At 44.2% G+C, this 121,896-nt stretch overlaps 1 protein-coding gene across 5 annotated transcripts; it reads right to left on the bottom strand.

Moving 5' to 3' along the window:
• Positions 1-472: 472 nt before the first annotated feature.
• GALNT10 (polypeptide N-acetylgalactosaminyltransferase 10) lies at positions 473-88,515 on the bottom strand. Of its 5 annotated transcripts, none has more exons than XR_012625002.1 (13): positions 88,212-88,515; positions 46,218-46,320; positions 45,221-45,359; positions 40,994-41,160; positions 21,580-21,765; positions 19,752-19,935; positions 18,740-18,857; positions 10,118-10,225; positions 8,026-8,247; positions 7,174-7,290; positions 4,921-5,070; positions 4,300-4,508; positions 4,062-4,161 (listed from the first exon to the last, which is right to left on the bottom strand). XR_012625002.1 is itself a non-coding variant. In XM_074838654.1 (12 exons), exons 1-12 carry the CDS (start codon positions 88,392-88,394, stop codon positions 3,994-3,996), a joined length of 1,845 nt encoding a protein of 614 aa, XP_074694755.1. In that variant the 5' UTR covers positions 88,395-88,515; the 3' UTR covers positions 473-3,993. The 5 variants fall into 5 exon arrangements, 3 of the variants coding, with proteins under 3 accessions (XP_074694755.1, XP_074694756.1, XP_074694757.1); XR_012625003.1 differs by having other exon boundaries at positions 4,108-4,161; positions 4,295-4,508; XM_074838654.1 differs by lacking the exon at positions 4,300-4,508 and having other exon boundaries at positions 473-4,161.
• Positions 88,516-121,896: the final 33,381 nt, after the last annotated feature.

The raw sequence follows: 121,896 nt of genomic DNA, 5'->3' as shown, positions 1-121,896 counted from the left end.
AAAGACACTTCTGCTACAGATTTTATATGCCTTTGGGACTATTTGTGATTTCTGATTTGGATACTTAGAAAATAAAATGCAGGATCTTGCATGCTGGTGGAATGCATGAGCCTTCACCATGAGGTGAAGGAAGACATCCTCCGGACTAGCTTTAGTTGTTAGAGCGTACCAAGAGGAAGCTGCCATCCTTTCCAAGTCTTCCTATCAGGAGTGACACCACCCCCCCCAACCCCCCCCCACCCCCACCCCCGAGTCATTAACTACAGGGATTTAACAGAGGAAACCCAGGAGCTTCTGAACTACTGTCATTCACACACATTTTGCACTTAAAGTCAGACATTTTAAAAGATAACACACAAACACTACACGAGTCAAGCTTTCTCTTACATCCTTATCTCCCAGCCCCTTCCCCTCTTCTCTCTTGTCCAGCAAGGCACTAGGAAATGGTTCAAGTTTAAGCATTTGCTGTACATTTACATTTAAAAAGGCACATCTTTATTTTAATGATGCTGTATTCCCCTTTCGGTAAGGCTCACATGTTCTTCTATTATGGTGTGGAAAAGAAAGTTAATTTCCCAGGCATGAAAAAAGACACCTTGCACACATAAGAGCCCCAAACCTATTACTCTGTAGGCCTTAGAGATTAGCACCAGTATAAATCAACAACAGCTTCAAGAGCAAATCAAAGTATTATTATGCAACATAACACACATCCAGGGATCCCCCTGTTGTCTGGGATTCTGATACTTAAAAGCAGCAGAATTTATGCAGCCACGGAGAGAGGGGTGTTTGAATACTTTTGGGGAAAAAAATAGGAAAACATTTATTTTGCATTAGATAATCACTGGTATTTAGTCTCCTGTCTTGACTTGCATGCAGATGTGAAGAATTGCTTATGTATTCATGCTTTAGCAATTTTGCTTACAAATAACCAAAAGTAATTGGAATAATTAACCGGATTGCCCAGCAAAGGCTCAATTAAAGATGTAGATGATGAAATACAGCTTCTCTTTCTCAATCAGTGGATGGTTGGCTACATTAAGTCTTCTCATTAGTCAGCAAAGCCTCTAGGGTATTGAAAAGTATAATTGACGTAAATAAATTAATAGCTCAATGCCCAGCGAGCCAGTCAGTAGCGTACAGAATTTGTGAGGTGCTTATCACACTCGGATCCCAAACCTTCAGAAAACAGATCAGATCAACCACACCGAGAAGGACCCGGTAGGACCACTCACACTAAAGCTCCAGTTTCCATGTACTGGTGGTCGGCTGTCAAACCGGAATTGCCTCAACAATTTTCTAATATTTTGGTGCAAACTGCTAAGAGCTGTCCTTTCTCTCCAAATTAAGCTCACTAAGTGGTAAAAGACCTGTTCGTTACTGCAGTTCTCTCTGAAGCAAGCGTCCAGCAAGCCAAGCAGCTAGAACTCTCTTCACAAGGTGAGCCCAAGTACAAAGCAAGCCATGCATTTTAGAAACAGTTTTCTAATGAGAGGATTAGCTTCTAAGACACACAAAGTTGCAAGCTGCAAGCAGAATGACCTACAGTCCATTTATATAATTTGCTGATTGTATCCCAATGATAAAAAACTAGCACTGTTCATAGACAAACAGCTTCTTGTTCCACATGTATTAAAACATTCATAAAGACATCTAGTCAGGCCATCTAGTGATCCACAGTCAGCACTACTAGACTAATGAGAGCATTAATAACTTAAGGAAAGCAACAGTCAGACACAAAGCACTGGAAGGTGGCTCTGTCTCCCACAGAAATGAAAAGGGATCCTAGTGACAGACATATTGTAGTTACTGAGAACATGTCAACTCTCTCTGACGCTGGTCTCACTTCCATAGCAATACTGCTGCAAAACTGTCACAAGGAAAGCCTAGAGCCTTCTTCTTTCTTCCCTGCCAGAAGGTTAGACACCAACACATTTGGTCCAGTGTAATGCAGTGCCTGTGGTCCCCTTGCTTTGTGACTGACTGCACACACCAGGTAAGTTGGCAGAAGAGGTCAGACACGGCCTCAGCTGTGAGGATGAGAGAGGTGGAAATGATTTTGAGCCTCACAGTCAACTCAACAGACTTGAGAGCCTGAGAGGCAAATAGTTGTGTCCTAGTTTGCTCCCAGTTGACAGACACAGCTCTACCTGGCCTCAAAGACATCTGAAACATGGACAATGACCCTACAGTTGGCAACATCAGAAAGGGCTTCTTACTTCTGGAGCTCTGCAGAAAGAGCCAGACTGCTTGTTTCGTGACTCTAAGCAAAAATCTCCTTGCCTTCACATGAGAAAGACACCCCAGAGCAGCTTCCCTGCCCCTCCAAGGAGGGGAAGTCCATGAACCATGCTTATCAAGAGTGCCAGAAGGGTGCCCCTTATCCTTCCCTGAGTGTTTCAGCCTTTCACTCCCAGAGCTGGCTGCACACTACCTACTCTTGCAACACTCCTGCATGGGCAGTTGGACAAACTGCAGAGCTGGGCAATTACCAGGAAAGGGCTAGTTTTATTGATTTACGCAGCATCTTTGCAAAAGGTTAACTGCACTGTCATTCACAGCTTTTACTAGAAAATGCTGCTGCTGCCTTCAGTATAAGGCTAAGTCAACTGAACTAGTCAATCTGTTTTTGCAACAACTTCATTTTAAATCAGTGTGGGATTTTTTTTTTTTTTAAACACTTGCTTCAGACAGACTTGAAACCAGTGGTCCTCCATTCATCCTTCAGTGTCAGTACTTTTTTTCAGCTCCTGGGATGAGACAATTCCAGTTCAGTGTCCAAACCAGAAGGGTAATTAATACCTTGCACTGCTAACTGACTGCACAAGGGACAGGCTACCAGTGAAATGGGCCCACCAACCCCACATCTCTGCTTAAGCAAACAGATTTCCAGTCACAGTAAACTACAGTGCTGTGGATGTTGGGAAAAGAGGAGAGATTAACAGCACATTTCCACAAGCCTAGAACACTACTGACCACAGGACTCACGACTGCAACAAACTACAGACTGATGAACAAACGGATAAAGACCAATGGCTAATCTCAGCCCTGACTTAATTATCCCAAACTAACCTGCTCACACCAGCTGTGAATTAAGTTAGCCTTCAAACCTCTAAAGGAAAAATGGAAGTTGCCTTCATGTAGTAGATTTAACTCTGAGAAACCCTAGAGGTGTCCGTGCTAAAAAGATTCTGAATAAGAGGCAAATTTGGAACCTGATATCCAAAACCCTTAGCAACATCTTCACCTGTAAGAACTGTGCTTACTTAAAAACCCTCTGCTAATCTTCCACCTTGAAGATTCAACAGTGAGTGACAAACTGACTGCAAAGTGAATGGACCAGAAACCCAGATTCCTCATGGCTAATAACTACAGCGATATTCCCAACAGTTGGCTGCACTTCCACTAGAGCTCATTCCTTTATCAGAGCTATGATTTGGAAAGTAATAATACTCAACCTGTTTGAAATATATTTTGGTTTAGGGCAAAAAAAAATTAATTTCATTTTACATTTTGATAGCTTTTTTTTTGATTGAAGGATTAAATCTTGTGTTCAAGATTTTACTTATATGGACTTTGGAAGATAAAGCACCTATGTGGGAATGCTTCAGTGGGCAGTATAGCAGCTACAGAAAGTCCTGGAGGGTCCCAGATAACAAAATTATTTAACACCAGACCCAGGTGGGAAATAAAACAAAGCAAAAAAATAAAAAGCAGTTTGAATCACATTCAGACTCCTCTAAAAACAGAGTTTCTGTTCAGTCTCAGCACAGAAGTGGCTCTGGCAAAGCCTTTAAAATTCCACCGTCCCCAGAAGAGAAGGATGCAGCATCTTCGCAATAAAGACTGGCCTGCTAGTTAACCTTCTCCTGAGATTCTCCCTTTTACCTTCATTAACTGTTTAAAAAAAAGTATTCTTAAAAAAATTTTTTGTAACCCTCCCCAGTAAAAACTATAGTTGTAAAATATATATATATATTTTTTCTCAGTCTTTTAAAGATCAAGATTTCTGTTAAATTTTTCCAAGACGGTTGAGTTTGTATGTTCAAATATCCACTGCTGTGTTGGAGACGAAGGATTGCAGCTATTCATAAAGATCTTTCGGTCACTCTCACTGCAGTCCATACAGCTGCTGCTTACCGGATGGTAGAGGGTCTTGTCCTGGAGAAGAGAAATTTGACGTGAGGTTGCTAAGTGGAGAAATAAAGCTGTTTTAAAACCAACAGAGAGAAGCCTTAAAAACCAAGGCAAGCTGTTTTGTCACTTGGATGTATCTGAAGGAGTTGTTTCATACTTAACTGGTTGGCAAGTGTCAGGGTCCATTCCCACCCTTTGCAACAGTATCCAGCCCAGTCCTCACAGCTGCACCTGGAAGCTCAAAAGCCTCAAGTCTGAAGCCAGGTTCTCCAGCCCATGGCCTCACATCCTGCTGCAGTCACTCTGTGGTACACCCGGTGCATGCAGATTGCAAGGATCAGGACACGGCATTTAGTCAAGAATTTACTTACCTGTTGGGCACAAAAACATTCCTTAGGAGGATGAATAAATCCTTATCTACTTTAGCATGATCTAGTATTCAGAACAAACCAACACACACAGCACACCTCTTTGCAAACAGGTTTTGCAAGGGTGTCCCATGACCTCTGTGCCAGCGGTGGACAGGGCTGCAAGGAGAGTGTCCTTGGGCTTAGCAAGCCCTGGAGAAGAGTTCTCACCATTTCTAATCAGTGGAAGAGGGGAGTCACCTCTTTCTAATCAAGAGTAATTAACAGCACAAAGACAACAGATTGTCTGCAGATTCTCTTATCACAGCTACATGAAGAGAAGGAATAAAACATGAGTGGTGACATTTTGAGGAAACTTAAGTCTCTACAGGCAATTTGACACCTTAACTGAGAACATGCACACACACTCACTCACTTTTCGGTATCTCCAGAGCTGGTTCCCCTTCATTCCATGACAGTCATAGAGGGTCACAGGGCTGCTGTGGGAAATGGCATCAAAACAAAACTTCTTGGTATGCTGCGGATCCCCAGGACGGATGTCTTCTCTCCAGCTGAACGTGAACACCTGCCAGGGCAAACAGGACCCTCAGGATGGGTGGTGCTGGGCACGGTGCTTTCACCAGCAGAACAGTGTTCCCTTCTTTGCCCACGGGGTGGGGATGGCTTCAGGGAAAGGACAATATCTTCTAGAGAAAAACTACTTTCACCTCTGGGGACAGGGACTGCTGACTAGGGGAGTCTGGAACAGCTACCCCGCAGACTGCCACACAGCATGCTAAATGAGACTGTGCTGCTGCAAACAGCCATGCTAGTTAGCTTGGGTACTAATAGCAGCCTTGAATGTCTCTGCAATGCAGACATACATCATGGATTAAGTGAGCAGCTGACCAATTACAGCACTTCACAGCTAGCAAAAAAGGCAGAGAGCTACAGGAGCGCCGAGTTAAGGCTGGCAGTAAACACCTGAGGCTGCACAGGCAGCCTGCGGTCACCTTGAGAAGAGCCTGTCCCAGCCTTCTGGGACAAGACCAGGAGCCCACAGCTCCCCACCCCACTCCATGGGAGTGTCGGAAGGGCAAACACTAGGGCAGTGCTTCCTGGCACGCTCTTCTACTGACCCTGCAGTGATCTCTCAGCACTTTTGGGTGAAATGAAAGGAGGGATACTACAGAAGACAAGGGGTTTTAGCTGTAGTAACTAGGCACAACCTATGCCTGGCAATGCTGTGGCCTTGAAGAAAGCTGCCAGATGCCAGCACATGTGGCCTGGAAATCCCTGAGCCACAGGGACGGGACCATGGGCGAGGAGTCGGTGGAAGTACCACCACATACATGCTCTGCTCCTTGCCCTGCCCCGCTGGCATTTGCTTTTGGCTGTGGCTTGAGACAGTAGCGTGGTCAAGCTGCATCTTCAGTCTGATGATCATAGCTTGGCTTATGACATGTTTTAAGCACCATAGGACTAAATCCCACAAAAGATAAACTACTTTTAAGTCAGGCACTGCTGTCAAGCTTTTGCTTTCTGCTTTGACAAGCACAGCATCTCTGGCAAGGGTGAAAGTGTCCTCTGTCCAGCAGAAGCCAACGTGGTTCTGCAGAGCTAATAGCCAACACACCTCTCAGTGCCCGAGGGGAAGGGCTGTTCTGAGGGCTCCCTTTGGAGCCAGGTGGAGGAATGGTCCTCTTCTCAGAGAGATCTCATGGGGCAGTAAGAAAGATCAGTAATGAGCAGGGTGCTACTATTTGAAGCAGTGTGGCCAAAAACTTTTGCACAAAGAAGCTACTTTGTTTCTGTCTCTGGTTTAAACCTCTCTTGGGAGAGAAATTACCACATTTAGGCACAATGCTACACAGAAGTTCAAAAAACATTCTCCAATGCTAATTGTTCAAGACCCTCCTGACACAACAGAAGCTTAGTTTCGGACTGTGCATGAGTAAATTGGTTTTGTTTCTAGTTTTCATGCATCAAAATTGATACGCAACAATGCTCTGTCTCCTACTACTGAAGCCATTCCCCTGAAGAGTTATGCATGGCTCTGTAATAGAGGCATTGTTTTCTTGATCTTTTCTCAGCTCAGCTGCTACAGTTTAGACAAACTAATATTTCCCTCCCTTCTGTTACAATAAAGCTGTCGTTTCTGGCACCTTATATGTTGAGAGGGTGAATCTATAGCCTGGCCGGTTTCATCTCTCTCCAGCAATGGTTGGGTGTTTATAATGCATTTGCCTCCTGTCAGAAGGGTGATAGTAAGCGGTTATTGAATGCTCCTGTAGGTTCATTAATATGCATGATGCTCCTCTATCACTTCTTTCAGCACAACCTTTGAAGTTAATATTCACTTTGTTACATATTACAGCTGCCTTGTTACTGGTTTATTATTTTGGCATATTGTTTTCTTGTGTTTTCTTTTGTTCATTCTGAGAACTTCAAAGCAGATGTAAAAGCTCCGCACCAAGTCTGCCAGGCTCCAGACCCTGCCACAAACACAAGCCACATCCCACTACAAGCCCATCAAGTATAATTAGTGCATGAGCCTTGGGGTACACAGCACCCTCTATTCACCTGACAGGAGTTCTGCAATGGACTTCCTTCTCAAACATTTGTTCTTGTAACTTCTCCCTCCCCAAATTTATTTAGGGGCCGATGATTTAATCAGAGGGACTGTTACCTGCACGTTGTTCCACGCTGCCTCTCCTCTGTCCTTCACGCAGTTTTCCAGTCTCAGTGGGGATCCCAGTGCTCCATGCTTAGTATCCACACACAGTCCAGTTCCTACATTGCGTATCTGAAATAGTACATTAGTCACCAAATCTCCTACTCTTACCAAGTGACAGGAAAGAATGCTTAAATTGCCTCAAATAGTGGCAGTATTTATATGCAGACAGTTTTAAGGTACTTTACTGTGTATCTGAGCTGAAAGATAACAGCTAGAAGAAAGCACAGGAACTCAAAATGGGACCCATCTCCAGCTGTACAATAAGCTCCAGGACACCACAAAACCCATTAGCTGCAGGGCTGCAGAGCCCGCTGTGGTGCTGTGTGTAACAATCCACCACTTCACTCCTGGGGTGATTCTTTTCCCAGAACACAGACGACTTATAAAAAAGGGATGGTTTTCCTGGCTTTCAGATGGGGAAGCTACAGAGCAGACTAGCTCAAGTCGACTGTGTAGCCCTTTGGAAATACAGGATTTCTACTGCTGCTCAGCTGCCGGCTCTCTCTAGTCCTCCCTGTTGGCATGTTCTGCCTTCTGCTAAATACGCAACATGCAGAACAAGCCAAGTCTCTATTCTCTTTGTAGCTGTGCACTGATAGAAACGGCTGCCTAACTGCCTTCTTTGATCAGGCCAGTATAATGGTAGAGGAGTTCTGCTCTTTGAAACATATCAAGCAGGATCTTTAAACACTCGCTCGCTGCCTCACTCACAGCAAGCCGGTACTGGAGCACATGGGTAAGGCAACTTTAAAACACCAAACCGCAGCCTGTTTGCCCACTGCAGATTTCAGAGCACAAACTTGCCTCTCCCCAAGCAGCTGCTGGAGGCTCCACTGGTGGGTAAAACTTTGGCAAGTCCCACGCGACCTCATTCATGAACCACTTGAAGCTTTTGCAGTTGAGGTTGTTGCGAAGTTCCTTCTGAGCTGCAACGTCCCCTGCAGAAAGATGCCGGTACTCTGGTCTACGCTGGTATATGTACTCTGCATATTCATCCATCCACACCTCAGCCACCCGCTTCAAGTTCTGTGTGGGTAACAGCCATGTGTGAAAATGAGAGGGAAAAACACCTGAGAACACTCTGCACAAACTACTGACATTAGCATTCAGAACAGCTCTCATGTTTTTTGCTCAGAAAGGATTTTCATTCACATCCACCCTCTCTCTCCAGTTTCAGGATGAAGATTATTTTTATTATTCTCTAGTTCCAAGGGACTTTTAGAAAGGTATTTTTGGTTGAGGTCAAAACAGATTCCTGGCACTTGGCCATTATATCTAGTTCCTTGTGGCTAAGAAAAACAACATTAATCAAAAGTTGGGTTTTTTCCTTTTTTTCTGTAAAGAAGCTAGTCAGAAAATGATGCTGGTAAATACCACTGGACATTCAAAGGTCCCTGACAAAAAGCTGCTTTCTTAAATCCTTCTTACTGCATCTTTTATATCCATCTAGGAATGGGATTTGCACTCCCTTCTGGAAAGCTTCAGTTCACAATATTCTTTCTCACCGCTATTTTCCCATTTTTTTGGGTAAAAAGCTGTTTAAGAGAAACTCTGAGATACCGCAGGAATACGGCACTTTCAAGTGATGAGGCTTCAGAAGAGAAGCAAAGGGTTTACCTCCCGGCAGCAGTATATTTCATGTATCACTGTAAAGCTTAATCCACTGTGCAATTCCAAGACAGCAAAGAACACCACCCACTCGAGATACCTGCCCTACTGCTTGTCACAACACACTCAAGAGACCGTTGGACCTTGGACCGGTCTCTGGCAACATCGGGTACATCCTTGGTGCCACACAGTAATGTGCCATGTGCAGGCATGACTTCAGTGACCCAGCAGCACTGCCCACCTCGCATGAAGGTGGTCACTCCAGCAGTGGTTATTTACTACCAAAAAAATTAGTACATTAAGAATGAGCAGTGTGCTGACCCTGCCACAAACGCAGTCTACACACCACAAGAGCAGGTGTTCATCTCAAGGTGACTGTATGATCATAGATGCCAAGAAACAGCCTTTCCTATACCTGTCTGCCACCTCCTTCCAGCACTGTGGGAGTATGCAAGAGCCAAATACTGAATCAGAAGAAATATAGCTCCTTCCTGAAGAGATGGCACAGACAGGAGAGCACTCTATCGCTCTGACAGGTCATTGCTGGGCTGAGTAATAAATCCAAATCTATAGGGCGACGCTGTTAAACTGGGAAACATTTTAACACTGTGCAAGCCATAAGACTGCAGAACAGCAGGGCACCTTGTGTTTTTTAGTTTTGCAGCCTTCCTGCTCCTATGATTTTTTTCACCCACCAGAGGGCAATGCAATCCCTTCTCAATTTGGAAATTAACTGGAGATACCTAGTGCAGAGGCAAAAGCTCTTTCTTCTTCGGGCTACACTAGATTAAAGAAATAAGACAGCACAGAACATTCCACTGTGGAAAACTACAGCTTCCTCATTCGGTGGTCTGTGATGCTTGAAGTTGAGAGGTCTTTCAATCACCAAAACACAATCACCACGCTGAAGCCTGCTGCTCTTTGAGAGCACATATATAAAGTGACTGAAGTATTATACAAATAAAGCCCTATCCTGTTTTCATTGGTGATTCCATAGCCAGCACCTGGTTGCAAAGTCCCTTCCCCACAGCTGGCAATGGCTGACGTCTGGAGCAGGGCAGCTGTGGGCACAGTCGCTCACAGCTCCCCTAGGCTCTCTTCCTACTACTACACACTACTACTTCCCTCCTACTACACACCCACCGCTGCAGAACTGCACCATTTGACCACTATACAAGTACAATTTATGGACTATACAAAGCCTGCATTTGCCTCCCATTGTGGGGTGAGAAGAGACAACAGCATGGTCACACTGCAGTCTGTGGTGGGGAATGCCATTACCACTTACTCTTGCCAGGCTGACTCCTGTTGGAACCTTGTATGGAACATATTTCCTGTAGATATGACCAACTCTAGAGCAAGGGATGTCCTCCATGCGACCTCCACACATCCATACCTGTGGAACAGCAGAGATACAAATTCACTCTTGCTTATGTAGAGAAAAGCGAAGAAGAAAAAAAGAGACTTTCAAGTAATGAAAAAGCTTAACCCAGCTTTGACTCTCTCCCAAATACCCTCCCCTCCTTGCCTGAGTCTCAAATCCTGTAACTACCCACTTAGAGCCATGCAGCAAGCCTTGATTTAGCACAAGTGCTATCAAGCCCAATGGCTAAACAGTTCCATTTTACATTCTTCAGAGAAAAGAACAGGAAAAAAAATCCAAGCACCCAGAGAACAGCACACAGCACACTTTAAATTGATATGTTATTACAGCGATAGTAACCGCAATAGTTAAACCAGACTGCCATATAAAACTTGGGTGTAGGTTGTGTAACACTGCTGTAAAAGGGAGCCCATCTCTGTAGTACGGGTCATGTGTTATGCAGAGCACTCCAGGGAATCCGTGTTTGTTCAAGTGCCAAAAACCAGTAGAAACTGCTACCTTTTCCTGTGTTTATCACTACTCTCACACGGTTTCATTGCTGACATGCACTCATTGCTTTTGCAGCCTTACAATTAAGTAGAAACTCCTGCCTGGTGAAAACACTAGCTTTAAAAAAGCCTTCAAAGTCACTGGCACACACTGCTAGTTGAAGATGACTACTCCAATGCGTGGTGAATGTCTAGATTAGGCCCAGAAGTTTCTTTCCCCATCTGGGCAGATTTCACTCTGTGCCAACACTCTAAAACAACTTTCTTTTATTCCTTATTTATAGCATGGATGTAATTATTTTGTCCAAGTGAAACCCAAGGAGGTGTTTTCTGAACCAGCCAATCTACTTCATTAGGTTTAAGAAAGACATTCATGTGTGCTTCCCAGAGATATCTAATCAATCCTTAAAGAAAAAGTATCCTTCAGTGTGCAAAACAAATGACTTTCTGAATTCCTGAAGTACAACACTGTCTTGCCCTTCACTTTGTCCCCAGATTTATGTTAATGCCCCAAAGGCAGGAGTATTTAAGAAGGTCCACTGGTGCTCCAGGCTGCTGCGGTGTTCTTGATCTCTCCATTCACTGTGGCTAATTTGAGCCACCGCAGTTCACTGTACAATGAGCTTAGTCAACAGCTTCACACATAGCAGGCAATTCCATTAATATTCTACAGTGACAATATTAAATACTTAGCTCGGAAGAGAAATATTTGGCCAAGGCTGCTGCATAATTATTAGCTCTGACACTAAAGTCCTCTGGAGTTTCAGCTCTGTCTACTGGCCCTAATAATTACAGTCATTTGCTGACTGCGTATAACTTAATGGAGGTTGGTTGCTCTCAGTTAGAGGAATATTTTTCACAGGCAACTTCTAAAGTTCAAGATACTTAATTACATGTCGTTATGGTGAGAGAGATAAGCAGCAAGTTGATAAATGCATTATAAACACCAGGACACACTCCTTCTACGAAATTTCATTCCTTTTGTCCCTGCTGTGTCTTGAGAGGCTGGTACAGAAAAGATGAAGATGAAAAAAAAAACCCTAGCACCCAGCTTCTGTGAAGTTTCTAGTGGAATTAGAAATGCTTCTTATTCTGTAGCTGCTGTGCTTTTTGCTGCAGAGGGCCCCAGTGTGATTCCTCTGCTAGGAAATTAACAGGTAGACTGAGACAACAAGAATTTGAGGATGTTTTGTGTTTCTGTGACAGAAATGGTCTGTGCAAGGCTGTAAGAGCTGCAACAGATCCGGGAGCTATAAAAAACTGCAAGGACAGCTGAAGAAGCCTAGAGCTGAGTTGCACAGACAAACACTCCTCAGTAATCCATGTTCCTACCCTGTGCTCTGCATCCTGCATCACCAAAGTCCGACTGGTTCACAGGCAGCTGCATTTCAGTGCAACACAAGCCTGAATGAAACCACTAGTTTATACTTGCTGCCTGCCCGCAGGATGCCTCACCTGCCCCCAATCTCTAAGGAAAGTCTTTCAGTCAGGCCACTGTGAATACACATCTGAAAACACAGCTTCCCTAAGTAACAGGCGAAACAGAGCCCTGCAGTCAGTAGGCAGCTAGAGAGGAGAGCACTGTCTTTGCACTGCAGATCTTGTGAAGCAGTAACACAGGCAGCACTTATCTACTGAGCAGTATGCTGGAGAGGCAGAGCGTATGGGAAGCTAGACAGAACTGAGGATATGTTGGGCCAAGAGCTCCAAGCTGGTACAAGACTCCAGGCACAGAAGACAACATTACATAAACACATGTAATGATAGAAGAAAAGCTACTCAACTGAGTTACTGAGCAAGTAAAATCTAAGATCAGTTTTACGTGCTCTTTTCCTAATCATGCTTTAAAATATTACCCCCAAGCAACGCTGCAATGACCAGTGCTGCATGGAGGTAATGGAAAGCTTCCTAATTCCTGCTAGCAGAGCTCAGTGACCCTTTCAAGGTACTTTGCCAACTCAGTGCCTTTTTAACATTGTCTCATGCTGCAAGTGACAGCATGGCACTTGCAGTACAAATCTAATTTTAAAAGCATGCTTTCCATTCATTCATTGCTGCTTTGATTTATTTTATTAGTGAGCTGCTTTGTGTGGTGACAGAACTCATTACAACCTCCATAAAGACAATTACCAGTCCTTATCTATAAAACTGGAAGAAGGGGGAGAGGGAAAGAGCGTGACATGCATTGGTAAAACACAGCTTACAAAAGCATTAGAAAGCTAGAGTTAAAGGTCAGGGGAATCACATCCAAGGGTCTGTCAAGGAATAACTGCAAATGAAGCAAACCCAAAATAGCTGCGTGCTAGCTGAGAGAATGCTTCCACCCAGTTAGCGATATTCGGTTGTTTTTAAACAAGGGTACAGTTCACAGGCATGACACACCAGAACTTATGCTGCTGCTGAAACAGCATTGTTCTGTGGGGCAGCGCCTTGTGCCTTCACGGTAACACTGACTGTCACTTACTGCGTTCTCCTTAGGCCAGGGGGGACAGTTTCTTCTTCTTGTGGTTTTACAGAAGGGCGAGATGGTGCCTCATCTCCCTGGCTGACATGACAGTAAACATCAGAACCTGAACTTGATGCACTTAATTTCAATCAGCCATTTACTAGAACGCCGTAAGAACAAGAATTAAAGCTGGTCAGGCAGTCAGTGCTTTATACAATGATCCAATCAGGTCTCATTAGGAGAGAACAGGAAATTTCTCTTCCTCCTCAGGCACAATTTTACCAATCCACACTTTGAGCTAGGAATCTAGCAGCTGACAGATCTGCCAGAATTAAGAGAAAACCTGGCTACACTGAGGTCAATGGGCATACTGCAACAGATTTTTCTAAGGCCACAATCTCACCCTAATACTGAAACCATATACAAGGGAAGTAAAATAACAACACCGGTGATATTACTTCCATCTTCTCAGTGGTCTGGAGCGCTGTAACTCCATATTCATAAAGCAACTCAAGAGCCTTTGACTCAGCTAGTGTGCTATGAAAGCACAAGGTAATATGCCACCTATTCTCTACATGGGAATGTTATGCTGATCCAATTCCCTTTCTGCTATTTCAGAAAACAATGTCACATAAGACAGCTGAACCTCTCCTCTCAAACACACAATACAATACCGCATTTGGTGTGTGAACACAAATTATCTGGGTATACAAGGTTTATGGTTTCCAAAGACTGCACCATGATGAGCCAATGCTTCCCAAGAGAGGGAAAACACACAAAGGAAAGAGTCAAGCCTTGAAAAGAAAGCTGCTTCTGCAAGCCACAACAGAAATAAAGACCACGGGATAGGCCAGTGGAGAGAAGCTGGCTGGATGTCTGAGCACACACTGAAGGGTGGGAAAGACAAGGACACAGTGGGTAAGTCAAGGGGGTTCTATGCATAACAAGGTAGGCGAGAGGACAAAAGCAAGGGCAACCAATAATTCAGGAAAATCGTAATCCTCTGTATTGTAAGCATCAGCTGCTCTTGCAGCTGGGACTTACTGCTCTATAAAAGATTAAGGTAGCTCAAAAGGCACTGGGATCTGTGTGTTTGCACAACGCCTTCTCTCACACAACATACACTAGCATGGCCCCTCCTTACCGTCTGGAGCATTTCAGAGTAATGATAGCACTTTCCAATAATCACATTTCAGAGAGTGGAGGGGTCCACTTCCCTGCTGCTGCTTGGTGGGAGGCTACTCTGGAACCTGAACCAAGTACATAGTATGAACAGAGGCCAAAAATTCAAGTCAATGGCCTGAAACTGATCTCTGCATCACCAGATAGGAAGGGAGAAAGAAGCCACCCTGTACCGCAGCTGAGAGCCTTAGAATTAAGCAGCATGTGCTGGCTTAAAAAAACCCACACAAAAAAAGCAGCAGAATGCCCGGCCTGTTTCAGTGTGGGCAAACGTGAGCTGCTGGAAAGTGGTGTGAGTATGTGCCTGGAATAAGCAGTGGAGGCTCACAATCAGCACTAACTTCAGCGACACAACTAGAAATGCTGTCAGAAGTGATCCCTTGGCAGCTGCACCCTAGCTACGCACCTGCCAGGAGGCCAGTGGCAAAACATGAATCAGAAATGTGCTGCTGACTTGAGGCAAAGGAGATGCATGCATCAGATATGTGAACAGAAGCTATGGAGCACTTGGATTTGTTGGAAAACATGCAACATGTTTTATGCTATGGAAATCAGGACAAGCGATCCATGCTGATGCTTTGGGAAAAGGTTCTGGGAAAGTGCAATGATCTATGATCCTCAGAATAAGCGCAGTGGACATTTCCTATTGCTGAAGCAAGGAGTGAAGACCATGAGTACTGCCCATTTATTTTGCCTTCCCCTTAAATGTTCTTTTCTGGGCAACTGTTGATGTGGCTTGTTTGCACCAAGCCCTTTGAATTCTATGAAGGCTTTACAATCTCTAAAGTACAAGACAAACATTTATAAAACTGAAATGATCTATCACCTAGCGAGGCTCATTCTGGATTCTCATTCTTTGCTCCTGAAGTACAATGTACAATTAAAAGATTGAGAACCACCACACCACTCAAGATCAGAGGTACAAAGTACATCTATATTTATGCCTATCTATACAAGTCAGAGACTTCATGTTTTCCTCTCCTTTTCCCCATACCCAAAAAATCAGAGACTATATATTTATGGAAAAGAGGCGTGAAGCACTTTAGTGAAGATTACGTAAGACAAACAGAATAAAAGCCACAAGAACACTGGAAAAGAGGTAACATGATCGCAAATAAAACTGAGTGTAGATAATTGCTGCACAAAGTAGCATTTGCAGAAAGGAATGGTTTAAATACTTCATGTATACCACTCTGAATTAAATACATTAATCTCAAAGAAAATGAAGTAGTTACGTAGGCAGCAGAATGTAGGTATTGTTGAGAATGCAGGAGCATTCAGAAAAATCAGAGCTATTAAGTTGTGTTTAGAAGAGGAAAGATACATTGTCACTTTGGGTAAAGTATTCAATTTTGTTCACATCATTGCAGAAAGATACAAAAGACCAGGAAAAACTGTAAGAGAGGAGAGGTATGGAAGTGACTCCCAAAAAGCAAAAAATAACAATGTCAGTGAAGCCCACTGAACAGATTATGGCTGTAGAGTTAGGGGCAATAAAAAAGAAAGGTAACAAGTGCCACACAGAAATAGCTGTGCATGGTTGTTTACCCCTTCTCCAAAATACAAGAATGTACTCAAAGGTCAGCATCTGCTAACCCACACAGACAGAGGAGAATGGTTCTTACAGTGTACAGAGCTGCAGAGCCATTTGCCTGGAGCATTCTGCAAACAGGGTTCACGAAAGACTGAGGCTCATTTGAACAAGTGTAATGCCTGCAACTAAAATTCAAGACTGCAATCTTCCTGTTGCATCTGATGATGACTTGAAGCAGGAACACCCCTGACCTGTAGAAGTACTGGGTTATCGGCACTGAGCTATTCTGGATATACACAGGTCAAGAGAAAGAAGCAGCGTGTGTTTTCTGCTTGAATATGGAATGGATAAACTTCTTCACTTCTAATCTAGAAATTTCTGTTTCAAGAGACCGAGAAGACCCAGAAAACTACAAGCAAGCAGTTAGGGTTAGGAAGTTTGTTTCTAATTTAAAGTTCACCTAAATTTTTTTGTCCCTCCAGCATGCTATGTTTTCTAGTGATGTTTGGTGTACACATTTCATACAAGGAGAAAGGCTTCTATTAATAGAGAGTTTGAACCATCCTCTGGCTAAATGCTTTCTGAGGTGCTAAACACTGATGATTTCTCTGTTGGCTTGCCTTCAGCCTGAAATTTTCTTCTCAGAAGGAAGCAGAGCCAGCTGATGACAGAAATACATATGATCTCAAAACAGAAAGGCAAGAGGCTCCTAAATAAACTTGTTTATTTCCAGTCTCTCAGCAACAGAGCCCTGGATTTTAAAATAAAGACAAAAAAACTTGTAAAGCACACTACATACATGGCCAAAAAAGAATATGCTTAAGGAAAAAAAAAAAGAAAAAAATCTACTCCTGTTGAGGCTGGAGAAGGCCAGATCTGATGCAATGGATCAAAAACCAGCAGTACAAAAGAGTACCTGCACCCACAACTCCCAGGCACAGGAATGGATTCTTTATTAAAGCCAGGCTGTAAATTTGGCACACTTAGAATCTGAATTCCCATTAGATAATAAATAATGTGAAAGCAGGTACCCCACGTCTAAACCCAGAGCTTTAAATTATTTGTCAGTGCCCCCTTAACTACAAAATCTCAGTCTGCTTCTAAAGGTAAAAACGTAGCTCTAAGCTCGCCAGGAAATGTCATAGCTTCATAAATTCTATGAACAAACCTTCTATTCTTGCAATTCCAGCAGAATTATTAAATCTATCAGCCACAGATGAATGTATCAATTTATCTTAATTTCTGAAAATACACTGAGCCTCTTTCAGTTAAAACTTCATTTTTCTGTTGCACAATGAAAGAAAAAAGGGGGTCTTTGCAGAGATTAATTAAAGCAAATTTATCCCTCCATAAATTACCATCTCTGGACTGAAATAAAACACAGCGTGTTTCAGAGAGGATAAGCAAACAGATGAATGAAGTAGTCTTATTTCCTGCAGATCAAGCAGTGTGACTGTTTGCTGTGGCATTAGAGACAAAGGGCTTGCCCAGCCACTGTCATCACTCTTGGAAACCAGCATTTTTAAAAAGGGCCAAGGAGAAGAGGCTGAATACTGCCACTGCCCCTTCCTGCAGAGAATGATATTGTTACACAATTTCATTACACGCAACACAAAGAATAAATGGCTCTAACCGTAATGACATCTCCAAACAGGGTGCCCCCTGCCCCTCCCTTCCCACTACCATTACAGAAGACAAGGGACCTCCAATGTGACTTCGTTACTTTGGGTTTTTTGTGAGCAAACTATGGAAGGAAATACATTGTCTTAAAAACAATATAGTTTGATATGCCTTTGAATTACACAAGAGGCATTGAGATTTAGGAATATGTTTTGTAAGAGATCAGCCATGACTTGTTTGTCAGTGGAGACACGAGGATTTTTTGCTGCTGAAGCTAAACTGTGTACTACATTAGCATCACTACCGTCTTCCTGCCCTGTGCTGAGGTCAACTAGCTTAGTTCAGTGGCATCCAGACACCTATTATATATTCAACCTCTGAAAGAGAAACCACACAGTGGCCCAAAGAGAGGGTAATGTAGAAATCTTTACTCAATTCGCTCCAGGCTATGGAAAGGATTCCCACCACTGAAGTGAAGACTCCCCACCTGCCTTCAGCGGTCCGGGACACTCCAGTGGGTTTCCTAGAATGGTTTCAGATTGCCCATATTCCAAGGTTACACAGGTACCAGCAGTCTTTGTGGGTCACAGTGACTCGTTCCTATTAGTATGCATTTCTGGTCAGCTGGCTAACTCTTATTTTAAAACCCTCAACTGAACAGTTTGGTCAATCAGTAAGTAACAGAATTGTCCCCAAGCCAGGCAGATAATGATCTGAAGTCATTGCCAGCAACAGCGTTATTATTCCAATTGTTGAGGATTTCTTACAGGGTAATTAATAGCCTCAGTTCCTTGCAGCCAGGAGTCAGATGGATTGACTACAGACAGTAAGTTACTCTCCTCTCTGGGAACTGAAGCTCAGGACTGAAGTACTCAACTGGGCAAACACTGAGCTGCCTGAATCCTCCTTCCCACAAGAAGGAGAGTATTTCGTCATCTTGCCAGAGTGAGTACTAAGAAGCCTAACAGTCAGAGAGAGCTCCACACAAGCTGACTTACCCTTGCTGGGAAGCGTGCATGCATCTGAAGCTGTGACCACAGAACGGGGGACAGCCCAGCTAATCATGCTCCAAAACTGACCCTCACAAATGACTGGTCACATCATCGTTGTTTCTTCTGTGTACTATCTTACTACTCCCAGCTCTTTCACCTTTAGTCACACGCAAAAGCAAGGACAAGATAGATCATTCACATTCTGTGCCTCAGCACAATTCTTACTTTTCAAAACAAAAGTAATTTCCAGAGAACATAGCTCACCTTAAAGGATATTTCATACTGCTCTCCTCCCCATATCTCCAGACCTGCATCATACCCTCCCAGCTCCCAGAACCACTTTCTATCGACTGCAAAGAGTCCTCCAGCCATTACAGGAGACCTTAAGGAAAAACCAGACTCCATATTACAAACACATTCAAAGATACAGATCTCTAGCTAAACATTTAAAAAACAAAGCAAGATTTGACAAATGTTCTTTTCACCACCCAGTATTCCTGGTGCCTTTGCAGCCCTGTCGGAGCATCAGACAATTATTTCTGCATTATCTACTAATTTCCCACATGCAAATGAGGAGGACAAGACTAGGCTCCCTTCAGAACCAGTCAATGCCTCTCCTCCAAACAGGCAAAAGCGTTCACCACTAAGTGACAGGACATAACCTCTCCCAGAGGGACCCATGTGCTGTACAGGTGCTCACTGTCTCAGCAGTACGATCAAGTCCTTGAGCTTGACCTCAAAAAGTGTTTTGTTGGGGTTTCCTCTGAACACTGCAGAAGTATAAAGGACAGCAGAACTGTCTCAATGTTGGCAAGCACAGTAACAGCAGAACATAACTTGATCACAGATTTACTTCTGCAATGCACTGCAATCATCAAAATTGCTGTAATTATTCTGCTAGGTTTTCTTCTTCCCCCACCTGGGAATGACATATAAGCTGCCATTGGTTTGTTGTTTTTGGCAGAGCATTAGGGATACTAAGTTATGTTTGAAAGATCTCAGTAATAAATGACCACATTAAATGCTACACATTACAGTTTTAAATGAAATGTTAACTTCTGCGGGAATTAAGGTGGCAAAAAATAGCAATGAAAAAGAAAGTGTTCACAGCTACTAAACAATGCATTTCTTTTAAACCAACAAAGCAAACAGCTGCCAAAAACCAAGTAGCTTAACACCAGCTTCTGACTTTTACTACACTGAGGTGTAAAGCAACCCTGTAACAGGGTGTTATTTTGTTAGCCAGCTCTTAGCACACTGCATTTCAGTAACTTACTCAAAGGGATCACTGGGATCAAGTTTCTGTAACTCAGGAGGAATAGGGATCCTCTTGTAATACATCTCCCAGTCAAATGCACCTCGCATTGCGTCTCCAGCCTGAGTCTCATATCCAAAGTGGTCATGATCAATAACATCAATCATGGGGCAAACGATAGTCTTGCGGTTTCGGGCAATGCGATCTGAAGATTGGAGAAACATGTTAGAAAACCTGCACCAGTTGGTTCCTTTGACCATGAAATTACAGCAAAGAGCATCAACATATGAAGTTGTCCGAGAACGAATGACGTAGCTTTCTTCCCATTCGTTCTCTTTCGGGTGGATGCTCCAATTTATACCAATTTATCTGGTATTTCTGCAATAACCGAGATATTCAAGCTAGAACCCTTGAGATAAAAACACCAGGCACTCATGCTACAGTGACCATCACCCAGAAGCAGAATAGAAAGACAGAGCTACACCACCACAGATACCTAACCCACCAGACAATCTTGTACTTAGTGAACAGTCCTCAATTTAACGAGTGACCGGGATGTGAACCCTTTCTGCACTGATTCAAAGCCAGGGCAATAACCCATTGTACCACCTCGCTTTAATTACTATGCCAGAATCTGGCAGGAAGCAATTCAGACTAATGGCATAACTACTCTCAGCAGGCTCAAGAAATGCAAGCGTGCCTCCTCCCCTCAACCTTTTCTTCCAACCAAATAATACAAGACAGGATTAATTCCTGCATAAACATCTGGAACTTCTTAAATACTTTATTAGTGAGACAGTCTCTTGTTGAAGTTAACTTCCAGAGCAGAGGCGACAAACGATGTTTCAGCTTCCAGTGCACATCTAACAGAAATCCTTTCTATGCTTTAAAATTAAAGCATACTCTACGTGTTCTCATTTAAATGGCATTTGAGCTAATTCTGTCCTCCCTCCCTCGGCTCATGAAGTTGCAAACGTTTTACACTATTACCAGATACAAACTGTAGTAAAAGCAACATCCAACCATCCAACAATCCTGCTGACAAACCTGACCAAGTTTTCTTAAATCTCCGCTTGACTATGGTTGCCACAGTTTATTTGACAAAGTTGCACCTCAGAGAGCGCTTTGACAGGTCACTTGCAATAGGGTTGCAAAGGAGTTTGGTACTGACCAGAGGCATACAGGTACCAGAAACAGAAGGCACTGTCCTTTCAGTCAGTCACCCTTGAAAAGAACTGACTTTGTAAAACTGGCGCCTCCTTAAAGATGAAGCACTGCCTTGGAAAGGACTGCACATGTTCTACAAATACATACCAGCAGCTGTCATTCACAAGAAGTATTTTCCACAGGCTTGCAGACTATGAAGTTAAATACAGTTATATAGGATAAAAGAAGCCCTAAAAGCTACTTAAAACCAGTATGTAAATAGCTTTTCTGTAACATAAAGCCATTCCTCTCTGCAAGCTGTTGAATGACCATGTAATAGTTTACTCTTCTAGCAAGCTGTAAATTATTTAAGATTTCATTTAGTAGGAAACAGAAGAATATGAGCTCTGTTCTTTAATTAAGCAAAGCATGAGATAGGGTTATTGTATAGTGCAGGACTAGAACAGAAAAAAAATTCTTGTATTACAGGCCACAAGTTGCCAACAATTCACCTGAGTCTTGTGGTTGGTTGTTGGTGGTTTTTTTGTGTTTTGTTTGCTTGTTTTTCCTTTTAGACATTTCATCTTCCTTTTGTACCCTTACAGCACGAGGGTAAAGCAGCAGGTGGAAACAAAACAAATTCAACACCAGCTTCTGTTGCCAGCCCTTCAGCAGTTCAGCCTTCAGCCGCATACACACTTACCTAACAGAGGTGGCAGCCAGTTCACGTTGGCCTCGCAATGGGAATCCAAGAAGGTGATGACATCCCCTATCGCCACGGAGGCCCCCAGCATTCGAGTTCTTATCAGCCCTTCTCTCTTTTTGGTTCGGAGGATTCTTACATTTGGGAACTGGGCCATATAATCTTCCAGGCGTTTCTTCAGGTGTTCTGTATGAAAATGAGAAATTTAAACACTGATTTCTTAAAACTTGAAAACCACTAATTTCTTAAAAACGCAGTTCCTTCTTTACCAGAAGGAGATGTCTTTGGAAGTATGTCCTGAACAGTTAACAAATGCAATAACAGGAAAAAGGAAGTAAGAATAATTTCTTTTAAAGCCAGGGTTTAAACATAACTGCTTAACCAAGACTTCTGAAGATGTTTCAAAACCTTAGAAGCAATAAAAAGAAAAAAAAAAAAAAGAGGAACTAGAAGAAAATGAAGGAACACAGGATGAAAAACAAAGCAGCAGAGGAAGAGGAAAAGGAATAAAAAGCCAGCTGGCAGACCTTTGGGAGAACTTTATCTGAGCAGGGATTCTTGGACACTTTTGTGGAAAACCACCTTAGAAGAGACACAGGACAATTTACTTTCAGAAGTAAACTGCACTAAGTGTATTTAAGTTGTGTTTGGTTTCTTCAAAACACGTAACAGGACCACTCACTCATGCATAAATAAAAAACAGCAAAAAGCCTAGTCAGACATCCCTCCAAGCCAGCAAGGCAGGCAGAGCTGCTGTATATATTTGGATGGCTACCTTAAACATCTATCAGAGGAGATATTTGCATTTAAATATGGAAATATTTACGCTACTGAATATGGACTAGAGCCACATCTGAATTAGCACAGACGCTTGTAGTCACTGTGATTAACAAGAATTCAAACAGGAGAGCTGCAGAAAGAGATTACTGAGTGATCAAACAATGGACAGCTTGTTTAGATGTGGAAATAAAAAGCTTGGTCTACATAAAGAGTGAGGGGCACACAGCTGTCTTTACATCAAAGAGCGAAGCACCAAAGAACAACCTAAAAATAGGCTAAGAGCTGATGCTGGCCTAATCACTAATGGGTTGATCTTTAGGCATCTGAAGTTTTGACTGTTTGACAGAAAACCCAATTCACAGTGTGCCAGGGACTGTTCATTAATGCACCATGCTATCCACTGCCATCAGCAACCAATCAAGGAAACATGCCTCACTAGGCAATGGCTAGTTTGTCAAATCTAAGCAATTAACTAATCTTAAAATCTCACACAACAAAACTTGAATAGAGGCAATCATTCAAACACAAATAACCTTGTAGGTTTATTTGCCTTGACTATAGGGAACACATCCACTCCCTTCCGTATAGCAGAACCTTCCTTGGCTTCCAAAGCAGGCATGAAAGGCTGGAGCTGAAGAGGCAGACAGTGCCAAAGAGCCCCCGAACAGGGCACCAGGGAAGCTGGGTACTGGAATAGCTCTCTAAAGAGAGCAAAGAGGCAAATAAACTCAACTAAGTTATGAGCTGTCCCCCATGGTGCTGACCCAGCATTCTGTTTCAGGGTTTTAGCTACCGGAGGAAAAAAATGGGCAAAATCCCTATGACTAACACACATTCTGCACCTTCGCTTTGAAGGAGCCATCACCTGCCTTCCTTCAAAGACCACCCAAAATCAATTTCTTTGCTTTTGAGGTATTCCTAGAAAGCTCTTTGCCCTTTTCAAAGCTTTATTTAACATTCCCCAGGATTTTTTGCTTACAAATGCATTTTAGTGTTTTGCCTGGCCAGTCTAATCGTCCCACAACATCCACATAGGTTTCCCTGCTCAACAGAGCCCTTAGTACTACTTGCTGTCTAGCATGCTTTTCCCTCATCCTTTTCAAGTCTCTTCTGAAGCAACCAGAAATTTTGTCCACTCAAGTATGGATTTTTCAAATAAGGGCCTTCCATAGAGATTAGATAAATTATTAGTGCAGCTGCCTTCCTCCTGAAGTAGTGGGTAGACTTAAATAGAAAAAAAACGTCACCACCACTGTTTAACGTCACAGCTCATCCCTTGCCATTGTTAGTTTATCACAAAAGATTAGTTGATCAGAAAAGAGAACAAACAATCCTCACTTCAAGCAGAAATCAGCTAAGCCCAAGACAGGAGGTGTACCTTAATCTACCCAAGACAAGCTGGTGATGCTCATTATAACGGAGGTGACCATCACACAGAAGCTCTGGGTCCCATTCCCCTAAAAGCAGCCACAGATACTGTAGCACTTGCAAGATCAGACCCCACAATATTTATGTTATCTAAACCACACCTACAAAGCACTGGGAAGTCTTAAAAAATCCAAAGCTCCAGAACTATGGAAAAATAAATATAGACCTTCTGCAAGTCTTTATTTTGATAGAAACAAGAAAATGAGACTGTGAAAGATCCCAGAGGTTTGCCTTCCACCTGTGTGCTGGTCATTTTACATTTTGGCATCATATAGGTTTCTGAACTGCCCTGGTTTGCTGTGCAGTTTGAACTGTGGTGAGCCCTGAAGGCAGCCTAACCGATTCCTCCAGGGGTATGAGCATGGCACAGCCGAGCCTGCCACCAAGAAACACCAGCATGGTTTTGGATCTGGTCTCACACAGTAACAGAGTCACTGGACTCAGCCATATTTATAGTGATGATGATGGCTGCTCTGCTACAGAGTAACTGAAGACAGGTTGATTTATATCTATCAGTGACCAAGCAGTTAAAAAACAAGAGATTTCCTCATAGTGTAACAGGAGAAAAGGCGGCATAGGAGCCACAGAGTTTTCTCAGGTGAGTACTCTGCAAGATGACAGCAGGAACTCTAATCCACTGACTCCCTATTCCAGTCCCAAATGCTGCATTTGGTTCTTTAGTACTTCTTTACTATGTTTCCATAGTAAAAAAATACCAAAGCATTTCACACGTGCGGTGAGTATCTTGCCACACTGGTAAAAAATATCTCACACATTAGGAATCTTCTATGTGTCTGATGGCTGGAAGGAGCAGGGAAAAGCTACAGGTACTCCATCAGCACCCAGGTCTTCTCACAGAGGCAGGGGACACACATACCAAGTGCTGTCCTTGCAGCCAGGAGGGATGACGCTCTGATAAGCCGCTCTCAATTGCTTCAGAAAAATCAACTCTTGGTCATTGCATTTTATAAGGTTAAGACTTATGTAACTGCAAGTGAGCAGACTTTACTGTATCTACTTTCCCTTACTAAAGCGGCACAGACTTTCAAGCTACCTCACAAACAACGTACAAAGCACAATAAAACGTACTTTTCAAAGATAAGGTTGTCTTATTTCCTTATCCCTGTGCTATTCCTGCTGCCCAGCCTGGCCTCTATGTGCCCAGATGGAAAATAGTTATTCCATTTTTATAACAAATATCGTCACAATTAAGTCAATTTTTGCTTTTAAAAGAAAACCTCAAAAAACCCCCAAACAAGTAGCATTAACTGCTACAAAATTTTACGAGGCTTTAAAAAAATATATTATGGAATCTTGTCACACTGAGTAATTTTTATTACAAGGGTAATTTTCTTTAATGAAACTTGTTAGGTGAACTGGATGGATTCCAATGGCTGCGCCTACGCTGGGCAAAGTAATACAGCCCAAACATATAAATGAGAGTAAGATTATCTGCAGATTAAAAACTAGGCTGGGAGCTTACTAACAGACTTTGCAATAAACTTGATATACAGTGCATACATTAACAGTACAGTCAAGAACTACCGCTTTCTTTATTTTGAGCAGTAAATAAAACTGTGTGAAGATATCGGAGAAGCTTCAACACCAGGCCTGCTTAACATAAGCAGTCCCAAAGCTTTCCAAAATAAGACTTTTTTTTTTTTTTAACTAGGTCAAATTCCTGTGGTGGTCTTACTGCATTTCTTCCTTCTGACCTCACCATCCAAGCAGAGCTGCCCTCAGATGCTGTTAGTCTGGTGACCACTTGCAGTATGGCAAGGACTTTCCACAATAGGAATTTCTTATGTCCAGCTGAGTTTTCATTCCAGCGACTGCATGCCTGCCAATTGAACAGGCACCTAAGAAATGTTACCACTTCAAAAACAAATATATACAGAAGACAGAGGAGGACAGAGGAGCCCAAGGATTATTTTTTTTTTCACAGCTTGAAGAGGCAAATACATGAGAAACAAAGCAACTTAGACATGGATCTACAGGATCAGAACAGCACTGCAGTCACAGTCCAGGGGACTCAACTCTCTTAGTCAAAGCAGAAGTTAACTCAATACACCCCCTCACAGCAAACCATGTAGCCTGTCTCCACTCAGCAGTGTCTGGATCCTCCCTGTCTGTCACATCCCATTAGGCTCAGCCATGTTTTCACAGAGGCTTATATAAAATCACCTTTGTAGCCTGTTTTGAATTGATTTGGCTCTGACCAAAGTAATTTTCCCCCAGAAATCAGTGGAAGAGACCTAGAAATTCTCAGGTTTCTAACACCTTGCCTTCATGCTTTAAGTTCAACAGCTATTTGCCTCAAGAGCTGCTCTGCAGTACAAAGGAACCTCATTCCCTTGAGCTCACACAGCTCAGTTTTGCAGACAGCAGAAGGCCACTGTAGTCTCAGCTCACAGATGAAGCCCGGCCTGTTTTGTACCCTTTTCCCTCCCCCAAATCACACACCAAGACCTGAAGCAACCTGCTTAGAAGTAACTGCACATGGGGTGATTACCCTCCCCACAGACACCTACAAAACCTGTGTGCAACTAGTGCCTACCTCCCTCACTAGGCAGATGTGCTAGGCTGCTTCCCAGTAGGCTGGCAGAGTTAAAGAGAAGTAGTTGCATCGGACCTGCTGAGTTGAGAGTTTGTTTTGTTTTTAAGCAGGAAATGCTGCCTGAAAGACATGGAGCTGATGACTCAGGTCATTCCTGAGATGTAAAGATGGGTGTTGCTTTGAGGATATCACTGGGCTCACTTAGAGCAGACTCATGGTCTGGTGGCACTCTGGGACTCTCCAGAGCTCAGATGATTAAGGCTACCTCCACCTCTGACTGCAGTGAATCTTGGCAGTTGCAACTGAGAGGCGCTCAACACACATTTGCTTTCTGTACTTTGAAAGATTCAAGTTGAACATTTTGAATAATGTGGCCATTGCTCAGGATTTTGAGTTGTCAAAGTCATTAATTGACCCCAGGGCTGAAAAAAACAGATTTTTTGGTCCCATCCCATGAAAACTTTACTTTCACAGATGTTGAATTCAAAGCAGCTGCAAGCAAACCCCTTCTTTCACTCAGGCAAACTGTCCTCTGCAGGGGAAGATGGGGTAAAAGGCTTTTAGGACTCAAAGCAGTTTGTTTGGCAATAACACAGTTGGATAATGTCTTTTTATATATGTCCCTGTACCAGCTCTGCAGTATTTGGCAGGGAAGGGAGTACCAACATTTGTCACAAAAAAATTTAACTCATTTTAAGTTCCAGTCAGGGCTTGAAACTATGATACAGATTTATGTCCAGAGAAAGAATTGAGGGAAACATTTTCCCTGCCCTACTAGTGCAACATTTCACGGTTCGTATGTTACTTTAGAGCCTATTAGCTTTGGTTTCCAAATTTTACACTGTACAGCACATCTGCAACTCTAGTGCCCTTGCTCACATGAGTACCATCAACCCAATCCAGAATGAGCAGCACTGCAGAAATCAGAAACGTTCCCAGACACCTTCCTCCTGCATTACTCAGATGCCACTGGTGAAACCGAAGTTCCCTCTGCCCTACAGTATCCTGCCTCCTGCCGAGGTGCTTTGCTTCAGTTTACTTGCAGAAGGTTGAAGATATTATGAAGACAGGAGAGCCACTGCACTCTGGAAATTCAGGGAACCTTCCCCCTCTTGCTGAAGGGCACATGGCACAGGAGAGGACTGGAGGACCTGCAGAATTCCTTTTTAAGCAGACAGGGCTGCTCTCCCTTCCCTGCAGGTTATTTTGGCTACTTTCCAACCACCAAAACCTGAAGTGCAACTGTTCATCTGGCATTTGTTTACAGGTTATCCCAGACACCCGTCCCCTACCCTCCCACACACAGACACGCTTGTTTAAGATTACAAATGAATCCATTCATCTTTACTTAGATACTTGGCCCTAACGTGCTGTTTAACAATTTAAGAATGAATTATACTTCTTCCTGAATCCATCACAATGTGCAAGCCAGGCCTCCCTGAAATAGAAAGCTCTACATCATTGAAATTAACTTCTCTCCCTGTTTTGGTGCAGATGAGTAATCCTTTTAAATAGCAAAATGTGCTGTTATCCAAACAGGGAACACTTACACTAGTTTTAATTTTCTTTCAATGTTTTCACACTCTGATCACTGAAGTTGGTTGGGAGGATAATAAACTGATTTAATAAACTGTACTATGAACACCAGTCCCAATAATAGCAAACTGATTAAGCTGATCACAGCTTTCCAAGCTGAATCTTCTTACAAAGAAGAAAAGGCCTGGGAAGGGAGAAAAATTAATATCCGTTGCTTCACTGATTACAGTTCTGTGGTAGACCCTTAAAGGGAAGGGGGCACAGTTTCCACTGTCCATTCTGCATCAGTGTTAGGTCTCAGCACATCTTTACAACAAAGATTGAAGGGAAAAAAGTGTTTCTGTGCATGGGACAATAGCTGAAAGTGTACCACCCCACTTGCTAATATAGCAGTCATCACTTTTTAGACTGTAACAAAGATTAAAAGAGTTAGGTTTCTGGAAATCTTATTGACTTTGTTCTCTTTCTAAATGTTTTAAAACCAAGTTTCCATTTTAGGTACAATGAAGTGCACAAAAGTGGAAGTGTGGGGCCTAAGAAATAAGCCAGACTGTAAGTTGCTGAGGCAAAATCCACTTGTGTGAGCCTGTGCTGTGTGCTTCGATAAACATAAGTGCATAAACTTCTGCTGTCTCACCTGCATCATCAATTGCTTCCTGAATTTGCAAAGGGAACTTTCTCATAGCTTCCTCCACACTACAGCAGACATCCAAACCCTGCTCAGTTATGGCTTCAGGAGATACTAGTACTGAACACAGAGACAAAGGTGTAATCTTAAAATGAGAAAATTCACATTTACTGACATTAGCATATAAATACACCCAGACCCTAGGGAAAGTTTAGCAGGCTGCATTTCCAAGCGGGGAAATACACAGGGAACAATCGTCTCAGATACAGCATTACCTCTTAATCTCTCAGGAAAATTTCATTTGTGAAGAAAGTCTATTTCAACTGTTTCTTCCTGAGGGAATCCAGAAAAATCCATTTAATCACCCTTCCTTCATGCTGTAAGGTTTAAGCACTTTTTGTTTGTTAGTAGAACCAGTGAAGCCAACCTGTGGTATATGCATCAGTCCTTAATTCCTGCATACTGACTCCCTGGTCAACCTGCAATATCAGTTTTTCCTCCTGTGCCATAATCCATTTTTCACAGGGGAAACAGTTGTTCTCATTAGTTTACTCTTCTCCCTTCCCATTTCATTAAATATGTATCAAGATTAAAGCTCCCACTTAGGTTTTTTCCTCTTCTGTTGACTACTTTTGATCTAAAGAGGTGATTTTGTGACTCAGTCATTTCCTTGTTGATTGCTTTTAACATCAGACAGACTGCTTTGCTGACATACAAACTAGATAGCTGCAGTTTTTGGCCTACGTAGCCTTCGCAGCCGCTGAAACAGGAGTGAACTCCTTGCAGCACACTTAATATTCAGCTCAAGTTTGATGTAGCCATGGTGACTAGCAGGAAGGGCATTACTGTCCCAAATACCGCCTTCAACCTGGGGAATCTGTGCCCTCATCTTAAGGCCAAATAAATGTTTTTGACTATCCAGTTGTTTGACAAGGGAAATGTCTGCACTGCTGCTCAATGCTACTAAACTGATAAACACAGTATGGGCAGGTGAAAACACTGAAGAACATTAAGACAAACCACCATACCAATGGCATCACCACTTCCAGCAGTTCGAAGCTAATATATGCACCACACACCAGTTCAGGATCCTGTGAATTTATACTCCACTGCCATACTAGAGTTAAAAATTGTGAGAGAACAGATTAGCTTTTAATTGCCTTTAATCTACATCGACTGCTTTCTGAGCACTGGAGAGACAAGCAGGGGTGCAAAAGCATTTCAGAAGTTTGCTCACAGGACAGAACAAACCCACTTGAATGCGGCTTTTCTGCAACCTGCGGGCTTCAGGACAGAGTGGGTGCACAGGGACTGAGTCAGAACAAGCTGCTGTGCTAGAAGGGTTTGCTGTGTCTGCTTCTGGTGAGCATGTCAGCATACATTCACTGTTGATAGAGATGTATTGGATAGAGTATCGTGACATGAACCTAAAGGCTATGATCAACAGCAAGACATCTTGCCATCATTTGGAGAGATGCAGGCAGATGAAGTGTTAAGACATTTCATGCTGAAACGCTTTGGAACATATCAAAGCTGTGGGATTAGAGCCTTAAAAGTCACTGAGTTTTGCTGGGGAAAAAAGCAAAAAAATAATAAAAAAAGAAACAACCCACAACAAACCAGTCCTCAGAGATTCAGCTTTCCCTTTATCAGCAGTATTCATGTACAAAGAACTTCTTGGCCTGAAAGTATTTGCTCTGTGCAAACCAACAAAAAAGGAAAGATTCCAGAAAGAGCACAAGAATTAATAGAAAATTCTACTCCAGACTAACAAGACTTTTGTCTTGTTAGAGAACACGCCATTAGGTCCAAGATGTAACCCACTTGAAAGTTGCTTTGATTTGGTAGGAACACAACCCTTTGAGATCAAAGCCTTTGGACTCCAAGTGTCTGAGGAAGAACAACTATGAAGCCTAAAATCAATAGCACAGACCTGCAAAATTTTTGCTTTAGGGTTGCACTCAGATGGAATATTGGAAAGCTGATAATCCTTGATTCCTACAATAATGCTCATATGTTAAAAACCATGAATGAGAAAGCAAGCACATGTTTGCCTTGTGGTGTGTATGTTAGAGAACAGAAAACAAAGTATCCGGCAAATGAAGAACCTGCTAATACAGCTGCAGGAAAAATACAGACACATTTGACTTGTAGTAACAAACTCTGCATGTCAGAAGTGTATTTTACAAACCCACACTTAAATCTTCTAGACCTCTTCGTCATCAGTTCCCAGTGCTCTTGTTTACTTTATTGGCAAGAAATGCAACTATCACAGTAAGTCAGTGACATCTGCTAGAAAGGTCAATAAATCTATTAAATCCTGAAGCACAAATCCAGGGCTGTTCATAGCTGTACCGATACCAAAACTAAACCATCTCATTGGCAATATTCTTCTCAACTGGCACATTCATTTTAGCTGGACGACAAAGGGGAGAGGGCAGTACAGATAGCTGAAGGTATTCTGCTTTTAAATCTTGAGCCTTGGCTTCCACTGGTCAGCATGGTAAACTACTGTGTTCCACTGGAGGCATCAGTGCATGCTCAGCTTGTGGGTAATAGGCAGCAGTGGTCCTCATGACATTTATGAATAGATGCTATAGTGCGAGAATGAGTGTGGCATTTCTTCACTGCAATTAAAGCTATCTAGAAAAGGAATGTAGTTTAGGTTATCCACTTTTATTTTTAAATTGCAGCAGCATTACCTTCCAATTTTCTCAAAGTGAAGAAGTTTCCACCTTTATCAAAGTCCCTATGCAGGGACAGCTGCTTTGTCAATACCACCCAAAATGCATGCTTAAATAGCAGAACTATGATTACCAATCATAGACATCGTATATGAGTACTGGCAGAGGGTGTCTGAATCACATTTCTAATTAACTTCTATAGAGAAGCAGCTGTAAAGCATTAAAATGCTGATTTGCACTGCAGCTGGCAGGTATCTAGATTTTTGACTCCTAGCAGATGAGGATATGTACTTCAAGGTGAGGAGAATAAAATTAAAGCCGTTTCCCTTCAAAATTCCACTAATAGAAGCTACAATGCATGGGGTTTCTTAGTAGCAAGCAATGCAGTTAGATTTATTTAATGAGCTGTAATGGAAACTCTGCTCCTCAATTATTTATTTATTTTAAACTTTAGTTTGCCAGACATCCTTCACTACACAATAATTAGCTGAGAAAGGGGTCATAGTAAACTGGACCTTTTAAAGCCATTTCATCTGCTTTCTAGAAGAATCCTTCAGCCATAGCAACTGATCTTAAAGTAATAAATACAAGATGATGAAAAGTAAGCTGGGTTAGTTAATTTAGGCTGCCACAAAAAAAGCTGAAGTAAACAACTACAATGGGCCTCCAGGTCACTTAAAACACTAGAGAATATATTTTTAATACTCTCCAGGCATTCCCTAATGAACAATGCAGGTTTTAGATATTCCTTTATGAAGGGTATACACAAGTGCAGAAATGGTGTTTAAAGACACATTAAAAATGAATACTCAAAAAAGGAAAACAAAATCGAACCCCATCCACATTTCACTATGGATCCAAAGCAAGCTCTTGTCACTAACAGTTGTCTAAAGTATCCCACACCCACAAGACACTGCCAGAAATGGAGAATAACAAATTGTTCTCTTTTCATCAACCAAAATCTGACATCTGCATCAGGTTTCATTGCTCCACTCCATTTGGTGCTCACCACTGACCACAGTGTTGGTGACGTCACAAATTCACTTCTACACCAGTATAAACGTTCTGCTGTGCTACCTGTAAGTCACACCGGAGTTTGGGTAACAAACGTCACATCTAGACTGTGGGTCACAACCACTTAAATAATTTTGAAGCCCATTTCACTTTGTAATATTTGTGCCACTACCAGAATCAGTGATATTCACCAAAGCCAAGTCACTTTCTACATGGAAAAATGACATCAGGATTGGCTTCCATCAGAAGAATTTTAATAGTGAAATTCACAGAACTTGCCTGAGCACTGCTCACTGTGACTTTATGCACCTGGTAGTGTTAAACCACCAGACAAATGACCAGGCCCACAAACTGAGCATCATCAAGAGTCTGAGATTTAATGAGATTCAGATATCAAAATGAGTATGTTTCATGACAGAGAATTTAATTCTAACGGAAGTAAACAGTACTTTTGTTTTATTAGACTTCCAAGTCTCTCCACCTAAAAGAATCAACGTTCTCCCACTTACTCAATGGGAGATCTCACTGACAGTTACTTCAAAGCTGTTATTTATGAGTCTAAACAGACCTGAGATGGTCTGCAAAAAACTCTTAGCAGCAAGAAAAAAAACACTCTTTATTCTGTGACTTAATTTACAAAAATAATCTTTTTATCACTTCAGACAGTTAACACAACGTCTATGAGAGACCTTGAAAGCAACATTTAAGAAAAGGTTGTGGAAAAGCATAGTTGCTGAATAAAGTTTGGCTTTTTCTTTTTTAAAATATGTTAAGGTAAAAAGCTTTAAAAGAATCATATTCAAAATTCAGTAAGGAAGACTGTCAAGCACTTTGTCCTAAGCACAGTCACTCCATATTCAGAGATGTACTAACCAGATGCACTTTAGTGCATTTAAGAGAAAAAAGTAGTGACTTTTACAATGCATGTGCCTGAAGATGAAAAGATAATCTCTTTAGCTGCATAAATCCTTTACTGTTCCATTTAAAGACCACAAAGAATTCAAGTATTAAACCCTTCTCTATTTCACAGATACTAAGAACATGATTTCTTTCAATTAAGGCCTGGCAGATGTGGTTAATGGAACAGAGTCGTATTCGCTACATACCTGATGCTGCACCAAATGACACATTAATCACCCCTTGCCTTCTCCCTTCAGTACACTACTTAGTGACTTCTGCCCTTCAGACCAAATTATGCTGCATGTGGTTCAGCCAAGTAGCCTCACCCACATTTGTTTTTCCATTCAGATTATCCCATATGGCTACCTCCAGAGTTACTTGTACTGCAATAAAGAGAGAGATTTAAAAAGTCATGGGGATTTACCTTTGAAGGGGAAAAGGGGGATTTGGCTGTGGCTCCCTCTGACACTCGATGGGCTCTGAGACTCCCCTGCCAGTGAATGTTCAAGTAAGCCACAGGATGGTGTGGAGACAGCACAACGGTGCAAAGCAAAGGAAGATGACCAGCCCTACATGAGGGGACAGGGCAAACGAAGGGGAAAATGTCGGTCAAAACCAAGGGCTGAGATGACACTACTTGGGAAAACACTCCTTGGCCTCCCTTTATTAAAAGGCCTAGAAGCTTCTTGCTGCCTTTCAAAGATGAGCAGTGGCCACATGCCAGAGTCTGGGTTCATAATGCTTCACTGTCTCCCAAACAAAGAGCAGCTCTAATTCTTATTGCACGAAGTCCTGCTGAAAACACACAACTAAGGAAAAAAGTGAGTAAAAGTGGGGAAAGAATAAGAAAAATTTCAAAATGGCTGAACAAATAAATATTTTCAGGACTCCTAAATAGATGTAATATTCACAAATTAAAATACAAAAAAGAAACAGGATAGTCTTGGAACAAAGACGAAGCTGAAATCCAGAACCTCCCTAACAACCCCACCAAGGAAAAATGAGATCCCATACACTTTGCTTATAACAAAATTTTCTCCTCAAAAATCAACTACAGCCAAGTATGCATGCCTTTTGTATAACCACATCCTAAAATATACCATGTCTAATCTAAAAGCCAGAAGGTTGACTCTGCAAATGTCATTGTCATATTGGGTTAAATACATTCAAGTACTTCAGCTGAAACTGTTACTGCCTCCCAGTCACAGGTGCAGATTTTGACTGGTTACTGCAAGAAGGATGTTAAGTCTTCATGTATCGCCACTGTACAGGCATACAGTGCCGTAAGGCAGACAGCCCAGCTGGGTTAACACTTCCAGAAGAATCCTGATGTTTGGAGACTGCAGTATTTTCAGTGCTGCCACATTCAGCTTTATTACTGTATCACAGTGCTTTGCATATAGCACATTCTTTAGAGATGACTGATGCTGTGGTTCTCATTCCTCAACAAGGGACAACACTTGTTCTAAAACACTGTCATTTATACAAAAGTAGCCTTAAAATGGGCTGTCAGTCAATATGCAGATAACGGAATGCTGAAATGTGACTTTTAGGTGAAATTTAAGCACTTAGCCACAATCACTGATTTCTGACAAGCTAAGCCATAAAGTAAGATACCCCCAAAGTACTTCTGAATCACCTGTGTGGTGTGTACATTTTCCTCTCTGCACAGTTAGCCCCAGCGATGTGGCAAGATTCTTTTAAATACCATTCAGCAATTAAGTCACAGCCTTCCAGCACATGGTATGTTTACAATGTCTTGAATACTTTAAAATTTTTGAATACTGCGAAGAGTGAGAAGGTAAAAACCCTACCATGTTTTACATTAAAAGAAGGGCTGAAAAACACATGATGCCAGTTTGTTTCAAATACACAAATGCAAAAAATTAGTTTAAGTTTTAGAGGTATTAGTGTTCCCTAGATATACCTTTTGGTGACTTGACAAGGGAACTAGGGCATTGGGGCATACAGGATGCCTGTGCAGCCCATTTTATTAGGTCTACTCTTCTGACATGTTTGGATTCCCTCATTCTTAAGTTTTTCTTACCTACAAAAGGCATCTTGACTTTCAACACTGCGTCCCCATAAAACATCCTCACGGACAAACTGATGAAATGTGAGCTAGACAAGCAGATAGTGAGGTAGACAGAAAACTAGCTGAGCATTAAGGATTGTAATCAGCAGCACAAAGCCGAGGTGGGGGCCTGGACCGTCTCTAGCTGTGCACCCCAGGGGCCAATATCAGGACTAACACAATCGCACATCTTCATTCAAGGCCTGGATGATGGGACGGAGTGCATCCTCAGAAGGTCTGCAGATGACACAAACCCAGGAGGCGTGGCTGACGTGCCAGAGGGGCTTGGACAGGCCAGAGAAATGGGCTAAGAGGAACCTTGTGAAGTTCAACAAAGGGAAATGTAAATTCCTGCACGTGGGGAGGAGTAACCCCATGCACCAGTACTGTCTGGGGACCCAGCAGCTGGAAAGGAGCTTCACAGAGAAGAACCTGGGAGTCCTTGGGCACAAATTGAAGTACAGGAAATACTGCTTAAACATAAGATTTTTTTTTTTTAAAAGTAGGTCACTCTAAGAGTGACTGAACAGCAGAACAGGTTCCCCAAAGACATTATGGAATCTCCATCCTTAAGAGATTTTTCAAAACTTGAGTAAGATCTTGAGAAATCTGCTGTAGCTGAGCACAAGGGTTGCGTTAGATGATCTCCAGACATCTTTTCCAACCTCAACTATTTCTGATTCTGTACATGTTCCAGTCCAGCCTCCACCTGAAAAAGATCTCTTCTTCAAAACAGACAGAAGAGAGGAGAGTTTGACTTCTGCCTTTCACCCAGTAGCAGTATATAGTTGATGTTCCACTGCTGTACAGAGCTACCAAACATGTGTCAGGTGAAAAGCAAAGAACATTTAGACAAGTATCCTGCAAAGAGAAAATGTGCCATCCTCTGCCCTCTGTTCCTTCAGCTTAAGGCTGTTCATTCATCTAGCGAGAGACAGAGGACAGCTTTACATTTGTTCATGCAAACTTAGTGATAGCTTATATAGCAGAGGTGTCCACAAGCTCCAAGAATTAGATGGAGACCAACAATCCCTTCTGTACACAACAGACACTAGAAATGAACAGCTCAATTTCTCACAACTACAGCCAGATTCAGACTGTAGGTCTAGGGACTGAAGCAGACCCTGAAGAATTATGAACTGCCTGTCTATTATTCGTTGCCTGCTATCAATAAAAAAATGCCATCAGAACTGATACAAAAACCTGCAGCGTTACAAACTGACCTGCATTTCAACTTCTCTTCCCCTCCTCCCACTTCTATGATATAATGGAACCCACTTATCACTCAGCAGCATTGTAATTAAATAATCAAAAAGCAAACAAATTTCACATCTGACAGTCCCCAGGAGAAAACTGATATACATGAAAAAAGCATTTTAGTTTACTTAGGGCCATTCTGGTAACAACAAGCTCAGAGGGATATAATTAGTACCCTGCAAGCCAGCATATGAAAAGGCTTAATTTAGCTGAGATCAGAACTAAAGAATAGCTATAGAAATTAAAAGTGAAGCCACAAATCCACACAGGACTGCCACAGCTAAGCGTTTTTATGATCAGGAATTCTAAAGTCGTAATTCACGTGTATTGCATTCTGATTTCTGCTTATCCAGAAGAGTAGGCGTTATTCTGGACCACCCTGAAATAGCTGAGGCTAATCTGAGGAGGTCAGTCTGTGGGTCTGCAGTTCTCAGTAGCATGCAGGAAGAGGCACACAACACCGGGCAGGTTAATTCTCATTCTCCAAGTCTGCCGAATGCGTGCCTCCCTCTTCAATATAGCCTATATTCTTCTGCACATGAAATCCCTACAACTGTTTTGAAATGCTTATGGTCAGAAGAAAGTCCTTATATGACAGACATCCCAACTAAGTTTGTGGGGAAAAAAGCATAAGCTATCATACTGAGAATGCTGTGTTGATACTAGAGACTACTATTAGAGAAAGCAGAAAATAGCCCCACAATATTTACTCTGTTGTGACCAACGGCACGTGATGGAAAGCAGCTTCTTTTAAGCTAACTCAACCTAACAAGGGAAACCCCACAAAGAAAGATTCAAGTGTCAGCAAAGACAGCTGCAGGAGGTGACAACATGGACCCCAGCTCAAGGTAAACTGCACTGCATTGGACTGATCCCACCGACAGGTAGCCTTTCCCAGAGCACTGTGGCCGATGGGGAATCCAGCACTAAATTTGTCTGAAGTAAGGCCAGATTTTGATCATTTGCATTGTACTACAGGCACGCAAAAAAATTTCTAGACAGCAAGCTGTTCCAGCACATTTTGATTTTTCAAATACAAAGCAAAGGAAACATTTCAAAAACACCACTCGTAAAGCTTTTGCTGCTCGCTGTTAAGATTTGCTGTCAGCCTTTTTTGGTTGAAAAATGTTTATTGCTAAAGGTCACAGAATTGTCTCTTTCAAACAAATTAAGAAATAAATGGCTGTTGACACTTCCAGATGATGATTCATCTGTGCAAGAGCTCCAATAATGCAAAGCAACCCAGCTGCCTCTCAGGTATGCTGCAGACCACAGCTGCCACCAACTAACCCAGAAATCTGTCTTCACTCTCCTATCACTTTGTCAGCCAACTTCTCAACTCTTTTCCTAGTCACACAAAAAATTCCTTACTCTCAAGCTTAAAAATAGAGGAAAAACATATTAAAGTAACATCTGTCAGAAAAAAACACTGATATGTGCAGTAGCCAGGTTTCCATACTTACTATTTCTATTATTAGCAAAGCCCTCTACTTCATGTGAAGCAAAGATTCTCCATGAATGAGACACACAGGTGAAAGAGGCTGATGGATTGGCACTAACATCACCACCTACAGAGACCAGTGCAATAGCAGAAAGAGAGGAACACTAACAGAACCTCAGGGGCAGCCTGGCAAAGCCCAGTATGTTTAACCCCAACACAGGTCAGTACACAACATATGCTAGCAAGAGGAATATTGTCTCCTTGCCAGGGAAAGACAAGTTCTTGAAGGTTAGTCTTTTTAAAGAGTTTTTAAAATGCTAGAGGTCTGTTTAGACAACCCTCAAGTGAAAGGCCATCATGAGGTACAGCAGAGTATATGATATTTTATCTTGTCAGGGTAACCTCTCGATGAAAAAAAATTAATAATAGATTTTTATTGAGCGATTATCCTTTTCATCTTTTGCTTTCACTGGAGTTTATGACTGTTTACTGATCTCTTTGCTGACATTTACTGTTCATACTATGCCTCTCTGATCTCAAATGTGTCCTCTCCTATCACTACGTCCAACAGTGAGTCTATAATTTCAGAAGAAAGATGCTGCTACAAATTTGTGGGACCAGCATTTGAAACAGAAGCACAGCATTCCACCTTGTAGACAATGCAGAGGACTAATCATTTATGATTTTTGAAGAAAATCAAGAAAGTTCTCCTCATTCTTTTTACTGCTCATTATTTTTACTGCTCACTGGTTCTGCGACACAGTGGTGTTGATCATCAGCTTGGACCCAGGGTTTGCATCACCTGCCTGATTTAATCATAAGAAACAGACAACCAGAGCAGTGGCCTAACAGTACAAATCCAAGAATGTGCCCTTTTCAAACGTACAACATGTGAAGTCAAAGTTTTGCTGGAACCTCCATTTCTTCATGAAGTTCAGTTTGATGCGTTAAATTATCAGTTCTCAGGTACTGGGTTGAAGTGTTTGTTGCTTGTTTGGTTTGGTTTTTTTTAAATACATACAACAGATAAATTAAAACCAGAAATTTGTAACCAGTAGCCTTTCAAGTCAAGATCACATGCTTAGGACTTAACAGCCTCCTGAAGACTACGGATCTATTTAAACCCAGCAGGGGATGTGGAAGCCAACCCCAGTGTGGTTAAGGAAGAACACTGACTGCTGGAAAAGGAGCAGCAGCCAGCAGGAAATGCTACAGTGCAGATACAGAACTGACAGCAGTGAAGGAAAAGTCTTTCATCCTAACCAGTAATTGTCCCAACATGCATAGATCAACCGAGCTAGCAGGAAAACACTGGTTAAAAGAAAAAAAAAATAAGAGAAGGGTTTTATTAGCACTCTCTTTGCCTGCATGTCATTCTCCTCCCTTGACAATTTATCTCACTGTCCAACACCAGTAGTCTTTTATATCCATCTATAAATAGATGCTGCACACAAATTAATCTCAGCTACTTCTTGCAACCTTTGTATGAAAGATGGATGACTGACGGAGAAGAGCTTGCATCTTATCAGAGGCAGGTGGAACAGAGCAAGAGTGAGCCGGATGAACAGCACGTGTACAGACTGACGAGGAGCAGGGGTGAGAGAGCCAGGAGTGCTCTTTCGCCTGGTCAGAAGGGCACTTCTAGAGAACAAGGAAAATAGATCCACAGGAAACCAGATTTCATTACTTCCACTTCTCTCAAAAGAAACTTGTTTGTACAATTCAGCTGTGGTTACAGCATGAGCTTGTCTAATTTGCTTCTACACTGAGTAGCAATAAAGAGACATTGTTAGGAGGGTGTGTGTTTTTTTTTTTTTCTCCCAAGCTTAGTCTGAAAATCCTCTAAAGAAATACTTATTTCATATAACATTGACTTGTTCAAACCAGCATGCCTTGCTTGGGAACTAATTAGAGACGTGCTTTAGAACAAATACTATAGGGTTGGGTAGTGCTTATTTGAAAGTCAGTACAGGTCAGGATGCTAAATACTCACAAGCTTGTTTCCAAGCTCATTTTAGGAGCTTGCTACACGTCAGATTTTTGGAGGTGTATCCTTTAGTATCTCTTTTCCCCCCATTGAGTAATTTCAGTGGCAGGACTCTTGAACCCTGCAGGTCATAAAGCTAAATAGTCTTAGTAATTCTAAAGGAGAAGCTAGAGTTGCTAGATCTGATCATAACGCTTTAATGTCACTGTTCAACACAGGAGAACACCAGCTACTTCAGAGGACCTTCCATGTGATCCTTCTAGCTATGCAATGTCTACATGATAGAGGCATTAATTCCTCCTTCCCTTGATTGCCTCTTCCACCATGGCAAGGGTACAAACTACAAGAGGAAGTCTAGCTTATTGTATATCACATAGCATTTAAATGGTTCAGAGAAAAAGATCCCTTGTCTTTCTGCTACAGAACAAGTAAATTCAGCAACTACATCTACTCATTGCTGCTGCAATTACAAGTGGTTGTTCCATTTGTGGTGATGCATTATGCCAGCAACTACACATTTTTGCATGTAGCACTTAAACCCAATCCAAAATGGCTACTCCCAGCAATGCAGTGCAAAATAAGGAGGGTACTCGCAAGCAACTCAGCAATCAAGAGCAGTCAAAGTTTTGGATGCTGCAGATCTACTTTTCAGGAGCACAAAATTCAGGAGAAAAGCAAGCCAAATCATAGGCAGTCTGAGGTGGAAACCTTTTATCAAGGCTTCTTTTACCATTTTCTGTGTCTAGAATGAAAAAAGCAGAACATGAGGAGTGAGCTATTTCCCTGTCTTTTTTTTTTTTTATTCCAAGCATCAAACATTTAACCTCGGGGTCAAATGTTAAGGGCTACACAGGCCCTTAGGAGAATATTAAAACCAGCTTCCCTGTTTATTCACATTGTCCAAAATGCAGGACAGCCGTGCCATCAGCAGCTAAACCAGCACAAACTGAATATAGAACATGAGTTTTTTGCTAGACTTTTGACCTTTCAAATGTACTGAAGCAAGGTTCACCAGAGCTCTGCTGCTGGCAAGCAAAAAACCTCAAGTCATTATACACCTATTTGCAAGCTAATCGATCCCTTAGGCAGGTAAACATAGATGGAGTTGTTACATACAAATTATCATACCTCTGTCACTGAAGTCATCGACCAGCACGATCTCTGCTATCAGCTCAGGAGGGGAGCGGTTTAGGACACTGTGCACTGTCCGGAGGAGAGAGGACCATCCTTCGTTGTGGAACGGTATTATCACGCTAGTGTTTGGAAGCTTCTCCAGGTACAGCTTATTCTTGCAGCTGGACATAGATAGAGTAAGGTTAAAAGACGGTACCAAAACCCACCAGCACTTCCATATTAATTACCATTAAGTAACTTAGTTCATACTTTACTCCTCAAATTGATGCAAAATGCCTGAAAAAAACCCCACTTATCAAGCCAGTGTTGACCTGATCTAGACTACTGGGCCAATTCCAAATGAAGTGGGGACTGTTAATGGCCAGTAAATGACACTTAAGTGACACAAAGTCAGTGAGATCTATTAGGTGCTGAAATGGCCTTTAAAGGAAACTGCAAGTATAGCTTAGGATACAGAATTCTCAAAAAATCTTGTTTTTCCTGTCCTTACACCTCAAAGATCATGATGAAGAGGGATTTCTACAAAGTTGTTTCAGAAGTTGAATGTATCTGTTCTAGGCACAATCAGTACATTGGCTTAAGCTTGTTTGTTCCCAGTTTTCAGAGAAGAAAATCACTCTAATCACGTATATAACTGTCATCCAAAATTTTTAAATGAAGTGTGCAGGAAATAAGGATTTTGTATGATAACACCTTCCCTAAACAGTCCCAGAAGTTCAAGCTTTTCTGAACTATAGATAGAAGAGACAGGATAATTGCATGACAAGAGCTGCTCCATAAACAAACCCACCTTCCTAATTAATAGATCAGCCTCCAACCTTTATCAAAGGCTTCCTTCGTCATGCTGGACAAATTACTCAAATCATACTTTTCCTAACCAATCAATCTTGTCTTCCCTATTTTTCAGCAGGTCTAGTTTGACACCTGGGATCAGTTCTGCGGACAGAAGTTAAGAAAGCTGGGCTTTGAACACAAAGCACTGCAGAACTTGGATAAGGCTGGAGAGTCAGCTCTGCAGAGTCCCTGTATGTATTCACCCTTGAATTTGGGGGTGTATCCCCACAGCTTTAATCTTAATTCTGAAACAGGGGTAACGTTATCTTGCCTTGTGTAAGTGTTTTCAAGGCAATTTCAGAAAGAAAATTCAAACTGCAGCAATAAGTGCAGCGCTTATTTTCCTGCAGGTGTGACTATCAGTGGAGTTTGAACGTTGTTAAAGATGTAAGATCTAAAGCCATACAACGAACAATTGTAGTTAAAAAATACCCAGCAGCTGTTCACTAGGGGACAAAAATCTATTTCATTCTCAGAACCTCACGTGTCCAGTGCAAAACAGGCAGAGGTGGCTACATGAATAGAGATTTTTAGAATATATTGCTGACACTGCCAGCAGGGCAGGCTGCCCTCTTTCCTCTAGCAGGGGAGGGAGGCCATACTCCGCTCCCTGCCCTGACCCACTGGATCTTGCAGAGCCTGCACCAGAGCTGATTTGCAGACACCCTCCTCCCAGGCACCTGGCCAGGCTTCATGCACAACACAGTGAATGCATGCAGGTAATTCCCTCCCTGCTCCCCGGAAGGGCAGATGGAAACAAAAGTGGCTCTGGCAGTAGCAGCTTTTCCCTGGTACCTTCCCCAGGGAATGGAGAAGGATGCACCTATGTTATACAAGCTCAATAAATCTGTGATTACAGGAAGTGACTGTGGTGCCTGCGTGAAAGGACAGTAGCTTATTCTGGGGTCTAATGAATTGTCTTGGGGTGCTGCCAAGAGCTTGCAGGCTATAGCTGCAATGCACAGATGCAAGATGCAGAATAAAGCTGCATGGACTGCTTTCATCCAGCCCTTGGCATTGCAATTTTAACCTTCTTCCACGATAGCTACTAGCTATAATTCTCTTCCAATCTGAAGCAAGAGCCCCCAAATCTCTTTAACTCTTCTTAAACGGCAATTCTCATTTTCTGACCAACTTTAACAAATGGGAAACTTTAGCTATTAAGTTTAACCATTAAGCACGGAGAAAAATTATTTCCCTCCAGCCACCACATCTACAATTGCTTTGTAAGACCTACAAAATTAGTATTTAACATTAAAAAACCCAGAAGCACTTAAAGGAAATGTTAGCAGGGAAAGACATGACTGTTGAAACAAACAACCGTACGCGTGCGCCAGGTAGATCCAGTACACGCCCTCCCTCAGCCCCTCGATTCCCACGATTAACAGAAAGCAGAGGAGACACACTCTTTGATATATCAAGGTCCACACACACCATCTCAGAAGTGAGCAAACACATTGGCTGCTGCTTTGTCCTTCCCCACCGAGGCCAGCTGTTGGGGAGAATCCCAGCTGTGGCCCCAATGCTCAGGACAGGAGAGGTGCTGCATTATTCCTCAGTTCTCCTTACACTCCTGCTGCCTACGGGCACATCTCCAAAGGACAAAGTCTCTATTATCTCTATTATTGTATGTAAAAGGCTAGGTAAAGTGCTCTAAAACACAGCTCCCTTCTTTCTAGAATGCTCTTTACAGACTTTGTCTCAGCCTAACTTCATTATAAATTGCCCTCATCAACCTCCCAACTAACACAAACCATACCACTTCAAATATATCTTTTTTAATGGGCACAGAGAATGCACAACAGGCCTTTTCAGTTCAGAATTCCTTTGCTGCAAATCTCCGTATACATAACCCCACTCTCCACCCAGCTAAACCTAGCATCCATTACACACCTGCTGTTTATCCTCTCCTTGAGACCTCCACAATTATAACTCGCTACACTGGGGGAAAGGGTGTGCAGGCAAACCAGCTGCAGCAACATCATTAATCGCAGTTTAAGCTGTTGGTGACCCAGACACTTCACTTACTAATTTTAACTGGGGACTGAAGTTAGAAGTTTCACATTTTTAAAAAGTTTAAATAGCGGAATTAGCAACAAGGGGTCAGCAACTCTGGGAAACAATGGGGAATGTGAGGTAATATTAAATCCTCAGATGAGGAAATACTGGCATTGTCTGATGATTAAATTCTCAGAGCCCGTGGCAGCCCCTGTAAATGGAAGCCAGGTATAATTTAGGGTAGCAAACTCAAACTGTATTTCCTAGAGCTTGAGTATGGGCTGATCAACAAGCATCTTCAGTTACCTGATTTATCTCTACATTTAAACATTTGAGCTGCATGCCTAAAATATTTATGGAGCTATACTCACTACTGCGGTTTATGAGTATATATTGAAAGAGAGTGTCAAGCCAGTGTATTTGATTCGTTTGCTGTGACAGCTGAAGAGGTAATCTTTCAAATGTGCAGCTAACAAATTATAAAGCCTGACTTTTGAAAATTATATCTCATGAATAAAGTAGATGTTGAATTCAGATTCACTAAATTGTGATAAAAACAATTTTACACAAAACAAGTTTCCATTCAAATGTCTAACAATGCTTTCAGATTAAGAACCACACAAACAGCATTTAAAAACCTCTCAGCTTCAGACTTAACCCTTGTTTATACAAACTGAAGCACTTTTGTAAACGAAAAACTCCTCCTGGCTTGCACAAAATCCAGTTTGACATCACCCTAAGGAAACCTTGATGAGGTTTTTAGGAGGAAGATGTCTAAGAAACTAATCGACAAGTCAGAAGGATTTCTGATAAAACTCTTCACACATAGTTGAGTGGAGCTACTCAAATCTTGTTCTGCTTCTGAGCATTTCATGGTCATTTCCAGCTAGTGGCCAACATAAAAACTGGACAGAGTGTTTAGTGACAAAGTCATCACCTGACTACACTTAGGGCACTTGTCAACCAAGTTGGACATTTACATCAGCTTCCTCTACAGAAAGAAATAGCTCCACCTTATTAGTTGCTAAAAGCTGCTGGCTATGGCAGTGGGCTCAGGGACTGAACTGTCATGTTGTGAGAGGTGAAGGAAGTAGCCACCTCTGGGTTAAGTTCAAGATCTCTTCTGCACAGGGCTGCAAATTTTTGGTAATTTTAAGTCTTTTGGAATCAAAAGGGGATTTTTTTTCCCCAGATTTGGTCTCCTCTATTTCCTGCTGCAATTACTCTACACTGTTCTTTATTAAGGAGACAGCAGGATCCAGCTGTGAAAGGACTGTATTTGATGTACAAGGGTATGAGAATCCATAATAAAAAAGAGCACACTCCTGCAGATGTGGTAATTGAGGGCTTGCAAACTTTCACTTGTAGAAACGCAAACTATATACTCACTTTGGATGTCTGATGTCTGGAAGGGAACGATTCAGAGAAATTTTATCACTCACAAAGATATTAAAGCCGTTTTCCCTGTATGCCTGGTCCACACGCTCTGCATCAGTCATTGGGTAAGGTTTTCCCTGTTCTCCATTTCCTATGGATAGACAGAAAGTAAACATGCGTCATTACTACTAATTGGTGCTTAACTGGCCAGAAACTAATCCGTATATCAAAAGAATAGTCATCTTGTAGCCCTTTGAAAATGCCTTCATTAGTTTTGTGCTCTATGTCATATTTAGCACTGGGTCAACCATGTCAGCCTAACAATTTTATTTGATAAGTAGTTTTGCTACAAACCACTCAGCTGTGCAAACTGGAGAAGTTAAAAGTCTTCCTTCTAACATCAGAAACAGATGAAGGGGCTATGGCAACACTGTGGAGATCTACAGAATGATTTTTGTTTCACTGCAGGAAGAATACATATGGTTTGAATACCTCATCACTGTTGCTTTTTTCAGCACAGATGGATATGTATATTTAACAACCTGAGCTCTTGCACAGAGGAGGTAGACCCCTTGCAGACAGACTAGTATAAAGCTGTGATGTTCAAAATGGGCCCTTTTATGCAATGCAAGACAAAACCAAGAACTACGGACTAAAACTTGCATGGACATTATAATCTAGAACACTTTTTTAATCCCTCTTCCTTTCTGGAACTCCCATTTTTGGGAGAGGTACAGGCATGCATTTTTTGTTAAGTTTTTTAAAAATCAATACTGCACCTATCCTAAAAATACCAAGATGTTACCAATATATTTTCATCTCAAAATGGTTATTGTGGAGTTGGGGAAAAAAGGATTTCGCTGGAATTAACACACAAGAACTGTTGCATCATATCAAGGACATCATCTTGACCCTGAAGTTGAACATGCTGTTCTGCACTCAGCCTACCAAATGAAATCAAACTAAATTACAATCTGTATTAAAACATTTTTATAGTAATCTTACATACCTACACGCTCAGAGTCCCTCCTTATAGCTTCTTTGTTATGCCAATCCTTCTTCCTTTGTCCATCACCAAAGTAAGGGTCTTTCTTTTGTCTCATGTATGATGCCTTTTAAACAAAAGAATGGATATATTAAATATACAACATATGAAACCTTTCCTTAACAGCCTTCTCTTCCTGTAAGAGGAAATGAAACACCTTTCTTAAGGTAAGACCATCACAAGCAAGTAGTTTTTAGCCTGAAAGGGGTGAGGGAGGAAGCAAGTTTTGCTTGCCTAAGGAGAGTACTTTATCTGTAGCTGTTAAGTGGTATTTTTTTCAGGGCACCATCATGTATGCAAGACCAGTATTGTTAATCAGGCAATCTATTAAAAACTCCCATTTTCATTTTGAAAACATCCAATACATCTTACGTCCCATTTAATTAACAAAAAAGCTGTAATGGGGGACCTATTGCAGGATCATTATTAATGAGCACACTACTACACCTGAATAAAATCAAAATAAGATTTAAAAGGTCATTTATTAAGACTCTTGCTGCTCAACTTAGCAAATTTTACACAAGGCATGAGCCTGCACTGAACCCAGTTAGAGCTCCCCTTTTCACAGTGTTGTTCCTGAAATTCAAAAGCAACAGGTGCTTTGGAAACAAGTTAGCAAATGAAAGATGGGGTAAATTCAGGATCAGAGAGACTATGGTGTGTGGAAAGAAAAACATGATACATCTCAAATACTGACATCCTCAAAATCCAAGGGAGATATATATTTATATAAAATATTGAAGAAGGTTTTATGGTCAAGAAGGGAACATCTTCTCTGAGAATGAACTTTCAGTTATGTTGTAATATGCTGGTATAGAGTATAAATGCAAGTCATTTGTAGCATCATTACTGCAGAAGTAGTTACATGAAGTACTTAAAGGTTTTTCCCTTTTAATTCCTCATGACCTACGGAGAGAACTCCACAGGCTAGAATTTCCTAGACAGAAAAAAAGCTTCCCTTCTTGGAGGGTAAGAGGTTTAAAGTCTCACTAATGGGTCAATCAAACCAAACAACCACCAAAAAAGCAACGGTTGGCATAGCAACAGTGCAGGTTATCAGGCATCTTTGGCATCTGGGACACAGTTAAATTACAAACTCCTAACTTTCATGCCTAGATTTGTCTTGGGAAAATAGGACATTTGGACATTTTACTTGTTATTCCAAGGCACTAGACTTCAGCCTGTTGCAGTTCACCTCACTGCAGTCTGACAGATGAGCTCTGGTGAACCTTGCTGTGAGGTTCTGCAGATTATCCCCATTGTAACACCCCTCTTCTACAAGTCAGCAGGAAGGGTGCCCTGTGTACTGGCTTACAAAACCATCAGTGAAGACGGGTTTCAGCTGAGATGTCAAAGTGAACTGGAATGGCTGAAGGCAGGTACATGTTGTGCTCTGCCTGCTCTGTTATGGGTGGTAACCCTTAGCAAAGGAACTGCATGAAAACCTTGAGTTGTGCTGGTTGTAATAAACCAGTGGTCTAAAAATAATAGATCCCAATCTGATTAAAAGCTGGCCTGTGAACTATTAGAACATTTTTTTTTCCACATAAGAGATTTTAAATCAATCTAGATCCTCTGAATCACAGATCATAAAATGATTTACTCTCAGCCTCTTGACATTTTGCAGATGGTAACATACCTGGCAGAAGTCAAGTTTCATCCATGAAACCAGACACTCAGTTACACATTTCAATTAACTAACATCAATACTCAGAGCATTCCTGTTCCTGCTCCCTGCCATTTAATTTTATTTTTGCTGAAGGAGAGCTGATGGGCACTCGGGATGGACAAGCAGTCAGTCACACAGTTAGTTCATGATGTGAACAAGTATTAAGGAACTTCCACTTGTGCCACCTGGAACTAACAAGGACATTCCTTGAAAAATACTTATGATGCAGGAAGATGGAGGGAAAGGAACTCAGAGCAGCACGGGAAGAGCAGGACCACACTACGGGATGCGATTAACAGTGCTGAAAACCACACAACTGCCAGAAAAGGCTGGTTAGCAGGAAAGGACCGTTACACACACAAGAAAAGCAACCACTTTAAAAAAACCAATCCCATTGGAGCTATATTTAGATGGCGTACTTGATTTCTTTCGTTTACCCCATGATTCCTTGATTTTCTTCATCTTCATCATCAGTTCTTTATTAAGTTATATGAATCGAAAGCAATAGCTCATTTTTATGTTGTTAATTACTGTCCCTATAGCACATGAACTCTAGTCTTCTAAATCCTTACTTCTGTTCAAATACAGAAACTGGTGGTGTACCTTCCTGAATTTCACTCTGCACCTATCAGGACATAAAATGAAGACCGCCACCAGCAATCCAATGTCTTCAGTTCACCTCCGAATGCACATGTTGAAGACTCGCATTTGCTGAGGGAAAGAGGTTTTATGAGAAGCACTGCAAAAGCCTCACCAATTCCCATCACGCAGGAGAAGGTAAGAGCAGCTCCAGAGCAACAGAGCTGTGGCAAAAACTCACACTCACTCTTTCTGGAAGGGCTCCCCTGAACTCACCAGATACAGGTATCAAACTAAATTGCTTAACTTGCCTCGTGGTTTCCTAGCCATCCCATTAAACACCACTGTTCCTATGTGAATTTCTACCTGCTGATATTGAAAAAGTACTTTTAAGTGTCAAGAAGTACGTGCAAGAAAGCACTTGGGAGGGCAAATGAACACAGTGGACGAGCATGCAGCTAGTCCTTGGGTCAATCTGAGGCTGGTGGCAGCAACACAATCACAGATCACCTTGAAAAACATGTAGGGTATAATGCCACCACCAGCCAGAAACCTCACATTTGCTCCACCGCAGGAGCTTGCTGCTGCTTGTGCTTTGTGAGTGTAGCAGAGGTGGTTTGAGATGCTCCCTCAGGGTGCGGTGAGCCAGGGCACAGCATGGGTGAGGGGCAGGCAAACCCAACTCCAGCATCTACCCATGGCTCTGTCTGGCCTAATGTTCACACAAATAATTTATGCAAACTCTACCTGACTTTTGCTAACTCAAGCCAACTTATGTGAGCGCGTCTGGATGACAGCTGTGTGACAGACAGTCAGGAGAAGTGGCAGCTTGGTTATTTTTGGTGTAAAACAGATCAAATTTTCAGCACCATGAAGCAGCCACCCTGCGCTACCGCAACAGTCCAGCACACCTACTTGTCTGGCCACCACAGTGGTTTTGAATTTTTCAGACAACACGCCACCCTCCCGATCATCCCCACTAAATAACCCACAGAGCACACTACCATTCTGTGACATTTTTGCCTCTGTTTTGCAAGATCCCTGCTTTGCCAGGCCTGTTTACCAGCCAGTTTCCTCTCCAGGATACTCCCCTGCCAGGAAAAGTCCTGGAAATCTCTCACAGACCAGAGCACCTCCTTGCCAGGAGAGTTTTGCCAACTTTCTGCGAACTAAACTCGTGCACAAGTGTCATACTGGGCACAGGAACAACTGGCAAGTCTGAAACCTCGATATTTTAAGTCTCTTTTGTCTCTTGTTTATAGCACTCCAGACTGAATGAGTACACTAGGAGAATCGTTTACAACGCCACTATCCCTTCTGCCATTTGTGGCAATTTAACACGTGTAAACCCCTTACCAGCAGTTACTCTAGAAATCCCACCCACCACTGAAGAGCACTGTAAGAGTGTCTAGGGACTACATCTAAAAGGAGCCACACAGGGAGACTCGGAGAGAGACTCTGAGCCTCATGATTACCCATACTGCATGTGGTAACCCAGCACCCTATGCCAAGTCCCTGTGAAGTGACCAGGGGAAGTCAGGCACGCTGAAGAAAGAGAGGAAAAGAGAGACCCACCAGCAAAGAGACATCCAAGCTGCCTAACAGAACACTGGTAAGTGTGTTCTAAATCCCCTGACTCTTTGGGACTCAGGCAACTTAAACTACGATTGCAGAGGCACACCCATTCCCTCTGAACTCTAGCCTGAAAACATCCCTTAGAAGACACCCATCCACTGCTGAGGGTACCTGTGTGGATTGCTCTCCTTTCAAAATACACTAACAGGATGGATCTTGAGCTGCCCTCCACAACAGCTCTCAGGAGACGGGAGACAAGTTTGAAGGACACCTCAAAGGATTCACACCAACATCTCCAGCATCCTCTGGAGGGAAGCCACACCACTGGGCTATCGGCTGTTTCAGGAGGGGTATCTCACACCATTACAAAGCTGTACCACCAAAGCAGCCAGCGCTCATCAGGCCAAGCAGCAATCTAAAGCCATTAAAAAGCAGTTCCAGCTATCCCTGCTCAGGGTGAGCACCCCCAGGCTCAGGGCTGGAGTCGCTCTTGTGTTTGTGTGCTCAACACAGGATAATGTGAATAGGGAAGTGAATTTTCTGCACAGCTTCAAGCCATTCTTCAGAAAGGTCAGCAACGTGCATTTAAATACCCTCAGAGCAAGCAAGAGCCCGACAAGCGATTTAAACACTGCAATACCAAGTGAAAGCAGGCAGTAGCACGCTATCCTCCAGTGCTGTTAAAAAAAGGAAAAAAGAAGAAATCAGAGACTGCTGCTGTATTATGTACAGAGCCCAAATCAGGCAGGTGGACAGCAGAAAGTCTAGTAGATAAATGTGTTACTTCTCTCAGACCCAAAATAATTTACGCATGAAAATATCTTTGAGCTGGGCTAAGCTAAAGCCTGTCAAGGCCACACATGTCAAGTGAAAAACTTCAGTAATTTGTAAACTTTAAATTAGGCAAGAGGGGAAACTATGGAGTACACGCATCAGTTATCCAGACCTTTCCAAACTGTAGTGTTGGACTTTGGAGGCACATGGAATAAGTTACCGATCCTTAAGTCCTGAGGAACAGGCTCTGTACAGTGCTCAGTTGTGGAGACTTAAAAGGGCCAACTTTTTTTCATGTTGGCACCAGCAAAGTAAAATGAGGACTGTGGAAGGTAACTCATCCGTTCCTCTGCCTGCAGTGCTCATTGTACAACTAAAGCCAAATGTGATTCACACGAGATAAACACAACGTTAATCTCTGTTGGACTGACGTACCTCTCAAGTGGCTTTGAAAATCTTGAAGGGTAGACATGGCTGCAGATGGTCAGGGCAGACATGCTGCATTCTGGAGTTTTTTTGGTCTTGGGCAGAAGAGTTTCATTAGTCAAACTAATTCAGAAATGCTCCATTAAATTTAATTCAACTTGAGTAAATGTTAAGAGGTTAGAATATTTCTAACTGCATCCCTCGCAAGCAAACATACAACGCTTACATTGGTTTTGCACATTGCTATTGAAACACCATATCTGAAAAGTCTGCTGTGAGTCACTGACAAGTTCTGTCAACAATGTCTGAACATTAATTTTGAAGTGACTCTCAGTGCTAGAAAGTGAATATCAGTGTCTTTGCTTCAGTGACCTTGTCGGCACCCGCGATCCACAGAGCCCTGAAGGGAAGGTGTAGCTCCAGCAGGCCGATTAGCATCGTATTTCTTGTTAAGAATCACACTTTCAAGACCAACAATTTCAGCAGACTACCAAAACCAGCGCGAACAATAAAACACTGCCTTCCCCCCCTCAACTACAGTTTTTATGCTCATGTCATCACTATTAGCAGAGCAGTGTGTAAAGTTGCAGGCAGCATGCCATCATGGGCAGAGGGAAGATATGCATATATGTGCTCAGAGTCTCTCTCACTGTGAACATGGGCAGGTTGCTGACATTGATGTTATTTTGGAAGACCCTTCCCCCCCCCCCCTTTTTTTTCCCTCTTTGTAAAAGATGTCTGAGCTTTTGAAATCCAGACACAGCATACAGGGACCAGAATGTTGCTATTTTTAGTGGTTTCCTTCAGGGATGCTGCATGGGATTTGACTCAATTATGCAAATTACATAACTTGATGATACCCCTTCAACAGACGCTCTAGACTGCGATATCTAAGCAATCTGCAAAACACAGCAAGTTTCCTAGGACTGACTTTTGCTTTAACTGTTAAACAAGCATCTCATCTGTGGGGAGCTGTGCCTTATCTGTAATGGTGTATTTCATGTCAGTTTTCACTTTTATGCTAATTTCTCAATAATTCTAATTGCATAGCAGGAGACAAAACATTTTTGTCCAAACCTCACCAGCACATCCCCCCCTTATCTGCATTTTAACTGTGGAACACAGTGATCCTTGTTTGAACACTGCAGTTATCAATGCTACCTGGCTAGAGTAAATTTGCATTACAGATCTGGATTTCTGTCCCTATAAAACAGGTCAGCAAGGCTACAGCCTTTGCAATTTTCTGTTTTGTTCTACCTTAGCTTCTCATTTTGCAAAAATCTTTTAGTTTTTTAAATGATCAGTTGTAAACAGCAGTGCAAAAACGAGATTTCAAAACATGAAGGGTTCATTATGATTATCTAGTCAAGCTATGTGCACAAGCCATTGAGTTTTATCCATTAACTCCTACAGAAAGCCCGTAAGTTCTATTTCAGCTCAAGCACACTTTCTTTAAGAATTGGAAGTTGTTTACCACTAAGGAGTGATTACTTCTCCAGCAATCTCCTGCATGTTTCCATACTTCATTTTTTAAAAACTGAAAATGAATTAAAGTAGAAAGGCATATTAAGCAATACATTGAAAATGGATTTAGACAGATTGCTGTAAATAAGCCCCTTCTGTTGTCTACCATGCTGTTACTTAACATGCCGCCAAAGCAATTGATCAGTGTTCAAACGCCAAATGCACAAAAATGGAATTTTAATTTTTTGTTTAATCACTATTTAGTGTGTCTGACTCCAGCCAGAATAAAAGGGTGGATGGAGATGTAAGCCAAGAGTTTTCTACACACAAGGAAAAAAAAAAAAAGATTTGCTGATGCGCCTATGCTAATCATAATGCTGTACAGATCTCAAACCCTGTTCAAACATTTGTTTTGCTGACTTATTATTTTCTTTTAAACCAAGGAGCTATGATCAGACCCAGGAAGCTATGATCTTCGGAGACAGTGTTGAAGGGGGCATCTGTTCCATCCCAGGTCTCTGCATTTATCCTAGCACCTCAGCAAGTGTATCTTGCATTTATATCCTACAACTAATGTCAAAGACAACAAAACAATCCAGAAGAAAAAAAAAAAAACAAACAAAAAACAAACAGGGAAAGGGAGAGCAAATAGAAACCATTCCTCTATTTATTAAAGGAAGTTGCAACATGAGGTAGACTCAGTGGAACACTCAAGCACACTTCAGGTACAACCTAGTTGTCACGATCTGTGCCACGGCAAAGCAGAAATAAGAAACGTTTATAGGCAGCTTCTCTCCAGTACTCCAAAACCTAGAGGACCCAAGGGGGTAGGAAAGCAGGAGATGTGAGAGAAGCCAGGACTGGCAGAAACCAGGAAGAATCCTCCCTCTCACTGCAGAGAAACCTAGGTTTTAATGACTGTGGGACCATCCACACTGAATGCAGGTAACCTTTTCATAAACAAACAGATATCAAGTCTTACTGCACATGAAGAAATAAAATTATTTTTTTGGTTTGTCAGAGATCTATTAGCATGTGTTGAACAGCAAATTGGTACAACACCCGTGCAGCACAAACAGCCTCCATCATTCGTACTGGCATGAAAACAGCTGAGCATTTCAGATGATCTAATGAAAAATAAAAATATCCCCAACATCAGCTGGAGGCATTCGTCCTAGTTCAGGAAGCTGAATGTAACCTTGGTCAGTCAAAGCTCTTCATTTACTGGAACAGGAGATAGCATACTACTAGAAAAAGAAAGCTGCTAAAAGCCTGCCGTGCAATCTACCCAAGTGTTTTCAAAAGGTTAATTTTTGAAGCTATTTCAGTCCATCAAAAATTTAAAAGCTACATTAACATAATCCATACCTTCAACATTTCAGGAACTATTAAAAGGTAACAGGACTAAATGGCAGCACATCATGTGGAGTGATTAAGTGCTTTCAAAGACAAAAAAGCCAAGTACATCTTCACAGCTGTGTTGCAACTCAGATCCAAGCGACAGGTTCAAACCAGACCTAACAGTTTCCTGCACAATGCTACCACTTGGCCGTCATGTTCTTCTTTCCCACCTGAAAGAGCAGTAATATTGAAACCCACACGTTCAGATTTGTGCTTTTCTTTGAGAAAGCCACACTTCAGGGTATGAAAACTACCTGCTTCCTTCAGAAAGTAGAGCCACAAATACTGCTGGCACTCCTGGGTCAGTCCTTACACCATTTCAGCTAATTAAACCACAGCTAGACCAGAACCAGCTGAACAGATCAGTGCACACAGACACAAAGCAGAGCCTTTTCTGCAGAACACCCAGGGACACTTGGTAGCTGCTTGTAGAGCTATTAAGGAAATACACTCCTTGCAGAAAGCCAGGCATGCAGCTCCTTGGTGGACAGGACAGCCTACTGCTTAAGCATTACCCGATTTTACATGACTCTGTACTTTTTAATGCAGAAAGCTTTTTGTATCAGGTGTTAGAACAGTACTTGCTTGAACTAAAACTTTTTCCCCCACTTTAAATTCCTTCAGCTAGTAAGTTTTATTCAACCTCAACTGCTGAAAATCCCTTAGCACAAACAAAGTTTTATCTAGCAAAAAGTCCTGGTTCATCAGCCCTTAAGTCTAAAGACATCCGCTGAGGACAGCGATGTGACATGCAGCTTGGTCATCTATTTCTACCAAACACCTTACACTTTGTTCTTCACTTACCTTTAGAAATAATATTAGTCTTGCAGTGTTTGCTGTTCTAAGCTTACTGTTTGAGTAATTCAATCCAGTCCTCCAATGCACAGTGCCTTTCCAAAGTTAGCACAGAGCACCAAGCAGCAAGTTCTTCCTCAGGTTTTAGCACACCTTGTGACAGCACAGCAGTTTCAGTCTCAGTCTTTTCTTTCAGCTGTTAAAAACCCAGCTGGCCTAGTTTTAGACTTCAGAACAGGACTCCTTGCTTCCATTTGCCCACAACAGCTTTCTCATGTTTTCTGTTCGCTAAAACGTTTACAGCCCTTCCCATCTACAGAAATGCTCCATTTCCCACATAGTAGCACGTCTCAGGGATCTGCTAAAAAACGTGGAATAAGCTCCTGCAGGCATTTTGTTGCATCAGAAACCTCCTCATTTTCCCCCTCAAGCAATAAGCACATTTCTTTGACCTTGCTTTAAGATCCAGCAACACATTATAAAATTCCCAAACAAGACTTCACTCCCTGGGCTACCTCTCCGGTGGAGATGGGAGACAACCCATTACTCACCCTGCCTGAGGTACGACAGCCAGGAGGGGCTTTGACAGCAAATACATGAAATATGAAGATGTAGACAAAAGTAATCTCTGAACTGCCATTTCAAATGAGATGAAAGACTTTCCACCCCTCCCACTTTCCCTTTCTGTTTTACATGCTTTCTGGAAATTTAAAACTAGGTGAGCTCTCCCAAGGAACCAACATACGTGCAATATTTTATCATGCGTCCAAGAGCTGGTTTTTGACTGCAACTCCTGGCAGAAGCTATCGAGTATGAAATCCATAGAGATGTACTTTGTTTTCCACAGCATTTAGTGCTACCTGAAGCTGTCTTAAATACAACAAGCCTTATATTCACAGAAAGAAGACTGAGCAAGCTGGTTTCGAGATCAATTTGAGAAACGGACATTTGAAGCGGAACCCTCCAGATGTCTGCATATAACCACGCTCCATTTAACAGGAGCAAACGGCACACAGGCTGTAGTGCTTTTCTGTAAGGACACACTTTGGAGCAGCATTTCTGAAATCTGACTGGCCAGTTAGACTTACAGATTATGTCACATATGCAGAAGCATTTGAATAATCTGCATTAAGAATTAATAAAAATGCAGGATACAAAACCTATTAATTCCATCATTTCCATGAATTCCCTGTACTCGAGCTTTAAACTCCTGATCAGATTATAGGAACGTTAAACCAATCAAGGACTGCTCAGATGAACACAGCTTCCAAATATTTTGAATACTAGTAGAGAATCAAACCATATACCAGACTAGCAGAAATTTCATTAAAAGATACACCACATCGAACATCCTGTACATCTTTAACACAGAAATACTACACAAGCGAAATTCACAGCACTCAGACAACCAATACAAGATTACAACTAGACTTGGTGCTGCACGTAGGTGGACCTGGCAAACATGTGACTGCAAATTTGACTTTGTTCAGTTTACAAAAAAAATTACAGCATTCGTAACTATTTGAATGATGAAAGAACTATGACAATTTGTGCCTTTCATAAAATGGAATCTACCTGGATGGGCACCGGGTCCTTGGGAAACCCTGGTATAACTGGTATTAACAAAAAAAAAAAGAGATGGCTGCTAATTGTCCAACAATCTTTGAAGCCAGGACAGGCCAAAACCTACCTGCTAGACACCCGAAGGAAGAAGTCTAAATATTTTCTGTAGAGACAGACAAATCAAGAGAAAACCACTCAATTCTGGGACTTAGCAATGTGCAAGCCATACTACCAAGACTCCTTGCACTCTGTGATAGAGAAAGGCACAAGTAAGACAGACTGAATTATAAGATGTTTTCTGAGGTAGGATGAGCAAGTCAGTCTGAAAGCTTGCCAACAGTTATAGTTCATAATAGTAAACAGCAGCGATCTGGTTTTTGCCTGGAAAAGCAGGCAGAGCACTAAAAGGTCTCCGTAAGCCTCACAGAGCTGCAGCAGTCTCTGCAACAGCTGACAGCATAGATCAGATATTTACCTTTCTTCATGGAAATTGGGCTGATGCCAAACTTATTCAAGCAAAATTCAAGAGCACATCACAGAAGTTTGATGCTCTGGTGAGGGGCAAAGATTTGCCAGCATGTGAAGTACACTGGCTTCAGAAAGGTTAATACCACTGTTCTGAAACACTCAGAAAAAGATTAAAAAAACCCCAACAAACCAACATTTACTGCTGCTGAAAACTACATTCAATCCATACAAAAGCTATGTGACAGATATGATTCAAAAACTGGAATAAGAACCATAATTCCCATTTAGTTGTGTGCCAGGTACTGAGATTTTGTGGTTTATATCAGCAGACAGTGCCTCCTGTAGCAAGCTGCATATCAAGCTTAGAAATTGTTTTTTCCCCTAACAAATTCTGAAAGATAATGGAAAAGTCTGTATTTTATCTTTTTTCTTGGACTCTTATCCATCATTAGGAGTTACGCGGAAAATTATAGAAATATCCCTATCAAGAATTCGAAAGGAGGTACAGTCTGACTGAGAATGCCAACGTTATCTGCCAAAAAGTCACACCTAAAATCAGAGATGTCACATCATCTACCAGTGGCATTCACCTGCTAGTACAGGAAACAAACCCCAGACACGCTGTGCCAGCTCATCGTGCTCAGCAGATCACAGTTGCAGTTTAACAATAAACTGTCTCTGGAAATGTGGCCAGGTGACATAGAATACCCCCCGCACCCCCCCTGCTAAATACAGACCCAGGCCAAAAGTATTCTAGGGAGAACTTAAGACATCAAGAGGTTTATAGGTATTTTCAGAGAGTACTTTTCCCCCAGTTATCTCCTGCTACCAGGAACAATACCTTGCTCATGTAATACTTACACATCACTTGAACAAAACAGTTCCTGCTAACTCCAATAAAGCAAAGAGAATCACAAGCAGTTTTCTATTTTATTTTCTGCTCTCTTCATAAAGCACCTTCAGTGCTGACACTGCTTGCTTACCTTCCAGTCACTGGGCAACCAACAGTACCCATAACAATCACTGTGACAGCTTTGGTTTAGGAAAAAAAATAAATCATTTCCAATTAAACATTTACCTCAAGTGATGCTCTGAAGGAGCCCACCTTTTGCTTTGCATCCTGATTCACACTGTTAGCATCGGCCTCAGCACAGCTTTTTGTTAACAGCAATGCAGCAAAACCACATTTTTCTGGTTTTCAGCTACAGAATACCACTATTTTCCTTTTAGTTATTTTAAGGATTTTGAAGTAAATTCTCTACCAACTTCCTGGCAGACTTGATGCTTCTTGACAGTGTTATGTTAAACTGAAAACATCAGCACTAAAAAGCAACATTTAACACGCCTCTTCTTCCCAAGAAGTTATTTAACTGCTGCTCAGACAACTAGTACATTGCACCCAGCAATAGCAAGCACACAGATCTATGCCAGGATTAATCACACTCCTCTCAGAATCAGACTTACTGCTATTACCCCAGTTACTCAAAAAAAATCCGAGCCATGCTACCTCCAATTTCCCCATGTTTATGCTGTCAGTTCATTTGATGTATTTGTGCTTTGTTTGCATCTCCGGCTTCCCCTTGTACAGAAGGCAGCACACAGAATTAGTGCCCTTGATGGGGAGGAGGAGTCCTGCTGCACACTGCAGTGCAGAGCAGCTGGGCAATAGTTGTAGGAGACTTGTACCCTTACGGCGGTCCTGTAAGCAGTTCTTCTCATCAGGAAGCACGAGCCACTTCTTGAGATCGGGCACAAGCTGCATTATTCCACTGGGAACAAAAAGGCAAGCACAAAAATCCTAACTTCAGTCTTCAACCCGTTGTAGGAAACCAAGCCACCACTGATGGGTTGCAAAGATGACTTGCACAACATGCACATCACATCATTAAGGACTAAAACCCCACCATGAACCATATGGGGAAGATTATTCCATGGAAAGTTCTGGGCACTTTAAAAATAAATTGTGTTTACAATAACGGATAGAGACTTCTCACCAGTTTAAAGCTGAAGTGTCAAGTATGCACAGGCAGCAAGAGAGTGTCTGCCACCCTTTTGCCACTCCTCCCTCCACAAGGAAAGCACTGGCAGAACTCCCTGCAGTACTTGTGGGTACTGGATGTGCCATCTGATCACACTTCCCAGGTTTAATATGTCTCTCCTAAGCAAGCTGCTGAAGAGGTCTGACTCTACACCTTCCGGATAAAGCATGAAATTGTGAACATCACACACCTTTATGCCATCCCAAGGCTTTTACTTGTCCATGCCTCTACCCTGGGCTGAGATGAGGCTGACCCAAGGCCAGGAAAGGATTAAGTAATCTACACTGAAATGCTGAACCTAGAGGCTAGATCCTGTGTAGGTACATTGGTCCCTCCTAGAGATGCTCTCTAGTATTGATCACCACTTGTCATACTGCAACTTGCAGCTGCCCATGTCAAGAAACTACCTGATTGCTCATAGTGCCAGCGTAGCAAGAGGGTACACTAAGCCTGGTACAATAGGGATAAAAAATAGAAACTGGTAAAATAAATTGGTTGGGCCTGGGAAGAAGCTGGTTGAGAGTCTCAGGGCACCTGTGGAAGATGGATGGGATTTCCAATAACTGAAAGATAACGAACACACCTGGGGAATTAAAGAAGAACAGGGCTGCGGATGCAGATACCAACACACTGTACATGCCTAAAAGGTGGCAAATCACTTTTGGGTGTCACCATAAAAGTGACAAACAGCTCCTAACTACAGCAGTGCCATGATTGAAAACTACGAAGCAATCAGCTTCTTTCTGGGACAGGTAACAACAGGGCAGACAGGAGACAGAAGAGATGCATCACTCAATGACACAAACCTGAGTATACCAAGTCTTGTTATTCTTAATATCCAAATTGGAATTCACTCAAATCTAATCAAAACTTACACATTTTGATGCAAACATTCAGTTCATGTCAAAACGATCTTTGCCAGAATCTTTCTAGACCCTGTAAAATTACCTATCGATTTCAATACTGGAATGAAAAGCATGCTTGTTAAATCTGCTGATGTTGCCAGCTAAGTGGAGAACAGGATTAAAATTCAAAAGTGGTCCTGACAACAGAACAATGCATCAAAAAATTTGGGATACAATTCAAAGGGTGAGTAAAGAAGGTATTAACTGTACCAATGCAAGGCTTGAATGACTTCTCATGTAGCTGTTCAGCAGCTGTTTTATCATTTCTAGGAGATGACAGATCACGGACTGTATGAATCTGTGTCCTACTGTTTAAAAAAAAAAAAAAAAATCAAGTTTCATCCTGAGATATTTACAGGAACATCATACACAGAAAAATGCAAAATAATGGGTGTTGACTAGGGCAGAAAAGAAGGGCAAATATTACAAACAGTCCTCACACTTCTCCACACTGCTGCAAAGAAAAAAATGGAAAATACATGAAATTAAAATCACAACACACGAAATTATGGAAGAGGCTTGTCAGCCACATGAGAAATTAATACGTTCCATCTTGGGCCAAGAAGCAATTAGACTTTGAGGAGTCTCATTTTACCAAAAAGGTCTTCAGGGAGGTCTCTCCCTTGAGAATACACTGAAAACATTGAATTCCAGAAATCTTCACTGTCCACTTTATGGAAGCTTAAAATAAGTGAGGGCTACTGAACAGTCTTACAAGCATCCAGTAGGATTCACATTAAAATATACCACAATATTTTCTGTTCTCCTAGATCTACTCTAGCTCCTATAGCACAGTAGAACTATATTCCAAATAAACTGATTTGCAGCTTTTACTGTCCTTCAGGGTCATTACAACAGCACAGCAGTTAGCCTTATGATAAAATATAAATTCTCTTCTCTATGGTGCATAGTCTGACCTCACTACAATGAAGCTCCATGGAACTGAGAAAAATTGCTGTATAGCAGCACATTCTCTGAAATAGAGATTTTGAAGCTCGTTGTACCAGAATAAAGTAGTACCCAGTTTGACTCAGACATGTTATATCTAGTATTTTTATGAGTCTCACTTCATATTGAAAGATTACTGTTTAAGCATTGACAAAAAAAGAAAAATCAATAAAGGAGTAAAATGCCTGGTTGTACGTAAGATACAGCAGAGAATGACTGATACAAATTCCTAACATTTGGTTAGGTGTTTGGCTACCGAGTCTTATTAAACAGGAAGAAAAAAGTTCACACTGCTAGGACTATTTCAAAGGGGGTAGGCTATTAACAGGTCTTATTACATCTGAGTAATTCATTGTATGCATGATCTCTCTCGTGTCCTCTGAAAATTTATGGTGTACCACCTCATGGCAAAAACAGTGTTGGCAAAACAGTGCTATTGCCCAGCCTACACGAAGTGTGCAAAAACATCGGGCTCCATTTCACCTGTCTGGAGGAACTTTGAAGGTGAATCTCTGTTCAGTCTTGTATAGAAGTAGCTTAAACTACTTGAAAGCCTTCTTGTAATGGGAGCAGGGAGTGAGATGTATCCTAGATTTTGAGTGTTCCTAGAACACAAGGACAGTTGTTCTGGGGAGAGTTCAGGCAATGCTTGGATGTTCCTTTAAAAGCCACATGCACTGACTTTCAGTACAGACACGGCTAACTACTGCAAGGTGTTACGGTCAGGGCTGTTCAGCACCATACGAACAAAACAGGAAGTCCCACTGCCTCTGAAGAATGCTGTCCTACAGAAAAGCAATGGGAAAACCATGGGTGTAACATGGGCAATTTTAAAAAGGTTTTGAGAACAGCTTTTGTGATGTTGGTTACTTTTTTATTTGTCCCTCCCTGAAGAAGCATTGACGTTTTGAAAATGGAGCACTGCAAGCCTTAAGCACCATTTACAACTGCGGTGTGCAGAGAGGAAAAGCTACCTCCACTTTGACTGGACACTTACATTTAACAGTAGTCCAACTTAATAAATTCTATGATGTGGTTAATTGCAACGAAACAGAATTTCTTCTACAAAAAGTTCACCTACTTCAAGCTCAGTGGTTTTTAAATGTTCTGTCAGACATGCACATCTGTTGAGTGGGGAAGTCACCTTGAGGGAATAAGCAGGCTGAGGAAACCAGGAATGAAGAGATGCAATTAGTGATGATGAACTGGTCTTATTACCATAGGAGACTGAAGTTCAAGACTTGATCTGTGTCATAAGCGAAGAATCAATCCGGTTAATTTTGCCAATATCCATTCTTCGGAAACAGTTTTTCATCATTGCTCAAGAAAAAGCCCTGACCTGACGAGTGAGAGTATTAACCAGAGCAGCTTAGGACAGCCAGCACTACCCAAGACCTATTGGCCCTTTAGACCCATCTCCTGACCACAGAAAGCTTTCACAGACATCCCTTTCGATGGTGACAAATGCCTGTTTCACAGACACTTCCTGCAGTCTCTTAAAAACCCTGCCATTGCTGGAGTACTACTAGATAATAGTTCAAGACTAAGATAATGGCAATGGGGGTTTCCCCCTCCTTCTGCAAGTCAAAAAATAATTTTCCATTCAAGAATGACTTTGAAGGAACCATACCACACATACAGATATAGCAACACAGCCTATTACAAGTTTTTATCAAAAGTGACAAGCTCAAGGCATGAACTTTACAACATCTTAAAACCTTTCAGCATAAATGAACAGCTAAAAAGTTCTGAATGACTTTGCTCAGGCGGTGGACATCACTCCGTGCTCCATCTGACCTTACTAATAATCATTCAAGCTTCAAATCTGCTACTAAAGTCTCCGTTGTAAGCAATTATTTGCCTCTGTACAAAAATGTTAATTTCATGCTCTGTAAACACATCTCCTTGTGAAAGACCAGCCTGCCCATAAAGATTGCTTCTGACAGCCTGGTGACCATCTCCTGCAGCAAGTGCCTGAAGCATCTTTCAGTAGGTAGAAACATCTGTTCTCCCTGCCATAAAGGAGAGGGCACACGGGGATGACACGTTTACAGGTGAGACACATATAATGACCTCTATAAAAAGGGAAACAGAGAGTTTTGGCACTTAGAGTAACTTGACACTGTAAAATTAAACAGAACAGCAACTGCTTTCAAGTAGCTGTAACAATTTGTCATAGCATTTAGTCAAGTAACCCGTTGTGGATAACATCATCTCTGCAGTGCTACTCGTAAGGGAAGGATGCATGGAAGATAAAGGCTGTGGTAAGAAATATAGCTTTTTAAGTAAAAGTAGAACCACAAGAAGAAGGCTGGTTGTCAAGCTTCAGGAAAAAAAAAGCACCACACTGTTTACCAAAACTAGTAGTAATAAATAGGCAGATTATTTAGCCCAAACCAAAGTCAGCCACACCCAAACCTGTGAGCAATCACTCCCCATGAGATCATGGAATATGATGGTACATGGCAAGCTTTCTTTCAAGAATGTTAGCCTGAATCCCAAACTAAATCCATTAAATACATGCAGTTTTAGTTTTGGCTGTCAGCACATGCAAGACCACTCAGAGACAAGCTACATATTTTAAGGCAATATAAAAAAGCAATTGCCTTCTGAAAATGCAAGTAAAATGCTACATGTGAAAGTTACCACCTTTGCTAGAAAGGCAAGAGAATCATAAATGCTAGGAAACAACTCGACTTTGAATAATTTTATGCTATTAAGAGATGCACACTGAATATGGACTCAGATCACTTCATAATTCATATCTAACACATACTAAAAGTCAGCCTCGGTTTTGCACAGCAAGTTGCCAGAGTGGCCTTTCAGATGCATCTGAATTCACTTCAACACGCATACAGAGCAATGAAATACTTTCACCCCCTCCTCAAGCTTTTACTTCTCAGTATCGCTTCACAGATGCCTTCAACTAGACATATTTTCCCATGCCTGATGTTATAAAATACTCTAGGGGCCACACATTAACTGAAGTAGTCTTTTTTATTTCTAAGAACATCTCTTGAAACTTGAAGTAACAAGCAAAGAGACCTCAAGATTTAAGTGTCCATATGATGCTCCCAGATTAGGAAATATTTATGTTTCTCCATAAATTTACCACCATGCAAAGGGGCAAGACAAGCTCACCATCCCAAAAAGCATAAGCCAGAGCAGTTGGCTATTATGAATTATAAAAGTAAAAAGCTCAGATAAATGTCAACATTTCAGTAATCCCATTTAGAACAGCTACTCAGGAGCAGCCTACGTAGGACTGGATTTTCACAAATTGCATTAGGAGGAGGAAGGACCATAACACTTAGTAATGATAAGATGTCAATCTTGCCAAAAGTAAAAAATAAGACTCTTAATACATGCAATTTAGTGGAATTACTTTCCAATTCACATAAAACAAACAAAATCAAGGCTGCTATGTACTTTCAAGTAAAACTAATCTTAGATTGATAAATCCTGACACTTTTGTCCATGGTCTGAAGTAAATCCTTGCAAATTCTTTGAACAGGTGAGACCAACAGTCTTTTCTCTCTACACAGCTCAGCAAACACAGTTCACCGAATTACCCTGCTATTCTATACTCATCATCTTTGGGAGTAAAGCTCGGTTAAAAGGCTTTTTCCCTGTTTCAAACCCAGCTCATCTCATCAATCTAGTTTACAGTAGGTCCCCATCCAGAGCTGTACTAGCACAATGGAGGGGGAAGTAAGCTACAAAATGGGGGCAAGATCATCAAATCACCTCTATTAGTGAGGCAACTTGTGTCAAAGTCCTCCTTAACACATGCTGTTTGGTTACTGGATCATTATTCGTCAGGCAGGAGAGCACACTGAGGCAATTAATTTACTATTCTTTCTGCTATCTCTACCACTCACAAACTCAAATTCACACTTTCATACTCCCTCATACAGGAACATGTGCCAAACTCTGCTGTCCCCCAACTTTCAGGCTTATTGAACCAAAGAAGTTAAAAACCTTCTAAAGCGGAAGGTTGCTTCTGTAAAAACAGAAGGGAAACCTCAGTGCCAGCCTTAAAGGAATCAATAAATGCTTACTAGTAGGTGGGAAATTCAACACATTTTTGGCTGCTTAGGACACCTATTTTTAACATCTCCGAACAGTTGAATCTAATTGGTTGCTGCAATTTAAACCACCTTTCCTATATAAAACTTTAAATAGGCACTTGACTTTAGTTTTCAGAACTGCATTCAGCCCATGCTAACATTTTAGTCTCAGTGACAGCCAAAGAAGTTCCCGATTAAACAACAATGACTCCACAGCAACACCGTTCCATTTAAGTAATCTTCTTTGCAAGCCTCAGAAAGATCACTGCATGCAAAAAAAACCCACCCCATGCTCATGTAGTTAAAAGCCTTAATCCTCCATCCTCACTAAGAACTATCCTGACTGGAACAACTGACATAGCAGTTCTCACTACAGTAAGCTAAACGTTTCATCCAAGAAGGGAAAGTATGAAGTAACTATAGTACATGGTGGTAAAGTGGGAAAATCCAATACTTTAATCTCCAAAATTCCTTTAAATGCATTTTCAAAAAGCAGCAGTTGTTTTGGACAAGCCAAATATTCCATTTAGACCACAGGGACAAGAAACCACCCCAAATTCCTTTAAGTTAAGTAGAAGCCAACTTTCTGCTAGTTTCCATTAAAGGTTGGATCATTTTCTTTTCCTTACAAGAAGATGCAAGCCAAAGTTCATAGCTACTACAGATTTCAAAGTATTCAGATCAATCTTCCAAGTGCTGCATAAAAATACTGCATGCTTTTGATTGATGTTTCAGAAAATGAACTGTGGCTTGTCTTTTAATCAGAAAGTGTGAGGACTTCGGGCTCCATACACCCTACAGAGAAGGGACCTCTTGAGAGCGTACGGTAAGACAGTTGCAGCTGAGGGGCACATACTATCTTTGAGATTTTTTTCTGATGAAGTCATGGCAAGAAACCAGAGCAAACTAGACACAGTGGAAACATTCTGGGTGAGTGGGGAAAAAACCTCCTTTGTTGCTCAAGTGAGCAACCACTAAGAAAAGATTCATATAATGAACAGCAACCTTCAGTGTAAACTTTCTTAATAATAATTTGTAAGACAAGAAAACATGTCCAACTAAACACTTGCAACCAGTAGCTTTACAGCAATTTAGCAGTTACCTCCTGCTGCCAAGTATTTGATATATACATTTTCCAGAGTCACTACACAACTGGCAAGTATCAAAACCAAACCTTTGGCTGAATGTTTCATTTGCACATTGATACAAAGAACCATTTTATGCTCCTGTACAAATAGAATCAAACATGAAAACTTCTCCTCTTTGCCAGGCATCAGTGAGAGCCTTTGTTCAGCTGCACAAGAATTCAGTATAACCAGTTCATACTTTAAAAAAAAAATTAAAAAATCAGTGTGCAGCAGTGAATGTTTGCCATCGCAAAGCATGGAAAGATTTGCTAGGAGGATTATATCTAAGCAGTTTTAAACACTAATGTGAAGTAGCAAAATCCAAATCATTAGACTTGCATTTGCTTGAATCGACTCCCCGCTGCAGGGCAGTGTGCCATGTCCCTTCAAGTAAAGCATGCAGGTCCCTGCTCAAGTCGTTACCCATTGATGCTTGCCATCTCTAATCTTCTCTTGGAATTGCTCCCCAGTGCCAGGCAGACTCGAGGGATTTCAATGAGCACAAGCTGGCTTATACTTAAACTGGTCCAAAGCTGGAGGAAGGCTCTTTAGGGGTAACGCAGACAGGCAAGGAGATTCCCTTTGGTTACAAATAAGATGCATCACTAACCATATATATATATAAAGGTACATAGCTTTTTCTGAAATATCTTTTTACCAAAAAAGTCTTTGCACAAAAAGCTACTGATAAGCAATCCCCATTTCCTTTTAAAACTCTCTATAAAGATTTTTGACAAACCCTCCAACAATTTCTAACAATTAGGACCACCATTACTTGATGAACTGCTAACATGTAAACAGTCCTTACCAGATGTATTGCCTGTTTGGCACATCCCTGCCTAAGGGGTACTTCCACTACCTACTTTTGAGCATTTAGCCTTCAGACCCTCCGCTGGTCCTCTCAGGATGCCTTCCTCTCCTGCCTTGACCACACTGAGAACTCAGGGTGCTGCACACTGAATCACATTTTAATGAGGTGTCTGCAGCAAAGCACAGATATTTTCCCAACATCTCTCAGGGTGTGGGGGGGAAAAAAAAAAAAAAGTGAACCATTTATGCAGTGATGAATCAAGCTGTCTGAATTTTGGAAGTCAAGGACTTCTGATGTAATTCCCATGTCAATAACCATATAGTCCCTCTCCACCCCAAAGCCACACATTTGAACATGCAAGCAACATTTTGTACTATATATACACACACATACACACAAAGATGTCCTTCTGGGCAAGTGTTCAATTCAAAGGTATGCAGCAAAGAAAAAGCACAAAAAGATATTTACTTAAAGTTCTTTAATCCCGAACAGAGTAATTGAAATATCACAAAAGTTTCTGTAGTAGCGGGCCATGCTGTTGTCACTGACACACAAAACACAATGTTTCCGTATGTTCAAATACATATGGCAATTTTTTTTTGCCTCAGTGCTGAAAGGTTGCATACCTGTTACAAATTTCAGTTCAGCAGATATGTTGAAGTACCCTTTCAAGCAAGTGTCCACCTTCCAGCATCAGCAATAGAGGGCCAATAAATAGCATACCATGCAAGATCATCCATGTCAATATTTGTTCTGTTCTCTACACGTGTCCCAACTAACATCTGTGCATGTCTTGCAAAAGGATGTTTTCAGCTAGCAAATCCCCTGACAAGGGCAGAAAGTAAATTTTCTTGATTCAGACACTGAACATTTAATTCCTAAAACTTTATTTTCAACATTTCCTCAGAACATACTGCATGTAATATTTAGAGCTGCTGGCTTCCAGGAGACATTTGTCAAAGCCCATTTAGAAGCGATAATGTCTAAAACATCTGCAGCTGGTTATAATGTATCAGGAAAATAAAGTTGTCTGGCCTCAGTACCCTGCCAGAGTTTGAAGAAAAAAAAATAAAAATCAAAACCATATGTCTGCTCTTAGTTTAGTCCCAAGTGATCTATATTTTATAAGGTAACTTACCATTAATTTTTAAACTCCTATGAATTGAATTCTACTAATTGGACTTCTTGGGCTTTTTTAAAAATGCTTTAAAAAAACCCCTTAAAATTCCCATAATCCAGCTGGCTTTGATTGTACCAGTCAAACATCAAAAATCTTTCTGGTGAGAGGTGTAAACTCCAGAAGTTATCATAAAAGTGGCACACCCCAAGTACCTCCCTTCACTTCTCCCCCAGAAATATATTTCCTGCAATTGTTTTATCCAGGTTATCACCAGTAGGGGTGCTCAAAATGACATCCCTTCCTGAGTATTCTGTGGTTTTTAGATTTAAACTCGATCTCAAATAAATAGTGGCTTACTGCTTCAAATGAAGTGAGAGCAGGGATTTTAATCCGGAAAGAAACTCAGTTTTTACCCAGGTCTTCCTTTCCCTCTGAATGAAAGCCATTCAAACAAGGTGATAGTTTTCCTGCTCCAAAGGTTCCTGAGTAATATAAATCAGCACAGATATAACGTACACAAACACTGATGCTGGAAAACCACTGCTATCACAGGTATAGCCGAGATTTACAGGGCTGTGAGTCACTGCCAGTGATGTAACAGGGGCAAAGTCTCACTGCTGTGCATGCAACCAGCACTAGGGAAAGCCTCTCCCTTCCTTCAGGGAGTGCTTCTACACAAGCCTTCAGCTGCCACCAGCTCAACATGCTTTGCCTAACTTTGCATTTGCTCATGCCAAATTCCTGTATTAAAAAAGCCTTCCATGGCTTTGCCTTTAGAGAAATCTCAAGCAAAACATTCTGGAAAACCAGCTAATTCAGCTGTTCCTGTGGCCCAAACAGGCATTCCTGTATGGAAAGGTTGAAGCCAACTGAAACAACTTGCCCAACAGGCAGGCAAGCGTGTCCAACTCAAATAGGTGTCCAGCACAACTTCCTGGTCTGTGAGCAGAGTGTCCCACATCCCTAAGGACAGTCCACCATCCCGATCCAGAGGAAGAGACTGGGAGAATGATACACTGCAAGTGCAAATTGACTGAGTAAACATGTAACTTGTGTTTCAGATTGCAGTGAAGTGGTCCAAAACCTACATAAACCTTCTCCAACTACACCTTCCCAGTACACATTGTTTTGTGGGTCAGGGAAAAGCAACTGTCACACAACTATGTTATTGCCTTGTCTTTTTAATGCAAGCAACTGTTTTTACCCATGCTGCTCTGGAAGAGGCACCTCTCACAGACAAGGCAAATTTGCAAAACGCTTTCAAGAACAGAGCAGGAACAGAGGAGCAAGGCTTGTGCTAGAAAGCTGATCTCTCTGGGTAAGATGTTTTACAAAGAAATTATCTAGTACAGTGATAGAAGAGGCTGAGCACAACGTATTTTGGGTTCATATCTCCTGGGAAACTTAAGGGAGATAAACAGCCCTGTCATACTTTGTTCTCTTAGGAAATAAATGTTTTTCTCGGTCCCATAGATTAATGCACTCAGTTATTGCCTTCACTGCTTAGTGTCTGATCTCAGTGCAAAGTTGGTAAGAACTGCCTCCCATCCTTCTTTCAGAACACAAAAGACAGTTGAAAATTTGTCTTCAGCTTTTAAGTGCTCAATAGGCACGTAGTTTCCCAGTAATGCTTTTACTGACTGACCACTTAGCAGGCTTTCCTGTTACTGAACAGTAATTGTACAGCAAATATGGACACAGCCATCCATTGCCACTGCAGAACCTTTAATAAGAATAGATAACTACATGGTTTTTGATACATCAGAAGATTGCAAAACAAACAGCAAACAATTAACATTCCACTTATTGTAAAAAATTTTGCAATGATGTACACGATAATAGTGCACTCTATAACCACACATTTGTTTTCGGGCTGAGCTCTAGTCTGACATGCTCTTGCAATTTCCAATCAGAACCTGAACATCAACTTGATAAGCAGTTTCACAGCTGCTCGTGGGCCCCAGCAGAAACAACATAAATAGACAAGGCTGCAATTTTTTTTTTTTTTGAAACCTTTTGCAACTTTATAGAACTTAGCATTAAAATGTCAAAGGCCAACTGCAAGCTCAGACAGACACCTCTGCACTGACTTAATCTTCGAAACAGCAGCAAAGTTTTCTGAACACTGGTTGAGTAAAGGAGAGATTGAATATCATCATCTGCAGAAGTTAACTGCACTCACCAGGAAAAGGTAGCAACTCTACTGAAGCCACTAGCTCCTCCAAACTACCTGCAAAATGCAAGGAAGAACATGATCTCTGCAGAACATGTATTTGGAAAGAGAGCAGACCCAGAGCTCTCTTACAAACACACTGTTTAAGGTAAGAATTCTGCTTTAAGGTTACAGAAATTCACTTCCCTCCAATACACAGCCCTTTCAGTTAGATACACAGAATACAGCTATTTGCAGCATGCCTTTAAAATCCTAAAATTCTAATTAAAAACCCAAACCAGCAGCACTCGATCCATGTCTAAAAAAGTCAGGACATGGTTTGGGTTTGAGGCTCTCATCACTATTTTAATGGCAGAGAACTACCTCTTCTCATAGATTTTGGTAGGGACAGACCCAGGACAGCACAACTTGTCTTTAAAGGCACATCTCTTAAGCACTTGTTATCTTCAGATCACCTAAGCACTGTATTAAATACCTGCAGCACCACAGCTGTGTGAGCTGCCAACAGCTCCACACAATGCAGTTTTTCTGTGAAGTACAAAACCTATCATGTATGATCATCCACTATTTTAGAAGCAGCCACAGGTTCTGCAAAACAAAAAAGAGACATTTTAGATGGCTGTTAGTCTCATCTTATGCAGACTTTTTCTTCCATTACTGCTAAAGGACCACAACTACACAATTGCAAAATCCTAAAGAGTGACTCAATGGCAGTGTCAGTTCACAAAAAGGCAAACTGCTGCAAGAAAAAAAAAAAAATCATACATTTATTTGAATCTGTAACCCACAAATAGCACAGTATTACTTTGTAACCCATAACAGGCAGTAGATCAACTTTGAAAGGAATGTATAGTCAGCTTTCAAAGACTTCTAGAAAATGCCTGGAACATTTTAATAACTTAATTCTGACTTAAAGAAATCTTTAATTAAGACAGCATTTAGAAAGTATTTTCAGAACAATCTGGAATCCTGTGGAATGTGTTAAGGCCTCCAAAGAAGCCTGCTCTGGCTAAGAGCTGAGATCAGTCGTGACTTAGAGAAGAAAAAAGCAGCAGTCAAAAGTAGCCAGCACCATCCAAGTCTTGCCTGTCATGTCATTATTTGGCACCAGGATCACCCCTGCTTATCCTTTATCACATTCATTTGAGGAGTTTGCCCTGTTTTTTCCAAAAAGACAGCATTACCCAAATTCACAGTCATACAGGACTTGACTTACAAGAATTAACTGCCGGTTACTTTTACACTAGCAAGCCACTGCTAATCCATGCTCCAGTGAAAAAGCAAGCGAATTAGGTCAAGGGAGTTTAAGTGCTACTAAAATGTTGCAGCACACCTTATATGCACAGCTCGGACAGCACTTCCTCACCCAGAAGCAAGGAGCAGACAACATCTAAAGTCAAGTCCAGGTGGTCAAAGGGTCTTTGTCTGGATACCAATGAACTTCCCTTTACTTTTTAGAGAAGGCTTATGCCTTGAAATGTCTATCAAGTATGTGCAGTTCCCAAGAGATTACTTTGAGGAGATTATACCCTCCTGGGGTGCTGTTTTGTAACTTCTTTCAACTATAACCTTTCCAAAGTACAGCAGGTCTCCTTGTAGCAATAGAAACTCAAAGATGGAGAGAAAAGCTACAGCAGAGACCCCTTTCTCTTTCTGAAAGCTGCCCATCCAACCAAAGCCACTCTGTTTCTAAATGGTACATTACACTGCAAGGTAACAAAACACCTTAACATTTACAGTTTCTATTATATAAACACAAAAGAAAAGTGTTTACATGATAGACATTTTCTCTCAATTTCAAGCTGTAGACCTCTAGAGAAACCAGAACTATTCTGACACATGAAAGCAAGAGAGGACACGCAATCCATCAACTCCAAAACTGCTACTTTGGTACAAGCACTTCCCGCATCAGCTGTGCGTCAACCTGCTGCGCCAGAACGCGGTTCCCACCTTTGAGCTGGGTGGGTGCCTTGGCAGCGCATATTCAGTCCACAGACTTGAAGCATCCACCTTGCTGACTCCACAATGAAAAATTAAGGTGATTCAGGCAACTATTAATCTATGTTAATGGATTATGTCAAGCACTGTGTCAGATTCACGGGATGCCAGCTGTCTCGTACTACGAAACCACCAGCCTTGTTAGAGTTAGTGCCAAGTGTTTTGCCCAATGCAGCCCATTCTGCCAGCTGGGTGTGGGATAGGATGTTGTTGGAGGACAGATGAAGAAATGGACGTTTACTTCCTCTTCTCCTTGAAGTCCACTGCCCCAGAGAAGCACGTTCAGTCTCATTCCCACATCAGCCTGTGCGGTTGGAAAAGGGCGCAGTTAGTGACTCTCCTGTGGGCAGTGAACATGTGACTGGCCAGGCCTACACCAGTTCTCTTACTGTCCTATGTTGGGCTTGATGTAAACCACCATGAAGAGCAAGAATCACTAAAAGTAGCATCCCATTTCAGCCTGGGCACACAGCCATAACAAAGGTGTAAAAGAAAAAACTGTTAACAGTTTGACTATCCAAGATATAACACAACCTTCCCTGCCTACCCTTTCAACCCCAAACAGATGAATTACAAAGATCTCATGTTCTGCAGTCAGAGGATAAAAGGTTCAGCAGCATTCCTTGTGTTCTCTTATTGTCACCTCTCAGCAAAGGCAGAGTTGGTAATCAAAAGCCAACAGCAAAGCAGCAAAACCCTGTAATATTGCAGGACTGACTGAAGAGATGGTACAGCACTACGTGGCAAGGATGTACCTAAACTAACTCTTGACTAACTCCTGCTGCAAACTGTGTTTCTCAAACATTCAGCGTTCCAGGGACACAAGCCAGCATTTGTGGCTACTGGTTGAGGTACAATAAATCCCTTTGGAAAGCTGTTCTGCAGTTCTTTTGCTAAAGAGCAATGTTTAATGCTTCCACCATTTTGGCTGCAGATCACAGTAATCTCTTACATATTCACTGTAGGTTGTCCAAGCCATTCTGCAGACTAGTAAGGAGGAAATTTTCATAACATAAGCTAAAGCAAAGATGGCTTTGAACCACAAAAGACACTTGAAGAGCTTCAAGAAACCAGGTGATATCTTTGCAACTGCTGCCTCTCCCTCCCTGCTTTTTCAAGTATTAGTATTTCTTAAGATTAAGATCTTTTGGAGGAGATTCATTGTTACACAAAGAGTTTAGCCCCATTAGATACTAAGCAGAATTGCTAAAGTCAACATTAAATTCATAAGCCCAGACATGCAATTAAAATGTTGGATTACATTTCATTAAATTTTAAGAGTACTCCATAACCAAGCAGCTTTCAGGGTCTTCTCTGCCAACCAGCTTTCTCCTTTGAGGAGCCACTGAGAGTTTTTAACAGCTTTAGAAGCTTTGTACCCTGTGATTTCAAACAAGATCCAGGTGCATGAACTGATCTCCTCTTTATTTAATTCCTGACCCTTCCTGCCAACTGCATGCAGCACAGAACCAAGAACAGATTACACACACACACTGAATGCTGATGTGTTACACACTGTTCTCATTTAGGAAGCCAGAAAAGAATCCTAACTGCATAATCCAGCAGCACTGAACACATGCCCAAACTCATTCATTTTAAGGTGACAAAGTTTATAAATAGGATGGAAGAAAATTTTCTTTGTTATTTTTTTCCACCTCCTGAACAGAGGAGATTGCTGGGGTCAATGAACAAGTCTACCTTAACAGTGCGTCACAACAGTTCACAAGCAAGAGACAGATAATTATCAATAGCCTTCCAGAAGAGATGAACACCATGCCTCACTGCCGATCTTCCAGTCATAGCCATTGCCTTTCCTCTGCTACTCAGAAACAGCAGCCTTCCAAAGAGCCACCTGTACATGAATTTCTGCTAAAAAAACCCCCACACTTTATCTGCAGATATAGCCAAAAACCCACATGAACCCATTACTAATGAATCCAACTTCAATGAGCTTGAAAACATTTTGTGGAAGGCATCCTGTTATTGTGAAGGTGTGACTCACAAATGAGGTAAGCCAGTGCTCCTCTTAAATGTTTAGACCTTAAACAGTTGTAAGGAATTGAAAAGAGATTAAAAATAACCCAGGTTTCAAAGTCAGATCCTTTTGCAGCTCTGACAAGGTAAGGAAGAAGAAACTGGATGCAGAAATCTCAAGCTTGAGCCAGCAGATTCAAGTATGAAACAATTACAAAACCTAGAGAGATACCACACATCAGAAGACTGGAAATGCCCAAGATCTTTAAACACTGGATTCAGTCAGCAGTGAAAATCCAGCTGTCTCAGAGCTGTGCAGTACTTATGACACAGTATAAAAATCAAATTATTGCACTGCTGAGAAGCTGCTTTTTTTGGTACAAGTACAAGAAAACAATCTAATTTTTAAGGCATTTTCCATTGAGCAACTTTAGGGAAAGAAAATAAATATACTTTCAGCTGATGTTACTTTATGGGAAGCAGTCTTCCTTTGGGTGTTTTACCTTCTTCTTGCAGATTTCTGACTGGGCCTCCTGCATGCTATAGGAATGCATCATCAATCCTCATGAAGCCATCACTTTTCCCTAAAGGGCCCAAAGAATCTAATTCTGTTTTTCTAATTATCTCAAGAGTTATTCAAAAGCAAGAACTTTACAGGCTAGCAAAAACCAGACCTAAAATAGCCTTAAAAACCTCTTAAATGTGAGGGAAAATTCTACACAAAGAAAGCATAAGACAGGTAAGTCATAGCTGCAGTGAGCTCTAGACAACTATTTTATAACTTGGATTTAATTGGAAATAACTCAGCTTCTTGCATTATTTATTTAAATATTAATAGCCAAATGTCTACTCTACAAAAAGTAGCAGTCTAATTTTGATACTAGCAGGGAAATGCTACACAGCAATCTAATACATTCTTTTTCTATTTTCAGGGATTCTCTAACCTATTGCGACTTCTTTTAATCCAAGTTGTATTGAGCTGCTCTGACAAAAAGATTTCAGAGGGGAAAACAAGCAGTTTTCATAAACAAATAGTGGCAAAGTTCAAATACAGACATAAATTGTGATAAAGGGAGCAGGGCATTTTCATTTTGCTCCCATTTATATCGAATAGAAAAATTTTGGCATACTCCAACATAACTGACAAGATAGGAAGAATAGGGTAAGGCAGGAGAAGATCTTTTACAGCACTTGAGTGCATCTATGATGTCAAGGGCTAAATCTACGCGAAACTTTTAATATTGCAATATTGCAGTGCTGTGCATCTCGCAGCTCAACTTCCAGCTTTGCAATTCCCACAGTGTGGTCTATGTCCCTGAGTAAAGTCTGTAGGCACCTTTAGGATCAAATTCAAAACAACTGGGTAAGACGGGTTTTTGATCTCTGATTTCTCCAGGTCTTAGGTACGTGGCCCTTAGGTATGAGGTGGCCTCTATATCGCATAAGAATCCTCATACCTGTCTGCATGCTTTGATGTCTGAGCTGATCCTCTCAAACACAGAGCGGGGCTTATTTATTATTTTGCGTGGTCAAAGCCATGAGGCAAAGTCGATTGAGTGCTGTAGCTACTGCACTGCAACTCTTGAGTAAAAGCCATCGATGATCTTTGTGGAAGGGTAGCAGGGCACTGTCCTCCTCCCCCCTCCACCCCAGGGCTGCAAACGCAAGTACCTGGAGTCCCACGTGGCTCATGGAGAGCTCGGGTCAGAGCTGTGCTCTGAACTCAGCGTCCTCGACAAGAGGTGGTCAGTGCTAAGGATGGCTGCTGGGCTTCAGGGAGAAGAAGGAGGTGGAAAGAGCTACTCAGAAGGAAAACATGAGCACAGACCCCAGGGGTTTGACTGGCAAGAACTCTAGACCCAGGACGTCAGGTCTGGAGAGGATCGGCTGGTTTCTGAGGATCACTCTCTGCCTGAGCCCTTAAACCCACTTAGGTCTAAATCCACAAAAGGAGTTGGGTACCAATGTCTCTCGCTTCCTAGGGCTTTCAGTTCACTCTGGCATAAACAAAGCATGCAAATACCTGCATTATATAAACAGTGATAGACTGAAGAGGGCAAACAGTCTTCTAAATGAAGAAGAAATTAAGGGAAACATACAAAGGCACCAGTTGTCCTCTCAGTTAAACCTCAACTGATTTGGAAGACAGCATGTGAGTTACATACAGATAACCCTAAAAATAACTATTGCCCATTCCCAGTCTGTAAACCACTACATTTCTCATGTTCTGTCCATTCAGCTTTTGCTACACACAGCCATATTTCTCCCACTTCATACTGCAGCACTGGTCCCACTAATCACTGACATATGCTCCAGCACAGAGCATTTCCTCTGGCATGCTTTAAAAAGAAGCACTGTCACCATACCAATATAAGTGCTGGCAAATATGGTCTGTCAGGTTTTGTTTTCAAGGACTATAAAAATAGACTTCACTGCATTAGGCTTGAAAACACATACCCTCTAGAAATAATTTTAAAAAACAAGTTTTCAGATGACTTGTTATTGTTTTCAGAGATCCAGAGAGAAAATCTGTAGTCTTTTAAATTTCATTTAACATTTTCAGGTTAAGCCAATATTTGAGTTCTTTTACGCGACTGACAATTCCCAGCTAATTTATTGCAATGCCTGTGCTCTCTGCTTACGTGCATCAATTCACAGCGTCTCAGATGCATTTCTACTATGAGCACCCTCTTATTATAAAAATATCAGCACTTGGAAAGACAACAAGACATCACTTGCTTCCAGAACTTAGGCCTTTCACCCTTGGTAACCAGTATTAGCTTATGCTGACAACAGCTTTGGCCAAGATACAAGGAAAAGGGTCTTGGCACAGATTGAGGTTCGAGACACTTTCTTGTTAGTTTGTAATTGCTTTGCCAAGGATTCTTTTTCTGTAATCAGCTGGCCCAAGTTCCTATTTGCAGAAAATAAGCAACTACAGGAAAGAAAACCTATTATCTTTTATACACAGATACTCTGCAGCAATCAAAATCAAGGACAACACAAGTAAGGCCTCACACATTGCAGATAAAGACTTTTTCAGTCTTCCACATCCCCATTCACAGGGCACACAACCCACATCTGAAGATCAGAAACAATCTGGGGCAGAACAGGGAAAGAACCACATTTCCAACGAATCAGCAGCAACAGCAGGAAAATGGCAACAATCATAACTTGGATAGTCCTCTGGTCTCTGTATGTATAACCAAATACACTTCTGCCAGTTTCTATATCAAAATCTCAGGTCTTCCAATACTTTGCAGATGTTTTTGCAGCTCACTTCCATGCCCTCAGAATCAGGCAAACAAAATAATTTTGAGAAGTCTCATTCCAAACACTTTAATTGTACCAATACAGCTCTTTTGCTGCTGTGAACAAGACCTGTGAACAGATGTTGGTTTTCTGAAGGAAGACTTTTTTCCACCCCAGGCTAAATTAGTACCTTGAATCAGATTCAAAAACAGCCACAAAAAAAGAATTAGGCAGCATGCAACAACAAAATATCAATAGGAGTTTCAGATATTTCCAACACAGTAAGCTGTAGCCTGAGAATCAAAGAGAAGTGGCAGTCCAGGGTGTATTTGGTGGATCAGCAAAACTAACATACACAGGAGTGGAAAAAAAGGGTTATTCCTTATTACTTGGCTATCACACACTAAACCCTGGCAACAGGCCACCTGGAAGACAAATGAGAAGACAGAAGATAATCACAGGGTTCACTTCTTTTTGAGATCCAGAATAAGCCTGTTATGTAGTGGCTAACATGAACTGACAGTTGGGCTAAATTTAAGTGACCTTCTGTAATGTTACATAAAATAACTTACTTGTCTAACTGAAACCCTTTACAACATAGTTATGCCTGCATTTATCTAGCTTTTGGGGTTCTGATTTTCTTTAGTGAGGGAATATATTTTGCTTTTACTTATCTGAGTTGAAAGTAATCTCTAAAGAGAGCCACTTCCAAGGAAGCAGAGTTAAGATTAAAGTCAGTCTGAGCAGAAGTGAAGGAGCTACTCACTCTTAAAAATAATAATATTTAAAAAGATAAAACAAACAAAAAAAAGCATATGAGAACCAGACCTGGTTATGTGCTTATTTTTGTGTCATACCCTAGATCAAAGTCACTAAGACTTATTTTTCAAAGGAACATCACATTCTAAGACATCTTTGAAAACTTTGGTCTAAACATTAAGAACACTCAAACTCTGTTTCACCTGTTTTATTTATTAAGCAACAGCTCTTGCTTACTAGACCATGTGAAAATTTCTTCTTTGGACTTCATCTGAAGGCTGAGAAATGCTAGGTAAGCTCAAGAAAGAAAAAAAAAAAACCTATCTCTTTTCCATCATGGAGAAAAATTGTTGTCTTGCTAGTATCATGAATTAGGTAAAAGTAACTTCCCAAATGAAACTGAACACAAGTAAAAGTAATTTATACAAAGACAAGCCTACACAATCTTCCACTGAGAAAAACCAAGACTGACTACGAGAGGTTTTAAATATTAGATTTCTGAATAATCACAAGCAAGATTTCTGAATAATCACAAGCAAGATTTCTGAATAATCACAAGCAAAGATGGAGAAGAAAATGACTTTCCTTTGAAAAGTCACCTTAGCTTGCACACATAACTGCAAGCAAAGGATTTCAGGCTTTAGAGATCAAGCAGAGCAGAACTTTTCATAACAATTTAATCCTGTAAAAACAGTTGTTCAAGAGGGCAGAAGCAAAGCAGCTCTGCATGTAGGAGGGACAGCTGACAGTGTTTCCAGATAAGATCTGATAAAGCTCTAAAACATCACAAGACTTTGACTAACAAAGACAAAATGTCATTCTAATCAGATTTTTGCAAAGGGAAAATAGTCAAACAAGAAGGAAGATTTCATGCATCCAGAAGATTCTTGCAGGAGACAGTCTGATTTACTGTTATTCTGCAAATCCTTTATTTTTATGACCAAATAGCTCTACTGCAGGAAGACAGAGTTCATTTTCAAACACCCAATTTTTAAGACATATATTCAAATATTTGTACCTGGAAAAAACACTCTTCAAAATTTATTTGAAATTTAACCCCTTGGTCATTATTTCAGTAAACAGCTGCAGTTTCTGTGCATTTAAAAAAATATTCTGAAATGCCTCTTGGAAGTTTGACTTCAGCAGTCACCTTGTGAACTGCAACCACCAGAACGGGCCAGGTTCTCTATTTGAAAGCTACATCAGGGAAACGTGTCAGGTCACTGCTACATCAGCTACATGACATACATGCAAGAAATACATATTAGTGTTGAGGGATGACACTCTGAACAGAAATTAGTTACCTCGCTGCAGAGGCAATGCCCAGCATAACAGGGAAGGATGCCAGCATTCACTATTCAGAAAGTTTTTAGTAGTTGCTTTCTGCTACTTGCTGTGCTAATTGGGAAGAAAAAGGTATTACAGCTGAAAAATTAATAAGGAGTCAAGACTGGAAGACACAATCACCAAATAAACATTAAGAGTGAACTTCTCCACCAGGTTGGGCAGCACTATGCAGTCAAGCCTTTGCTGACTCCATCCTCCTCCCCTTCCTTTGCCTTCTATTTCTGACCAAGGAAAGAATCGTAATACCCACAGGAGTTACACCAGCTCACTTAAAATAGGGTTTCCATTTTAAACCCTTAATATGTTTAAACTGCTTATCATTTCAGTTTGACTCAGTAGTACCAAAAAGCAAAGGATATAGTTATATAAACTGAGTTTTGTAGGGTGCGAATTTGAAGCCATCAGCTACTGTTTAGTAATTGCCACTAAGTGTGCTCTTGTCCACTGTAGTGGTAAGACCTCCACAAGCACCTAGACTAAGTGAGGAATTTTACCCCTGACTCACCTTGGTGGCAACACGTCCATGCGTTTATGTCATGACCTCCAAAAGAGGAAAGTCTGCTGAATGCCACCAACCGTGGGTACAGTTAATGAAAGCTGTGTTTTAGTTCAGATGCCCAGACAGAGTTGCAGTAAGACCGAAATAAGTCAGACCTTGGAAATGAGCTGGATGACATTTCCTCAAGCTTTCTGAATATACTCATGAGGGACACTGCTCGCAATAGCTGGCAGCCTGTGTTTCCAAGAAAATGACAGGCAGAATAAATATTTTTATTCTCGTGAGCTACAGAAGATATGCCATTAATGGTCATCAACCTTAGAAAGATAACTTATCAAAGTGGGAAGGCATGAAGCAGTATCAGAGGGAACTGCATGACTGGGATAGCAGAGAGTTCAGTTATAATAAAATCAGCAGCTTTTCCACTGAAGTAAGTTTCTTCCCTGGGTATCGGGAACACCAGAGCACTGCTTGTACTTCACTGTAACTGTGGTTAAAAAGCCTTAATTATAGTTATATGCTCTAGAGAGCTCTCTTTTAACCCTGGAGCTAAGATCAGAGAAAATGGAAGAACTGCAAAAGGGCAGAAAAAAAGAGCTAATTACTTAGAAAGAAAAGTAAACTTAAGGACCAAGAAACAGTAGACTCCCTTCTTTGAAGCTGCAATGTAAAGCTTTATCAAGTTTATGAACAATAAGGAGACATGTGAAGTGACACATTTCTTATGTTTTAGGGGGTGCAGAGGACTTTGGATGCAGAGCTGCCAGCAGATCTCAGACACCATAGAAGTTACTCTTCTACCCAGGCATTTGAAAAGGAGGGCTGCCTGGCAACTTACTGTGCTACATATTGATTTACTTATCTGTAGCTTTCTCCAGTCGTTTGCCAGACCCTTTAAATCTAAGGAAAGAGGCACAGTCTGACAAGTCAGCCATAATTTGATATCCAGTACTACTCATATTCTTAACAAAGCTGCGTAGATAAACACTCCTTTCCTTGTTACCTATCCATCATCTAGCCAGGGTAACACAAAATGCAGGAAATACCACGAGTGTCAGTTACACTGATAGAAAAGATACCATTACCACTGAGAGGTTAGGCTTCATGTTGAATAAAGCAGAACCAGTAACACTTCCTAGCTCCCTGGGTTGTAAGAAGTCATGAGCAGCATGCCAGATCTGAAGGGAAAACTACAAGTAGACTCTTAAAGAGATAACGGAGAATTTGAAAGTTTATTCATCACAAACAAGACGAAAGGCAGTACAAAAGTAGAACATAAAAATATTAAATTAGAAGGGTGGAGGCTATTATCCCTGGATTTGGAAATAAAGCATTACACTGTTATACTCCTGAAAGTGACTCGAGCATCAGGATTTGTTCAGGAGTCTGTGAAATCTGATAAACAGATTCACACTTTCTGTTAACTGCTAAAAATCCCCACTGACAGCTATCTGTTTTGCAAACAATCTGGGACCTGAAGTCAAGTCAGAATGTCTTTTATACTTCTCTCTAGAGGCAGAGCAATCCTAGGCCAAGCTGTATCTAGAAGGAATACGTGGGTGGCCAAACTGCACTAGGACTGACCAAAACCATTCTGTCCAGGGACATTAGCTCAGGTTAAGGCAAAGTGCACAAGAAGGGCAGAAAGGCTATTCCTGATTTAATTCCAGAATAGGCACAGATAGATACAAGGTTAACACAAAGCAACTATTCAACTTTAACCCAATCTACCTCAGTCTGATTGAAGTAACATTTAAATAATACTTAAATTAATGATTATTTAAATAATCATGAATGTCTGCTTGCCATCACAGTACATCCCATCAGAATAGACAGTTTTTAATCCATTCAGCCATTGGAAAATTCCAGTTTTCTAGTAAAGGTGATCCAAAAGAAAATCTACACGTACACTCAGGTCACCCAACCTGAGAGTACCTATTATTATTAAAAGATTTCATATGCACAAAATTACTGAAGCCACCTCTCTCCCTGTGTCTACACAGTATCATGCATTATTCATGCTACTATCAAACAGTTTAAAGCAGCATAACTTAGAGGTTACTCTACAGAGTTAACAGGATGGAAAACATGAAGCATGATGGATACTAGAGAGAGAGGCCTCTGATGGTAAATATCACTGCAGTTTTGTTTACATAAGCATTTACACCACCCTGAAGTACCATGAAACTCAGTACAGCACACTCCAGTTAAGGTGCACTCCACAAAACCCTACAAACAACAGCTCCACTAACGTCAACAGGATACCAAGCTAGCAGGTTGAAATGCCTGCTTTCATATTTGATCAAAAAGAATTTCTGCAGCATGGTGGTTTTTTTTTTTCTTCCTGGTGATATTTCACACACACAGTGGAATACCTCCTACAACCTCCTAATGCACCCCACCAGCTCTTTACTTTCCAGAAGAAAGCTAAAGGCTACCAGCCTGTGTTGCCTGGTAGAGGAAAGGTTGCAAAGAAATAGGAGCAGCATGCAGATTGCTTTTACACCTGGATAACAACTTCCTCAAAGTTTAAGTTAAACAGGATCTGTTCTTATGCAATGTCAATAAGGTTACAGTTGGCTCCACAGGGAAGCAAATACAAGAGGGACAGGAAGGTTAACTGCAGTTCTTTATCTTTTTTTTAGTGATGCCTGTAACTGTATTTAAACAGGGAGTGGAAGATGATACTGTGTAACAAAGTCTGGTTGGTAGCATTTTTCTGCCTAATTTGACCAACACTCCTCAACTGTGGTAAGAAACTTTCCATTAGTTTATCAGTCCACTTATTCAAACACATAGCAGTTATCTGCCAGGAAATTTATAGCTATATAGTTGCTCTTAAATCTTGCTGTCTCATGATTTGATTCATATTCATTCAGGGAAAAATACACAGCCCTGGAGATCACTGTATGATTATGGTTTTCACCAGTGACCTAAAAAGTAGTCCAGATGCCAGGAACCAAAGTTCTCTTGCTGAAATCTTCCTTCCATGAGGAAAGGTGACTATTGCAGCTATTAAGGACTGCACACGGAGTGTGTTTGAATGGTGAAACAGAGCCACTTATCCAGTAACAGGAGCACCTGCTCCACAATCTCCCCTAAAGAACAGCAAGTATAATAAACCTTTATTTTCACAAAGCATTGGAAACCTAGCACACAGCTCATTTGTTCACTCAGCTCCGTGTTGCCGTTACAGTGAAGATCACCAGAAAGAATAATGAGACCCTGAATGAAGACCGCTGAAAGCTCCAGTTTCTTAGTAAACATCTTTTCCAAATTTTACTTTGCACTTCACAGCTGTGAGATGGTTTAGCCACTTCATGTTCACTTCAGCTCACTTTGCTAATCAGAAGCGTGGTCCACACTTAATCTAGTCCAGGAAAAACCTACTTGTTTCACAAGCACACTGAAGTGATCAACTTTAGAGTAGTCCATACTGGAAAACAGTCACTCTTAAATTAAGGCAGGCTTGTTCAGCACTTGCACTTCAGTCCTTAGATGCCAATTGTTTTACACTACGCTTACCAAAATAAGCTTTTTGAAGTTTGCTTTTGTATCAGCTGATGAGTGACTAGCAAATACAACTGCCAACATGACAGTCTCCAAGAGGTCTGAGAGAAGCCAAGCCCCAGAGTTCAATGGCAGTAGCAAAGTCTAGGGCATGACCAGTGTAACTGCCAAAGAAATCTGCCTAGGAGGTATGGTAAGGCGGTTGTTCTATTTACCCCTGGCTGGCAGAGAGCAGAAAGGTTTTCCTCTCACTTTTCCCAAGCCCTTCTCCTCCCTCCCCAGCCTTGGCAGCACACAGTCTGCTGCTAAACCACGCTCTTCCTTATTAGCTTTTGCCAACTGCAACATGAAGTTGACAATCCTTGACAGCTTCATAGCTGCCTCCAGGTCAGAATGGCAAAGCCGATCATCTTTCTCTGCTGAGGAGGACACGAGCAGCAGCAGCAGTGTGGAAGGCAGCATAACATTGCTCCCCACTCAGCTTGTCATTAGGGCTACATTTTCAGCAATACCGGATGGAAACTTTAAGCTTAATTGCACTAAAGCCGAAGTTCACGACTGCAAACTTACCAAAAGAATCATTCTCACAAACCATTTTTCAATCCTAACTTTGCAGTTGATGTCTCATTCACGACATACCAGCAGGCAGGTACATCCACTTCACTCAGCCAGCTGGCAGCAGAGGGCACCACACAATCACCTATGTGATTTATATACTTCCATCATACTCACAAGTTAATTTATAGAGCACAAATTACTACTACAACAAGCTACAGGGTGACTCCATAAAGCATGCATCACATCAGATAAAAACGAATGCAATGAAAGGCAGCTAATTTGCTACGATGCTTTTAGCCAGCAATTCAAAGAAAGATGTTCAAGCTTAGTATCTCTCCGAGTTCAAATGCCACATTCCCATAACAGCAGATCTCCTGCCTGACCACACAGGTACAGAGCAGTATCTCAGCAGAGGATTAGAAATCACATAAATAGTTGCCTTAGCCCAAGAATAAACCACTAGCCCACAAACTAACTCATCTGTGTTTTACGTACTGTAGGACTACACATCAATTAAACATTTTGGCTGAGGACGCCCAGCAGCCTCCGAGGCAGACAGCAGAGATTCAAGTGACAAAAGGAATAGCTGCATTTCTCTTGCTTTTTCCTACCCCCACACCTACAGATCATATGTTTTTACTTACTGAATGCCTGTTAAAAAAAGAAAGAGATGGAACTACACAAAAGTCAATCTGTGTTACATGAGCATACCGATACACGCACGCTGGCGAGCAAAAAAGTACAATCATGAAGTTTAAGAAGCTTCTAAGCCAATACTTCTGCTGTCAGCAGAAACACTTCAGTACCTTCACACCACCATCCCCATTTAAAGCCACGACACTAGCCAAACCTGTTACACCATGAAAAGAGGACATCCTAGTTCATACCATCTGCTGAGCAACTGTACGTACACACTGATAAAGGACACTTCCGAGCACGCACCTGTAGTGAAGATGAAGAGTAACTCAATGCATCAGCTTTTCTAAACAGATCTGCAGCACGACCTTGAGGTCAAGACCTTGATGACTTAAGGCCATGCCTTCCCTGCAGAACAAGCAGCACCCAACAGAGCTGCAGAAGAACAAACCCAAAAGCAGAAGGGAAGAACACAGACCTAATCCACCTTATTAAAGCAATACATTATTTTCAGCCACCATAATGTTTCCCCTGAACATGTAAATACAGAAGCAATTAGCTGCCTAGGCACTTCTGCAGAAACCATTTAGCATAATCTTTCCTAGAATATATTTACATGGCTTCTGATTGCTTAATTTTCTGACACGTTTGTTTCAGACACTAGAAAGATTAAATAAGGCAAAATCGCCTACACTGATATATTGCCATTTTGAAGGTAACATGCAGCACAAGACAGACAACAAAACAAAGTCCCAGCAGGTTTTAAACTTCAAAATTTCAGCATCACAACTCTACATTCCAGGAATTGCTTTATAGCTTTAATTCAGCTGTTTCTTAAAACCTTTTCTCCCCTTTTGCTGTTACTCTGAAAGATAAAATTACTGACTGAAACAGCAGGCACCATTTAAAGAGAAAGAATGAGCCTGGACAGAGATTTCATTGAAAAGCTCAATTCTGTATCACATCTGAAATGTCCTCAATTCAAAGATTAGCCTGCAGAAAAAGGCAAATTAAAGCCAGAAACAGAAGAAAATCTTTTCTGACTGTTATAAGCATAATTTTTTATGATATAGTCTCCTATCATCTAGAGTTTTGATATTACAAAGTCAACTCTTCTGAGTGGCTTCATGAACAAGCAGACAAACAGCATGTTCATTTACAAGGTGGAAGTTGATTAGCCAGTACAAAACCCACAAATGCTTGTCAGGACCAAGGAAGAGAGGCTGGAAGCATTGAATGTGTGGATGCCCAAAAACCTCTCTGCAGTCAGCTGGCAGATACCTCTATGACAACAGTAAAAAAAAAAAAAAAACCACAACAAAAAAACCCCAAAAAGAATCTCCCCAAAAAATTGGTTTGTCTTTATTCTGCTTCACCTGAAATTATTTTTACCAAGACAGCCAGTTGTCCATTAGGGTATGTTTTCCCTTGGTCAGTGTAACAGGAGCTATCATTTCAGGGCCCCATCCTTCAAAAAAACAGGTATATGATACCCACTCATATCATGAGTGGGTCTCACTCACAGACCCACTGCAGCCCATAACTCCATTAGAATTAATTAGACTGGAAGATGAAGCCTTCAGCCTAACACCCAGTAACTCTGATTTACACAAGGGCAGAAAAGGTTTTATTGTGAATTCTCCTGTAACCTGCACAGATGTTTCCTGCCCAGCTCAACACACCATCAAAACAAAATCAGATCTCAATTTACTGACAGCTGCCATACTTTAAACAGGCAAAGAAAAACAGAGTCAACATTCTGCACAACACAAGCGATAAGGGATATCTAAATACCGAGAACACAGAACATACACAGAAATCTGCAGTGACATACTGCACTGTAGGAACTGCCTGCCTTACAGTTACCCAAAGCCCCATAATTCAAGGACAATTTTAGAAGACCAAAAATAAAAAGTCAGCTTGTCACTGTTGTTTCATTCCTTATAGATTTAACCAGAATTAACTTCCAGCAAGGAGATTTGAAGCTTCCTAAGAATAATTACCAACCTTCTTCTCACAACCTCTGGAAGACACATGATTTTACAATGGTTTCATTTCACCATAACACCATACCATGCAAAGCTATGGATCAGTAGACTACAGGGCTTGATTTTTATCAGTCATGCAAAATAGATTCCCTGCATCCAACAGAAATACAAGCATAAGGCAGTAACATTGGGAACTTCAGGAATGTAATGATCGCTGTGTACGTTAAAGGGATTTCTGTGCAGGTTTGAGGATCCGTTACAAATTTATGATTTATGGCAGGTGACAGCTGATCCCTTTCCTTACCAGCATGGGACATTACAAGGATATGATCATGGTTATACCTTGACTTGCACTAAATGCTTGAATTTTAAAAAAAATGTTTCTTCTGGGAAGGAAGAGCACAGCCTCAGTTTGACTACACCTCTTTCTGGGAGCCTTTGCTCCCTCAGAGCAGAAATTACCACAGTAGGTTTCTCTATCTTTATGGTGCAGTCAGAGCAGCAAGTCTCCAAGGAGGGAAAGATTTAGACAACTAAGAGTTTTAAGTGGTTTTGAACAAGTAGAGCCTTGTAGGGTGGCAGCTGAACTGATAGTTACACACTGACATTTCAAGCTTTCAAGTCCCAATCATTCTTAATGGTACTAAGCCAAACCCAGAAGGGGATAAAGCAATTACATAGCCAAAAGTAAATGCAGCTAAACTGAGCTTCCAAACGTCTAATTTGGGTGATCCAGCCTTCCTGTCTCACACACTAAGCAGAAGGGTTTGTCTGTTAAATTTACTACTACACCAGCGGGACAAGAAAGGAATGCAGTCATGTGCTGCAATATCATCAGACCATGGATACAGCAGGCATCTTCTGCCTCTCTCAGGAGGAGTTATCCACTCCTCTCTTCCCAAAGGAGGATCCGTACACAGACATAATCTTCAAGCTCCACCTGGTACTTTCTGCTAGCCCTTGCCTTAAGCTCTGCGGGGATCCAGCGGTAACGGGTGATGTTCGTTCCCTGTACACTTTCAAGGCAGGTAAAGAGAAATGGCAGAGAAGCACCGTTGGGAGATAGAATTACTGAAGAAAATTCGCAAGGGTGGGACAAGCTCCCCTCCCTTATTCCTCGGAGCAAGGATGTGTTTTATTCCCTTACCAAGCTCAGCCAAAAAAGGCAAGCAGATCCTTGGGTCCCCGCATCCATGAATTGCCAAGAAAGTACTCGCGTTCCCCCTCCAACGCAGACATAGGCTACAGAAAAGCAGCTCCTTCCTCAGGGGCACAGGAGCCACCCCCTGCACCCCTTCCCCCCCCCAGCCACTGCCGAGGCTTCTTCCCTCCTGTGACACGGAGGGGGACGCACCCATCCCCTACACAAACCCCTTCTGCCCTCAGTCCATGCGAAGGCGGCTGCTCCCCCTCCCCCGGAGGATCCCCCCGCCACGCTCGCACCGCGCCCCTCGCCCAGCGGCTCCCACACCCCCTCCCCGCACACGGGAGACCGCTCAGCCCCACACACCCCCCCCCGCCGCCACTCACCGGCGCCTCGCCGGCCGCTGCCCCCGGCGGCCCCGCGGCAGCGGCCCCCTCCCCGCCGGCCGCCCCGCCGCCCTCCAGCTGCCGCTCGCGGTAGAGGGACCAGAGCCCCACGTTGGGCAAAAAGACGAGGGCGGCCAGCGCCAGCCCCACCGCCTGCAGCAGCCGCTTCTGCTTCCGCCGCATCGGAGCCGCAGCCGGGAAGGAGACGGAGGAGGAGGAAGAGGAGGAAGAGGAGGGAGGGAGCGCGGCCCGGCGCGGCTGCCCCCGCCGCCGCCCTGAGGGAGCACAACTTTCCCCCGCGCGCGCGGCGGCAGCGGCGGGCGGCAACTCCGGCACTTCCGCTCCGCGCGGGGGGGGGCGGGGCGTGGTCTCGTCGGCCCCGCCCACCGCCGCCCGAGGGCGGCCCCGCCCCACCGAGCCAGCGCCCCCCCCCCCGCGCCCGCTCACTCCCGCTAATGACTCTCTCCCTTAATGACTCTCGAATAACGACTCTCTGAGGATGCCGTGGCACCGGCGGGTGCCTGGGTGGGCGCCGCGGGAGAGGGCAGGGAGCGGGCTCCGAAGCGGCGGTCGGCGTGGGCAAACTAAGGTGCTTAATTGCTCCGGAGAGGCTCCGCAATTAGCAGCCCATTAACCACGGCCGTTAAGCGACGGTCCCGGCGGCAGAAGCCGGCCGGGAGCTGGTTATCGCTCTCCCTGAGAAATCCAAGCGGTTGTCAAGGCACGGAGCACGCCGGGATGAGGAGTCCGGCGGGGGGGAAGGTGCGGGAAGGAGCCGGCCCCCGGGGCGAAGTGGGGCCCAGGGCCTGAGCCGGGCTCAGCAGGGCGGGGCAGGGCTGCAGGTGGTCCCCAAAGGGCTCCAGCTCGCCCCACGGACCCGCGGCAGCTGGGGGACAAGGCTGCCGGCCACCGCGCCCCCTGGCCGGGGCTGCCACGGGCCCACCGGGGGCTTTCCCGCGGGCGGGAGCGCTCCAGAGCAGCTCCCCGGCGGTGCCTCCCGTTCGGAAGGAACGCTGTTTATTCCAGGAACAGTTAAGGGGTTTCGACTGTACCATAAACTAGATCGATCATTTACAGGCATGGGATGTTGGTTTTCTTTTTAAGAAGAAAACCACAGCGGTACAGCTTTTCCAAAAATGGGGAGTGGATTCATTTCTTAAATGAACAGCAAATAACCCTTGTGATTAGGAAGATGCCAGGGGAACAGCCGTGCGGCTCGGCTGATGTCAATAGCAAAGCTGTGACAATCCACGGCCCTGCTGGGGGGGACTGGTAAAATAAATATTAGGTCTCTTCCAATGTAAACCCCCACAGGGAAATTTTTATTTCCTAGAACAACAGCAACAGAAAGTCTATGAAAACCATTACACACCCCAGCATTTGCAGTTCTTGCCACGCTCGCCCCACACCAGCAAGTGGATTTAAACTTAAATAAACTTCCATAACCCACTAGATGGCATCTTCCAGCAGATTTCAGTGCCTGCTGCGAGAGCCAAATTATCAAGGAAAGCATTTAATTTAGAGAGCAAGTTACAGTTCCTAAGTCTAACTACATGTTAAGGCAGCTTGTACTTTCATTTTAATTATCGATGAGAATTTGTCGCCAGCTGATTTCTTTACTAGAAATGTTAATGCTTCCATTGTTCCTTGGTGCGTGGAGAAGATACCGACCCATGAAATCCCTTTGCTCCTGCCTTTAGAGCAAAATGTATTCCCTTTATCATCACTGAATCACCTCCGGCAGTGCAGAGACTTCGGCCGCTGTTGAATAATGCATAGCCACTAAAATTGTACAACAATAAAGCTACATATACATTACCTGGTTCTGTGAGAATCTAGGCTGGAAAGCTACAATACCTCTGATTTAATACTGCAGTGCCAGCATACTGCCATATGGACCCTTATAATAACATCTACATCCCCTTGCCTCTGCAAGAGCTCTTTGAAAGTGGTTGTGAAATAGCATGCGATTTCGTAGGTATGCACATAGGATTACAGTCTGCCCTTGGCAGAACATCCTCATTTATATAAAGAAATGACAGCCACCAAGTTTGAGAGTTAATTAAAACAAAGCTACTAGCTGGCTTGACATATGTTTAAATTTAGGATTGTGAGCCTGCTTGCTAAATTAAATGTTTGCCTCGTAAATTGACTTCAGCAGAGTTGCACAAGATTACCTGGGAACAGAATATGGCCAGTGCTGCAGGTAGATCAGTATTTTGTATAAGAGAGCATCCTGAACGATCAAACCCTCTGAAGAGCCTCACAGGAATTGAAGCCTGGCTGCTCCTTGGTGATCACGCTGAAAATGGATACTCCAGGTCTTTCCTTCCAGCTTTAAGACGGAGTGAATCCTGTTGGGGTTACTAAGTAAAATCATTTATACACCATGCAGCTGCCTCTGTCCCAAATAAATAGATGTGTTTCTTCTATTAAATGTCCAGCATTTCTCCCTCTCCTCTTTCTCCTGAAGTGTTTTGGTGGAGACAAAGCTCTGATTTTGGCCTGTTGAATGCAATGCCTTGGGGATTAGTTGGGTACATGCAAAATAAACATGGATTTATGTCTCTGAGAAAGAAGAAAGCCTGTGGCTGTTAAGCCTCTAACTGGAAAGGGAAATGGTGTACCTTCCCCAGGCATCTTTTCAAAACAAATACAGAATAAATTAATAGCAGCTCAATCCCTGTTTGGAAGCTCTCTTTGCTAGCGAGCTGAGTTACCTGGTTTGCAGCTCATATGTTCAGATGCTGCAGGACAGAGTGCAGCAAAAGTGGGTAACGGCACGAAGTCTTGGATGAAGGATGAGGAGCAGGGGTGACCAGAGGGAATAGGTAAGCAGATGCTGGGAGAGGGCAAGAGAGCATTGCAAAATGCTAGTGGGAGTGAATGTGACAGGAGTTCCTGGGATAAAGCCCATAGATGGCATGACAGCATGGAAACGAGATGGCAAAGACATAGGGAATCAGTGCTCTCCTGCTTTCTGGTCTCCTCTGGAAGCAGCTCTGCAGGGCAGGGGCTGACGTGTGTGAAGGGCCAGATTCTGACCTTGGGACTCCTGCAAGGGTGGGTAATGGAAAGCGGTGGGTGCTTTCCATCTCTGAAAGAGAGCTGAATGGTTATGGGATCCCCCCTCTCCTGCGAAGTGGTCATGAGTGAGACAAGACCTGGCTTTCCATGCCCCCGGCTGCTGTGCCAGCCTAACAGCATGGGTTAGGGGGAGAAAACACTGCTGGAGGGATGGCATATCTGCCTCTAATAGCAAGGGAGAAATGGGGACCAAAATACTACCCAAGAGCCTGTTAGGTTTTTTTTCTTAGGTTCACAGATGCTGTAGATACATGTTGCCACTATGAGGAATGGAGTGGGAAACTCCAGTCCAGGTCTCCGTGTCCGCAGGTACCTTGTGTCAGACTGCTGCAACTGTAGGGAAAGTCAACTCCTCCACTTGTCCTTTGGGTGGGTTTTTGAATGGATGTCTGTGCACTGGTGATGCTTTCTCTTTTCTGCAAATCTCATTTTTAACCAGGAGGAGAAAAGAAAAAAAATAATTAAAAATGAATGAACCTCAGCCGCGGCTGTGTCACAAAAGGGCTCTTTTTTCTGTGGCATTTCTTTATCCTTCAGTGTTTGTCGGTTGATGTTCAGCTCAAATCTCATGTGAACAGAATTGATTTGTTGGGGTTTTTTTCCCCTTTTTCTTTCCCAATAAAAGACAATGCCCAGGAACCAGCTCACCTGTTGGCAGGAGCACAGCCCTGCTCTGCTGCTCAGTGTGGGGGTGCCTGCCGGCACAGCCCCCCACAGTGATCCTGCTGGGCTCCCCTGAAACCTGGAGCTGCTTCCAGCCGGCACTCAAGATGCTGTGAAACAATGCAAATGCTTGAATAGCTCAGAGAAGTGAGGATGATTACAGGCTTTTAAAAAGAAATTGCAAGACCTGGCACTGTGGGAGAGCATCCAACCCTCTCCCCATCCCTCCCAGGGATGGAGAGACAGCACCGACATCCATGAATCCTTGTCCCCTGACTGGGAAGCAAGGTAGGGAGTTATCTGTGTCGTGATTGACCTGGGAGTTTGTCTGAACAGGACAGACCTATGCACAGCTTTTAGCAGAAAAATAAATAAAATAAAAATGCTGGTATTCCCAGTGGATCCACCTGAGCAAGCAAAATCCCCGCAGTCAACAGGGAAATCTTCCTGCATTTACTGTGGACAAACAGAGCCCATCAGTGTGGGGCAGGAGAAAGCGGCTGAAACTGGATGCTGGTGAAGGATGCTCAGGGTCTTGCTTGGAAAGTGGTGCTATCGCCAGTGATCGCTCCTCCAGCCTGGTGCAAAGTGGAAGGAGTGGCTGAGTCCGTCTGCAGCCTGGAGAGGTGCAAAAGCAACCAAGCTGTTGGAAGAGTTTCCTGGAGTGTAACACTCTTTTAACTCTCCTGGTCTTAAATCAGGTGGGTAATTTCACTGATCGCCGGTAGCAGGGGAAATTGCTGATGTCTAAGTTGAAGCACAGTCCTGGAGGACGAGACGGCGATGGCTTGCTGGGAGGATAAATACTGGAGCAGAGCATGAAGCAAGGAGGGATGTGAGCCTCATGCATTCCACATTGCAAACAGATGCACCAACATATCCGGAGATTTGCTTTGCATGGGAGCATGCTTTTTCCCAGGAGTAATATGAATCCGTTGCCCACTTCTGGGCCGGGCTGCCAGGCAGGACCATTAGTTGTTGAGGAGAGAAAATCCTTGCTGCACTTTGCAGGGACTGAACGGTCCCTGCTCTCCCCTCTGGGCTTTGGTGGTTGGCAAGAACCTCAATTCTCCAGGCAAAGCCTTGCACAAAACCGCATCAGGCTGCTTTAGTTCTAGCACTGTTTTCCCAAAGCAGCCCTGACAGTTCATGCATAATTATCAGTGGGGCTCAGTTCGGGGATGAGGAGACAGAAGGTCTATTCCTGGCCGTCTGTCTACCCAAGTAACCTTATTTTTTAAAAAAATGAAAACTGCAACTGTTGTTGCAGTCTTTCTGGCTGGAATAGGCAATGAGCCTTGTCTGCTCCCTCTGCTCTGAATTCAGAGCTGCTGCAATGAATCGGACCGATTCCAAGTCCGGCGGAGCCAGCTAGGCAGACTGCAGTCAAGATGTCCCCAAAACTCCCTGGCTCTCGCTTCTCTGAGCACACCGTGAATTTTGAGGCCAACATTTTCTGTGCTTCTCAAAGGATTTGGAAGCTCACGCTCTAATAATTAAGGCAGCTTTGAACATCTTAGCCTTCAGCCTCACTTTTCTGACTGTTTCCCATAGCAGCCGTTAGTGCTTGGAACAGGTACTGGCTTTTAAAATGTGCTCGCCATGGGCTTGCATGGTTTTAGCAATGAGGAACTGAAAGAGATTCTCTGATGTGTATATGAAAGCAACATAGAGCTGATTTCGAGGGAGGTTTGCAGCTTTCCTATGAACATGAGTATTTTTTGCATCACTGAGCTGAACCTGGAGGAGAGGTCTGCTCTTCTACCAGCTTGCTGGATGCACTCTTGGGTCCAAGATCTTCTTCAGGGTGGATCTGCAGTGGATCAAGAACACTTATGTGCTCAAGCTCTCCTTTAACAGATTATTTGCTAAGTGTGATAAACTCTGCTTACACCATTAGAAAATAACCTTATGGAAAGGGGAAAGAAGGACAAAGATGCTTAACCCAGCAGTAAAATATCTAGTGCTGAAGACAGCCAGGAGAAAGGGAAAAAAATAAAGCTGGTTATGAGAAAATTTAAGTGAAGTGCATAAAAACTTAAGCGATACGGATAATATCATCTTGAGTTACTGCGTTCAGCCCCACCAAGGGGAGAGGAGCAAGGGCTATAAAATGTAAATAGAGGAGAATCAAATTCAGAACAGATGTCAAGAAACACTTTCCCAAGTGGAGAATCAAAAAAACAGGGAATGACCTGCCAGGCAGGGCTCAGGCAGATATGGTGGGGCTTTCCAAGGTGAGATGTGTCTCTGGAGCACAAGCCTGGGGCTAAGTACAGAGGGAGATATGCCAAAAGTCCTCTGCGAGATCTTGCCCTGCCTTCTGCATCTGACACACAACCAGCTTCAGGATTTTTTTATAATAAAAAAAAAATTACTGCCATCAGTGAGGGGAGCCTGGGCAGACCTTCTCATGGGAATATTCTGCTTCTTCAGCCCTGTGGATTGAAAGTGTGAGATGTTGAGCCTTGGAGAGGGTCCAAGACACCCAGCAGGTGCCCTCACCCTTCGCCCAAGGGGTGCCCACCCCAGGGCATTGCTGTCACCCGAGCAGTGAGCCAGTGCAGGGGGTGTGCGGTGGGGGCTTCTCCCCACAACATGAATCTCCCAACCTTCCCTGTGAATCCTGCTGGAGCACGTCTGGCAGACATTGATTTCTGCCACTGCTGGATGAGCATTTGGCGGCTGAAGTGGCTGCTAGCAGGTGTCTCAAGTGCCCGACTGGAGGGCACGGCGCTGAGCCTGCCCTTGCTGAGCTGCTTTTCCAGCGGGGGGAAGGCTCTCCTTTCTTAAAATAGGTCCTCTCCAAGGGCTCTTGTGTTCAAGAGCCAGAAGGAATCCAGGTCCTTTGTCCTTTATTTTCCACCTCTAAAAAGAAAGGCAGAAAAAACAGTGTTTGAGAGGCAGAAAAGCAAGGCAGACACGGTACAAGATGGGATGAGAAGGTGCGATTGGGAGGGCAGGTGCCTGATGGTGTTGCAGTGCTGACCTGTGGTGACGCACCAGGAGAGCCGAGAGCTCTGTGCTGCCGGGACCTCGCTGCACAGACCCCTGGGATGAGTTGTACCGCTCAGGTCAGCACTTCTGCTGTGTCTCAGAGTCATTGCCCTCTGCATCTTCAAGGAGCTTCACACTTCCAGGCTGCCATCTGGCTCCAGGTAGCCATCAGTCAGGGATGGAGCCACTCAGTGTATTTTCCTGTTTTTTTATCTTTTAAATTATGAACTCATATCATAAAGCCAGAGGTGTGGATACTCTCCTGTTTCCTTTCTCCTGCCCAGTATCCCCAGGGTTACTCCCATTCTTTCTATTGCTTCAGTCTGCTAATGCTTCTGGCCTCTGAGACATACAAAGACATTGTGTAAGGAGTTGTACAGCTTCCCTCCCATTAGCTGAGCCTTGTAGTTCAACCAAAATCCCATTATTCTTTAACTCTAATACATGGAAATACACACAGACTAGCTGGAGGTCAACGAAGAGGCAGTTGTCTCTCTGGAAGGCCCTGTCCCAACAGGTGTTTCTAACAGGCAGACACTCCTTTGGAGGTGTTTTTTCCTTCTTTGACTACAGAAGATGCTATGGTGACTCTCTTGGACCAGATGTTTGCAATTGGAGAGCTGAAGCTCAGCACACAGAGTGCTGCCATTGTCCTGGAGGTCCTAAATGTCCTTCCTTCTCCCCCTGCAGTCTGCAGTCCATCTCTCCCATCCTTCTCTTCTTCCTTCTTCTCCTCCTGCCCTTTGAGGCAGTCCAGCTGGTCATGAGTGTCCTGGGGCAGTGAAGAACAACCTTCAGTGGCTGCATATGTGAGAGGCGGTGATTAACCTGGGATCATCAGGAAAACTCCCCGTGACAAGCTCTCAGTGCTGGCAATCTGCCTGTACTCCCCGGGCTCCTTCTGCAGAGCAGAGGATGTGGAGACACCAATGTTGGGCTGGGCTGGGGGTAGGAAGAGAGGAGGGATTATACTGCCTTTGGAGGAAACCTGCGAAGCAAAACTCCGCATGTCCCATACACATGTTGCTTAGAAGGTGAGTCTGCAAGGCTGATACGAGACACCAGAGACATCCCAGGCTATGGTTGTCATATCACATCGCTGTGACTATTGCCAAGGATTTGTAATTCAGCAGCCCTATGGTTAAGACTGGAGTCTATTAAACAAGGCGCTGTGCAGAGGTTTCTGCCTTATTCCAAGGGGATACAGCAGGATGAAAGATAACTGGCAGCTTCTTTGAATGTGCTAATAACTGTCATCTTGCAGTACATAGCACTGCAAGACAAAGCACTTCCCATGGGGCTCCCCCAGGCTCTCCCTCCTGGGAAACACACCTAAAACCTTCAGAGGAGTCAGGAAAATTCATCCTCCCAGGGAGACCTGAGGCTGAGTCCTGTCCATATGACGGAGAGGCAGCAGAGGGGAAATAACAGCCACAAAAGTCCCTTCATCTGAGCTGTGTGGTCACCATCATGGCAGGCCGGGGTTGGAGGGGTGCTGTCCGGTGTCCCCCTATTACCAAGGTAGAGGCAAAGGGGCGGAATTCATGGTCTGCTGCGCCCCAGCACGCCCAGCTGTAAATCTGGTGTTTTCTTGCTTAATTTGTTGGAAACTGGGGAGAAAAAAGGTCAGTTCTGGGACTCCCGGATTTCAGCCTGAAGCTGACGTGTGGGTTTGCTCGGGAGAGCGAGCAAGGGCGGAACCGGGTGAACCAGAGTTCAGAGAGCAGCATCTTGTTTCGCTGCTGGGCTGTCTGAGAAGGGAGAAGTGTTGCTGTGATTTATCAAGGTTCAAGAGCCACCCTGGGTCCCTGCCAGCTCCTGGCAGAGCCCCAGCACTGCTCGCTCTCACTGACACGGAGACAGAGAGATCTGCCCTTCCTTCCTCTGGAGGGTGTTTTACACGCTGCCGATGAAGCAGGACCTCATGAACACACAGTAAATGTGTCCAGTGCCAGAGAAAAGATGCTCTCAGATGGGAAATCATGTTTCCCTGCTCCTTGAACAGGGATTACAGAAGCATGGAGTATCCTACGGACTTACATGGGCTGTTTCTCCAGCCACCATCATGTCCAGCTCCCCCTTTCCTCCCAGAAATAGAGACAGATCAAGAAAGAGCAGCACGACTGCAAATCTGCTAGAGAGCTGTGTCAGAGCCACTTACTCTCGTAACTGTGTCTAACGGGGTATGCAATAAGCCTAATGAATCTCTGTCATGAACCCATGTGCGCGTCCTGGCAGAGTACATCATCCTCTGGCACTCTGAAGGCAGCTGACAAATAAACAAATTAGGACAACCCCAGATTGGTTGGTGGTGGGTCTGTCAGCTCCTGGCACAGCAGCTGTAGGGGCGGGTGAGCCCTCCCCATGCTGCCCCACGCCCTGTAAGACCCCATCCCTCCCTGGGCTGGGAACGGGCCAGTCCCTGCTATGGGCATCAGGGACTGCATAGGAAAGGCTGTCCGCTTGAACATTCCTGGAAATGCCAACTGTCGGAGTAACTAACAGTGGTGATGGACCACGGCAAGGAATAATGCTGGAAATGCATTGGAGAGGTGGGAGACACATGGCAGAGAGCGGCCACTCCGAGGGACCACGCATGGGGGGTACATCTCTGCCAATGCATCAGTTCTTGGAAGAAAAATACGGTGACCACAGAGCTGGTTGGAAATGCTTCAACAGAACATGATATTTTTTTCTCCTTGGAGACTGCCAATTTGTTAAATCCCACTTGTTTTACACAAGTAGATTTCAAGGACGCTGCAACAAACCTCAGGCAGGTGATGGGCCCCAGCTCTCTCCCCAGCTCTGAGGCTGGCAGACCTCAGACCTCACATACGGGCTCAATCCTGTTCCTGTGGGAAGGAGGGGACAGCACAGAAAATGCAATATACTGAAGCTGCAAAACCCACCGCTGTTGTGGAGAGCCGAGTACCGAGCCAGAGAGGCATTCCCGGTATCACACAGCCGACGTGTTCAAGATGCACTGCTGCACCCCCAGACCCACAACCACCTCTGCCCCCTGAGATGCTTTGCTGGAAGCACTCAGTTACTTCCCTGTTGCCACTCTCTGGTGGCTTTCCAGGATCTCCTGTGTGCTCTGCTGGGCTGCAAACAGGGCAGAGAGTGTGAGACGTTGGCTGTCTGATTACAGCAGGCTGCCTCTGATGTCTGGCTGGGGACCGTGGGGACTCTCAGCTCAGAAACCCACCCCTGCCTATGACATTTTCCCCAGCTAGCACATGTTCCAGATTGAGCAAACATGCTGAAGATGTCTTTTGAGCTTGCTAAAACCATGTGCCTTCCCATTCCTCCTGCCTGCTTGAGAAATCACTCATCCCACCATGTGGTTTTATGTTGAGGGAGGACAGGACACCCCAGCCGCAGGCAGACAGCATGGAGAGCAGAATTTCTGCTGAGGTAGAGCCTCTGGGAGCATCTCTAGGAGCATCTCTGCCATTCCAGGCACAACAATGCAAATGATTGCTTGAGGGTTTCCCAGCCCCAGGCTGACACATGGCAGAACCTGGGGAATCAATGAGCTTCTTACCCAGCTGAGCCAGCCAGCCTGGCTTCAGCTGGGAGGGCTGGAGCTTCTTTCCCCAAATCAAACACCCTGCAGCAGTGTAGCTCTGTGAGAAGTGATGTTTCTCACCCTATCATAGGACTGTACTTATACTTCCACTTCCTAAGTTTGTGCCTCTTAGTGCCTGGCTCTAGGTAAGCACAGAGACATGTGGCTGCTGGGCTTTATGTGCTGCCCTTGAGCTGGTCCTGTCTCCTCTGAGGTGAAGGCAGCCAGAGGGGCAGGGGAACCCAGGGGAGAACCTAGGAGGAACCCAAAGGGCTGTGCTGGGCTTGGAGAGTGCAGGTGGTACTGTATCTGGGTGAGATGAGATAACTGGAGATATCTGGAGTTTCACAAGCCCAAGTTACCTCCTCTGCTGAAGAAGAAATTAATGGCCAATTTACAGGACCCAAACAAAAGCTCTGCTGGGAAGACATAGCTTGTCTTCCCAGCAGAACTTTGTCAGGATGGAGCAAGGGGGGACTGGGCTTGGAAGGGAAGAGTGAGGCATAAATAGTCCCAGTCATTCAAACCAAATAGCTCTGAGAGAAACTGAGTCATAAGAGAGAGGTGGCATTGTCCGATGTGTGGGTAACTGTTCAAAGGAGCATATTCCTCCAAACCAGCCTTCTGCTCTGGACTTAGGTACTATCTCATCAGCATGGGGTAAGTTGGAAGAAATCTGTATGCTGGTGGATGAATGCTGTGGCCCTTGTGCCACTTACAGGCAGGCTTCAGGGACTCCTGGTGCCTGTGCTTGCTGGTGGGGATATAAGCTATATATTTAATGCATGCATCCTAAAGGGGCTTTTTTTAATAGACTTGAAAGAAGTCTGCTAATAGCTTTCTCCTGCCCTTCTCTGAGGGCTCTTGAGGCACTTTACGGAAGGGAAATGCTAGTGTTTCCTTTTCTGTGTGGTGTCAAGGGACTCACTAGCCCCTGTGCAGCTGTTCAGTGGCAGATGGGCTGAGAAGGAGCCCTGGTGCCTGGCCCCTGGGCTCTGACACCCTGAACCCGAGGGAGATGGCCACAACTGCATCCATGGCAGGTACCATGCCCTGGCCCAGGGATATTGGGCTGTCATCACCTCCCTGTGAGCCTTGGGGACTCTGCAAGTCCCTGAAACTCAGAGGAGTGACTTAAGGGGGGATGCTGAGAGGAGGTAGATAATGCTGGACAAGAAGAAAGAAATTAAAACTATAAAAAATGAGCTGACAACATTGCTTTGAGCTTCCGCAGACAGAAACCCTCTGCTCTACAGGCACCTAGGTGTCTCTCATCAGCCTGCATTAGTTTGTTCCTCCATACCTTTTAGTAGTGTGGATGAAGAGAAAAGAAATGTCATGGTAGAGAAGAAGAAAGATAGAAGAAGACTACAAAAAGCTATGAGCTGCCAGTGTGTTTTGAGTTGCTTTATTCTGAATCAATATTGAACCAAAGAGGAATTATAAATCTAGCAGATTACTGCTGAAGCAATGCCAGGGCATCTGTTTCCAGATATTCTTTTTTTTTTTTACTGGTTAGAGCAGCTGTTTTTACAAGAATCCACAGTAAAAGAGTTATTAAAACAAAGGGGGGAAAGAAATAACAATAAACTGGAGATATATAGCAGACAAGAAGTAGCAGAGACGCGAGGCTGGGAAATAAATGGAAGAGTAGAGGAAGAACCTGACAACCAACAGTTTGTAACCAGCATCAGGCACTACAAGATCTGGAAGATATTTGTTTTACAAGACAGTGATTCCCAGCTCCAGGATTGTGCTCGGTGATTTATGGCTCCTGGCAGCTGTTACAGAGGTTGAACTAAGAGCAACAGAGATAGAGAAGTGGAAACCACCCTTAGCACTTACTGTTGTTTCCTAATGGAAGGAGATTTATTAGTAGGAAGCCAGTCGGGGTGGCTGAGGGTACCTGGAGGCAGATTCCCAGCTCCGTTGCTCCCTATGCCTAGGATCAAGTTAACCTTTGACGAAATTCAGATTGTAATTAAGGCAAAGGGCACAGAATCAAGAGCATTCATGTGGTTTAAAGCCTTACTATGCTTCAGCTGAGGTGATGTAACTGGCACAAGCATACTCATACCCTGGCCAAGGATGGAAAAACATGTTAGATTAAAGCACCGTGAGGTCATGAAGCCCATTATCATGGCCCTGGCTGGCCACCACAGCAAACTGGGAAGGTGTGAACCCGCTCAGCCCGGCCAACCCCATCAGCACTGGTTGTGGGGCCAGGATGGTACTGGGTTGCCTACTCTGTTCATTGGTCTCCAGTGAGCCACGCAGCCTTTGTGTAATGTAAGAGATTTCTACAGAAACTATTCTAAGACAGATAAAATTAACAAAATTAACAAAAACCTGCTGTACCTCCCATAGTTTGATCTTTCCCTACACAGTACCCTTTCACAGACTCTAGCTCTCCAAAGGGTGGCTCACAGACCTTGGAAAGCCTTTTTACAATGACATTTTGCAGGATTTACCCTGGTGCCCTTCTAGTTAAATTGTCCCTGATGTTTGGGAGCTCCATCCTTGTGTGGGGCAGATTGGCACCTGCTTCCCTCTGCCTTCGTTCTGCTAGCTTGGTGCTTTACAAAGCCCTAGAAATACCTTGAGCAGGGAAGTGCTGTCTAACACTACAACCTGTTCTTGCTCAGTCTGTGCTGTGTTTAGGTGTTGTATCGCAGCATGCCCTGTGTTATGTGCTTGTCTTGAAATCAATCAAAAACCCCTTTTCCAAGAGTAGCTTATCTCCACAAGCAGGGGCTCATATTCCTCTCACTGCTTTACCAGCACTGATCACCATTGCTTGCAGACCTGAGAAGAGGATTTTGACTCATATCTGAAGTCGCTCAGAAGCCAGAAAAGAAAATCAGTTGTCAATAATCCATCGCACTTAACTTTGTGTACCAGGAACGACCCTTGCATTTGCAAACAGCACTTACCTGAGAAATGCAGGGGGGATGTGGGAGGCAGCACCCACTGCAGCCGACACAAAGCCACCTGCTCGAGTTGTTGAGGATTTGGCCTTGTGTTTGCTTCGGGTGTATTGATTCATTTTGCAACAATGCACCATAAATAGATTTATTCTTACAGTTATAATCAAACCAATGAGAGCTTGGGAAGTGGAGACTGAAAGAAAGCTGAATAGAAATCAAGCCCGAAAGAAAACACTTGTGGAATGAATATATCTCCTAGATGGTGGGAAAACGGAATGAACATTTCTCTCTCCGTACACCACACTGGGCATAGCCCTGCACGCACAGATCCTGCACCGTCCTCCTTTGGGGTCCAAGTCATGTCCACAGCCACAGCCCGTGCTGCCCCTTCAGGGAGCGCCCATGCTGAGTGCTCTGGTGCATCTCTGGAGGGTGCTGTAAGCCCCGTCCCTCCCTCTCTCTAGTGATGCCTTGCCTGAAAACCTGATTTTTAATGTCTTTTTAACCTCAGCCCTCTCCATTAAATGAGGAGAAGCAGAATTCTTTTCTTTCTCCTTTTTCTCTAGCTTGTGTCTTTAATTGCTGAGTCTTCCATCTATCCTAAAACATCTGAGACGCATGAAGAGCAATGGCCCTGCAGCTGCTTCTGCAGCTCCAGGATGTGACCCAAAGAGAAATTATTCATGGAAATTTGCAGTCAGCTCACAGATAGCTGCTGAGCAGGAAGGCGGCAATCTTCCCCTAATCCACAATTTGATGCAGATTATTCATATGGTGCTGCTGAAGAGTTAATATACTTGGCTGGGACAGGATAGAAATGATGTCTACTTAATATGACAGAAAATAAATAGAATCTGCTTTCGAAGGATGCATTGACCGAGATGTCGTGCCTGATGCTGTGGAGACAAGTGTCTACAAGCTTCAGCTTAATGTGGCATGGAAATGTATTGGGTTGTATTTATGCCCATATACAATACTTAACCGACTATTGTGCTGATTAAATATTTAATTGGCTGTCTGTGAGGAGAAATGCACCATTAGTCTATAGGGAATTATACTGTTCCTTGTGCCTGCTCTTAAATAACATGTGTAATTCCTTGTCACTTAAGCATAATGTTAAGTGCCCGTTAAGGAGAAGTTTTCAAGGGAAATAAAAACAAAACTTGCCTGCTGGCATTGCCTCGGGTGGACCCTAAGATACCTCAGTGGGAGCACAGCCCTCAGAGATATCTCAGGACTCAGGGGACAGAGGATGCTCAGCCTGTCCCCTGTGTGTCACCGCCAGCCAGGGCACGGAGCCAGGGAAGGGCTTTTGGGGTTCCTGCACTGCTGAGAAGTTTTTGGAGGTGCTGGTTGAGGCAGGTGGTGATTTCAACTCCCTTTCCCCTGGTCTTTTGTAGCATGGCTCATCCAGGCGCTGTAAGGGGAGCGAGAAATGCAGAAAGCCCAGCGGGATGCTCCTAAGACAGCTCCTTGCTGCAGCTGGGTGAAGGGAGTGGGCTCGGTCAGTGACCGTCATGGGAGTTTCTTTGCCTGGTTTTGTTTGGGAATCTGAATTCAATGGGGGGAAGAGGAGGAGGAAAGAGGAAGGAAGGAAGGCTTATGAAAGCAACAGTTTCTTCCCTTCCTCAGGGCTACCCTGGGGTACAGCAAAAGCAAAGTACAAGAGCAGAGCTCGCTTACCTTTCATACTGAATACCTGCAAGAGAAAAACTGCAAATGTGCTGAGTTTTATTCCTTATCATTATAATTTAATGAAAACACTGGACCTCATGATGCAAGGTCTAGTGGTATTTTATTGGAAAATCTCCCTGCTCTTAGAGCTTAGCATCGCACCGACGGTTTCCAGCAGCACGTACCCCGACGGCTGCGCAGCCTCTGCCAGTCGTGTGGGCAGAGAGTCCCCCTGCCACAGGCTGACACGGCTCTTTGATTCATCCCAGCAATGAAGCTGCCATCTCTGTTGAATAACTGATCCTTCCACAGCATAACTCTTTTTCCATTGACAATTTGGCAACCTTCGCCAACTGGCTCCCCCTCTTCAGCAAATTTTCATGTCTGTGCACGCGTGCCTGCTGCAGAAGCAGCTCCAGGGCAGCGTCCTGACTTGCAGCAAGGTGCCTGCTCTGTTTGCTGCTTCAAAAGTGCTGGCCAGCTCTTGGGATTCAATAGCAAAACCCAATATTCTGAATAATGCAGCTTCATCTGTGTCCTCAGAGCTGGCACTGGGCTGAACTATCTGCAGCTCTTTGCCGCTCTCCCACGCTCCCTGGGCTCAGGGGGGTTTTACTCTATGATGAACAGTCACGAGCTCCAAAGCTTCTGTTAACAGGGTTGACCTGAAGACACAACTATCCTGGGACAGATAACAAAGAAAGCCCAGCCAGGACTGGTGTAGTGAAGGCACGGCATTAATTTTAGCCAGGATTCATGTCCTCACTGGATGTGGGCAAAGCAAATTAACATTCCCCTGGCTGTCATGGACAGCTCGGCTTGCCTGGCATCAAGGTTGGTGGCTTCATGCCTGTGATGTGCTGTGATGTCCCCAGGCAGGGGCAGCTCCCATCAAAACCATCCTGCAGCTTTACCCTCCTGACTGCTCGACTGTCTCTTCTTGGCCTGTGCTGGGGCTGGGAACATTTCAGGGCATCTAGCCTCAAAACCTGAGCTGAAAGGAGTTTGTCTGGTCCTGGGAAATTCCCTGGGGACAGCAAGGTGGTGACACCAGTCATGCAGGACCAGGAGTTAGAGTTGCATGCAGCAAGGTCCATCTTCCTAGTGTTGGCCAGGAGAGCTTCTCCACTGCAAGGGAGTGGAGTGCCAGCAGCCAGGGCTGCCTCTGTCCTCTCCTCTTCTCCACCTTGGTGTCAGGGGACAGTGGGACATGGGGCGCACACGGGACTGGGGCAAGCTCAGCCTGTGCTGCCCCAGGGACTCTTCCCAAATCTGGGGCAGTGACAGTCCGTAGTGAAGCTGGGACTTCTTGGGTCACTTCACTCAACACCGACCAGCAAAAAACCTGGTTTTGATGCAAACAGCTCCGGGACAAGGGACATGGCTGGGAATGAGGGATGCACCTCATGGTGTCTTTGAGTGTCTGAGTCCCCGATAGCTGCACTGGGAAGTGAGGAGCAGAGGGAGGGTCCTGCCCTCCACTTCCAACGGTGTCACCAGCTGCCAGCACCCCCATTCCCACCCCTCAGCTCCCCTCCTTGGTGCACTGCAAGGTGTGACACCGAGTCAGAGCTGCCACCAGCCCCGTGGGGACCAGTGCTGCCATGGCTGGGAGCATCAGGGAGATGTCAGCATGGCTCCCTGGAGTTATCTCTCAGTTCTGAAATACCCTGACATGAGCCGGGTCCCCCCCTCTGGGCTCCAGGACCTCAGGGGAGGCGGATACAGATTGCCTTGGTCAGGTTGGCTGGGTTTTCTTTCTTTATCTCCCTAGTCAGGTTGGTTGAATTTTCTTTCTTTTTCTTCCTTTTTATTTTTTTTTTTTGCTGGCTTTCACACCTCCCCTCACTCTCTATTTTTGATCAACTGAGTCAACTCCGGGTTTGGCGCTTGAGGAGTAGAAAGGTGATCCCGCTCCATCAGCAGGGCACAGCCCACACACCTCCCCTCTCCACCGCTCCTCGGCCCACTCCAGCTCTGCACTGGCAGCTCCCAGTCATAAGCAAAACCACTATAATGCATATTTGCCTCTGTGAAGGTGGGGGGTTAAAAGGCTGAGCATCTGAAACTCCCAGTGTGGAGCTGAACCAGCCCTTGAGAGATGCAGAAGAGCATGGGGTGGGCATCCTACCGGCTCCGCAGACTCCAGCCTTAAAACTGGAACACCAGTGGGACATCAGCAGCTCTGGACAGGGGACAAGGGCTAAGGGAGGTGAGGGGCTGGGGGAAGATTTTGCAGGGAGTTCACATGTGGTCAAAAACCCCTTCCCACTCCAGTGACACTTGGTGAGCAGCTCCTGGGGGCCGATTACCTGTGTCAGCCCTTTCCAGAGCCAGAAGCACGTCTGGCTTTTGTGCCCTTGCTCCAAGCTTGGTGGTTTGAGCCATGCAGGATGTGTTCAGGTCCAGTTCTGGGCTTTTCTCATCCACTGGCAGTGGGCTTCACAGGACCCCATCATCCCTGTCAGGGGCTGAGCCCATCCCTTGCACCCTGGGGAGAGGGGGCGAGGAGCGTCATGGGGTTTTAGCTTTTCTTTAGAAAATTAATCACACTTTAATTACAGTGAAACCTGGAGACATGGCAAAGGATTAAGTGGATTATCTTCAAAGTAATTTGTTATCAAATATTTATCCTTCTGGGAAGGGAGATGCAGCGTTAGAGATTCTGCGTTATCCGTGCTGCTGGCCAAGGACGTGTAGTGTCCTTCGTGCCTCCCCCTGTCCCTATCCATCCCCCCCAGACCCCTTGGTGCAGGCTTGAAATGCAGAGTGGGGTCCCTTGTCCCCTTGGGTCCCTCGTATCCTGGGGCTGATGGCTTTGAAGCCGGTGCTGTGTCAGATCTTTGTCCCTGCAAGCCCATGGCACTGCAGGAGGGGAGGTACTGGTGCCTTACTGGTGGTCTCTGGTTTGTGAGGTGGCATAGTGGGGACAGCCAGCACTGCTCACTGACTCTGGCAGTGGGATGGATGCTCCCAGCCCCGCTCCCCACCAGCACCTGTCTGCGCCAGCACCCACAGTGATGGGGAAGGGGCCGGGGGGCTGCAGCGGGCGGCAGCAGCATCGCTGTCAGAGCAGCCAACGAGATGCGTGGTAAATCGGATTCAGCCTGAGCTCTTTATCCGTTCAGCAGACTGTGGGTTTAGTGCTTGGATGCTTCATTAACTAATAATAATGAGTCATTGTATTTACCTCGTGGGCATTGTAAATGATCCAGTGTCAGGAGACGCCACCAGGACATGGAATTGCAATGAGGCTGAAACGGGCTGAGCTTGGAGCGCAGATAAAACCCACGCAGAGGTACCTCTGTGATCCCCACCTGAGGACGTGGCTTCTGGGGAGGGGGCAGCTGTACAGGGGCTCACAGCCAGCCAGGCTTGTGGCACCAGGCTGCTCCTGCATGTGCTGGGACCTCTGTGATATTTCCCTCTTCCCCTCCACTCACATGCCTTGAACAGAAGCTATTCTCTCTGTTCTCTTCCCACTGATAAAGGGGCTTTCTCAGCTTGCGCTGCCCTGCAAGCAGCTCTAACAGTCCCTGTCTGGTGCTGCACCTCAAGGTGATGTGCCAGTTGCATTGGGACCACCCAGTGTAGCACATCTTTATATTTCCTTGTAAGGATAATTCCTCCTCTGGAGTGAAAGCAGAGTCATGTGCAGCATCCCAGAAATGTGCAGTCCAGGCAAATAGTGTGCTTGCCAGTGGGGCAAGGAGAGCAGAGACACTGACCACTGCTTGTGGACAGACATCCTCTGCCACCAGCATCACAGCCTGCACCCCTGCAGGCATCACCCATTTGCACCCCAGCTCCACATCCAGAGAGGGAGCTCTTTCCTCCAGCCCCCAAAATCCTCCTGCGCACCCCAGCAATGTGGGGAAGCATCCTTCTGGCCTCGATAAACACACAGCTCTTCCCCTGGGACAGGCACCTGCAGTATTTAGTTTGCCTCCAAAACCTGACCCCAAGAAGCTACTGATTACACCAAAGGGGAAAAAAGAAATCGAGGTGAAAGCAACAAGGGAGTCATGAAAAAAAAGAAAAAGGGGGAAACAAGCTGGTGGGCTGACTGTGCAAAGAGCAGGAGCTGAGCAGAGGTTATTTTGGCTCACACATCATCAAGGGGGAGAGCAGGTGTACCTTCTGCCAGACCCTTGGTGGCTGCCTCAGTTAACACAGGAAATTCCAACCCTTAAAATCTTACGGGCTGACAGAGCAGTGGTCCCTGTGCCAGCAGGGCCAGGAGCCCAGGTGAGCCGGGGCTGTGCAGGGTGAGGGTCCCTGCAATGCTCTGAGCTGCTCGTAGCCCAGATTTCATCCTGGCCACATGCCCTTTGCTAACAGGCATTGCATCAGTTTTGGGGGACCAGGACACACTCCAGTTTGCAGAGCCAGGGCCCTGCAAAGTGTGTGCTGGTGTGGTGCAGTCATCTCCCCTAACCCAACTCATCACCCCATCACAGAACAAACCAGCTTTATTTGACAAGATGTTGTTTTCCTTAAACCATGAGGACTGGCATTAATTAGATTTCTATCCTTTAATTCTTTATTAATTGAATTTTACATCAACTTCTCTTTTATTTTGTCTGGGATTAAAGCCAGGCTGAGCAGGCAGCACCAATCTGGGTCACTCCATGTCCCCTTTCTGGGAGCCGACTCACCTTTACCCCCACCTTTACCTCCTGCAGCATCCTTGGCTCCGGGCTTCGCTCCAGGACCCATGATCATGGCTCGGGCAGGGCACAGAGCTGAGGCACCCAACCTACTGTTTCTCCAGTGTTTATTCTTGGCAGATGATATTTAATAAGGCCACATCATTAGTGAACTAGAAACCGCTTCAGCAGCCCAACATGAGACAAATATAGCTGCTTGCTCATTTCCAAATACCAAACAAAAATATTTGCTGCCTGTTTCTGCTTGTTATGTATCATCATTAGCAATTTTGCCATTTGTATTAAGCATTTGTCTATAATAATACAAATATAATTTTAAAACCTCCTTTCTTATTGCCTTTAGCCCTTCCAAGCATGTTTTTTCCCTGGCATTTTCATCTTGCTTTTTGCATTCTTAACATTTCACATCTTCCATAACATAACAACCGCTATCCAGTCTTCCTTGGCTATATATACATTCTGCCATTGTAATTGCTGCTTTCATTTCACCACCGAACCACAAGAGCTTTAATTGTTTCCTTCTCTGACTCTGTAGCCAGGCTTTTTGGTCCCTCTGACTCTGAAAGCTCCCTCCTAATTCCCAGCCATCTATTTTTCCATCTGATTTTCTCCCCTCGCAGCCAGTCGCAGCGTACAAGCCTTCCCAGGGATGCGATGGCTGTTTACACATTCTCCTCCCTCTCGCCCCAGGCAGGTTTATTCCCCGCCATGGCAACGAGGTCTGCTGCAGGGAGGCACCCCGCTGCACCTGAGCCCCAGTTTGGAGGGGGGTCCTCTGGCCACATAGCGATGGTTGAGCTGGGCTTGCTCGCTGCCCTCCCTTGTTCTTCAGCAAACTGTGGGGATGGATCCCAACCCCCCAAGGTGTGACTCAGTTTCCCTTCCTGAGGGCGTCTGTTACACAACATCCCACCTTCGCTTGGCTGTGGGAGGTGAAGCAGCAAGAAAACTCCCACTGCGCTGCTGGAGGTGGGAAAAATAGGGAAGAGGGAGAATGTGTCAGCATGGTTTCTCCGAGCAGCAGCATGAAGACACTCTTGTGACTTTGGTTGTATTTTCTCCCACGTGCAGATGCTCTGCACTCTGCCTGTGACCCTGTGTGGGGCGGGATGCTGATGGCACAGACGGTCCATTGACTCCTGGTCCCTGTGTGGAGGGGCAGAAGCTGTTTCAGGGAGTCAAAAGTAGTCAGAGACCTAAAGGAAACACCCCATGGGGCTTCATGTCTGCTGTGGATGCTGCTCATGTTGCACCTGGGAGATGTCCAGATGGGAAAGGGGATGGTGTTGCTCTGCTGGGGCCGGGGCAGATGTGTCAGGGTGTGGGGGAGTGATGGATATGGTGATGTCCCACTGGGTCCCCATGATGGGAGCCCCGTATCTGCTCTCCTCCTGCTGGGATGCCCCAACAGATGCTGGCTGCTCCATCGTGTTTCATCATCCAGAGCCCTGCTGTGGACAGGAATCCCTTCCCCAGGAATGGCACGTTGCAATGCGAGTGCTCACCCATCCCTCGCACTGCCACAATGCATCCACAGGCCAGCCCTGCGAAACTCCCCCTGAAGCCGGCAGGGCTGCTGCTGTGCTTTAAAGCCCTTCCAGAGCTCCCCAAACCCATGTGGAGGTTGAGACAGAAATACCAGCCGGGCAGGGTGATGGGGAAATGGGGACATATGTGGGCTGACAGACCTGGCTGGGCCCTTCAGACCTGCAGCCGGTGAGATGCCAGGATTAAAGGCTCTAAACGCAGCCCCGTGGGAGGGCACATTTGCATCCTCCATGTGCTATACCATTGCATTTCCCCCAAAAGTCCTGCCACTGCTAGCAGTGGTGGCTGGCTGTCCTGCCTTCTCCTGAGCCTGCCATTAAAGCAGAGAAAAAGAATTGCAACAGGCAGAGAATCACACACACATCCGTCCCTGCCTGTGCTCCTTACCTGGGCTTGTCTCCCAACTCCACCTCCCACTGGGCTAATTAAACCACAAGTGCCCCAAAACTTGAGTTTTTTCATTTGCCACATGAACCTGAGAATGTCTGCTCGGTTCAGTGAGGTGACAGTGGCTGCGGCTTCCCCGGGGCTGGGCACGGCTGGGACCAATTTACCAATCAAGAAGAAAGTGAGTTTTGAGGCCGTGGCAGTGTGGTGAGGGAGTGGGTCCTGTGGGACCAACTCGGTGAGCTGGAAGTGTCTGCCCCTCGGCATTGCCCCGGGGCTGGTTTTGGGGCTCGCTGCTGGAGTCTTTGTCTCTGAAATGGCCATTTCCACCCATCTGCTGGGAAGGGGGTTACGTCTGCCCCCCACACCCCGATTATGAGAGAGGAAGAAAATCCAGGTAATGAATTATTCCAGGCAATGAGTTATCACTGCTTTGAACCTCCCTCTCTGACACAGTGGGTGCTTGCAGAGCTCACCAGCCCTTTGGCTCTGCCTCCCCTTGTCCCTCATCACCGGTGTCGGTGTGGGGACACAGCCCTTTCTCATTAGATGGGCTGTGGTCTGCGAGCCCTGTGCTGGGTAATTGGCAGCAGAATTAGCAGCCAGGACAATTGCAGGGATTAGCTTAAGGATAAAAGTCACGACTGAGGAAGAGGTCCCAGCAGAAGCTGATCCTTCATCCAGGACATTTCCTTGTGTATGGATTAAAAGAGAAACAAAGTGGATTAAGGTCCCTGCAGCACAGTTCCCCCCACACCTCCAGGCATTTGGCATTTGCACCCGTGCAGAGTGCTTGTGCTGGTGCTCGAGCAGCCCTTTGGCTGGAGGCAGGAGAGGGAAGACCCATGTGGGATGAAGTTTTCTGGAACAGAGGAACTGATGGGGCTGGACTCTCAGAAAGCAGCATCCACAGTCACCAGGGGGGAGATGGCCCAGCACTGCCCTGATGAAGCGAGGCAGAGCATCTTTGTCTCCTGTCTCAAACCAAACAGATTACAAGTTTCTATGTTTTAATCACATTTTCTGTGATCTCAGTACTTGCCTTCGGGTTTCTGAGCTTTCGGTCTTGTTTGCATCATGCCTTCCCTGCAAGTGTGAAATCTAGAAAGGTGCTCCCATCCTGAAGGAAACCCGTGAGCCGGGGATAACCAGTGCTGGAGGAAGGCAGCAAACTCTACAAGGCTGGTGGGAATTAGCGATTTTACAAAATATGACTTGTGAGCGAATTCACTGCTGGAAGCTGGCTGGAGCTCTCCCCGAGGCAGCTGCCTGCACAGCCTGCCTGCTGCCCAGCACGGGCAAGCACACACACACACATACAAGCACGCTTGGGTGAAGCAGGACTTGGATTCAGAGTCCCATTTGGGCACTGCAGGAGCTGACTACTGAAATGTTCCACAGTCAGCCCAGTGAGGAGCCTCTCCCCAGACAACCCCCAGCAGTCCCTGCCTGCATGCTGTGGGTATTTCTCCCCATCATTAAGCTCCTGCCCCATACAGGGTGTTGCAGGTTTGAGTTGATGATCCCTTGGCAATCAGGAGGAGTCCTGGAAGCACACAGCCATCTGTCTGCCCTGCAAGACCATGTTAGCCTTGCTTATTCACAGTCAAGTGAGTGGTTCAAAAGGAAAATGTCAAGCTGCAATGATGCAATGGCTTGGACTTGAATTTGTGTCACTGCACCCCTTTCCAGTGTGCAGGACTTCCTAAATTGGGGAAAAGCTACAGCAAGATGGGGTCTCCCAGAGCAAGGGGGACCCCACTTTTCCCCCAGGGTGAAGGTGGGAGAGCTGGTCCCTGGGCACACAGATACTGTTGTGCTGCTGGGAATAGGGTGCACATCTCCATGGGGAACAGACCATCCTTCCTCGGGTGGCAAAATATTGTCCAGGCTTCAAAGCAGGCAGTCCCCATGGCAGTCATGGGGCGGGCGGATGCGCAGGGTTCAGGAGCTTGGAGGCAGGTAGGCAGAAAGGAGCAGAAGCAAGAAAAGAGGCCCTAGAATGAAGCAGAAACACAAAGGAAAATTTTTCTTCCATCATTTAGCTGGCAGAAGGTGACACTGGGCCTGTCATCCCCTTTCATTACATCTCCAAGGCTTTTCATGCAAATTCAGGCAAACAATTTCTCGGTTCCCTTTTAGTGCTCCGGGAGGGCCGATTTCATTTCAGGAGCAGTGGGGAACAATAATCATCTTGAAGTGTCTTCCATCCTGAGAGACGCAGATAAGAGCCACGTAGTGGACTAACAGCACTAATTTGACGTTTTCAGTTGATAGCTTTGCAGATGACAAAAATCAGGCACCATAAAAGGCTGGTAAACTCCATAGCAGCAGGGTTACCCCCTCCTGTGCATCCCTCCCTCTCTCCTCCTCTACCCTGAGAGCAAGATGAAACCCTGTCCCCGAGTGCACTGCTGCTCATTGCCATGGGGAGACGGTTTTGGCGTGGATGGGGCAGAGGGGGAAGGAGCTGGTGGCTGAGCCATGGGGGAAGGAGCAGGGCACAGCTGTGGGATGCAGGGAAATGCAGGTCAGCCTGGTAGATGCAGTCCTGCCCATTGGTGCTGCTTCTCTTCTTGAGAGAAAATATCCCGACCATCTTCTAATATCTTTCTGGAGAAGTCCCTGATCATGTATTCAAGGGGAAAGTGATCAATTTAGCACTTTGAGATACCAGTTGCAGATTCCCGATCCGGTCAATGGAGCCAAGCAAGAAAAACCTCACTTCAACAAACCTCTCTGAGGTATTTTCCAAGTCCCTTCTGCTGCCTGAGCCCATGCAAAATTTTCAAGCAGATGTCCTTGTCCCCACTCGCTGTGCCCAGTCATGTGTGCTGCCAGCCCCCTTGGCTCACACGGGGATGTGCAGGTTTGCCTTGCAGCTCAGTAAATCCAGTTCCCTCCATGGTGTCCCATCTGGGTACCTAAGCCTTTGGTAGGTACTGCTATCATTTGGGAAAAAGAGTGGCAAAGTGAATAAAAAGTGGCTGTAAACTGATGCCCCGCAGGGAGTCAGGCAGAGTCAGGCCCCTGGACTGGACCGGCTGAAAATGGAGCCATGGAAACCTCAGCAGTTTATCTAGTCCGGAGCCCTGTGTCCAGGCAGGACCAGCTCCACCCACATCTCTCCGGGGAGATGTGCATCTGGTCTGTTCTTCACCGTGACAGCGTGTCTGCCTTCTCCCTGACCAACCTGCCCCATGCTTCATTGTTGTCGTTAAAGGGTTTGCCTGATGTCTAAACTCAAATATTCTTGCTGCTGTTTCAGTCCATCCCACCTTGTCCTAACCAGCAGGGGATGAAGAACCAACACCTCCCTTCCTTGCCATCACTTTTCCCATTATCACTTTGTTACAACCTGCTCTTTTTGAGCTTAAAGCCCAGCTTTTCCAGCCCATCTTTGTGCTCTGTACCCCGAGATGGCCCTTCTGTCCCTTCTCTGCACCCTCCTGCATCTGGTGAGGATGGTCTTTGCCTCCACGAGTGCCCATGACGGGTATTAATCCTACTCCCAGGCAGACACTGACAGCCTGGAAAGCCACGCATCAAGGCTCAGTGGAGGATTCACTTCCCTCAGGTCCCTTTTTTCCTATTTTCCTCCTAAGATAAAAGACAAGATTGAGTGACTGAGGTGGGTATGAATCCACCCGGGGCCATCTTCTGAGTTTTAATTTCTGCCAGGCATGAAGTCTTGGGGAAAAAAAATGGGGAGAAAGGCACTGATTTCTCCCTGGTGCAAGCAGGAGTTCAGCTTGGCTGGCACAGCGGAGTTTATTCACATGAGGTTTATTTGCTGAGCCACAGGCACTGGGGATGGCAGCTAATTAAACTGGTGACACTGGGGCAGGCTAGACAGGACACACTGCAGAGAGCGCAGGTTTTGCTGATGCAAAGTTGCTGCTGCCAGCTGGAAAATGAAATTCCATTCCATACCCAAGAATGTGATTCTGAAGCCAATTTTTGACCTGAATTGGGGAAAAATGTAATATTGGATTTTTTTTTTTTTCATGGGAGGAGATGTTCAGGGCGGGTGGAAAAAGCTTTAGGAGAGCTCAGTGGGATTTCTCAGCTCGACGAGTGACTGCTCAACCGGTGCCCATTAATTTTGTTTTCTCTCTGAAGGCAGAAATGGGACTAGGCAAATGTCTCCAGTTCTCCCACCCCTTCTCCCAGAGGAAACTCATAATTTTTCATCAATCTTGAAATTTTCCCAAAGGAAAAATTTTCATTTTTATGAGAGTGGCATTTTCAGCCAACAAACTGGTCTCCTGGGAAATTCCTACCTGGTTTTAAATTCGCCTCACTCTCCTGGGCTTCAATTGCTTTCTGCCTCTTTTTTTTTTTATTAATATTTTGACCACAGGCTGCTGAGGACAGGCGTTGTTCTTCCTGGAGCTGCTATCAGTCTTATGTGGGATGAAGGATAGAGATGCCCAGGTCAGCCTGAGTCCTCCAGCAGTTTGGGAAAGATGAATGCTGAGCTGTGCCTCTGCCAAAGATTTCTATTACTAGTGTCTGCAGCTCTGCTTTTATCCCACGTCCTTGCCCCTTTTTCTTTTGATTGCTCCTTTTTTTTTTTTTTTTTGGATTTCTGATAGCAAGCACCCCTTGAGCGTCTCATGTCTCTGCTAACTCCTCCTGTTGAGTACACTCTCTCTGCTAAAGCTGGAAATGTCATTTTCCTGATATCATTTCTCCCTGCTTAACAGATTGGGTTTGGGTTGTGTTGCACCAGCCCAGCCTGGCTCTGGTCCTGCAGCAGCTGTGTCCTGCAGACACAGCTGTGCTCCATCAGTATCCCTCGCTGCTGCCTCACCTCACCCAGCGCTGGCAAAGCCCGGCCCTCTCCTTCTCTGACATTTTTTGTGGCTCTGCCAAAGAAACCGGCCCTATTTGCTTTGTCCCTTGCAGGGAAACCATACAAGATTTCTCATCGTGTTCCCAAATATAATGGGATAATGTCTTGCTGGCCTGGCTGGTTGCGATTCTGGGGAGGGAAGCTTTGCTAATGCCTTGTTGATGTAGGTTATGTGTTGCTGGTGAATCTCAGATGCATATAATTATTTTTATTTTCCACAGGCAGCTTTCATAGAAGGGATCACTAGAGATCACACCTCTCAGCTCTGGGGCAGGACCAGCTCTACCAATGTCATTTCCAATTGATATTTGTCTCCTCTGCTCATATCCTGCCTCCATCTACCCTGCCCTTGGAGCTGGGACGCACATCCCAGCATTACCCCTCAACCTCCCCTGCTCCAGGCTGAGCCTTTTGTTTTTCCCTTGCCCAGGGGCTGTGGGCAAGTGTCTCCAGCCCACTAAGTCTGTGTGTGTCCCTGCAGTGGTTTCTAACAGCCCTTGGCCACCAGGAAGCCCCGGAGGTCAGCACATGGGCAATGGCTTGCCCTGCTGCCAGCCCAGACAGCTTCTCAGGATGGATGGCTACCAGAGTCTGTGGTGACCATCCCCAGGGACCTGGGTCTGTAACGTTCCTGAAGGTCCAGCTCTCTGGTGATGCAAAGATCAAGGGCCTGAACACACAACTTTGGCCGTGCCTCCAGGGCTGGCTTTGGACCAAAGTGCTGCTCAGCTGGTCACTTCATCCTGGCTTGTGTTTACTTCGGTTTGCCCCAGCTTGACCCCGGCCTCGTGCAGAGCTGAGCGATTCACAGCCCAGCCAGGCTTTAGGAGCACATAAAGCATGAACAAACTCATCTTTTTTTTTTTCCACTTTTCTTTAAAAACAGGAAACAATTAGGGTGCTTTTCTTCAGGGCTGGGGGCTCAGTTTTGCTTCTGCACAGAACCTCAAGGGATTAGCAGTGAGTCCACAGAAGTGGACAGAGCGTTAAACATGGGAGACAACGCTGCTGAAATATTTACGCTGCCCAGTGAGCAATTTCTCATCTTGCTGGAGGGCAGATTCAGCCCTGCCATGCCCCTGCTGCTGCGGGGAGGAGGGGAGGAGAGCTCCTGCTATGGGAAAGGCTTTCTATGTCAAGACAGTTGGATCTCTAGAAATTCCTCCTTTCTTTATTTTTTCTTGAGTGGCAAGGAGGGGGATGTTGGTGCGAGAAGTGGCCCCGGAAAGAGCAGAGCTCGGGGAAGCCCACGAGGAGGTTGGGCAAACCAGCTCCATCCCATACGGGGTCGGCCCTGCCCGCATGCTGCCTGCCAGGTGGCTGTGCCACTTGTGTAAAACCCCCTAGTGATTCCTTCTTGGTCTTTTCCAGGGAAGCACTTGCAAGATAATGATCTTATAATTGCTAAGCTAAACCACAGATTTAGGAAATGCACCCTTGTAAAGGACATGTCCAGTCCCTGCACTTGTCTTAGCACTGTCGTGGACCACATTGCAACTGGGATTTTTCTCCCAAGGGGAAAAAAATGCGGTATTTGACCAAACCTGTGGTGCAATATTTGCAAAGTGTATGCAAAACCATGGAAATGTCCTTGTCTCTGCAAATTGTCAGAATGAGGGTGTGAAAAGGGAGCTGTTGGCTCTTGTCCTTCCTTGAAAGATGCTGAAGGAGCAAGTGTGCAGTACCGGCATCCTTTTGCCCTTCGGTGCCCTCTCTGAAGATCCAGCCAAAGGAAATCACAAGACTCAAGTGTTAACTCCGCAAAATCAAGCGGGAGAAGATTTTTGCTGGATCTTTATCCTCACACTCTTGCTGGGTGGGTGGGTGGGCTGGCAGGGTTTTTAATGAGTGAATCTCATTAGCCCACTTAAGGTAAAACACGGTCGATGTTGTGTTTTGAGTGCCCTGCTTCTGAGACGGGGCTGGATCAGGAATCAGCCTGCAAATGCTGCTGTCTGCCCGGCGGGGTGTTTTCCCAAAATCTCACCACAATCTCAGCTGAAGGATGCTCTTTGCTCTCCCTTCATCACAAAACCGCAGGAAGGTTCATCCCTGCTGGCCTCTGGGGATTCCTCAGCTTTCACAGCTGCTGTCCCCAAAATCCCAGCCCCAAATTCATGGCTGGGCAGAGCCTTTGCTTCCTCGGCCATGGCTCAGCTCCTCCCGGAGCATCTTGGGCACAAGCTGGAGGTAGCTCACACCTTTTCCACCTGGGTCCTGAGTTTGGCATCATTAAGAAACAACACCCCGGTTCTTTTTATTCTTTTGCCAGTTTATAGTTCCTGTCTTTGCCGCAGCTTTCAGCTGCTTTCTCAGTCCCTGGCTGGTCATTCAAGACTGCTGCATTAGTCCTCAGCCTTCCAACCGAGGATGCTTTTTGCCATTGTCCCCTGTAACAGGGCTTTGCTCAAGCTGGTGTTAATGGATGACAGCAGAAATATCTCAGAAGACTTTTAAAACCCTGCTGTTCTTGAAACTTTTATTTGGCTACAACAGCTCCTGTGTGATCACTGCTTGGGTTGCTCGAACAACTGCTGGAGACTAATGTGGGCTGCGTCTCTTGGGGACCACCAAAGCCAGACAGAAAGGCCAGCAAAGGTAGTGACAAAAGTGATGATCTTGCTAAGAAAAGCTGTAACAGAAAACCCAGAGCTGCCCATAAATCCCATCGTCTCGTTATGCTACTGAGCAAAAACCAAAACCAAGATAAAAAAATTGCAAAAATTTGCTGTAAAGCCTGTACATTATAAAACTCAAGACATAAAAATAATAACAAAGCTGCAGGAAAATCTCAGGCACACGCTCTGACCGAGCCAAAATGGACCATCCAAGGCATGTTGCAGGCAGGAGACGGCAGCCAGCGACGTCTCACCACAAGGCTGCAGGGTCCAACCTGCAAAACTTGTTCTGTATTTTCAGCTAATTAAAATTCCTTGAACTAAGGAATAATCGTGTGCATTATGAAACGTTTCCCCCCTGCTAACATTTTAATTGCCAGCCTCTCCCTGCTCTGGGTGGGGAAAGGGGAATAGGAAGTTGAGAAGTCAAAGCAAATCATCCGAAGGAACAGATGGAGTGAGGAGGGGACCGGGCAGGGATTAGCACTCTGCACATGCCTCCACGCACGCACACACACACACACCCGGGCACAGCAGGGCTTCTCTCTCAGCACGGCGAGAAGAAACCAGTTCAAACAACAGGTCTTGCATTAATATCTCATTCTCCATAAATAAATCAATAAAAGGAGAGCTGTTTGGCTGCTCCTCCTCTGGGTTGCTTAGGAGCCCTGTGACGCTTTAGGTCCTGCTTCATCCCTGAGCTTAGCGGGAAGGGGACACCGGCGTCCCCGCTCTTGCATGGGCTGGCAGAGGCTGAAGGCATGATGCAACCCTCTCTGAGCCCTCCCAGAGCTCTGTGGGTGCCCCATGCTCTTTTGAGGGAGCAGGATCACAGCCGCAGGGAGCAGCCTGGCTTGGGAGGGGGTCACCCCCAGAGGAGGAACCTCTGCCCAGAGGTTTGAGGCTGTTGCCATTTATTTATAGCATCAGTGCTTTACAGTAATGGAGCCCAAAGCGAGAGCCTGTTTCTAAGATTCTTGGGGAAAAAAAAGACTTGGAAAAAATATTGAGGGGCTGGAGGGAAGAGCCGCTGTGTATTTCCATAGAGGTTATAGAGGGAACTGGAACGGTCCTGCGGGAATAGGGCAGCATCATCCTGGACACTGGGATCCTGCATCCAGGGTTGCCCCATCCCAACATGCAGGCTGCAAAACCAAAGAGGGTTTTGGCGAACGATTAAGGGGCTAATTAAGAGCCTCTAAAGACGAAAACGTCATTTGACAAACTGCAGCATGGGGCTGAGAGCAATTCCCGCTGCACGGCTGCAAAACAGCTGGGCTTTACGTGGTTCTGCCTCTGGTTGGTTTGCAAATTTAATAGGACACTGAAGAGAGCGTGGACGGGAAACCCAAAACTTGCTTTGTCTTCTCTCCATATGTGCTCGCAGGCTCCCTGTCATTTTTGCAGCATGTTTGCACTTTTTTTCCAACAGCTTATGTCTTATTGAGGAAATATGATCTAAAACACCAAAGCTCTGATGGACTGGGGCTCTGTGCAGAGAAATGCCATGTAATGCCTCCCAGGGCAGATGCTGGCAGATAATACACCAGAACAAGAAGTTCAGGCGGTTTGAATAAATTGTGTGTGCTGGGTTTTAATGCACATTCAGAGCTGCTCTGTTTTCTGACAAAGGCAAGAAAGTAGCATTTCTGAGTCTGCAGCTCACAACAACAAAAGTTACCTACAGTAAAAATTTTTAATATATCCTACAGGAAGCTGGTGCATGCGGCCATGCCAACAGCATGATGTCCTGTGCTGGGGGATTTCTGCTTTCTTGGAGGATTCACTCAGGTGTCCAGAGCTGAGGAGGTGCTCGAGGCAAGAGCAGTTCTGCTCAGTGATGGACCAGCTGCTGAGTCGGGTGTGAGCTCTGTCAGGAGGAGCAGCGTTACAGGGGTGTGCCTGTCCCACTGCAAGGAGACCCAGCCCTTGTCCTGTCCCTCATGTCTCAGTTTACAGCAGGTCATCTGAAGGCATATCAGCTCTTGCAACATAAAGAAACCCATCACCTTGCTCAAACTAATGGGTCTGTGGAGTGAACTCTGCAATTTCCAGTACTTTCCGGGGACCTCACTGCAAGCCCCTTGTCTCACTGGGTGTCCCTGTTCTGGCTGTCCATGTTTGGTGTCCCTTCACTCCCTCGTGCACTCAAACGTTATGTGACATCCTTCCTCAAATCCAGGTTTATCTTGCAATTAGCAGAGGATGGCAGGGAGGTGGTGTCTTAACATGCTGGGAGGATCAATAACACGATATTTCAAGGTGAGGGTTTTGGGAAGAGATCCCTCCTGTGTGCAGAAAGCCCTTCAGGGTAGGAGAGGGATAAGAGGGAAACCCAAAGCCAAATGAGAGCTACATCAATGGTGGGAAATGCTGCTGCTCACCGCCTGCTTGAGCAATTTGATCTTGCCCTTGTCCTGAGACCAACTTCAAGTCCTCTCCTGCCTGTCCTGGGGAAGGCCCCCAGCAGTCCTTCCCTCTCCCTGGCATGAGGACCCTGTTAGCAAGTAAGAGACATCCCAGTGTGTTCTCCTTGGAGTGAGGAGCCATTGTGGTGTCATGGGACACAAGCGACAGCACTGGGGCTCTTAGTGCACACTTCAGATCCTCTGGGCATGAAGCTGTGAGCGTGCAGCATCACCAGCACAACCAGGACCGAGTCCTTCTGTCTTGCCTCTGCTGCTTGTCGTTAGTGCTCTGCGGTAGCTCCACATCATCCTCGGGGATACTCTAATTGCTGCTGCTGGTCACAGAAAGTGTCAGCTGGGAAGAGATCAATGCTCCCTCCCTCCCAGCATCTCCCAAGCAGCTGATGCCGCAGCGGCTCTGTCCTTTAATGCACCTCATCACACGAAGTGCTGCCGAGGGGCACGGTCCCTGCTGCTGCCCACCTCCCACCCTGCAACGTGAGGAGCAAACCCCCTCTGATGTTGCTCCTACCTCCCATATCCACAGAGGCTGCCCTGACGGTGCGTTCACTGGCTGTGGGCACCCACTTTCTTGCAGCACACATGTGACTCTTGTACCTGAGTCCCAAATGTGAGCTGAGCCATTGAGCATCTGATTTTTAATAAACCAAAGTGCTGTTTGTTTTTGGGAGACCCTCCAGCACCGAGCCTCCCCCTCTCCCCTTGCTGCCTGCATGTTTCATTAGGCAGCGGGTGTGAAGGCTGCTTAAAGCACCGAGGAGACCCTGCAGGGCCCTGGAGCAGGTGAGCAGGGCTGGAGGCAGCTGCCTGGGGTCTGCAGGGTGCTTCCCACATGAAGCCCCTGCTTCACCCCTGGGATAAATGAGCAGTGGGTTTTATCTGGATGGTAACCAGACTGGCACTTGTTCATCAGCTCATTACAACCCTGCCCTGCAGCCACTGCTCCCAGCAAAACTCCTGCTTCTGCCTCTGCCTGGCTGGAGCCTTCTCCTGCCTTGGGGACTGCAGGAAAATTTGCAGATTAAATAACTCAAACATGTCCTTAGGAGGAGGTTATTGGTCCTCTCCTCTCCTCTCCTCTCCTCTCCTCTCCTCTCCTCTCCTCTCCTCTCCTCTCCTCTCCTCTCCTCTCCTCTCCTCTCCTCTCCTCTCCTCTCCTCTCCTCTCCTCTCCTCTCCTCTCCTCTCCTCTCCTCTCCTCTCCTCTCCTCTCCTCTCCTCTCCTCTCCTCTCCTCTCCTCTCCTCTCCTCTCCTCTCCTCTCCTCTCCTCTCCTCTCCTCTCCTCTCCTCTCCTCTCCTCTCCTCTCCTCTCCTCTCCTCTCCTCTCCTCTCCTCTCCTCTCCCCACCACAAGGGGAGGGTGGCTCCTAAGGGCACACCATTTACCACAGCCAAATATTGATGGGCTCATATCTCATGGCTGGTGGAGCAAAGCACAGTCCTAGCGTGTTACAAGATGATCAATAATAAGTAGAAATTAATGCAGTGGAAATTATGGATTCAGAGTCAATTCGGAGTGTGGCTGCAGGCTGTGTTACTTGGCCTCATGGGGACATCAGAGCAGCTTATGGGTCACAGGGGGCTCCCAGGGCATTTCCCTGCATCTCCCTGGGCTCCGAGATGTGCCCATCATCTTGGCTGAGCTTTCCCAGGAGCCTGGGGACATCTGCCCAGGAGGATAAAGGTGAAATGGATCCCCATCTCGAGGCACCTCGCAGCAGGCTCCCAGGTGGAAAAGCAAAGCCCCTTATGGATTGGAGATAAAATTCAGACTCTTGTAATGCTTTTTTAGGCATGACTGGCTGCAGCCCAGCATGGGCAGAGCAGCCTTGCTCTGGCAGAAGGACCTTTGCTGACCTTTCCCTGGATCATGGCACAGCCTCAGCTGCGGTGGCTGCGCTCCTCCGCCTTGCTGCAGTCCTCGGGCATGGTTGGACAAGTCCTGGCTCTGTGCTACGTTAAGCAGGGAGAATAGCAGCAGCATTTCCTCTCCTCAAGCCATGAGCACTAAATGTTGCCCTAATAATCAAATGGCTTTTCATCCCTGTAAACCATGTCCTGCTAATGCTTCCCGCAGACACAGCCCAGAACCCATCCTCTCCCACCTCACTCATTTTCTGCTTAGTCTGCCCCTTTATTGCTTAATAAATGGCATTTGATTCAATTCTGTCATCTGCCTGCAAACCTGCCATGGCTGCGGTCCTCCCCCGAGGCAGACACCATCCCCGGCTTGCCGGAGCTCCTGCCCCCCAAATCC

This window comes from Strix aluco, chromosome 13 (genome assembly GCF_031877795.1).
Source record: "Strix aluco isolate bStrAlu1 chromosome 13, bStrAlu1.hap1, whole genome shotgun sequence".
NCBI lineage: Eukaryota > Metazoa > Chordata > Aves > Strigiformes > Strigidae > Strix > Strix aluco.
This window is presented reverse-complemented; position numbering and strand designations above follow the sequence as displayed.

Bases quoted from the DNA above. Each gene is read 5' to 3' on its own strand.
- GALNT10 (XM_074838654.1), bottom strand. From the start codon at position 88,394: ATGCGGCGGAAGCAGAAGCGGCTGCTGCAGGCGGTGGGGCTGGCGCTG. The intron at 41,161-45,220 runs GTGAGTATATAG...ATCTATGTCCAG, and splicing joins CCAGACATCAGACATCCAAA to CTGCAAGAATAAGCTGTACC. The intron at 10,226-18,739 runs GTGAGCTATGTT...GCTGTTCCACAG, and splicing joins AGTATGAAATATCCTTTAAG to GTATGGATGTGTGGAGGTCG.